Here is a 143,096-nt window from a genome sequence, read left to right on the forward strand (position 1 = left end):
TGTGCCGACAATCAGTAATGAGATCAGGTCTACAATTACTCAGGTGATTTGAGTGTCTAGTGCCTCAGCTTCCACTTGAAAAACTGAACTGCTTTTAACTTTCCAACTTTTTACGCAAGCAAAACGAAGCAATGGACCCAACATTCAATGTGGTAATAAGACATCACCACATTCAAAGTGAATGAAACTAAATACTGTCATCACTTGGAAATAGATGCGGGAGTCCTGCCAAACATCTCTGGCTCCGACAAACTCCAAGTTAAACTTGCCTTTATAAAACACAAAGTCAACTATTTCTTTTTCCTTTTTCTAGTGTACTGGTGGTTAATTTGACAATTATTCCATTATTAGATAGATTGTGACAGTGCATTCTAAAATAATTTTGAAATAACACTCAAATAGGCTTCATGCAATACAATAAATATTTTCCACTTAGTGTACAATGAATATTATTAAGATCTATTATGCAACAAACTGCCCTAGATAAGTGCCTTTTAGCTACAGCTCAATGCTTAATACAGATTTTCTCAATCTAATTCTCACATGAATCATTTTCCCAGAAACTTGAACAATTTATTTTTATTGAATACTTTAAATACACAGAAAAATTCCAAAAGACAAGTTTAACTGACTTAATTTAAAATGCTGTTATCATGGCAGCTGGGATAGGCTCCAGCTCTCCCCGCAACCTTGAATTGGATTAAGAGGGTATAGAAAATGGATGGATGGATAGATACAATGAAACCTTCTTTGCTCATGCTCACACTTGTTTACTTTAAAGTAGATTCTACTACTCATGTACTGAGACACATGGATTACAAAATACACACTAACTGAAACTGTTGGAAATTGTTGCAGTTTGCTGCTCCGAGTGTTGTAGTTACTGTGTCTTCCTCCGGCTCTAAATTCAGTCATTTCTCGAATGCATGCGATTTGTATCATGAAGACAGCTTTCCCACAATGAAGGATGTATTCATATGGGCTTACTGTCACTGTAATGCTCATCAATATTCAGGTGGTTACATAACTGCATCAATAACACCTCTGTTAGTCTGTGCCTGGGAAGAGAGTAAGAGATTGAGATTGGCAAGTGGGTCGGAGCAGTTTGACAGAAATAAAAGAAATATAAGAATCTGGGGAGTGAGACCATGAGCAAAGCCATATGTTCACAATGCACAAAACTGAAAATCTACCAACATCGACAAACCACACCAGGGCATCCACCCAGTTTAGCATCCGACATTTTTAACTTCTGATCTTCTTTAGTCTTCTAAAATTCCAAGCAATTCTGTTCTAATGTCTGAGCATCAGAACATAAGCATCCATTCATCTTGTACTGCTCGCACAGCCTTTCCCCCAAAAATGGACTCGGATCAGACAGGGACAATATACTATACAGTGCATCTTGTCAAGTTGGAGCCAGACTGTTTCCGTCTCCAGGGGTATCATTAGTGTTGCATCCAATATGTAGGGTTTAAGCTATGACTGGGTGGCATGTTGTGCGCATGTGCCACGTTAGATTGGGCCCTACACCCTGACTACTGCTCCAGCCCATCCGATTCACCCCTGAGACCTCCCTGTCTGGCACCACAGTTCCAAGTTCCATGCCTCCAGCACAGTCATATCTTTATATCATTTTCTCTCTGCTCCTTTCCCTCGCTTTCCTCTTTCTGTAGGCTTTCTCCATTGTGCTGCCATTTTTCACTATTTTCAGACTTTCCAGACAGGCTTACCTTTTCTGTGATGAATGTCTTTAATAATCTCTTTTCAATCTCAGGAGGAGGAGAGGGGTGGGAGCCAATTTAGAAGTATCACCCTGACGGGAGAGACTGTCAGCCCATGGCTACCCAGAGGTAATGGTGCTGAAATGGATTCCTGCTACAAGCGCAGAGGTGGACATAATTGGTGATGCTTGCTTGCTTAGTGGTTGCATTCTGCTTTCCTCACTGGCTAGTCGTGTCACCGCCTGACTGGTCTGAGCTTCTTGCAGGGGCCACATTCTGCATCCTTTGCTAAGCTGACAGAGCACACTAAATGCCACAGCTGATCAGCTCTGGCCATGAAGTGGTACGGCTGTGCGCCGCTCAGCTGTCAGCTGTTACTATGGCAGTGTGTTTTGCCTCTGCTCTCCCATCTGTCCACACAGCCTCATGCTAAACAGTGACTGGACAGGAAGTATGAGCGATGTTTCTGGGAAGGAGAATTTTAATTCGTGGCTTATTTGCAGCAAAAAAAAAAAAAAAAAAAAAACGACATAGAAAATAGAGATTAGAGATAGCAGAGAAAAGGAGCAAGCTGTTCACACAAGCCAAATACATTTCAGGACTAGGTGACAAAAGAATCCTTTATCTCCACTCAACATTATTTAATGTTTAAAGTTTTGTTTTTAAATTGATAAACTGTGTAAGTGACTTAACAGCAAGATGGAGAGCACCAGAAAGCTCAAACTCACACTCACAGCAACGTGCCATCAGCAAGATCACTGCCTTCCTCTCCTGCTTGTTTTTTTGTTTGTTTTTTCAAACCTACAGGAACAGCAGTGATGGATTTCAGGTTGTCACAAGCCTTTCCAGACAGTCACCTAACCCATTACCATCCTAAGCTTTGCATACTGGACGTTCAAGTGCAGTGCTTATGCACTAGCTGTGTCTTGTATCCTTGCTGAGCTCGTCGATAATAGCAAACAGGTGCACTTGTGAAAGGCCAAGATAAGGACAGAGTGTCGGTAATCCATCTCACGCAGGGACACTTGTCAATGCCTCCGGACTTGCGGGGTCGCTTTCAGAGAACCACATCGTGCAATCAAATGAGAATGGGCTTAATTGAATAAGCGCCACCTCATGCTAGAGGTGTAGAGATGAGCTTCCCGAGATCCCTGTTGAACACACAGTTAGATCTGCAATAATATCAGTCAGACAGCAATTACAGAAGCAAATAATGCATACCACAAAGGTGATGAGGATCTGTGTCCACAGGTAATGCCTTATGACAGAAAGCAGTCTTTGGTTTAATCTTGACTAGATCTGTACCTGATCACAGACTCCATCAGTTAAAACGTGCTCTCTACAAATGAATACTGCAGATGTACAATATTTCAGTCTGCAGCTCTAATCCTGCTGAGTCTGAACTGTATATATGGATGATGTTTCTATAGGACATGCTACTGAGCAGGGGGACCAGCTGACCTCAATACATGTCATTATCATACCACAGTGTTCATTAAACAGAGCCTGTCACAACACTGTGCTCACACAACAAATGGTGACTGTAGAATCGTGCAGCAGATTCACGGAGTCGTTACCACAAGAGTTGACAGTCTTCGCGGTTGAAAAGTTGAGAGAATGAGCGCTGCACGAGCAGGCTCCTAAACTTCATCAACACAAATTAAACAGAAAAACTCAAAGGTTTAAAACTTTAGGTATTTAAATATATATCACTTTATTATTTTGCTTCATCACACTGTAGCAGAAGGTGCTGCCTTTTTTTTTTTTACCCTACTTCATACATTTAATTAAAAGTACCTAACAGCATGAGCAAGTAATAATTAGCTGAAATGATTAGCTCGCAGAAAATTAATTGGCAAGCATTTTTTCAATAGAAAACTTCAAACATTTAACAGTTGCAGCTTCTTCGGCTTTTCATCAATCATTCTGAGTTTTGTGCTGTTTGCTTGTGCAAAATATGCAACGTTAGTATGTCATTGTGATGGAATTTCTCACCTTTGTTTGGCAATTCTTAAAAAAAAAACTCTCGTTAATTACTGATAAGATAATCATCTAGATATTCAATAACGAGAATAACCACCAGCTGTCCAATCATGGATAGGTTAAACTATTGAAATGTTGATTCAATATTTGTATGCATGTAATGATCACGATCCACTGATACAAGATGTTTCTGCATTGATTGCCTCCAGTTCTAATCATGATAGCAGTTTTTAAACATGAGTTACACTTGGTCAGGACCAAGTAATTAAAGGATGTGAATCCCTTCTACACCACTGCATAGAATATATTCAACACCTCAAAGATTGCGTCACTGGGTGCAGCCCCCGGTGTGCAGCCCCCGGTGTGCAGCTTTAGCTCCTTGAAGCCCTCTCCACTCTGCATTCATACGTTGAATATGACGTGGAATTACCTGCATTTGGCATATTTCTGAAATGAAGCAGCTGTGAAATTAGCCCATCTTTTATCTGTAACTGCACTAACAAACATGTCTGCTCGTCTTTGAATTATTTATTTATGTGTGCTATATCTGGAAGCACAAGAGAGAAGACCTGGTGTAACAGAAGCTGAGAAAACGGTTTCTGTTCACTCTCTCATAATCAGACCCTGGATCCTTTTTGGATATTTCTCTAAGCAGTGCATATGAATGGAGCTATATCCAATATTTTGCAATACACATATTTAATGTCCCCCTGTATGGCATTGCCACACTTTTCTCTTGATGTTTTCTTTTCTTTTTTTTTTAACATGAAAAACTTGGGTTCACCTCCTGTTTTCCTTTTGTGTTGTTTTCTCCAGCACTCAGAACAGGCTTCTAGAGCAAAAGGTGTTACTCAAGCCTCTTTTAATGCAGTTGGAAATTTGCCTGAGGCCAACGAAGAATTTATCACATGCATGAATGCTGCTACAATGGTTGGGAAATGGCTTGAAGGAAGTTCTTGGGAATCGAGTACAGCTGACGTAGAGGAGGACAACTGCATGTTAGGAGTTTTGATAACTCCCTCTCAGTCAGAGGAGCAAATGAGGAAAATTAAAAGCCAGAACTGGGAATGAGAGCAGGCATGGCGTAGGACTGCTAAATGTTACCATCACATTAACTTCTCTGTAAAGAATGGAAGTCACTTGTGAATTTTCGTCGATAAATACTAACATTAAAGTTTCCATAAAAAACTAAATCACAAAGTCACATAATCATAAGGGAAGGAGGAGTTCTCAGTTTTTGGGAGGTGCAACAAAAAAAAATACAGGTAACATGACAAAAATCCCCATCAGGGGTTGCCATTGATGTGGGTGAAAAATAATTGATTTTTACCTCAACTTAATGTGCAGCCAAAGCTTTTGAACATCAACATCGAAGCCACAGTTGATATCTGATGATTTATGATAGCCACAAATATCAATTATCTGATTATGATAAATAAATGTTTGTGAGATATCTGGGACAGACACTGATCCAGTTCTGCTGGTTAAATTAAATTACTTTTAGAAAAAAATCTGAAACACCAACCATGAAAACATATTTAGAACAAACTGCTTGTCAAGAAGATAAATTCATGGAGGAAGCGCGTTTTTTTTCCTCAAACTTTTCTCTTGGCATCCACACGCACACACACAGAAAGGGTGCCAATTATAGTAACTGTGTGATGAGGTTCTTCATACTGAGCCCCATGCTACCTTTGCCTCTAATCCTTTGTTATTAATTATATCTTCAACAAGCCTACACAGTTCTTGTGGTGTCAGCACAGAGTATCCATGGCAACAGCCAGTTGGTCCCAGCTCGCAGGGATGAACACGCTCTGCTGCCTGACAGAACCAAGGCTTCATGCAAATATGCTCGACTGACAAGAGGGGCAACTCAACAGCAAAAACTAACATAAAATGGAAGAAAAATGTCTACATGATTAATAAATACACTGCCCCTCTGACATATTTGAGCGACATACTTACTTTTTGCAGGCTTTGATTTTACATACATCAAAAGTACACACTATGGTACACACTATACAATTTACAGCTCCCACTGTCCAAAAATACACGTGTCAGGTTAGCTGACTCCAAAGTGGCTGTAGGAGTAAGGGTACATGGCTGTATGTACAAGGTGTGCCCTGCTTCTTGCCCGATGACAGCTGTGGGTAGGCTCCTGCCCACCTGAGACCTTGAATAGTATGCAATGGGTATGAAATAAGTAGCGTTATATACCCAAATATAAAGGCTTTATGTTCTGAGGCCAATAAACATGATACGTAATGTCTGCACCAAGGAAAAAGAGTTTTCACTGATGTTGCATGTGTGACATTTGCTCCTCCACAATTTGTATTAGTGCTTTAACTTAAAGGGTAACATTTCAATTATAGAACAGGGTTTCTAGCATTCTTCATCACATTGTGTAAGCTATGTTAAATGAATGCCAGCCTCCTTGTGGTGTCCTGTTAATTTGCCTGCAAAGCTCCCATCATACAGAGTAGTTCTAGTGGTGACTCTGTCCTCTTCGCTGATTTTTTTTCTGTTTTGACTTCTGAAATACCATGAGAAAATAATAGCTTGTTTCCACTAATGGTGACCTAGTTTCATTACATAACTTCTGTGTTTAAAACTGAAAAATACATGAAAACTGGTCTTTGTAAATAATACTACTCCCTGCTGTATTTACTTTATACAAAGGATCATGTGAAGTCCAAGGCTAATCCTAAGATTTTCTATCAAGAGCAGCAGGATAGCTCATTAACTTCTAATTAGACCTAATGTTCAGTGAGAACTATGTGATTTGCATTTTGTTGTGGCTGCTGCACTTGGGATGTATTTCTTTAACCCTGGAAAATGGGCGGCGGGGGAGCTTAGGTACAATTGAAAGAGAAAATATTCTTAAAAGAATGGTATACGATGCGATATGATGATTTGTTTTAAAATTTCTCCCCTGAGTTTAGTCTATAATATATACAGTAATGGAGAAAATACAAACCCAAAATCCCAGACTAGTTGAGCAGGAGCGCCTCTCTGTGGCTTCATTCCTCATGTACATGTAAGGTGACAGTCAGTGTCCTTCAGCAGAAGTGAAGCAGACTGCAGGGTGCACAAGACACAGCAGGAAAGCAGACGGGAGCAATTACAGCAACAACACACTGCCATCTACAGCTGAGATGTTCAAAGAACAGTGGTGGAAAATAACCTTATATAAGAAATTATAGAAAGATTTTAAAAACACTCCATTAAAGGTCAATTTTGATGTCTATGTAAATGAAAAAGAACGAAGGCACATCACCACATTTATTTCACTGCATCATAAAAGTGATCCGATGATTTAGCAAGCATCTGTCCAAGCAAAAAACACTTTGTTCGTACAGTCGAGCGATGTAAGATCCAAACCTTTCTTTTATGTCTCAAAACAAGCCTATAGATCTATCGCAATGGTAACAATTCACACTAACAAAATGAACTTTGTCACTTAAAATAGGTCGATATCTAAATGCATACACCTTTTCACTTTTATTGACAGTGCTAAAGTATATGCAACAAATATAATATGCAATAAATCAGATCATTAACTTCTGGAAATTAAAAAAAAAACTAAAGCTAAAATTCTGGGATAGTTGTGATAAAAATGAATAATAATTGTGTCTCATATTGTACATGACTGCGTTATTTAATCGTTTTGAAAAGTTGTGCATATGAAAAATATGGTGCGAAATACAGTCTTTTGCTCGAAGTATAAATAATGATTGAGTTCATGACCCTTTGTAAATGTGGTCACTGTAAGTATTTAATGTTAAAGCAATGGGAAACAACACAGAGCTCTGTCAAACAGAATCATATTTTATTTTATTCAAAACAGTGGGCCACAATCAGACAGCACTTTGAGTCGGTGTCAGAAGTCATAATGTTTGAGAAGGACATTGCACTTTATTTTGGACGTCATTGTGTCTTTTTTATATAAATCGTCATATGGGAAAAGAGTGAAAATATTTTCCAGTTAAACACAGTTCATTTCCAGAGCTGACAAACAGCCACAGTCAGACTACATGCTCTGAGCTCAGGGCACTTTGACTCTTTTGATTGATGACTGGGGCTTCAGTGCATGTGTGACAACAGCTAAAAACAGAAAAACTGAATTGTACAAAAATGATATCATTGTGTTTAAATCAGTACAAAATACAGAGAAAATACGAGCATTTATAAGTGGAACTACGCAACTCCTTGACTGTTTTTAGCTGTGCAGCAATAAACATGGATTCTGCAAACACATGCATATAGTAAGTCCTGTATGAAAGGTCAAGTCAAAGTGTAAAATCCCCCCCGAAGACGTGAGTATAAACGTTTTACGTTGTCTGTGCGCATTAAAAGCAAGAACAGTAACATAGGCAGACATTAGCATCAGTGTTCCTTGAGGGTCGCATCAATTCTACCCTGGTGATAAACTTCCCTTTTAAAAATATCTATGCGTTCGATTAAAGGAGCAAAATGATTGCTAAACACCGGCAATTTTTACCTGGCTGGTGTGTTTTAGGGTCGATAAAAATAACAACCCCAAAAGCGGATACATTCTCCATATATATATATATATATATATATAAAAAGAGTAAGCAATGTGTAAGGAAAGCTAAAAACTCAGTTAAAAAATATTAAATGGGTTTGAGATATAATAGAAAAAAATAAAATGACATGTACTGCAATAAAAGGGGGGAATGTGGCATTCCCTTTGAGACAGTCAATGGTTTCTAAAAGGTAAACAGATACGGGTGAGGTAAAAAGGTACAAAGAGGTTGCTCTTCCTAGACAGCATTAAATGAAACACCGGTACTTCATGTAACTCTTGCTGTGAAAATACATTCGAATTCTCAGTAATTATACCCTTTCATAAAGGAAACAGCAGAAAACCTTTGAGGCTGCATTTCAATTAGTTCATCAAATCCTCTACAAATAGTTATTTTTACTCAATTTCTTTCTCAATATATTAATTTCATATGGAGCTAACCTCCTCCAATGCAGGTGACGCCATACTGTAGTGCTCATTCATAAAGCAAAAATGTGTGTGTTAATTCTTTTCCTCTGGCTGCTTGATGAGTTTCCCCTTGTGGTACTTCTGTCCGATTCCATAGGGGACGTGTGCGGCAATGGTTCCCAGCTCCTTGGCCCCCTCAATGTGGAACATCTGGTCATCGAAGAATATATGCGGTTTGATCTTCTGAAGCAGCGGCCCTTTTGGAGCTCCAGCCAGAAAGAGGGCCTCATCGATCTCCAGGCCCCAGCTGCGGAGGGTCTTCAGGACGCGAGCCCCAGAGCTGGCAGCACTGCGGGCCGTGACCAGGAAGGTCCGGATGGGACAGTTTATACGATCGTTCTTAGCATAGAATTTTCTCTGGAGCTTCCCAAGAGCCTCCAGGAAGCACTTTAAAGGGCCCTAAAGGAGTGAAAGAAATCAAATGAATTTAATTTGAACGTAGTGCTGAATGAATAAACTGTAAACAACTGTCTCTGCAGGATCCTGCAGAAACTTCCCAAAGCTTGACATGTTTGTATTAACACATAAAGATTTTGTTATAATGCAAGGAATCTATTAGGGTGCATTTATATGTAAGTCAATGAGAGTTAGCACTCTCTTCTGAAAGAGTGAAACATTACATCTGCAGTACAGTAAGAGAACTCCCATCATACAAACACAACTGCACACTTTTGGACAGAATCCAGCTGCAGCTGGACAGTAACTTACACGACCAAATGCATTACACAACATATTCTCAGGTACCAGAATGCAGGCGTACATAAAAGCACCCGCTTGTTACCTGAGCCAGAGGTTTGTTCTCAAACTTCTTCTCGTGCTCAAAGAAAGTGTCGAGGCCGTGCTGCTTCACGATGATCTCTGACTCGTCAGAGAAGAGGACGGCGTCGCCATCGAACGCCACCCTCAGCTGAGTGTCACACAGATCACTGTCAGTTTCCTGCAGAAACATCGTAGCTGCAGCGATTCCTGATGAAGGGGAGGCTCCGTTAAATCGCTGCTTTGGGATGTGAATCTTTTGCAAATAGAGTCCTGCTGCAGGCAATCGTCAACTTTACCACCTATGTTCGAAATGCCCCTGACTTCAGATTGTGTGCAGCCACGTGAGCTGATTTTCATTACAGTTCCAATTAATCTTGCTTTGTTTGTTGCATAAGAAAAGCAGCACTTCTTCATATTTAGAGAAATGTTTTGTGCTTCATTTATGTTAGTTTTGTTTATTTCTAATGAGAGGATCCCATAAATCACAGCATGTCTTCAACCAGCTTGTCACTCAGCACAAAGTCAAGCGTGTAAATATCACACAAAGAAAAACCAACCTTCACAGCTGGCGGAAGGAGTCGATATCACTAAGCATTTCTTACCCAAAATAATAAGAAAAAAGCCTTTGTGATGGATATTTTGATTACAGCGCAACAGCAGCTTCTCTTACCTTCCTCTATGGCCTCTGTGACTTTCTCTGAATCTTTGGAGAGGTAAAGATTTGTCATGTAGGCCTTCAGGTAACCTATAGGACTTTTCCCTCCCGTCATACAGAATCTCTCGATGGGCAAACCTGAGAGAACAAAAGAACATTAGATACATGTGAAAGGAGAGAAAGCCCACTCTCAACACACCATTCCTTCATTTTGTTTGGATTGAGTGCTGCTCTTGATTAAGGTCTGCCACATTCAGTTAGTAAATGTTTGGTTTATGTAAGTGTATTGATGCAGCGTACCGTAGTGATTAATGCTGTTTATGAGGCGCACTCCGACTTGGGCATGGTTATTAGTCATTAAAACAATATCAAACAGCTCCTCGCTGTCCGGGTAGAGCACCCTCAGCCGATTGTTAACGTTCATCAGCGCCTAAAAGAGAGAGAGGACACGCTTTTTAACAGCCAGGATATTGACACACATAGTGCTCAATGTGAGGTTACAACAGCAGCATTTTAACCACACTTTCCTTTCACCTAAATCACACAGTGCTTACTACAAGTGAGGATACAGAGGCATTAAATCGTCACAGAAACAAAGTGGCTGGAGTAACGGGTATATTCTTCTGTCTTATATCTCTATAAAAAATGTTTGATCATTCTGCTGATGTTCAACCTCTATGATGGAGCAGGAGGGATGCAGGTCAAAAATCAGACTAATCTGAACACGCAGAAGTGACTTAATCTTTTCTTAACCTTTTATCTAACATCATAACAATTGTGTGCTTTAGTGTGTTGTTGATGGAGCATTCAACAGTACTAATATTCATCTGGCATGTTTAATCAGTAAGGGTTAGCCGAGCTAAATAGTAGACAAGCAAAACAAAAGGATCACAAAGTTCAGTCAGCATCTCAGCGTCGTCACCTTCACGAATGTTGGAATATTTTCAACGTGTCGGTTTACAACACATCTGTTCCATTTCACAACACATATGTCGGTCACTTTGCAACTTCAGTGTTTTACAAGTGCATGCGGGCATATGAGAAGGGACATTTTCAAACTCACGAACACAGCGGAAACTTGATGGGCGCTCTGAGAGCGCGTCCTCTAGCAAGGCCAATGGTGTCTCTTGCAATTTTAAAGAAAAACATGCAGATCTGCATCAGGATTTAAGGGCTTCCTAATTTGTCCATGCTCCACCTCTCCAAAAACGTTCACCAAATTTGGCGGGACAGTTTTGGCACCGGACATACAAGCCACAACGATCGTGACACTGTGCCTCCCATTCAGCTCACCTCACCTAAACACTTCTCCATTTCAACAACAACCTTAAATGGGCACTCAAATATTTAAGAACATGACCCTGGGGGGGGAAAATGAACAGTAGAAAAAATGAATGATGTAATCCCTTCCTGTGGTCTGTTTTACGACTAAAAGATGCGCACTTGGTGGCAGGAGTGTAACTCATTAAAAATTGTAAAGCAATAGTCTGGATAGTTGAATGACAGCCAAAGGAAACAAGATTGTTTTACAATAACAGGGTGCAATCATTCTTTGTGTGATTTCCGCTTGTTACAATGACATAACAACACTCCAAAGAAGACCAGACCTGCCAAAAAGTTACCGGCATCAGTCAGCTTTTATTGGTTACAGAGTGTAAAGTAGACCTATTTCTGTCAGAGTACAGCTGCTTTTTCCTGCTTATGATGCAATTTTTAAAGCTTGTTTTCTGGTGATTTCTTTTGAAAATGAAGATTAAATGTCCCTGGTGTGAATTGAGCAATCAGATGTGTCTCTGATTATATTAACCAAGAGGAAGTTACATTTTTGTGACTGTAACGACTGAAACCCTGCTGAAAGTAAAATACCTGCTAAGGGGTGTGGCCTCAGGTGTGCTCAGGCACTGAACTGTACATGTTTCAGAGTTATGTGTGCTTGCTCAGGAGTATTACACGAGTGGAAGTTCATAGGGACTACGCCCCTGCAGGCGCCCTGCAGAGACCTGACACTCCCCGGCCTCAGGCCTACCTTAACGAAGGGGAAAGCTGCTCCCGGCTTCAGAGGCTCGTTTTCATGTTCCACTTGAAAAGCGACGTATTTCTCCACTCCTTCTTCCTCATAGAGCTTCCTCTCCGCCACCATGTTGAAGAGGGTGCGAGACGAGACGGCGATGGTTACAGCATACTGGGGTTTGGGCTGGGAGAGGATGGAAAAGGCAGGGAGAAAAACGTTAATGGAGCATGTCTTGTTCAGCTACAATCACACCTCAGCGGGCCTCACGAGCTAACGCACAAGCTTTGGGGACAGAACGTTTCAGTGAAACACTCACAGGTCTCGGTACTTTTGTTTTGAGGCTGTCAAAAAAAACTTTGGCCGCAGCCCAATCCTGGTCCTCGGCGCCGTCTGCTGTGGCAGCTGACTCGTTTGGCTTCATCTCACTCATTTTAGGCACTTCCGAGTGTTTAGCAGCCCCAACAAAACGCTGAGGACTGATATACAGTCAGTCTGCCGCAACAAGAAAACTTTACGGAAATGTAGTAAAGGAAAACCTGGTGGGCGTGTCCAACATGAGTGACGCAAGCAGCCAGGGCACCATTTATAGTGCGGGTGGTTACTGACTGTAGCAACACTGTATTTACACTATATACAGATTTAGTTACAATCCATTTTCTTCAACAGTGCTGTTTATCCACACTAACTTACATTTAAAGAGAAACTTGGTCAAATGTACATATTTTTGTCCATTTTTTTTTGGGGGGGGGGGGGGGGGGTGCTGTTGTATGTTATGATGTAGAAGCTTCATTTACAGCAGAGACTGCATAAACATTCTCATGTGTGTCTAAAAGAATGGTAGATGAGTGTCGAAATCATTTTGATATAGAAAATTCTGAAGTTAACATAATCCAGATACATGCAAAAAATACTGAAAACATCACTAAATGCAATATTACCGTCAGTTAAAAGTACATAAAATGACGTATTCCAAAAAAAGTTATATCTAGAACATCTGTGGCCGGTAGTGTTGAAAACAGGACCCAATAACTTGTAGATTGGATTGAATCATAAAAAAATATTAAAGTCAAACCAAATAGTTTAAAAACTAAGAATGATTAATGGTTATCACTTTAAAACATTTAGCAACATCTGTTCAGTTGTCCAATATCTTTAGGATGTTGTGGATGATCACTACAAAATTTGACCCAATTCATTGAAAAAGTGAGTGATTGTGAACTTAAGAGAAAGTCTAAAAAAACTAAAAGATTAAATCTAGCCCCAAGCACCCAAATTCAAAAGCTTCCAACAAAAGAATTGGATTTTACAGAAGATTTCACATGATTCCTTGGAGTGCATTTACACTTAAAATGATTATTTTACTTCCTCCTCGCATAATATAAGAGGTCATCATGCTGTAAATAACCAAACTGATGTTCTTCCTCAAGTGTTCTACAGAAGTGACAAATAAAAAAGAAAAATCAAGGTGTCCCATATCTTAAAGTATACTTGACATCCTCTATAACATGTCTAACCTGTCTGACAAATCACTTAAATTTCAATAAGTCATTCATTGAAAATATGAGAATTGAGAACTTTAGTTTAGACAGGTAGCAGTTTATTATGAAAGAATAATAAATAAGAATAACTATGATTATTTTCATAACAGAGTTGTGGGGCGATCATTTCCACTTCTGATCAATCATTTTATTTGCATCAATTCACAAAATGGCGATTGAAGATGTCCAGATTATTAACTCCATCACACTAATTACTTTTGTTAAACTATCAGTCTACAAATCCACACATAAAAGCAGCTACGAGAAGACTGAAATTAGGGCTATTTTTACATTAAAAGTGAATAACTAAAACAAAATAGAATCCACATGGAAACTACATTTGTTATAACAAAGCATCATACTTAATAAAACTTCAGATGTTCTTTATGCAAAACCCAAAGCAGGACAGTAATTTCCCTCAGAAATGCAGTGGAGCTTAAGTGGAAAGTGGCGGCCATTTAAATACACTTATAGTTATATTTTAGTACCGTGTGAGTTGGATCAACTGTTTAGTGTGAACTGGAAATAAAAACTAAGAATAAAGTATGCCTACAATAAGTAAGGTTTGAGATGTCACTTTCCCATGGCACTATAATACATCAAACTGTAATCTGTAACACACACTATGTACTTGTATGTCCTACTTCTAAGGTGTTTCTATTTTTGAATATGGGATATCTAATATAAATATCTCATAGTGCTCTTCTCACTGAAACTTCACACAGTGTGTCTCACACAAACCATTCACTGGCACATGAATGACCTCCCTCCTCCATCACACCCCCCCACAGTTGGTAGAGTCCGGGACGGAGCATCATGGCGATTGACGGTAAGTGCTCGGGCTCAGGTGTCCAGCTGGACTCGTCTTAAACTTTGCTCGGGACAGAATACGAATGCTGTGGGGGAAAAAATCTAATGTTGTATTGAGGTTCCAGCTGATCTGTAATGTACGCCGCGAGAAACCGCAGAGCTGGGACACAGAGTTATCTGGCAGTAACCAGGGCTGCTGATGCTGAGGTGCGGACACCCGCACTGATGCAGGACCGTTATGATCCATACATGAGATGCGCACGTGAAGTGATGGGCGAGTAAACAGACGGTCCCGCGGCTTTAACTGGCCGAGTCACCTTTTCAGACGTTAGCAAAATCCTAATTAAGGCACGCCTGTGACTCCTTATCGATTGATTTAAATACATTAACCAAAAATATTAGCATACTGCTACTTAGCATCACATGACTTCTACTTTACTTAGAACTAGACGACGCTGCGGAGGAATCAGGTGTTGTGTTACCCGTCAGAAAAAAGATCCATTTGAGTTCGAAAACACTCCGCTGTCGTCGTTATTTTGTGACAGCACGTGCTGTCGATATTCTCCTTAACTGTTAATGTTCACAACGGATATCACTGTCCGCATACCGATGGAGAGATTTTTGTTTTGGTGAAAGTCACTTGGCATTAAAGTGCTGCGCGTGCCTTGCTACTGTCCCGTTGTAGACAGAATCTGACAATGTCACGTGCAGCCCTGCGTGCATCGGTGTGCTGAGTTTAAAGACCTGCCAGCAGTGCCAAGACATGGACACCAGAAACTCAGGGGCGGATAAATGTAATGTCCTCCGTTCACTCTCACTAGTCTGAGATTTTTTAATTAAGGTTTTAAAGAATTAAGTAGCTATATCTCGATGTCCCAAGATTATTCCCATTTGCTGCACTTCTTCACGTGATTATCCGATTTAAGTGAACTAACTTAAAGTACTCCAACTACTAAGCAGCAGCACAACAGAGGGCACGTGTATGTGTGCATGGTGCGTTACTGTCTGCAAAGCATTTTCATGCTGGAGCTGCTGCAGGTGTGGATGAATGTAACATTGACTCCATTTCTGAACTCATCACATGGTTTTTAATGCAAAATCTACATTCATCAGGTGGCTATTGAGTACATATTTGACAAATGCAGCAGAGCAGGAAGTATTAAGTTGCATAAATAAGAAGGAAATAAGTATAAGTACTCGTGTTCTTCTCAAGTAACCACAGTGCTTGAGTAAATACTAAATACACTGGAATTTGTGGTTTAAAATATAATAGGAAATAGTTTTTCTAATTAACCAATTATGACCTGATGCAATGTATGCAAGTTTGACCTTTCAAGCCTGCTGTAAAATCAGTCTTTTTTTTAATTTTTTATTTTGACATGTATATCAAATTTTCATTTTGGAAAAAATATTGGGGTACACCAGGTTATTTCAAATGACATCTTCCTGTTAACTTGTTTGATTTGTTTGATGGCTCCTTACAATTTAGTGACATTTCCTCAATTTCAAGTTGAAACACATTCAGGCAGGGATGGATTTATTTGCACCCTCAGTCACGTGGGCAGAAGCTCAAAGAATAAATGAGGAATAGAATAAAATTCAGAAAAGGAAAGAAATAAAACTAAAAAAATAATTATTGCAGAACCTTAACTGTAATCAGATCTGGTGATGTGTCAAAAAAATGAGTTTTTTCTCCTTTTACAGTTTGCATCCTTTGTATGATGTTTTCAGTCAAAAGTTTGCCCATTACCATTGAATAAGTGCATTAGGTGTGTCCTACCGTATTCTTTTGATGGGTACACTGTATAAACACTGCTTTTGTAAAACATGAAAGAATAAATCATTTGCATGTCTAACACAAAAAGAAATAGCAGTTTAATTAGAATATTATGTAAGGCAAGGCAAGGCAAGTTTATTTGTACAGCACAATTCAACAACGAGGTGATTCAAAGTGCTTTACAGATACATTAAAACAGTAGAAATAAAAAGTACTCTGATAGGCTATTGGAAAAAAATAACTGATCATCCCTTGGGATTTTTAATATTGTTTTTCGAGGTTTGGCCCTCGGACTAAGCTGTTGCTTTATAACATCTATTAAACCCTGACCACAGTGTTATATTTCTAATAGACTGTCTTGTATGAAGAAGAGGACGCTGAATATTCACCACTGTTGGTGTGAAATGCCCTCTTGTAAGTTATCACTGTGATTTTAAAGGAAGCAGTGATATTACTTTAAGAATTGCTACATTTTGCCAAACCTTTTTTGTGTGCATTAGTCAGGAGAAGGTATGTCCGTCTCAGATCTCTGGCACCAAGTCAATACCTCAGACCACTTCAAGCATCCAGTCTGTGATGCGAGGGAGGCAGTAGACCTCAGAATAACGTTTTCCCCGCTCACTGTTTTGGGTCATGTAAGACTTAAAACATTGTCTCCCCAGTCGATCATGCATGTGGTACAGATTTGGGAATGTATAATCCAAGAGACTACTACCATGTTTTATCATTAATCTCGTAATCTTCGCACTTTCAGAACCAAGGTGTGCTCTGGTTACACTCTTAACTGTAGAAGCTTGAATCATAAGATATTTAAGCACAGAGAGATGGTGTGTAAATGCCAGTGGGTGTGCAGTAAAACCACAAAACATAAAGCACATTTTCATAGAATGTAAAGAATAGATTGTGAGAAAGGCATACTTTTAACTGATAAATTCATGGCAGTAATGTTACAGCTGATAATTATGAGACTGCTGTTACCAAGCTTTTTAGCTATTTGATAGTTTTGTGCAACAAAAGTTCATGGTGCGTCATTCATAGGCTCCATTATGGACTCAATTATAGACTCCTGCCTACTATGAGTTACAAGCTATTTAAAGAGAGAAAAAAACTACATCAAAGTGATAATTTCTGCTTTTATGATGATTAATACACGTTGAGTTATTTTAGATTAGAATTGCTGCCTTTTCCTGTATATGTTGAATATGATGTCAGTCGGTTTTTGTTTGCAAAATGTTCCAACCAGAACTTCTTGATCTTGGACGTCTAAATGCAACCCAGTCTTACCAGAAAGTGTGTGAAAGGGACATTTGTCCACATGTCCAAAATGTAGCAGTGGGACTTGTGTCACAGTCCATGGTTGGGCTGCTGTGTCTGAGGAGGTAGAGTGAGCATCCTTCTGCTTGAGTGTTGGTGGGTTGATCTCTAACTCTCAACAGTGTTAGTGTGTCATTGGGAAAGATGCTGGACCACACATGACTCCTCAAGGTGTTTCTTGTAAGTCTCCTTGGATGAAAATGTCTGCTTAATTGCTATAATGTAAATTGCGTGAGGGCAATGTCTCCCTATGGGTGTTTTTTTCTGTTGAGCAACGTTCACGTGGCATGACAGGAATTGCGACCCATGAATAGCGTAACGTGTGAACCATGACGTAAAGATTCTTGTAACTGTCGAACCATTTTGGAGCACGTTAACCTAAGCTTGTACATTAATTCTAACCCTAACCACGTACCTTTAACGCCTAACTCCAACCGTTTGTGAATGAGAGTGCTGTAGAAAAGTAAGGAATCACGAGTGGGATGGAAATTGAAAAGTTCAGTGACTGGAAAATGTTGTCCAGGATGAGTCTTTAGATGTCTTACTCCAAAAGTTAGAACTTCTTGAACACTATGATAGATGAAAATAACCACTTTCATTCCCTTATACATATTAAAATGTCAGTATTATTTCCAACTATTTGCATGTAAAGGAAATAAGAATATCTCAAAACTGCTATGTTGTCCCACTTGTTTCCAGCCAATCAGCTTTATGCATGCCGACACGCACACCTGCCAGCTTATTTAACCTGAGCATAGAGCATATGTTCTACCAGAAATATCTTTTTCTTTTGTTTAATTTTAAATCTGACTTCCTACTTTTAATATCACTGTTTTCCAGGTGGTGGGAGAAACTGTGGTGTTCACGAGCTCATCTGTGCCAGACGAAGTAAGATCATGTTTACAACCAGATGGGACCTTGTAAATACGTGTCTCCACACAGTTGTAAAAGCATGCTTGTTCAAATTTTTATATGGTTTCGTTGCACGACCCTTGGTGCATCTTAATATTTTCCTCAAGATTCCAACTTTGCTGTTGACTGTGAGCCTTTCTTGATGTATGGGTATTTAGATCTTTTTTTTAACAGACCTCAGAACACAGAATGTTTCTCTGTGAATTATACATAGCATATCAAGTTTTAGTTCACCTCAGAGAAAGAAGGCATCTGTATCTGAATGATTTATTTAGTGGGGAGGGGGGGTTTGTTTCGTTCCAGAGGTCCATGTGTAAGCAACACGTCCAGATTGGCTACACATTTCAGACACGCATCCACTTTTAAATACACCGTGGTCTAAAATCTTAAAATTATGTCATTATATGAAGAGATATTTGTATATGAACAACAAGGACATTTAGCCTATCTGTGTTTTAACTGTGTAGATACCTGACATAGTAATTACTTCCCCTTGTTTTTATTCAACAGAAACATTTCATGGACACAAGCTCATATTTCTCTGAGGCTGTTATTCATTTCTGTTTTCATATTGAATGGTTCAGTGGCTGCTTTTCAACATTTGTTCGGCAGCTTTGTTGGAGTCATTACCTGGAAAACCAGGCTGATTGAATCCTGAGGCTCAGCTCAGAGTCTGGAGTTCACCCTCAGTTCACGAGCAGCAAAAAAACCCATTTTATTTGTGTTTTTTTCTGTTTATTCTGCTAAGGAACGCAAATTGTACATGCACTCAATGAGGATAAAGCAGGGTGAAAGAAGAGTGTTTTAAAATCCACTTTAATGTTATTTGCAGTTAAGGAAAATATCCGACTCCTGAAGATGATGGGTATCATTAAAGAAAACAGGGATATAAGTTGTTTCAAAGGCCGGCTTACCACAGTGCTCCACTATCTAGGGAAGAATAATGGAGGCATCAGGTTACCCTGCTGTCTAAATTATTCAGCTGTCGTTGACATTTACAGAGCAGGGCCATGTATGAAGTGTCAGCACAACCTTGAGCAAAAAGTCATAAGCCGTTGGTTTTCGACAGACGGCTGGCAGGCCCGTGGCCGCGTAGGTCATTCTGGCTCAATCAGCTCTAAGGCTGTCAATGAGAGTTGATATCTAAGCCTGGCAAGTGCTTAGATAGCTAAATGTGAGGGATTTATTTATTTATTATGTTGGATTACATCAGAGCGGGACAACTTTGTTTTATTCCTCCTCTGTGGTAAATTACAATCTATTTTGGAACAGCTGGCTTGAAAGAGGATATTCATTTGGAGAAGGTAAGCTTCTGCTGCCACATTGCTCTCTTATCCACTTTTCTTGCCATTTCAGGGAACCTTTTTGAATTTTGTTGGAAGTGTGCAGCAGGCAGTGCTGGTTTTCAAGCTGCAGGGGTCTCTTGCTTGTTTCCATGGTGAGGCAAATCTGTCCGTAATACGTTAAGTTTGTCTTCAGAAGGTTTGAAAAAGTACAGCTCAGTTTTCCTCTTTTCTGTTGTAATTTGTGGGCTCAGGGAGATGCCTGCCTTCACTCTGTTGCCCAGTTTAATCAGATGTTAGTTGGCTATATGAGCACTTCAGTGCAGACCTACCACGACCCATGAGCTCCATGCGCTTGGCTTGAACCGCGCCACAGTTTTTTGTTGGAACTAACAATTATTTTCAATATTAGTGAATTTGTTTAGGTAACCATTCTGAAAAATGTAATTAAGAAAAACATAAATCAAACAAAGAACAAATACTCCCAAACCCAAGACGATGTTTCCAAATATTTTACGTTGTCTGATTTAACAGTCTAAAGTGCATGATTTCCATGATACAGTATTACTACAAAGGATAAAGGAAAATTGTCATAATTTTAAAAAGGATACAAAAAAACAAACTAAACTATATAAGATGAACTAGTTTGATAGCAACATTTATCAAGTTGTCTATAGGTATGATGACACTATTATTGTGAGTACCACAAAAATCACAGGACAAATGAGATATAGTGACAGCCAGACTCACAACTCGGGAGCTTGAAATTGTTGGGGTTTTTTTTGGTAGAAAAAAAAATTGGTGAACTAAGATTAGTCTGTCAAATGATCAGTTCAGCTACAGTTGTTAAATAATTTTAGATTTATTTGAATTTTTAACATAAAAAAGGAAAAGATAGAAAGGGTGTCTGCTTCCTGAACTCAAACTGGCAGCTGGTTCCACAGAGAGGGGCCTGATAACTGAAGGCTCTGCCTCCCGTTCTACTTTTAGAAACTCTGGGAACCACAAGTAAACCTGGAGTCTGAGAGCGAAGTGCTCTGTTGGGAAAATATCTGATTATGAGGTCTTTAAGAATTGATGCGGCTTGGTCATTAAGAGCTTTATATGTGAGGACAAGAATTTTAAATTCTATTCTTTCGACAGGGAGCAAAAGAAGAGAAGCTAAAACTTTGGAGAAATATGATCACTCCTGTTAGTTCTCATCAGAACTCTGGCTGGAGCATTTTGAATCAGCTGGATGCTTTTCAGAGATTTTTTTGGACATCCCATTCATAAAGAATTACAGTAGTCCAAACTTAAAGTAACAAATGCGTGCACTAGTTTCTCTGCATCACCCTGGGACAGGATGTTCCTAATTTTGGCAATATTACAAAGGCGAAAGAATGCGGTCCTTGAAAACCTGTTTTATATGTGAGTCCTGTATGTGACCAAAAAAGTGAAGAGTGTGATAAAGGACAGATCCTGTTCAAAAATAACTCCAAGGTATCTCATTGTAGTACTGGAAGCTAAGGTAATGCGCCCCAGAGTAACTACATAGCTTGACAGTTTCTTCCTGAAGTGCTCAGGTTCAAATGCAACAACTTCAGTTCATCTGAATTTAGAAGCAGAAAATTCAGTTATCCAGGTCTTTGTGTCATTTGAGTGGTTTAATCTGGTCTCATATAGATAAAGTGAAAAGAAGGAGTCCAAGCATAGAACTCTGCAGAACTCCTATGACTTACTCTGGTGTGTGAGGAAGATTCATCATTAACATTAATAACCTGAAATCCATCAGATAATTATGACTTAAACTGTTTGTTTTTTTAACCCAATATCTAAGGTACTTTGTCAATTATTTCATCAGATAAATAATTATAAAAGAAAGGTTTGTTTACTGTACAAACTGCCCTTTTTCAGGACTGACATAAAATGCAGGAGTCCAAATTAAGAAATGGTACCAACTGGGAAATCTGACCTTTTAAAAAAGATAAGTGAGTGAGAATAATGAATGCTTTGGATGGGTGCAAATATATAGGAAGACCGTGACCATAGCTCATCAATCGCACCATGTTCTGTAACATGTAAAAGGGAATGTGAATTGAATTTCCTATATGCAACTTAAGGAAACACGGTAATTTCACTTAGAATAAGGTGAATAGACTGAATGTTGCTGTGCATGTGAACATAGCCAATGAGAGAACTGAAGCGGTGATCAAGCTTGACTAAAAAGTCTCCAAGACTCCCTGAGGACTGGAAACTGAAAGGTGACCAGGGGGGAGTATACAAGAGTCTAATGACTGACTGAACACAGCTGTGGAGTAATCAACTGCCTTAAGTGTGAGGAAAAAGAGGGACAGGAAGCAAAACTAACTAAAGTGTACAAGGGCAAAAAGTTTCAGATAAAGAGCAGAAATTGGCAAACAAATAAAAAAAAAAAATCTGTGTTTTTGTCTTCAAGGCCTTTTGCTCGATATTTCTTCACCACACTCTAAAGCCTCACGGGCCCGTCATGCCTAGTTGTTGATCTGTAATTGGACAAATCCCTTTTGGGGAATTTGGTCGCTTGAAAACACCCATCTGAGCCTTTGAGATAAAACAATTAGGTTATATTCTTTGATGTGCTGGGATCAAGCTTTATCACGACCACATTATGTGCCTGTAGTGTTTAAACTAAAAACTCACACCTTCTATCAGAAACCACAGCCTGCAGTGTCCTTTATTTCAGAAGCTGCCCTTTCCATTCAGGCATTTGATCTTTGGAAATGCTGTTCATGCTTCATTGTACACCAACCTCGCCGTTTCTTAATCTATTACACTGTGGCGTGTCTGCGTGGTAGTGTCGTAAATGCGGGCCTGGTTTGGTTTCTCTGGCATAACAGTGTCTGCTTTTCTGTCAGAAACAGTTCCTTTGAGGCTCTAATAAAAATAGCACAGAGCTGCACGGTTACATGAAGTATGGTTGGCCTACATACAGCGCTGTAGATTTTATCTGGTATGCCTTTGAAGTGGAAGGAACACTGGCTGTTTAAAAAAAACAATAGCTAATTCTCCCCTGTCAAGGGAAAATTTGAGGAGCTTTATACAAATGTTAGATGCCTATCATCAAACATAATTATTCCTGCTATCAAATCGGTTTGTTTGCTGCTTTTTTCAGCTCGCAGCCATCTGTATGGGCTCTTATCCACAACCATGAGACAACTTTTCTCTTAGAAAATAAGGTGGTTGACTTCTACAGTCCTATCAGTATTAGTCAGGCTGGTCTAATTGTTGTTGTTTTTTCTGTCTCTCTTTCTTTCTTTCTCTATCTTCTCGCCCTCTTCAGTCTCTCCCGAGCTTCTGGGTGTCCTGTCTTCCATTGCAGCCTTCATGGGGTTGATGGCTCTGTTTTTTCTTTACCTCAGCAACAAACTGTCTGTGGAAAGTCCTGACAATTTGTCCCATCTCAGTGGCTATAAGAACAACCATCAAGGTACTCAACGCTGACAGATTTCACCACACTGGCTGCATCTACTCACATATTAATATGGTTGTTGGCGATTTTGTATTTGACCTGTCTTGATTCCCTGAATGCTTTAGGGAAGCCCATGCTGAGTCCTGCAGATGTAAAATGTGCAGAATGTTGGTTTTTCATTGTCTTGCTGAAACAAGCAAAACCTTCTCTGAAAGCGTTTCTCCAGTAGATGTGCAAGTCTTTCATGCCATGTGCACACATGCATGCATCGTTTGGGCTGCTTGTAAGAGATCACATCATACATGATTTATAAAAAGGACTTTTAAATCTTTATTCATCTGGACAGTTTGCCATTTAACTCGGTCTAAATTTAACGAGCTCATGCCCATAGAAGGTGCTGATGTTGCTCATTCCTGTTTATTTTTCTTTGCATGATGGAGTTTTATGTTTTATTTGAGGATGAAGCAACAAGCTGCGTTCTCTGACAAGGCTTTTCAGAAGTTTTCCTGAGCCCAGGAAGTGATTCAAACCACAGAATTGTAATTGCATTATATGCAGCGCTGCCTGATGGCCAGATGATCATCCTATTTAATATCAGCTTCGTCCCACGCTTGCAGAGTCTTTAATTAATTTGTGCAATTTAGATTACGAAATCCCCCCAAATCCTTGTAATATTATTTAGCATTTCGTTATTCTTCTGCTATTTAACTCCTTACTTCTGAAGGATTCAGCCTCTCTGGGTTTGCCTTTAATAACACTTCACATCACTAACCTGTTGCAGACTAACCCATTTAACGGGGACATGTTCCTCTTGGTGTGTTTTTAGCATTTATCACCTTTCCCTTTCTTTTAATGCCTCTGTCCCTACTTTACAGGCAGACTTTGCTGGTATAGATTTTATTGCTTGATATTTTCCTGAGAAAGCCACACTGATCAATCATGTTGTTTTGTTCATTCTTCACAACTGCTTTGTCGTATTTTTTGATGACTGCAAATTATGTTAGAGCCACTATTCAAGCTGTTTTTTTCTGGTTCTTACAGCCGAAATTAGACAAATTTGTTAATATTATAAGCCACTTCCACAGCGGGTCATCTGCTGGGCTCAAATTAGACTCAGTAATATTTTGAGCTTCTACACAAATGTTAGTAAATGATTCCAGGGTTTGTAATTATTGATTAAACTCAACATTTCACCCTGTGAAATAAAGTGCCAAGCTAAGGAATTCTAGTTTGAGTATGTGTAGAAAAGAATTTGTAAAAGATGTTTTTATTTGTGAAGGGGAAAAAACTGATGTGACACAAAAAACTAAGACAATAGAGCTTAGAGGACATCTGTTCACAGATACAGAGCAGAATAGTGGGTGTAAAACACTCTAATTTTAAAAGGGTGAAGTTTGACCCTGTCTTTATTCCAAAGGGTGATGACAGCTCAACCACAAATCAAACTCTGCAATTAGAGAGCAGTTGGTTTTGTTGCCATCAGCTCTGTTGCAGGTCATGAAAGTGAGGGACAACTTCAAAGATAAACGTGGACAACTTTGTTAGAGTGAGAGTTAAGTAACCATGTGCTTCAGGACATTAAATGGTCGCCTTTTGTTCCCACAGTATCATTAAGTATAACCTACCTGAGACGCAGACGTACTCATGCTCTCGTCATCTTCACAATCTGTTTTCCCTTCAGGACCTGCAGTGAACCCATCTGCCCTCTGATTGGACAGTTTGCTGTGTAATTGAGTTGTGACCGCCAAATCAGTTTGAGTTATAAAGATGGGGTCAAATTTGTGAACAGATGTTTAAAAAGCATTTTGTTCACTGATTCTTTACAAATACAAATCTTTTCTACACATGCGCTGAACTTGTGATATTAATTATGCTAAAATTTTAGGATTTTCTTGTGTCTTTTACAGTAGTTGCTGTTTTACAACCCATATTATGTCACCAGACACCAGCCAAGTGTAATCTTTACTATCACTTTTTTGGTGTGCATGTTCATCTCGGCACACGCTGGGGTGCTGGAACCTCACTCTGCTAACGACCACATGTCCATGTCAGTGCTTCTGATGAGCTAATCTAGCGGTCAGCCTGTGACAGAATCCCTGACTGAGAGATGGCCTTCTTCAAGAGCTTCCAGCAGACTCTACCGTCTGTCAAGATTTCTTCCATCTTGGACTCAGTCACCAGTCGCGTGGACGACCTTGCCACCGCTGTCAGCGATGCCACTTATGCTGTCAGCGACCAGCTGACTGAGCAGGTCACTACTATTATCAACAAGGTGCAGGAGGAGGGAGATGGGGAAAACAGCGGGAACCAGGAGTCGGATCAGGCCGCCACCACACAAGAGGGCAAAGCTGGTAATAAAAGCATGTGGCAAATGAATCGAGACTCAGACGCGGGTCACACAGGCTCAAAAAACAACAGTGATACAACAGAGAGAGAGTGTAATCAGAGCCAGATGGAATGGGAGTGGAGGGACGGATGTTGGCGAGTAAAAAAGACTGAGGCTGAGTTAGCAGAAGAAGAGAGGAGGAAGAAAGAGGAGAAGGAGCCACAGGAGAGGAGAGAACAGAGGAGAAAAGAGAGGAGAGAAAAACAGCTGGAGAAAGAAGCTAATAAGGCTCAGAGAGACAAAGAAGAATCCAAAGAGGCAGAGCAAGAGGAGGCCGCCGAAGCCTCAGAGACAACAGCCATCGAAGATGAGCGAGACACAAAAGAAAATGAGAGCGGCGACCAATTAGCTGCCCAGCAACAAAGTGAAGAGTGTGATAAACCTGCTGTTTCAGCTGGCCGTGAAACTGAAATCGGGCCATCAAAACAGAAGGAGCAAAAAGAAGGAGAGGAGGAGGAGGATGGCGCTGAGAGAGAGACAGACAAGGAGGAAGAATCCGAGCTGTCTAGATCTTCTTCAATGAAAAGGAAGAAGTCGGATAAGAAGAAGCGGAATGGTTCAAAGGAGAGTTCAAAGAAATCTGTAAAAGCTTCAGATGTGGATAAAAAGGACACAGGCAAGAAAAGCAAGAAGAAAAAGAAAAGAAACAAAGGTTAGAGTGTGCGCTGCCTCTCTATCAACACCACTCTTGGAACCTGTCATGCTTTCAAGCCTCTACCCTTAAATCCACCTTTTCAGAGTGGTGTGTGCCGCTCTTTCTACACTCGCTCTTACTTCTTTAAGTATTGAACACATTACTGTTTGTAGCACAATTGTTAAGTTTTGTTAAGTTTTGCGTTCTCATATGTCCTGCACAGATGGAAGTGTGTCAGACAGTGAAGAAGAGAAAGGCCCAGAGGCTTCGACCCAGCAGAACGCGACATCTGCATGGAGCAGCAAGAGCAAACAGTCCAGTGAGCAGGGAGGATACAGCAGCGAGGCCTCCAGCGAACAGAGTGAGAGCACACACCTGTTCTCTGCTCATTTCATGTAACATCTTATCTAACCAGGAGGAAACGGATACACTTAGAATGAATAAGACACAGTATGAAGACAATTTTTTAAGAAAGATAAACACATGACATGTAGGAGTAAAAGAACTGCTGTAGATATAACTGTAGAAAACAGATGTTACATTTAGTTTTAGTACATTGTGTTTGTGAGCTATGGATACAGTGATGTTGTGTATCCATCTGTCAAAGGCATTGGCTTTAAATTTTGCTTTTGAAGTGATTCTTATAGTATTTGTTGTCATTTAAGTTTCTAGTAAATTATTTATTTTTTCCTGGAAAGGAAAAATTACAGGAAAGGAGATAAGTATTTTATTATATTTCCTTATTTGACTTCAAGTTGCTGGATCTCAACCTGAAACTGAATATGAATGTGATGATGCATTAAACATGAAGCTGCCAGGTTTTGAGGTGCTGTATGATGAATTCGAACAGTGGGAAATGGCTTTGTTCTGCCGCTGATAAGCATTATAAACAGTACAAAAATGGAGGTGTCTCACATTACTCCTTCTGTATCCCTCTCTGCCACTGTTGGGACAGCTGTTACCAGCATCCAGAGGATAAAGAAAAATTCCTCTGTCAGCGAGCTCCAGCCTCCTCCGTACCAAGACGAGCGCTCGGGGACACGAGTGTCCTCTCGTTCCCGCTCCGAGCGAGGGGCCAGGAGGGCATCGTCCCCGCAGCACTGCGACAGCCCTCGCTGCTCCAGTGAGGCCAGCGTGGACCAGGACACAGAAAGCTACCTCAACAAAGGCTGCGAGGAGGACATTCCCAGTGACAGCACTGCAGTTCTGGGTCCAGAGGTGGGCACAAAGTTACTCTTTGTTCCTCTTTCTTTGTCTTTTTATGGTTAGTTTACTGCCAAGTAGTTCGACAGTATAAATAGTGCAAACGATGTACACCTCTGCATCATTATCAATCATTAGCCGTCATTAAAGCTGGTTATAAGATGTAAAAACTTCACTTTGGTTGCAATCATCTCGACTTTCCCTGATTTCTGATACAAACCACAAAAGCCCAATTATTTTGTTTCATCAATAAAAAAATATAAATTCCCCCACCTCTCATTTTCTCCTCACTTTGGAACACCTGTAAAAGATTTTGAGGAAGATTTTATAGAGAAATGTCTTTAATCGTTCTATTTAAATGGTGAAATTTGGCAAAACCACACAAGTTATACAGAAACAGTCAGCAGCAGAAAGCAAATACAAACCCTCTTCGCTTATCTATCCACTCAGGACGGTTCTGGTCATCAGCTCCCCGCAGCCTATGAGCCCGAGCCCCTCGCCAAATACGGCACGCTGGACGTTGCTTTCGAGTACGACTCCGGTGAGCAGTGGCTGGCCGTCACGGTCACTGCCGCAACCGACATCCCTGCTCTGAAACAGACAGGCAACATCTCGTGGCAGGTCCACGTGGTCCTCCTGCCCACCAAGAGGCAGCGGGCTAAGACCGGTGTGCAGAAGGGCCCGTGTCCTGTCTTCACGGAAACATTCAAGTTTTCCAGGGTGGAACAGGAGGCCCTCGGGGACTATGCTGTTCGCTTCCGCCTGTACAGCATCAGGCGGATGAAAAAGGAGAAAGTCCTGGGGGAAAAAGTGTTCTACCTGACTAAACTCAACCTGCAGGGAAAGATCGCTCTGCCTGTCACCCTGGAGCCCGGCTCTGAACTCACAGTGAGGAGACATTGTGTATTTATAACTTCCACTGTGCTGAGTTTGCACTGCACTTTCTCTCATATTGCAACTATTCCTCCCTGTGTTTAATCTGGTCAGGGTTGCGGCTCTATGGTAAGTGTGTCTCGCAGTGCAGGGGCTCTGTCCTACCGCTCCACTGAAGACTCATCCCTGCCAGAGATCCTCCTGGGCCTCATCTATAACTCTGCCACAGGACAGCTATCAGCTGAGGTTATCCAGGGAAGCCACTTCAAAACCACAGCGTCAGATAAACCTGTCAGTAAGTACAAAAGCTGTCGTGTCCAAGCCTTTGTTTCTTGTGTTGCCAGCTGTAAATATTCACCCTTTTAAGGCTCCTTCCTCAGTGGTTGCTGATATGTCGGCTAATTGTTTCGGCAAATCAGATGGCCAAGACTTCCAGCAGAATGCTTCAATAACAAATTGGGTTTCGATACATTTGAAGGTCCCCTGGGAACAGTACCAACTTTTTAATAACCATACTGCCAAAGCATCTGCTGTACGTCACAGGTCCCGTGAAATCTGACCTTCTGGAGTAATTCACACTCTTTAAACTGCATCTCTTTCTTCTTTCCAACGTCACGTGTGCTGTGGTGTGTACTACAGATGGTCTGTTTTGTTGTGTAAAGCACTTCGTGAGGGGACAGCTGTATATCATAAGAGGTAAGGCAAAAATGAATGACCTTTCCATTATCAGGGAGTTTGTGAATTAGGGCAGTGACTACATTTAAAAAGACTTCTCTCAAGTTAGTCTCATGACACAGTTTTTGCTTCTACAGTATTGATTTAAATGTTATTCCTAAATACGCAACCATGATCATGTTTTGGTTTAAAAAAACATCATAATTTCCTTACAGAAGAAATGTCTAAACATTGGCAAGAGTCAGGTTCAGAGTCCTTGTTGCATTTTGTTGAGGTATTACATTCAAGTTTGTACATTATTTTGGATTTGACAATTTCCCAAATTGGGATGAATAAAGTATCTATCTATCTATCTATCTATCTATCTATCTTTAATCACTCCATAGATACACTCCATAAAAATACTGTCAACAGCTCGAATAAAGAATGTTCTTTAAGTCAGGCTGTGAAAGATGTGTCGACAAACATCTCGGTGGAAAAAACCTTCAGAACACAGAGATAAAGAAAACAGAAACATTTTGTACATGTTGGTTACTGAAGTGATAATTACTGTCTTGAGGAAATGTTAATATAGTCTTAAAGATATATATTTAGTCTTTTAAGATGTGTGTTGTGAAATTCCATATATCTTTAATAGAAATCAGTAATAACATAATATTTCTAACTTATAGATTTCACAATAGAAATGATATCAACTACATGAAGAGAATTATTTTTTTTATCAAAAAGTGTAACATTTAAATAAAGTATGCATTTTTTTAAGTAATTGTTTGTTGTTTTGCATAAAAGTTTACAATACAAAATGTTGTAAGATAAGCGTTTAAATATGTATTTTGGACATTTATTCGAGAAAAATAGATGTAGAACACATTGTAAAGACTGCCTCAGCAGAATGCAGTTGTAGTAAGAAATTTATCAGTTAGAAAAATCTTGTCCCAGGAAATTAAAGTCGATATGTTTTTCAGACAAAAATCTGTGAGCACGGCAAACTAAATTCCATTTACCTTCATTTCTAGTTGGATAATTATGGCGCACGACCACTTTAAATGCTTCCCCACTTGGGATTTTATGTTGCAGTGCTCACTTCCAACCACTTGATGGCACTGTCTCACCTTTTCTCCCGCACCTCCTTTCAGACACTTATGTGAAGCTCACCATGCTGGACTCCAAGGGGAAGGAGATGACCAAGTGCAAGACAGCCGTGTGCCGCGGTCAGCCCAACCCCACCTACAAGGAGACGTTTGTGTTCCAGGTGGCGCTTTTTCAGCTTTCTGAGGTGTCGCTGGTGGTTTCGGTGTTCTGCCGGCGAAGCAGCATGAGGCCCAGGGAGAGGCTTGGCTGGGTGTCCCTGGGCCACAACAGCACCAGCGAGGATCAGCAGTCCCATTGGACAGAGATGAGAGAGGCAGAGGGACAGCAGGTCTGCCACTGGCACACACTCACCGACACATAGGAGAAGATTTGGAAAGACGGAACCTACGGTCAAAGTGTTCCCTGGACATTGATAGCTTTGGGAGAGCAGGCAGCACCATGTAAGATGTGTTCTTGTGTGTTTTACATCCAGGTGTGAGAATAGGCATTGCTTCCCAGTCTTCACTGCCAGACTGCGTGGATTCCCTTTAATCTGCCACTTTTCTCTGAGGCAGGAAGTCTGACTTCATGGGTGGGGGGGCGTTGAACTTTTTTTACTGACAGACTGAAAGTGACTAACGCTTTTATGACTGTGAACTGAGCAAGTTCAGAAGGAAACAGATTATTTTCTACTGATTCTGCCCACAGCAAAATCTGCATGTACACTTAACTGTTTACAGGACAACATCAAGACACTTCCAAACTATTTCTGTCTTTGAATCTTGGACCAAAGAGCTCGGTCCAGGACTGGCAGACTCCTTCCTATTTCTTCTGGGCTTCAGCTGCCACCAGCATACCGAACATTTCTCTGTGAGTCGTAGCCACTGACAAAAGAGAATGCCATGAGAGGACTGTTACAAAAGGCCTACAACATGCTGCAATTATTTCTAAAAGCTATGCTTTGTACAGTGTTTACATGCACATTACATTATGCAAGATCTATTCATTGATCTTCCTTTTCATGTTCTTGGAGTATCAGTCATGACCGAACAGTAATATGGGTATTACACAAAGACAGCTCTTATTCTTATATCGTGGTCTTGCATAACAGAGTACCCTATGCATCTGACGCCACTTTAAACAAGAGGAATGCACTTCTTTCTTGGGCTCGCCGAGTCTCTTTACAGCTCTGCATGCCGTCGGTGTCAAAGAACAGATTCTTTTCCTGTGCAATACTGATTGAGCCCGTTTCACCATTCAGCCTTCTGACAACTCAGCCATGTTCATTCATGTAGAAACACGGTGCTCCCTGCTGAGGAGGAATATGCAAAAGCCTGCGCAGTCCAATAAACCTGGCAGTCTCTGAGGCAGCGGTGCTGACAGCCTCAGCTGTGTTTGCTGTGGAGTGAGTTGGCGTGGGGGAAACAAAGTTACATAAAAAAAAAAAAGATCAATCCTATTTTTCTGATTTAAAGCGTATGGAAAATATTTTGTTAAATAAAGTCAAATGTAAAAAGAGTATATACATCATCCAGAAATGTGAGGGTTATACCTGCAAGGTCGTATCTGGGACAAAGTTTAAACTCTGATCTGTAGGAGCAGCTATTAATCAGAAAATACCCCAGAGGACAGCTGAAGACTTCACAGCCACACCCTTGTTTCAGTGTCTTGAACGCAACCCTCTTCCAGCTGGCTGAAGCTCAGGGGTGTGGGGTGCATATTTCTTCCTCCTCGTCCCAATGAAGTCGGGGTTAAAGCTGTCGTCTGGGTCACATCTCATCGCTTCACTTTCCCCCGGCTGGGTCAAAGTTCTGCAAAGTAATACTTAATGAACTGAAAAATTATTTTACAGGATTTAATGAAAACCAGATGTCCAACATTCCTCCCAGTTTTTTTTCTCTCCTAAAGTGAGGAATTAGCCTCTGAAGTGCTTTTATCACATGCGTGGCTTTTGTCTTGGACACATTTTGTCCATAAGAAGACCTTAAAAGCATTGAAGGAAAGCTAACCAAAACATACTCCCAGTTAACTATAGTGCCCGTTTACAATTGCAGTCAGTAGCTTACTGACAACTGTCTCATCTTCTTTTTAAATTGTTGTCGGCAGGTTATGTCTTCAACTATTTCTTGGACAAGCATTGGACCGGCCTAGATTATCAGCAAATTGCCTAATAACCGGCTCCATCCAGGAGACAGTCTGGTCCACAAACACAGATAGTAATCTTTCCTGTGAACTGGTAAATTGTTGTTTTCTTCCATTAATTAAATAAGCTGCAACCTTTTAGCTTCTGATATTTAGACATGAAAGTGGGTTCAAGATCAGTAGTTCTTTCTTCATGCAGTCTTAATACAAGGCTAACCTTGTACAAATGGCTAAAAAAAAAGTCTTTTTTTTTTTTTAAATATGTCAGACATAACAATTTAAAGTACCGGTCAAAGGTTTGGACAAACCTACTCGTAACTTCAGGAATGTGTTTTCAAAGGAAGAATGAGGACAGGAGTCTTTTTTCTTTAAAACAATGTTGAGTTTTTATTTCCATTCATCTGGCCTTCAATAGTATGTTTGACGGTATCATCGGTCATTAGTCTGCTACAGCACAAAGAGTGCTGCAGTTGGCTGGAGCCCCACAGCTGTGATCAGACTCAGGATTACAGTTTCACTCCTCTGTACACCTTGCAGAGTCACTGCAGCCTTCATTTTTATTCTGCCCCAAGCCACAGAAAACCAGCTGTGCCACAGATCCTTGAAGGGTGGGGGCGAACCACAGGTATGGGAGGAACACCAGCTGACCCAAACTGAGCCCCGAGGACTTGTTTAGAGTCTCACAGGTAATTATGAGGCCCCTGGAGCTAAAATAAAAGTGCTCAGGTGTGAGGAGGTTAGGAGCCAGGCTGGTTTTTCAAGTTTGGTGCAGCAAGGGAGAGCGGAAACTTTGTTTTGGTCATTTTACATCACATTAACGGCTCGTGGTTGATCTCTCCAAGGTCAACGGGCCTGATTCAGTATTTATATGTTTCACTGGCGGTATTACAGAGTAGTGGTAGCCATCTGGAGAAGGTGGAGATTCGGCTCAAAAACACCCCAATCGGAGGCACAAAATGTTTTCATTGTCTATGAAGTTACTTCATCAGTTTGGGATCTGTGCGACTAGGAATAATAAACTACAATGTGTTGTCATTCTATTGCATGTCTCAGTTGGAAAAAGAAAAATCTTTTTTAATAATATATTCAATAAATATACATGAACTGTGTATAAGTGAGAGTTTGTGTTTCATAAAAGCATCCTTAAAAAAAAAACACATCTGGAGAAAATAAACTTTGAATACCTTCTTAAAGGTAGTCTTTAGATCAGATTACATCAGCTGAGAAAGTCAAATGAAGGATTTATAATACATAATAGGTTAGGCTCCAGTGGTCCGACTGAAGTACCATACAGGGTGGATATGGGTGTTCCTGACTGCATCCCTTTAGCAAGCACCCTGCAAATTATACTGTAAAGCTGCAGACGTCGTACCTATTTGGCAAAGAAAACATTCATCAAGCAAAGGTATAAGACAAAGTGGAACCAATATGGCGACACTGTGAAGTGATGATTCTGTCTGAGGAGAGAAAGCTCTATGTAGGGAGACAACATGATGGTGGGGAATGTCTAATTGTTCTGCAAAGCCAGAGCTGGTTGTACATTCAAAAGAACCCTTCTACATTTCAGGGAGAATGCTTATTTGCTTTCTGAAGGAGAATTCCGTGAACATGCTCGCAGTAAAATCTGTTAGCTTTGTATAAAAACAGGGCCAGCAGCAATAAAACCCAAATATTAACGCATTAGCTCTCTTTTCTTTTAACCACAATGAAACTAAAGAATCAAAGAGACAACTTGTGGTTTATGAGTGGTTGTGTGCTGGACTATTTCTTGACTGGGACCATTAACTGCAGTTTTTGCAGGGTTGCCTGGCAACTATTTAAGAGATGAGAAATATTGTGACACAAGGCATCACCCCACCAATAAAATGAGATATTAATACATTTATTAATGAGCTTTATAGATGCTATTAGGTGGTATTTGTTACCTTTTGACAAAGCTTGGCGAGTTTCCCCTCCTCACACCAACTGTTTGCTGTGGTTGTAGAATTAACAGCCAATTGGACAGATGAACTGATCTCCACCAGAAAGCAAACAAGTGTAATCATCAAATATCAGAATGTTCTTTTTACGTTTTTACCTTATTTCTAACCGTACAAATAACTGATAACATTCTTCATAATTACAGTCTTAACATCAAAGCCTAGTTTTTTTTAAATATTTTGGCAAATGTTGTTTTTAACTATGGACAATGTAACAGTTGAATCATAATTTCTACTTTTAAACGTTGACTTTTTCAACTTCGGACCAATTTTACAGACAGTAAACAGCCCACAGAATAAAAAAAAAAAAAGTTTGGGCGGATCACCTACGCATAATCAAATGACAAAGTGATGGCTGGTTTTCAGGACAAGATTTGAGGCATTATGGTGACCGCTGAAGTGAATTCCCTCATGAGCAGTTGAGCGCTGCATCAACATGATTGGGCTGAGCGGTTTTACACGTCACTTGAAGTCCATTCCCGTTCTAATTTCCCACCGGCAGAGGTTCTGAAAAATGTTCACTCCACATAGAAATGTACACAGTTAAACAACATGATTTAAAAAAAAAAGAAAAAAGAAAGAGAGTTCAATAAAATACATCTGACCATCAGTGCTTCTCTCACGTACATGTACAAGAATACAGTTTGGAACTGTAAACTGCTCACAGTTGAAACCGTGAGCTTGTTGGCATCAGTCTGTCAGTTATTCATCTGCACATTCAGGTAGACTTTAACCTGTGTGAGTTTTTGTACACTGTGTACAAGCGCCTCCTTTGCTTAGCAGGCAGGTAAGAGGTGCAAATGACTGATCTGTCGTTAGTGGTTGGTGATTGAGCATGATTGAAGAGCAAAAAGAAAGAGGGGTGACTGAAAGGCTTATTATCTTTGCAGTAGTCCCTTTCAGCTTGCACTCTTTAAATTTTCAGTAGATTTGTGGACCAACGGCCGACAGCTGTTAAGGTTAACTGGTCGATCCACCTCTGCAAAATCTGAGCCTCAAAGTTGCCTCCTGTGCATTTATCCTGCAATCCATCCATCAATCTTCATCACTGCTTTTACTGGGAGCTGCAGTTCTCTTTAAATACCTCCAGTCCTTCTGTCCACTCTGCTTTTGGGCTCTCTGCGGAGTCGCTCGACGCCATGCTAAATGAACTTGAAGCATTTGGTCTTATCGTGGGGTAAACGAGTCTTAAACAGCACAGAGTCCACACGAAACTGTGTATACAGCAGTGGCATGTAACCGTAAACCTTGACGAAGAAGTTGATGCACTTGTGGCGCTCGTGAAAATGCGAGTCATCGTGTGAAAGAGCCTGAGGGCAGCCGGGGCAGCGGAAAGTCCAACGAGAGGTTACCTGGAACAAACAGTAAGACTGTAAATGTATGGAATTTACTTTTAAATACATCTATTCCGTGTTTATAATGTGACATACAAACCAGGTAAGCAGTTTAAATTGCAATCAATCATACAACCTTTGTCAAAAAATGTCATCAAACTAAAATCTTTTAAATAGGCATAAAGACGAAACATTCTTTTAAATCTTTTCAATGATATATGTTTCTATGGTTATGGATTGTAAAAAGGAGCAACATGCAAGAGTTTGGGCTCCTAAGTGGGAAAGATTACAGGGCTTAAATAAAGGTTTCAGACCTGTGTAAGTTTGTTCGGACTACTGCTTGTTCACAGTTGTTAAGAAAGACGCAAATGCTCTATAAATACTGACACCTCAATACTTATCGCAACAAAAAGCAGCCGTTTGCTTCTCTAAGTAGCTGCTTATTACACTGAAAATTAGGATAACTGAACACAGGGGTAGACGACAGAAGTAAAGTTGAGGTCTGAAAGACATATAAAGTTTTACAAGAGTACAGCTTGTAGGATTCTTAAAAAGAGAAATCAAATCCCCCGATTGACTAGAAAAAACTTTAGGAAGAGATTTAACAGACAGAAGTGGCGGTGCTATGTTTTTCCCGCACAGTATGACCTTCATGGAAACAAGTTTTTGGCTTGTATTGCAGGCACAGACACAGGGGACATTTCACTGGTAGGGGGAAGAAATTATTCTGTAAAATAGCAAACTCTTTAAGTGAACATCAGTGTTCCTGAAGACAAAAAGAGGATGGCGTCCACAACAGGATAACAATCCAACACACACCTAAAAATCCAAATTGTACGTGTAACCTGAAGGTTTAATCCTTACAGATGCAATATTCTCACAGAACTAGACGTCTTTTGCTGGAAGAATGAAGGAAAATCCCCCAAATAAGAAATTAAAGGCTCTTAACTGGCTATAAAAAGCACTTATGAGCTGTGACTCTAGTCAAACAGGGTGTTACACTGTAACACGGATGAGTCCATTCCACGAAGTGCCAAATATGTACTTTTCCATGATAGTTATTTTGCAACTGTGAATAATGGGGAAAAAGTATTTTTCTGAGCATGTTTTTGTTTTAAAAATGTCATTTTTCCACTTTGTACCTTTTGGAAATTGGGTTTAACTCACTTCGCTATTAAAATACATTTTTTAGGAAGCTGAAGCTACAAAATATATACATAATATCAAAATATCAGAGGCCAAGCAGAACGTGATTTGTAAACCACAGAGACGGTAAAAAAAAAAAAAGATTAGCAGCTTAATACATCCGCTTTGTTGCATTTCCTCACTCTGTTCACGATAGAATGAGAAAAGTCATCAATTATGGATTCGAAAGCCTTTTTCTACATGATTGTTCTTGTTGAAAAAGTCAGCTGGAGACGGCATTTCAGACGCACACACAAGGAACTAATGTGAGCTCTTTAACCAGCAAGCAGCAAATGAAATCTTCAATGAAACAAAAATTTATTTTGCTGGGAAATCGGGGGCCTGCTTTAGTCTGCCAACGTCTGTATTTAAGGACACGCTGTGAACAAAATTTACTGTGGTTAATCTGCCACTGTGCAAACGAGAATATAGGGATAAGCCGTCAATTACGAAAGAACTCAGCGCTCAAAAATCTTCTGGAGTTTGGATGTGGTCGATTCCTCACCAGTGACGCGTAAAAAGCAATTTATTTTCTTTCTTTATTTATTTTCCATTTGTCTTTTTTGGTTCGAGAGAGAGAGAGAAATACATTTCCAAACCGATTAAAACGCAAAACTTTCCCCAAATTCATTATTCACAAGGCTTATTCTTCACAGCAAAGTGCTGTCATGCAACACGCTCCATCAAAGACGTCCTTGGTTCCCTACTGAAACACCCCTCAATATTAACACCCCACTTAATCAGACTGAACTTAAACTGAGGGGTTGCCATGACATTTCCAACGGCTTCCAAGGCTTGATTGCTGTAATTATTTCTCCAGCCATAAATATGCTCTCCAGTTATAAATGTCCTTCCGATAAAATTCCTGGGGAAAATCTCAGGCGTAACGCACCAATTCGATCTTGTGTTTTTGATTTATAATTTGAGCCTGGGATATTGGATATGCCAGTTTGAGTAATGGCAAGGCTAAGTAGGCAAAAATAAAAATACTCGCGGCCTGAGCGAGACACAAAAGCTTGCAGACGCTGAGCCGAGCACAGCTCGACTGCACGCTCTGTCACTGACCTTGATGGGCGGTTTGCGGGTGATGTGAGACACCAGGAAGTTCATGGCGATGTCCTCGCAGTTTATGTACTCGTCCACCATGTCCCGGATGGCCTGGGGCATCACATAGGAGTACAGGTACGCGTAGTACTACAAGGACACAAAGACACAGGGGAGTGCGTCAGTGGAGGCTGAGATAAACTCATTAGTGTGGCTTTTGAGGAGTGTTGGACCTGACCTTATGGAAGAATGCAGCTCCTGTCAGGACCATGGAGAGCTCACAGGAGTAGTTGGAGTTGTAGAGCCAGGACTGATGGTTGACATCCCACGCGTGATACCTCCCAGGGAAACCCACGATGCGATCCCTGGCCTCACGCCACACTCTGGGAGATGTAATCAAACAGTAAAACAAACAACATCCCATATATCAAGACTGCAATAATAAATATAGATTTCACAAAAGACTTAATTGTAGATACATGACACTTCTTCGCATTTTATAGTTTACATTCAAAGTGTCTGTTTTTGCATATGCTGGCCCTTTTACATCCATCCGTCTTAATTTCTCATCTAAACATGCAATGCCTCATGGGAAGAAATAAAGTATCCATTTCTGACATATTTTAATCTATGCTCATATTTTTTAAAAATGGCAATAAATGAATCTAATGATCCCTCTTAACTCACTTTTACAGACACAACGGCCAAATTCAGTGTTCCACTTTATTAGTTGGAAATCCTCCATGTGACCCAGAAGATCCAAGAAATCTCAAAAGTATTTTGTGTCTCCACTGAGTTCATGTGAAACCACTTAAATGACTAACACAGTCAGCACAGTAACTTCTCTTTGGCTGAGCGGAGGTAGGAGAACATTCCTGGGTAATTCTGGGGGAGTTTGAGATAATTCCTCACAAATGACCCCATACACACACACACAGAGACAGTTTTGGCCTGTCTGGACAAGCTGCTCGGAGCATCAAGTCTGGAAGAGGGGAGAGGTGGAGCACAAAAATAACAGCATGCTTGATCTTATAACTGGGTTGAACACCAACTTTATATTGAAGTTATCCATGTGTTTTGAAAGTATGATGCTGATAGCTCATTTCCTCACTTGTTCACTGTACTCTGACCCCATTTAGTTAAATTTCCTTGTTGAATTTAGGAATGTGATATTTCTGGATTTTGTTTGGGAATTTTTGCTTCCTAAAGAGTTGAGGTGTTTCATTTGCCTTTTTCAAAACTGTTACTGATTAAAGAGGAAGTGCAACTTACCTTGAATTTGTCTGTTCATTTATGTTTTAGAAGCATTTGCTTCTTTGCTCCCTGTCTGATCATGCCCCTTCACCCCTTGCTGACTCAAAAGAAAGGACGAGGAATTCTGGTAATGCTTTCTAACCTCTTTAATTTGAGAATAATGAAGGCTACTGTGCATTGGAGCATTTTAACCTCCTCCCATTCCTGTATTATGTGTCTAAATGCCATTCGTGGCATAGCCAAACCCAGACCCATGTGGAGTAAGTGCTTGATTTTGGTTTCCTAAACGGTCAGAATCACAAAGTGTTACTGGGATTGACCCGTTTGTCTGTACCCACGCTACATGTTTCATATGCACCTACTCATGTACAGCACTTGCGTATGAAGCAAAATCGTGCAGAAAACAGCTCAGTCTTTTGGGGGAGTTAAATGCTGCAGAGGTTTTAATGTATTCTTTTCCTGAATTGTCGGATGAGATTGCATCTTTCCATTCTAGAAGATTTTCATAACCTCATTGTTTTTCACTTATTGTGCCTTCTTGGTTATGTCCTATGAATTAAACTAGGAACAGGTGGACTTCAGTCATATTTCAAAAGCTTCTCAAGCATTAAAGTCCAATGTAATTATCATTAGAGTCTGAATACTTATGGAAATGGGATATGAATGTCTTCTATTTTTAATAAAATGACAAAACACTTCGAAATAGGGTTTTTGTTGTCATTGTGGAGAACTGCGAGTATACTGATGAGAAAAAGGAGTTTTCAACATAATAATTTAAGAACATCTTAAAAATGGCTGAAAACTTCCCATAGGGAATATAAATGTCAGAGCTTAACTGACCTAAACCCAAACATGATCTCATCATGGCGAAGGTGAGCATCGTCGTCGATGGAGAGGATGGCCTCAGTTTCTACAGCATCCCAGGGAAGGAAGCGGTTGTTGAGGCTGTTTTTTTCTGTGCGGACAACCTGCAGGCAAGAGACAGACAGCTTGGCTAAAGAGGCTTTCATAAAAGGCAACATGGACAGCAATTCAAATAATGCCTCTAGCATTTTGAAAGCACATCTCACTGAAAATGATCGATATGATTAAAATTATAGTCAAATTCAGCTAAATTTAGCAAGATTACAAATACCTTTGGTGTTCCTCGCCTTAAAAAAAAAAAAAAAAAAGAGAGACCAGACGTTTGAATACTGTGAATTTAGAAAGTCTGACCAATTAACATTAACAGAGAAAAAAAGAAAAAGAAGAGAGTTTGGTGAAACCCGTCACTGACACAAGCTCGTCTGCCAGCACTGAAACACAGAGCTGGTTTCTTTAGTTTCACCAGCTAGCCACAAGCTGATGGTACCAATATAAACAACATGAATATTTGATTTTTCAGCCGTCATTCAAAAGCAGATATTGTATTATTCATAGATGTCGCCTGTCTTCAGGCCTTTTAGTAAAGCTGATAAGCTATACAGACTCGACGCCACAACGCTGTGGACGGTGCAAGAAAGTGGTGAGAACATTCTGCCACTTCAAACTTTCTACGTGCGAGACATTGAAGTCGAGCTGAATTCCCTGCACGGACATGGCCTTTAAGTTACTTGAAAGCAGATTCTTCTTTGATAATGCTGTGGTTATAAAATGCTGGGTCACATTCATGCATCTCTAAATCTCATTAAGTTCCCATACAGTTTTAATGTGCTGATCTTCAGTCACAACTTCTGATGTGTTTAGCCATTTGACAGTGAGAGAAGCTTAACTGGCAATTTAGTTATATTAGTACATACTTGATTGTTTTTACAAAAAGATTTTGTATGATTTTACTTTGACTAAAATAATTACATGCACTTTAAAAGTCTGCTTTTTGTCTGACAATCCCAATGATTGCTTTTTCCAGTGTCATGTAAAGGTGATCCAAACAGATAAATGCAATGTATGAAGAAACTGCATCACATCTGACACAGAGACACAGAGAATGAGATGCATTTCCTATAAAAATAAAACAACACTATTTATAGATATACTGTACAAGAATTTGTCTTCACTCACCACAATAGGCAGGCCGATATCTGGCCACAGCAGGTCATCTGATGGAGGTTTGGGTGAGTTCCACACCACAACTACCTTGTTCAGGTACGGCAGCCCGTTCAGCCTCTCCAGAGAGTTCATCAGCACCTCCTCCCTCTCGTAGGTCAGCATAACCACGGTGAACTGTTCTCGGGGCACGTTACCACCCAGAGCAGCTTGAAATTCCTTCCCTGAGCCTCCTGTGCCTCCACCAATAGGCCTGAATCCAGTACCAGACCCAAGGAATTTGGCCTCAGACGGCAGCACAGGGTCCAGAGGAGTATGAGGAAATAGATGGAGAGGCCCTGGGGCCCGGTTCCATGCTCTGTAGGTATCTGCAGCCGTGTATGTGAAGTTGCGGAGAAAGCGAGGAGAGGCATAGGGGGGCTCTGTCTCTACAGGACCCAGATCCAGATCACCGTTGTCAGCCAGGTTTGCATCTGTTCCTGCCAGCTTCCCGGCTTTGTGAGGAATCTCTTGGGCGGGCTCGTCCTTGATGGGTGAAGCAGGGACCTGGATACTGGTTCTGATACTGGCCAGGATCGTGTTAAGAACATTCTCTGAAGTCGAAAAGTAGGTCTCCCACAGAAAGCGTCCTTGCCGCCTCATAGCCAACATGTCATTGTCCGATAGGCTGCGCAACAGGAAGTGAAGCTCTGTGACACGGGGCTTGGGGACTATGATGGCAGCTTCACTCCAGCGGATAAACTGATGGTAAGGTAGTCTGGAGTGATCCCCTAAAACGACAGGGATGGCCCCTACTTCTAAAGCCTCAAACAGCCTCATGCCACAGCCTGCTGAGGCTACCAGCTGTCCATCCCCTGGAGCGATCACCAGGGCAAAAGTAGAGGCTTTGAGCACTTCCAGCCTGTCCTCCCTCTCCCCACAAAGAGCCCACTCTGTCGGCAAACTAGACCTCGGGCTCTTGCAGGTGAATTCCACCAGCACCTGATCCAGGTGGCTGTCCTGCACTGCTTTTAAGGTGCCGATTATCCGATCGTCATAGTCAGCTGGTGGATCTCCCTCCATTTCCTCCTCAAAAGATTGAGGGGGTGCCTCCTGCAAGCTGCTCCTCAGGGACTCGACCCTCTCACCCTGAAAGGTGAATAGGTACTTCCTTTTAACAGGAACTTGAGGGGGCACTTCCAAAAAGTTTGGTTCTGAGAGGGCATGAACCAGTGGGGACACAACCAAGTCAAAGCCTTCACGGTACTGCTGTTCCAGAAAGGTAGACTGAGCCACTGCCGCTCGTCCTGTGCTCACATTATACAGGAAGTTTTGGGTCATAGATTTTCTAGAGAGATGCACCAGTAGATGGTTATGCCCATCAGATCTCCAATAAGGAAGAGCTTTCAATTGTTTTTCCAGCTCTGAAGGAGAAGGCGGAGGGGAGGAGGACTCCAGTATCTCTCCCACCAGCACTAGATACAGACAGGCAATGCTGGGGTTACCCGTTATATAAATGTTGCTCTTGAGAGATGCAGCAAAAGCCTGCTTCACCAGTGGGTCAACATAGTCCCCCCATGAATAGGAACTTGTGTCATAAACATACACAGGAAATCCAGATGTAAGAGGACAGCGTGCATAGTCGAAGCAGGAGCGCAGGCGGCAGGAGCGTGCAGACTTGGGTGGTGGCAGTCCTGGGTCCTCCTTGTCTGGCAGCAGTCTGACAGGCAACGACAGCTTGGGCTGGTTTTGGGCCATCAGTTCTTTATAGGAATGTTCAGTCTGGCTGATAACATTCTTCAACTGCAGCAGATCCTGCTTGGCGCTGTCAATGCTGCGCTTGCACGCCTCGATCCGTAGGTTAAGGCGGGCAATCTCCCCATTGAGCTCCTGCCTCTTGGCCTCCAGCTGCAGCAGCTCCTCGCTTACCGACTCACGGATGCGACACAGGTCCTGTACGTGTTTGGCCTCGCACAGTTCACCGCCAGGCCGTGGCCCAAAGATGCGCTTGTCAGGACCACCAGCTTCATCAATGGTAGTGAGGTAGTAGTGAGCAATGAGTGGGAAGAAGACCAGGATGAAGAAGAGCATGAAACTGAGCCATGTGAGACGCACGCGCCGCAACACCCACGGCTGGCCTCCGACACCCACTCCACCGCCGTTACGCTGCATTATTGACCTTCTCAATTTGTTCCTCGCCGCATTAAGGAACTGTTGCTATGAGGAATAGCAGCAGCCATGGCTGACCTTGTCAACAAGGTAGTGAGATGGATACTAAATCATTAAAGCTGGGATGTGACTTTGTTCTCCAGTAAAAGTCATTTGTAGCTTGTTAGCTCCTGTGAGAGACCTGCTGGTGATCTGTGTAGAGGCTGAGCCTCACCTGTACTCTAACATGTACTCTGATGCGTCATTGACCACACAAGCTAGTGCCATTTCTATTGTGAGGTTTAGCTATTCTTCCAAATGTACGTCAGTAAACAATCTTACACGTGAAGAGGGGTTGTCCCTCAAAGGGTGATGCAGGGATCGCATGGCTGATCACAGGTCAGCAAGACTGCTGGGAGCTGCTGCTTTAGCATATGTGCTCATTTTCTGCCCCTCCTCAGAGCATCCTCAAGACTGAACCTTCCCGACCTCCTCTTCCTTCTCCTCAACACAGGAACCTGAGAGAAAGCAGCAGAAAAGAAACAGTGAGTTGAGTTTGGCAATCACCAAAGAAAGCAGTTTAACTCTCAGAAACTAAGAGCTTTTTAATTGACTGAAGACTAGTCCAGACTAGGTTTGAATCATTAAAATAGTCATTCAGGAATCATGGAGCTGAGCCCAACAGCCTTGGGGTTGCTCACTTTTTCATTAATAAGAGAAACCTAACTTGTCTTCAGCTGCAAGAAGGGATCTCTAAATTAATAAGACAGTATAGAACTTTATGCAATATTTATAGTCTAGTTTTACACAACCAGACAGTCTTCCTTCATGAAGCACTCAGCCTGTGCACGGCTGCCTACTGTAGATAAAATTGTAAGTGTACAGCAGAATACAAGGTTTCATTTCTTTTCAAATTACTCTCTATCCATGTCAGACAGAGACACGGGGGAGAGCTGTCACTGGTAAGCTAAACACAGTTTGTGAGCTAACACTAACAGCACTATCCAGCAAACCTCATTAAAGGCTCCATAATTTATCCCAACCTCATCACTGACTCATATTACCAAGCATGCTTGATAACAGTCCATCCCAGAGTGATGCAGAATGAGCTGTAGTGGTTCAGGGGAGGGAAAAGCTCAGGCTTACACAAATAAAACCACAAAAGTGGTTTTATTGAACTTTCTTAAGATGTCCCAAGACCACTAGAAGTGACCTTTTAGATCCAAGTAGGAATAACCACATATAGATGTTGCCATCAAGCTCACTTTTAGCACATTGTAAAGAAGCAGTTTGAAAATACGAAGAAAGTCAGAAAATACAACATTTTTGGAGCTGCTTTTTATATGTGCACAGATGTTTTGAAAAGATAGCTCTGGGCCATAATTAGGAGCACTGGGAGACACAGTAGCTCGCCCTCCAATGTCTCTTTAAGAGTTGTACATAATCAGCACAATCTAAATACCAAACCTCACCAAACCTGAAACACGGAGGGGAAATCATGATAACACACACACGGAGACCAGAGGAATGCAGAAGGTGTTTACCTTTAACAAACATATCACCTCCTCTTGATAAGGATTTTCTTCCCTGAGCTACTGGCAGATTCAAACCGCTGTGGTTGTAAAGTTTTCATTACTGCCAAGTGAGATCACAGCGAAAACAGATAAAATCTTAAGAACACACATATTTCATTCCTGCCTGCCCTTTCCATGTGCAATATCTGATGTTTATACATCTCCTAAACTCTCCTGAAAACATCACCTTGGAGTGCAGCTAGTATGCATGTGTGTGTGAGGATATGTACTGACCAATCACAAGTCAGGCACACGATCTAATCTCGCTGGAAGTGACCTATATCCTGTTCCTACTTGTCCACAGGTATTTGAATGTCTAAACTGCCGATATACAGTACTTTATGTGATCTTCATCAGGAGGGAAATTAAATGTTCCATTTAAAATTTCATCAAACTCAGCCACTACTTATACACAACACTTCTTATACAGTACTTATAGACAACAACTCAACAACAGGTAACCAAGGCTGTTAGAAGATAGATGACCAAAAGTGTTTTTTTGTTTTTTTTTGGTGTCATGACCAAGATCAGATCATCGTCAACTGAAAGTTTAATTCTAAGGCTACATATTCCACAAGCAGAGCTGTTTTATCTAGCAGCAGTCAGCATTAGGCATGGGCCGGTATGAGATTCTGACGGTATGATAACCGTAGGCAAAAATATCACGGTTACACGGTATTATGATTACAGCTCTGAAATGTGTATTTTGAATGTCTGTTTAAAAAAAACAAAAAAAAAAAACTTTTCCATTAGTTATGAAATAGTGTGCTTGAGTGGGCACACTTAGTCCGGATTTGAATGGGTCCATCCTGTTTGTCGTTCTCTGCGCGCGCCAAGTTACAAATTTTGACTGGTGGACGACTACGCGGCAACCAAAAAACAGACAGGGGAAAAATCCGGGTGCCTCGCCTCCTTCAGCCATCATACAGCCTGCAGAGCTGCCTGCTCGTCACACACAGCAAGCGGAGGGAGGGGCACTACGCTGCAGCTGCACCTTCTACTTTCTCTCTGACGAGACGCCACATAAAAAAAAAATTTAATAAAAAAAAAAAGAAAAACGCTCATACCGTAGGGACGGTATGACAGACAACTTTAGTGGTTTTAAAACCTTGACTTTTTCATACCGTGGTATACCTTGAAACAGGTAACCGGCCCATGCCTAGTCAGCATGATGCCACTTAAACACATTTACAAAAGGTACACAACACAACTGTACTCTAAATCATTGTTCTATCATCATTCTAAATGATGGCTGCAGGGCTGGTTGAGACAAGTGTTAAGACTATTCATGAAAATACTGTAGCTACACTTTTGGGACTGCACGACAATGTGGTGGTTAGCACCGTCGCCTCACAGCAAGAGGGTTCCTGGTTCGAATCCCAGCTGGGGCCTTTCTGTGTGGAGTTTGCATGTTCTTGCCGTATAAGCCGGGGTTCTCTTGGGGTACTCCGGCTTTCTCCCACCACACAGATGGATGGATGTACACTTTTGGTTCCAAGGATACAGCCAGAGTCAAATAAGGTCTAATAATAACCTGGAATAGTCTTGTTTAAAAACTCCCAGCACAGATTACTTTTTGAATGCAGACCCCTTCCTACTGTACAGGGATGCTCCTGAGGTGCAATGTGACCCGTGCGAGGCAACTATCACAACAGTCTTATTCATCACTGCATGACTATGTGAGGCCTAATGGCAGACAGATGTTGGCAAACGTGGCCTCTAGGCTTAATCTGAAGCGAAAACACGCAGCTTAAATCTCCTAATGTGGCCGGCTCTCGGAAACAGAGCAACACACACGCAGTTAAATGTAAATCTCAATCCCTTCGCTTGTAGCTTTCTACTCTACAGAATGTCTTCTCACTACTGCAGTCAATTTAATCTGGCTGCTGTCTGCTTGGAGAACACACAGGAAGGCATCGGTCGCCCTTCACTTACTTTGTAGGGATCAAGGATAATACCAACATTACTAACTGCAAGATGGTGTGGTGCTTAGCACCTACAGAGCAGCTGATGTAACCATTTCACTTGCGAGATTAAGAATGCGCGACAAACATTTTGCACTCAGACATAATGACATGTCTGTCCTTGCCGTCACCGTATACTAAGCAGTCTGAAACTGCAATATTACACGACACCAGTTTGCAACCGTAGCTGCATGGCTTCAGGCATCGTCGATTACTTCATTGATGCCCAAACCATTGCCTTACAGATGATGACTAATCTTCATACATTACAGCATAAATATTGCATTACTTGTGTGGGAAATCAATGTTTATGTATTCTGCATTCCACTTCTTCAAAACTCCATTCAAATGCTCTGCAGACTTATCAGGGAAGAGGAGAAGCTGCAGCTGATGACCCAAATAAAGAAAAACCTTCTGCTCCGCATGGAGGGCACTGAGCAAGACTTACTCAGCAAACTGCTGGTCAGGTCTATGAATAACTCAGACTGCATTACTTGAGCACAGTGTTCATTTTATTTAGAGGACTAAAAACTGATGCAGTCAAAAATGATTTTAATACCAGTCAAGATCAAATTCACAGCAAGTTCAAGTCCAAAATAATAATAAAAAAAGACTGTGATGGTTGCAGATACCCATGACTAGAAAATCACAGACGAGAATTATGGATAAAATATATTCATCTGAAGAGAAAAGAATGACAGCAGCAGCTACGGAGAGCAGAGCAGGACTGAAGAGGCGGGGGTTCCCTGCTTCTGGGTTCCCAGGCATGAAAGGGTAAGCGCTTGTATAAATGTTTGAACAGTCACTCTGCACATTGGCAGCACTTTCGGAGATACTGAAATTCCTCTATGATGAAACATTGAGCTCTGGCAGAACCATCATCCAGCTGTAACAGGTTTTTAACTTGGCTGATAAATTCAACTCAGTGTCACTAATGTCAGGGGGAGAAAGATGGGGGAGAGCAGCTGTGGAAACTGGTCAATGATTGAAAGCTGAATTTTCAGCCACATCCTGCAACACAAGTTTACGGTGAGAGTTTTTGTTTTGCCTGCCTCTGAGGCATTTGAGTTTCTGAAAGACAGTGAAACAACATGAGGGATTTCGGGCTGACAGATCGAGCCTGTATTCTTTAAAAGTTACAGGGTAACAAGGGTCCATGAGGTAGCAGCTACAAGAACTACGATGCTAAAACTGTGAAGAGGATGGATCTTTGACTTTCCTATATCAAAGGGGAAAAAAATATCTAAAAATAACTGACAGTGATTATCCCCAAAAGTTTAAAAGCTGTCTTCCACTGAGCTTATTCATGAGACATTGCTAAGTGAAACTAAAGATAAATAATAAACTGCATACATAACTAAATAAACAATCCCTAATTTTTTCTCCATCTTTCAGCTTCTTTGAACAGTGTTCTGTACCCAAGTGCAAACAGACAGTGAAAAAAGACAAAAGTACAGATTAGGAGTGTTTTGGCTGAAGGAAGCAACCCGTTTGTTAACCTTTCATTTCTGTAAAATATTTGCTGGTAGCCCATACAGAAGTCATCATGAAGACCACATTGGTGGACCATGTAAGAGACATAAAATGTGAGATATGACGCTATCAAAGCTTAATGAAAATAAATGATTTCTTGCATCTGGGTTGCTAAACATCTGAGCCTGACGAGGAGAAAACCGCCACAAGAAAAAGGAATAATTTTTCTTTTTTTACTACTAATATTTTAGTAACTGCTCTTAAAAGTCCCTATTCTAACTTTCATACTAAAAAAAGACTAAAAAAAAAAGAGAAAATGAGGCAAACAAGTTTATATGTGCATAATTCTTGCATATAGCAGCAGTGAGGACAGTCCTCTGAAGCAGATGCTGCACAGTTAAATAATCCTCATATCTTCTGGGACATCAGGTTACCCTGATGCTTTACTCCTCTTTAGGGGCTCTGGTTCATTGTGCCTACAGACCATCCTTCCCATAATTAACTGTAAATTCACAGAGAAGATTGAGGTATGGCATTCCCTGTGGAGGTGCTGGGGGGGAAAAAGATGCAGGCAGCTGCGGGGGAAGGTACAGTTTTAGGGCTGCGTAGAGGGAGCAGCTGTTGCAGCCATGGATCACCGCGCATCTGCAGACGGCTCACTGAGCAGCTCAAGGACTTTTTCCCTGGCAAGCTACAGATATGACTGTGTAGAGTGTCATTAAAAGCTGTGACAAAAAAGTCAAAAACTATTTTTTAAGAGGATAAACTGACGACTGATTTAGAGTGGTCATCGAGTTTGTTTTGCTTTTTTTCTGGGGAAATATTCAAAGTTGTGTGTTTCTTCCCAACTTTTTTATCTGTCACTGAACATCGAGGAGTCCTAAATGTTAGAAAACTAGAAAATCCTTATTCTGACTTTGAGAACTTCACACTATTCCATTAACATCAAGTAAAATATGATCACTATCACAAGATGCAATCTGTTTATTGACTTATAGTCCAACGGCACAACAAGATGTCTCTTGTCATACATCTTATCATACAATATGATACCTCCAGAGAAACACTAAACAAGAACTTAACTTGGAACCTTTATCAAGGCAGGTTTTATCAGAGATTGGCCAGTGACCAGAAGAGGTCCATAATTTCAAGGGCACAAACAATGACAATCCCAGCAACACACACACATACGCTCGGCTAACATGTCAGCAGCTTGGAAAGCCTTCAGTGAAAGAGACACGCAGCTTACTTCCTGTGACTCCTTTTAGGCTAAAATAAGCCGGGGAGTAAAAACAAACTTTATCAGATGCGCTGCCTAAGCTCTCATGGATTTTTCCATGCAACAGCAACAAACCAGCAGCCACTGCCACCTTTTATGTTGGCTATAGTGAGATAACTGTCGGTTGTTTTCATCTGGATATCATTTGTGCAAAAACAGTCCAAGGAACATCAGAAACTGCTGATAAAGGCTTTCAAATAGAGAAATATATCTCTATCTAAAGTATATTTTGTAAGTATATTGTAAGTATTGGCATCACCAATGATAGGTTGATTTTGCCTTGACTGTAAGGATTGTCTCAGCTAAATCCAGTCAAACAAAGTAGGAAACAGTGGCTTTAAAATGTTGTACACCTGAAAAGCTGAAAATATATTCAATGTTTGCATCTATCAACAGGCAATTCTAAATATAGATGTACGTCTCTACTTTGTCTAGTAACCTGGAGGACCGCATTTTGAAATTTGCTGAATGACGCCAGGTTCAGTGCAATGTGGGAGAAAACATAAAAGTTATTCAAAAGTAAACGTTTGCGTTTGGACATACCATTGAATTACCAATTACAGGCAGTTGTAGGTGTTAGAAATAAATGGAATCAGGGGGTCAGACTTTTAAAGAAATTGGAATCTGCCATGATAATCGCAGTCATAGCTACTTTCCGCCACAAAATAAACCTTTCTTATTAATATCACCTACATCAACAACATAAGCCATTTAGTCTACACACTGAAAACAACCCAGAAAAATATCTCTGAAAAGTGTATACTTAGCCATACTGATCCAACTGGGGCAGACTTGTTAAGTAATGTTTGAATAACACCTTGTCTCACAGGTCTGGAAACGGCCCAATGAGAGCTGCTTGCCCTTATTCTACTGTCTAATAACGATTAACTTATGACCCTGAAGTGGATTTGAATGTCAGGAGCATCGCTGTGATGATGACCCAGAGCCCTTCCATGAGAACAACTTCCACCAGAGTACAAAACATATGGATCTGTCAACCTTTATAAAAAAAGCAAGAGTGACAGAGAGGAGCAAAGGCAGATCGAAAATCTTGTTATCTGAAAACAAATATCACAAAGATGTGTATTTATTACTCTGCAAAACACCATCTTGCACAGGCAGGGACCAATAAAAATGCAGCTAAACAGAAAGAAAGAGACAGAGAGAGATAACCCAGCAAAGAGAGGGGAGAAGGAATGAGTTCATAATGACAGATGGGCCTGGGTAACTTCCAACCTCCAGAGCTTCTGCAATATGACAAAGATTACACAGGGGAGTCATTCAAAAACAGGTGCCTATGTGCTTGTAAGACTACACAAGTTAATCTTTTCAGTGCCTAGTGAAGTTCAATCAGATACAACAGTTATGCAAAGATCATAAATAGTATCCAAAACACTGCAGCACCAATGTCCACCAATCTGTAAACATGCTCAGTGTTTGCAAAGACTGAGAGCGTGATAAACAAAATGGATCGCACTGGCTTTGCTGCAAGTGCTAATCTGTCAATAGACCCTCTGCTGTTAAACTGCTGCAACACGAGCTGCCCTGCAGGGGTGAGGCAAAGCCAGTCTCTCGCTGCGATGGTGAGAATGGAGGAAGTGACAGCCAATTACAGTCAGAGCAGACATACAGACACAGAACTCTCATCCTTCTCATCACACAACAGCTCATACATTTTTCTACTTGGCCTCAGCTTTCAGAAACACTGAGATTCACCAACATTTTTATCTTCATTAGGCCTTTTTTGTCAGAAACTGAGATCATCTTTCATTTTTCCAAAAAACTCTGAGCACTTATACTTTGCTCCTCCCAGACAACAGAGGACAATGGGCCTCATGCAAGAACATTTTCGTATTTTTATTCTAAATTTCTCTTACTTTTTTCGTAAGAAGGTCTCGTACGAACACGCCACGTCAGATTCAACAAATGCTCTTAACTTTGGAAAAAGTGTGTAAACGACCTGCGGAAATGATGAATCCCACTCGTGCGTATCTAAGTGCACGTGCACGAGGATAGTAGATTTGCATACTCCACGCCCTAAATTATACCATATAAGTCTGTGCTTCCTCGCTCCTGTGCCAGGAAGTGTTGAGTCATGAGAATGGCATCAAGGCGCAAAAAGAACAACTTTAGGCGCTCTGAGATTGAAGTTCTGCTTTCAGAGATCCAAAAAGGAAAATCTGTCATTTTTAGCGGTGTCAGCAGTGGAATTACGGGACCCACCTGGCCTTCAGCTCAGTGCACTGCACAATGGCACGGGTGCTTTGATGCGTATATGTGTCTCGTGCTCCAATTATGATTGGCAGTCCAGCCACGGCATGAAAGTTCCTCTTAATTTGTACTTGTTGGACAGCGGTTTATGGGAATTTGATGTACCATGGGTGATAAACTGATGAGAGTTTTGATGACCAAGGGGAGCGCAAAAATCCAAGGATGGTGAGGACCTGGACGTGTGGTGGAATTGGGTTTGGGTTTGGGTTTGGGTTTGGGTTTTCTTCAAAGTAATTAAATATACAATCCATTAGTCAAGCAAACTTGATTGAAATAACAGCGGACTATTTTATGAAACTCCTACGACGGGTCTGGATCACTCGTGAATTCTGTTCGTACCCGAAAGAAAACGTAAAATACGAAAACATTGGTGAATGCGCAAATTCTCTTAAATCACTCGTACGGATGATTTAAGAACAAATCTGTGCGTACGAACGGTTCTTGCATGAGGCCCAATGTTAGCTGAAAACATGCATCCAGTTTTGCCAGAATCCAAATGAAACTATTTGAGGCAAAATTATCAAGTTTATTACAAAGAAAGGAAAATACATACATTACAGCTGCTGTTGCCATTCTATGGAGGACAGGAAAGACCAGCTAATCTGTCTGAGCAACGTTCTGTATTTGCAATGTTGAAAACCAGATGCATGCCATGAGGCTCCCGATGAGAGGACTCTTGGGGAGAAGCTAAACGAATTCTTCTCGATGCGGTATGAAAAGCAGCATTTGAAAATTTTCCCCGGCATTTCCTCTTTTTAACGGGCAGGTCACACTTTTAGATTTTATAAATTGTATTTACTTACGAGCTGCATTGTTAATGACACTGTGCATCATCTCTGCTGAATGTCTGAAGCATTAAATGTCTTTCTAAAGTAACTAATTTCTGCTGTAGCACAGAAGAGTTGGACCGCCTGTGACATGTAGCGTACACAAGTGAAATGGTTTTCATTTTATCGACAATGTGTCGAGGTGCAGGGATTGTAGAAAAACCATCACTGGCTTTCAATAGTGCAATGTGTGATCACACACATATATTTTCTGTGATATTTGTGTGTGTGGGTGTGTTGCAGCTTGCTCTCTCCCTCAAAGGATCTGACCCGGCTGTTGCTGACAAGACTACAGCGGATCAGAGATGTTGGAGGTGCCGCTGACATCAGAGCCGAAGATATTTGATCTATTTTGACAAAAATGAAACAAATCCACATTTCATAGACATGTAGAGGAAAGTCGACGGTTTCTGTTTGTTCATGTCCAAACTGGTCCGACCCTCGTTGACGCATAAAACATTGTAAAAAAAAAAGAAAAAAAAAAAAAAGTACTTAGATTTATTTGGTCTTTTGCACATGATAAAGACTTAATATATAGATCTAAATATTAAATCAGATTTCTTTATATAATATCACTAATGAGCAGCCGGTATTGATTGATTTCACCTACCAATTTATTGACAATTTGTGTCAGTCTCTTTAATGTCAAACAGAAACGAAAACTAACAAAAAAAACTTTCAGTAACCACAGTTGAAAGAAGCATTTCATCCAAAAATATCCCACAGTAGTTTACACTTTGAAACCTTTTGGTTTGCTTTTCTACACCCAGACAGCCACCCCAGAGCCACGTCATTACATCTCCTCCAATAGGTAGTTTAAACACTCCATCTTGTGTATTCTGCATTTCTGTCAAGGTGCCGGGAGACGGTTTATCCTCACTGTTTGCTTGTATCAACAGTCAGCACATTTAAATATCAAAAACGCTGACCAGTATTAATAAAAACTGGTAGAAATTAGACAGGTTAACGCTGTTTTGAGCTGGATTTATAATGGCTAGAAGGTGATATAAAAACACATCCTACAATGTTTAGAAAGGGTTTCCAAGGATGCTTTGACTTCACATCAATACTGAAGCTACATATTCTTTTTATTATTCTATTATTTATCAAAACCAAACAGGACACTTCACTGGCTTTGGTCATATTGCGATCAGTGTTACAATAATCCTGCCTCAAACAGTTCTTTGTTCAGTACCAACAACAAAGAGCTGGTGCAGTGGCCGTAGCAGTGCTTTATCAGTTAATACTGAGAGAACTGGTTCTAAAGAAGGCACTAACTCAGACCCAGGACCAGAACAACTTCTACATGACACCCCTGTCATTGTGAAGCACTATTGTTAGGTTTAGTGTTCACTCTTCAGAGGGAATTTTGGTACTAGAATGGTTGCAACTGGTATGTGACCCATTCATTAAAAAAAAATCTAATTACAGGCTGCCACATGCTTCTCATTTAACCATTTGCATCTGCATAATTACCAAAGTCAGAGATGTGTCAGAAGAGTCTAGGGCTACAAAAAGGCCTTTAATACGGTGCTCTTTCCTCCAAGAAAAGCAGCACCCAAAACAGAAACTTAAACCAGTTTTTGGATATCTGCTAAATGTTTCTGGCTGCTATGTGGTGTGCTTTGATATGGCCTCTCGACATTTGTTTAGTCCTGTGCTTTTCGCTACCTATACTCTATTTACTAATCTTACATCAGACGAACTGTCATGAAAAAGTGTGTCAAATTGTTCAGTGAGCTACAGATTGTTTCACATTTTCCAGACAGGTGCACTGCCAAATATGTCTTAGCTGCACAGATTTTTAATTAAATCACAGTCCTCTCATTAATCAAGAGCTCAGGACATCTTGCACGTAGAGATCTCCCAATTCTGAAGCAAACGCTCTTCCATAATTAGTCGACTGGGCTACAATCACTTTTTATTTGGAGCGAAGTGAATCCAGCTGTCATAACCATGGGAACTTCAGAGTTTCAAGACAGAAACAGAATGAGGGCAGAAAAAAAAGGGAAAAGTCTTTGTATTCCAGAGTGGAAACTGATTGAATACGTGTCAAATTCACTGCTGCGGGGGGGCTCTCGTGAGTCAGAAGAAACCTCTTTCTTTGTCTCACAATGGCAACATCGAAGGTAATGTTTAATAATGTTCAGTAAGGCACAGCATCCACCAAATCCTGACTTTCTATATGTAATTAAAGGAAAGCACAAGTATTTTAAGGAGACGTGCTTTGTTGACGAAGTTTGATTATAAAACCCGTACTACTTACATGTCTGCTGGATTACTGTGACGCAACAAATAAAGGTAATAAGACGATTTGATAAGAGCAAGAAGGCAACATGACTTGGCTTGCACTGACTGGCAATTATATCTTAAGACTCAAGATCCCTTTTTTTTTTTTCCTCTTGCAAATGTTAATGATCAGTGTTAATTAGCACAAGAACCCTATTTGTCATATGTCTTCGATCTGCCAATCCAGACAAGTGTTCAGTGCATTCTGACTGTGGGCCTATTCTCCTCAGCTTGGCTCTATGCATAAAAGGCTATCACATGCAGATATGTGGCGCTGTGGCTGTCACCTCTGGCAGAGACACCGCTACTCTTAAATTCTGCCTTGGCTACATGTGACCTCTGCTCTTAACTCTGTTTCACAATATTAATGCACCGTTTTACTGCAGTGGATGACGTCTCAAAAGCTTGAAAATCCATTGTGCATAAATAACTACTCACCCAAGGTTGGTTTAAATCATTTTGTCCTCCTTGCAGTTGCAATCTAATGTTATAATTTCGATGTGTTATTGGCTATACTGACATTTCATATGAGTGTCTTAAGATTTACCCTGAGTTGGATGGATTATCCTTGATATTGAGAATATGACAATACACACAACTGCACTACTTCAGAATGAGTTTGGAATCACAGCAGCTATGTGTACATGCAGAAAATTCTGACTGTTAACCACAATCTTACAGAGACAGTGCTCAAATTATGCATTTTACATATGGTTATAGATCATAGTCCGATTAATGACTTATGCCCATATTATGTCCCCCTTTGCAGCTGCAACGTTTGCGCCAGTCTAAAGTCTTAATCTTATAAATATCCCTCAAAGCACAGAGCATTAACCTACTCAGTTTTCTCCTTCTTCCGGAGAATGCGTCTTCTTCTTACTGCAGTCCTCCTGTTCAGCCCCAAACTGTGGCAGAGGTGGGGCAGTGACAGAAACAAGCAATACAATCTATAAAAGCAAGCCCAAAACAAGCCTTAGTGTTCTTAAAAAGATACGCCCAAAGTCACTAATAATAAGTGGACCTCCAACTCTGGAGCCTCAAGCAGGTGCTGTGAAGCAGCAGTGTAAACTATAATAACCTGAAAAAAATGTTTGGCTGTATTTTATAGCATTCGATAGGCCAATTGGGGGACTAATATAATCATCTGTCAACACATGAGAGATCAGCAGTGGTGCTGACACTGAACCCTCAGATGGGAACAGCTGCTGTCATTTGTTATTGCCCACTACAAGCATCCAAAAATCACACCACTGAACAAATGCTTCAAATTTGTTTTCAATGAATACGACAATGTGCCCTAAATAGGCTCTTCAGGTGAGAGCCGAGGTGTTGTGACCAAACTAAATGGAACACAGCCACAATTACTGTCACTAGATATAACCAAGATATTTTCTAACGCCCATTTGAGTCTTCAAGCATGTCTGCTGCTTTTCCGGCCACAACCATTTTTTTAACCACTTTCAGGTTAAATGTTTTCTCTGTATGGTATGACACCAACAAATAATCACAGTAAGCAAGTTAGCTTGCTCTTCCCCTCCGTCTGCCCTTGGAAAGTTGAGAGCAGCCATGCAATCCGAGCAGTCTGCAAATGGAAGTATGACTAAATATTTGCTTTGACGACTGAGCCTAATTGTGAGGTCTGTGCCAATCCCCTCTCCCAGCATCAACACCACTCTGTGCCAGCCCTGCAGTATCAAACAATTGGGATAAATCCAAAAATAGGACTAGTTAGTACGCCATGATAATCATGTGGAAAAATAGCCAAGATCTCACTGAACCTAAAGTGATTAGAACCCATTAGGCGCCATCCTTGTCCCCCAGATATGACCAGTGTCGACATGCAGTATATCTTTTTGCTGATGTTTGTAAAATACGTTCAGAGTTACAGAAATTTCTGTCCAGATGTGAAGCGGTACATTTTGAAAAGGTTGACACTTTAATTTCGAAACCTTAAAAAAACGTTATTGTACATTTAATTAATTAAAGTGAAGCATTTTCAAACATGACTCTTCCCTGCTATATACAGGGTAGAGTAGCAGAGGGAAGCAGCAAAAGCAGCACACCAGCACGAAACATCCTGCCCTACGAACTTATAAGTCCTCGTTATCTTGCCATAGCAGCGGCAGCAGCCCTACTTGCCGCGTCCTCCCAAGAGCTCTTCCTCTCCCCCTCCTGCGCGGGCTGGCATGAACCATAACAGATCGACTCAGCCCGACAACAGCTGCCAGAACCCCGCAAGCCTCATCCTCCAGACACTGATGGATTGTGGGAGGGGAGCCAGGGTGATTAGCCCCTGATGTGGGAGAATTATTGCAGTCTACCACCCCAAAACCGATTGAACCAGAGTGGCAACGTAGGGCATTCACACTACTTTAAGTCATGTTGTTAAAGCTCTCTCAGTCACCCGACGTGTCAATGACAACGAGCAGCTGAAATGTGTACGGGGCACTGATCCGTGGATTAATCAAGTGTATGAAAAATAAAGTGATGCCTCACAAAAGTGTGCACTTTGGTGTGAATTGTTTAAAACAAAACAGATCTCCAAACAAATAAAATCACAGATAGTACTTACCTTGAGCCTCATGGGGACATATGGGTAATTAAGAGTTATTAAAAGGTAATTTTACTCCCAGGAAATTATTTATAGATAAAGTACTACTGATTGACTAGCAAGCGCAGCACGTTGAAATACTATCTGTTTACAGGGCCAAAACTAAAACTACACCTGCCATCCATCTCTTTTCTCTGTATTTTTCTCCTCTCACACAGCTACAAACTGCTGCATCTGTTTTTGAGAGAAATTTCAGTCATGCAATTGATTTATCTCTTGCCTGCTCCTAACAAAACAACCTCCTGTTATTCAATAAACATCCAGAACAAGATGTCCTAACCTTTTAGACAGATTTCACGTTCACACACAGTGGCTTCATTTTAAATCGTATCGAGATCGTCATCACTACAACGGCAACTAATAAACAAGCTTTAATGTTCTAACCCTCTCACTCTGGCTTGTAAAAAAGATATGACTTTATACAGAAATAGGGGTTGCATTAAAGAAGTTAATTACGTACACAACTTACAGAGTTTGTAAAGACGTTCCATCAAATCACATCAAAACAATTGACCAACCAGCTTAACAAAAGGTGCATTTTTGTGCAAATTCTGCTGACAGCGGCTAGTTTGATGCTCACCGTGAACTGCACACATCTTAAGAGCTGCAGAATGAAAACACTGCAGTCAGGTCTGCCACATTTCACAGGCACAAAACGAAGGGTGATCAAAAGGGAATACCTGCTACAGCAAAACTCTCATAGGTTGCATCTTCATTTGTTTCCTGAGGATGAAAAGCTTGAGAATACTATCAAATCATTTTACCTGGAGAGTGAAAAGAAAATACGATCCCTATAGGCATCCATTCTCTTACAGGGACAAGACAGTAACTCTTGAACTTAACTGTTTTTACAGCTTCCCTGCCGGGAAGGTAAACTAAAGAGCATGGAGCCCATATGTTTAGAAAATGCACTGCAAGAAGGAGAGAGAAAATAAATTACATCCCCTTTGGGAGAGATAGCCTAACCACAGGAGACGCCGGATGTGAAATTCTAAGACTAAAAATGCATCACACAACATGTGTGTCAGTGCAGTTGTGTTGTTACAGATGCAGTTCTCAGCTGGTGCAACCAGAAAGATTAGCTTCAAGACCATCGTGCATCACGTCAAGCTGCTGCTGCAGAGCACCACGTCCATCAAAGGCACCTCACATGAGGTCATTTGGTGCGTCTCAAAAACGCGTCGACGTGCTTTGAGGCCTTATGCAATTATTTCTGACTTTATCTCTGCACTCCGGCCCGTCATCCTGTCAGTTGTTCCTGTGTGCCTAAAACAATGTTTAAGACTAGAGGTGATCAAGCCTTTGCAGCAGCTGACCCCAACATGTGGAGCAGTCTACCACCTCAGATTAGACCTGCCCCCACCCTCAAACACAATAAATTATCTTTAAATACCCATTTGGTCTCTATGGTCTTCTGTTCACACTGTAAACGTCACTGTCCCCTCAGTTTTAAAACATTTTCACATCTTATTTTGCGCTTTTATTTCCGGTGTTATATTGCAGTCATCATATATTTTTTATTTTGTGCATCACTTTGATCAACTCGTGTTGTTTTAAAAATGAATTATACATAAGCGTGACTTGATAAATAGTTGGGTACAATGCAAGTCACATTTTGTATAATTGTTGCCCAAAATGGCAGCTTCCATTAACGAGCCATGATGTTTTAACTTGGTACAGTGTTAGACCAGTCTAGAATTAGCTGTTACGTCACTTTAATCCCAGTAAGAGAGTCTCACTGAAATAAATACGGACTTATTTCAATCTAAGAATAGTCACCCCTGCCTAACCCAAACCTTAAACTTTGGTGCCAGGATTACATTTCTCCATAAGACTTAAGAGCACATATAAACAAAAAGAGGAATAACATGACTCATACGTTTGCTCTGTTGATAACAAGGCAAGTGATGTGAAAGAAAAATCCCATTAAGCTGTTGTAAATAGAGTGCGGTAAGAAATATATTTCTAATTTCTTGTTGTACAAATGTAACCTCATTATCGCTACAATTTCCTGTAAAAAAAAAAAAATGTTGACTGTTAAATCCTTCAAGAAGGTGTAATGTTAGTGTTGTAGTGAAGCATTAGTCAGACATTTCTTTAGATGGAAATCAATCGGAATTTATTGCAATTTCTGACAAGATATGAACAACTTTGAGCAACAGCTAAATGTCAGGTCTAACTGAAATCTAGTTGAATTAATCAAAATAAAAAAAAAATCAAATTTATTTATATAGCACATTTCATGTACAAACAGTTCAAAGTGCTTTACATAAAATAAAAGCATTGCAGCAGGGAGTGCAAGAAGCATTAAAAATACATAAAAGAATATAAAAAGAAACAAATAAAATCATTTAAATGAATTTAAAAACAGGCAACAGTCTAGATAAGTTAAAAGATATTTCATGCATAGACACATGAGAACAGAAATGTCTTTAACCTGGATTTAAAAATGTCTAAATTTGCTGAAAGTTTAATCTCCACTGGCAGTTTGTTCCACTTGTTAGCAGCATAACAGCTAAATGCTGCTTCTCCATGTTTAGTCTGGACTCTGGACTGGACCAGCTGACCTGAGTCCTTGGATCTAAGAGCTCTGCTGGGTTTATATTCTCTGAACATATCACAGATGTATTTTGGGCCTAAACCGTTCTGGGATTTGTAAACCATCAGCAGGCTTTTAAAATCTATTCTGTGACTGACTGGAAGCCAGTGTAAAGATATTAAAACTGGTGTGATGTGTTCAGATCTCTTAGTCCGGGTTAAAACTCTAGCAGCAGCGTTCTGGATGAGCTGCAGATGTTTAATGCTCTTTTTGGGAAGTCCAGTTAAAAGAGCATTACAGTAATCGAGTCTACTGGAGATGAATGCATGGATGAGTTTCTCCTGGTCTTTTTGGGAGAGGAAACCTTTAATTCTGTTGATGTTTCTGAGATGGTAAAAAGCTGCCTTGGTGACAGCTTTGATGTGGCTGCTGAAAGTCAGATCTGAGTCCATCAACACTCCGAGGTTACGAACCTGATCTTAGACACGGTAACGCCTAACTTTGAAAAATTAACAAACATCACCTTTAGCTCATACACCAATGAACCCCTCTCACAGAAGGCATGTCATGACAAAACAAGCACAGATGTGAGTAAAAAGTCTACAAGTAACACTTCAGTGTTGGATTGTCTAAAGCCAAACCAAACTTAATATTTGGCCAGAAAAGACCTCATCTTCTCTAACCATGCTGGGTCTTTTCACTTCGGACGTTTTGGCTCGTGACAGCAGGAAGGAAAATCACAGGTGTAACTTATAATGTTAATGAAAAATTTCAGCGAGCCAAAGCAACAAGCCAGCATGTGCAGAACTCTGCTGTGCTCCTTGTGCTGCGATGTGTCAAAATGTCTGGTGAGAACAATTCAGCTGCGAAGTTTAAAAGGAAAAAAAAAAAGAGAAGAAAAAGAACCGAGGACAGTGACATCACTACATATGGTCACTTTGAAAACATCCGCACCTCTTTTCTTTAGACATATACAAGCACAAAAGTTGAAAGCATGCGAGATCTCCCTCCTTTATTATCTATCATGCCAACAGATAAAAACAACGTTACTGGCTGTAATGAAATGTTGATTTTCCCATTGTTCTGATGTCGATTGCTGCTAAATACGACCACAAGAAGAAAAGAATCATTCAGAGAAAGTGTGGCAGTGAGTCTCCAGAAAAAAAAGGATCAATATCCTTATTCACAGTGGAATAACTGCTGACCTTTGTAGTGCATGTTAATTCACACTGTGATCCAATTCAATCCTAGCTAAATGACGAAAAAAAGGCTGCTTGATAACACATATTATTCTATTTTAACTGGAAATTTAAAGATATCATCTCTCGCGGTCATAGTTTTGTTCCGATAGTATGATCATGGCAAAAAAGACGCACGGTAAAATACGGATGCTAATAATTTAGCATTGGATATATTCCGAGATTCATAAAAAACCCTTCCCTGCGTTCTCATTTGCAGGTTTCTCTGAATCATCAGATTCAAGACTCTGATTCTGCACATGCTCAGCAACTTTGCTTTCCCACAAAGTTTCACACTAAGAGAGGCAGAAAGTACAATCTGAAAATGTTCAACTCAATGTCAATGAGCTGTTGATTGATCTCACTAAAACATCCTCGTGCAGGCACCTTATCCCAAACAAATGGACCTTCCAGCCTACTGTCAACAACTAACAAAGCACAACTGAAATAACCACCGGTGGGTTTAGAATGTAAGGAAAACTGGTTTTCTGGTTACTGAGACTTGTTGTAAAGGTGTAACACCTGATGACAGACTAAGGATTCCCACTTAATCACCGTACAAGCACTTGTATTCTCTGTAATAGGAAAGCATGCAGAGCGTTGCGCCTTCATTGGATGATTATTTACCATACTGTTAATGTCATGGGGAAAAAACTCTGAAGTAACAATGCTCAGCTATTTTTGGAACTTCTGGGTAATGCTGAATCTACGTAACTTGAGAATAATCTGCCATGTGCAGATGTGCGTGATAGCAAAGACAACATGACAAGAGGTCAATTAGGATTTATGTGTGCATGAAGAAATTAAATTAATCTGAAAATGTTTTTGTTGGACAAGGTCAAATGTTTGCACGCTGTGTGTGCGTGTGTGCTCGTGTGTGTGTGCGTGTATATGTGTGTGTGCGTGCGTGTTTGAATCTAGATGAGGAAAAACTGTTTCCAGATTCATGGTCTTTAGTAAATGCTTAATTTCAGACGTCGACTTTCTGTATCCTATCTATATCATTCTTTTATATGGGTGGGCAGTTGAATAACACATAAATGGTAAGTTTATACCAAAATAAACCAAAAACTGCATAATTTCATTCTTAAAACCGCCTTAACACGAGTCATTAGTGAATAACTGAGTTAAACACAGAATATAGCTGTCAATGGATATAAATTTAAACATTGTTGCCATAAAAAGATATAAAACATAACCGATAGCAACAGTAGTAGCAGTAATGACAGTTTACTTACTTTTAAAACAGACCTATTGAGCAGCTCACAGTAAGTTATTATTCTTATTTTACTGGCGTGGCATTCAACTCGCACTAAAGGGGTGGCAGGTTTCAGGGATGCAAGTTTGACTAATATAATCATTTCGGAATCGAAATATTTTTTTGGGTGTATCCAAAGTGGTTTAAACCAGACCACAACACGCTACAGCAGCATCAACTACACCGGCAGAGTTGACGTGTGCTTCAACCAACATCAACGCAAAACAGACTCCTGGCTTGCAGCGGCTAAAAAAATGCACCAAACTGCTTTTTTTTCCCTCTAATTCAGACCAAATAAAAAATAATAATATACCTCTATAGGCTAACAACGACAGGACACAAAGTTGCTGAAGATAACAGGCGGGTGCAGAGAAAAGACACCAGGGGCCATATGTCTCATCTGGCCAATTAGCTAGCCTGCTAGCCAGCAGTGGTCATAACAAAATGTATTTGCTCTGAACTCCACTGGCAAACCTACGTTAGCTTGAGAGGCTACTCACCCCCACCAGAAGGGTCCAGGTTGTCCTGAAAACTGGGAAAAATCCGTCTGTGATGTTTGACAAACAGTAGAAATCTCTCAGTGTTGAACGTGTACGACTATGGACTCCGGACAAGCCTGCGGTGTTGCAGCGTTTCCATCTCGCAGCGCTCACAGCACCATTAAAAGCTGCATTGTTGGAGCTACGGCTGGACAAACAGCACCGACTGCACGCAGCAAAGCATTGTGGGAAACGATGTTGCGAGCGCGAGCTCCGCCAAGTTGAACCGTAGAAGAAAGACGGGGAAAGTGCGCCCCCTGCTGCTCAATGTGGATTCCGTCTACTTTTACATGAAATCACAACGTTTGGAGTACTGAATGACAGAAATGTACAACTTTTCCTCTTCAAACACGACTGTTACATTGAACTTGCTTCTCTACTGCAGGTCAAACAGGTTATTGAAATGGTTCCAAAAGTTGTAGCGTGAATGATGAAAGGTCAACTTCATAAACTGATCAAACATGTCACAGAGATTCACCTTTTTGCTTATACCTCAAATTGTTAATTTTCTTGTAATTTACTTTGAAGGAAATCAATTCATATTAATTGGATAATTAAATGAGAAAGAATTTATTTGTTTCCATGTTCTTGTTTTAAACAAATTCATTATTTTAAGATGTCTCCTTGGGCTATTTCTTGTACCCTTTCTCCCCTGATTTACAGACATTTAAAGGACAAAAACTACATATATACATGTATATAACAGACATATAGCAAATTACCTGATTCAAAGTTGTTGTTTATATGCTTTATTTCATTTTATTGATTTGAATTTGGGGCTGCACGGTGGTGTGGTGGTTAGTACCGTCGCCTCAGCGAGAGGGTTCCAGATTCAACTCCCGACTGAGGCCTTTCTGTGTGGAGTTTGCATGTTCTCCCCGTGTATGCGTGGGTTTTCTCCGGGTAATCCAGCTTCCTCCCACTGTCCAAAAACTTATTAAGCTTTTTTATTAAGCGGGTATAGAAAATGGATGGATGGATGGATTTGAATTTGACTTGCCTCTTTGATAGTATCGACAGTGTCACCAAAAATGTATTTGCCTTATTGTGTGTATACACCTAAACGTTAATATTAACCAGACATTAGAGAAAGATAAGAAAAATAAGCCAAACAACTGATAAATCAAACATAATTTGTAAATATCGTTTTTCATACAAACTAAATTTGACATATAAATGCTATGGAGCATTAAAAACAACCTCTCCTATCTGAGCACCAACACACCTCTAGTCCTAAAAAGCTACAGAATTGTGTTGAGTGAAGAATCATATTAATATTCCACAAATCTTATTGGTCTATGATAAGGAAACATTAGAACATTAGATGTATGGATAGAAGAAAAAGTAAAAACTGAATATGTTAATGAATGTACACAACTGCAAAATAGGTCAGTGAATAAATATAGTAAATAAATAGCTCTCATATCAATGTAAGAATGTTTATAATGCAATATTATAATATAGAATTTCCTCTGTTTTTTTTCACTATAGGTTGTCGCTTTGTATTTTGGTGTGTGATAAAAACGATCTTGACAGCCTGCAGCTAACAGTGGCGCTCTGTGGGTGGCGGTAGTGAGTCCATTATACAACAAATTAGCCTTAGAAAAAGAGGCTGCGGCAGCGGTCGCATGTTGATGTCGTATCAGCATGAAAATGGAGAGACAACACATGTCTGCTTTTGCGCTATATCAAACTTTCCAGTCAGATAATCTTCCTCCCGCCAAGAAGCCCCCACTGCAGGTATTTAAAATGAGGTTTTAGATGTTGATTTAAAGCCCGACATTAAGATTTGTAAGACAGCTTCTTACGATCAGCTCCCTCCTCTTCATCTGCACATTTTCCCCAGACCATACGCATCACGACTGTTTATCATGATGCTGTATATTTTATTAGGTGGAAGTGAAGAAGAAAAAGAAAAATGATAATGGGGCTACAGCCGCTAAAGTCTACGCATCAAAAGCCCAAATGAGAGCCGAGAAGAAGAAGACGCGAAAGAAGCTGCTAAAGGCTGCGCAAAGAGAGGAGAACCTGAAGGCAACAGCAGATGAACATGTGCGTACCTGCTCATAAACAATGTCAGCATATTATCCCCCTAAAGTTATTGTAAATAAGTTGTGTCTTTGTTTTTCTCTGAAATGTTTGTAGTGCGTTTAAAAGCCTAATGGAGTGTCTTTCTTCAGAAGCAGGAGGTGGTGGAGGAGGAGTGTGTTGTTGGAAAGTCTTTAGATGCTGTGCTGACAGAGCTGGCAAGGGTCAACAATAGCAGGGAAAGAGCGAGCAAGCTGTTTCAGTGGCTCATCAGCCCCATTCCTGCCAAGACCTTTTTCAGGTAGAGTCTGCGGCCAACTCATTATTTATGTGCTTGAAAACAACTCATCTCCTCGGTTCCCCTGAGCTGTTAAATGTGAAATGTTGTTATTTTGGATGTCTCAGCTTTAGATTCACTTTACCCCAATGGTTTACTTGGTTTACTTGATCTGCAGCAGTGTGTAGGTATGGAGGACTAAAACTGCCATTATCGGGAATTAATTTGAAAATGGACAAATGAACATGCCTATTTCAATACACTTAAATAATTAGGGAGACAAAATGCAAAAAGGAAATATACATACCATAAATATATTATACAGAACCTGCCTTTTTGGAGATGCTATGATGGAGGTGCTTTTCAAAGTCACTTGGATCCTTTTTCTTCTGCAAGAATTGACTGTTTTCCCACCAACTACATTGCATCACAAAGTTTTAGTCTGAAATTGAATAAAACAGTTTGTGTTAAAGACCGCACAATCAAATTAATTATTTTAGCAGCAGCAGCCTTAGCCCTGCACTACATTTAAATGAATAATTAATTTACTGTGTATTGTTTTTTTTCCCTCTTTCCAAAGGGAAACATGGGAGAAGAAGCCCATTTTCGTTACACGCAAGAATCCAGATTATTACAATGGGCTGTTCTCCACAGCTGAGTTTGATCGCATATTAAGAGAGGTAAGAGTCTGAAACCATGTAGTGTTCTATTTAAAATTTAAGAGGGGAAAAAAAAAAGGACATAAGGATGATTATTGTTTTAAGAGGTTTAAAAATGAAGCAGTTTTACTTTATCTTAAAATATGAAGGGGAATTATTATTTTATTATTTTTGAAAACCTTCAGGTTAAAAAAATAAATGCACACTGTTTTATTAGAAGACGTGTCCTTCTGAGTAAATACCAGATTCAAGGATTGTCTTCCACTATTATAAGAGTCAGAAAAAGCTTTATTATGCCAAAGGGTCACCAGTGATGAGACATTAATTTCTAATGACTAAATGTCCAGACAGGTATGTTGTTATTTATTTCCTTATGATATTAGGAAAGAATTAAAGTTGATAATAAACTATAATTAGAAAGTTCTTGTTTGATTTAAGGAGGATGTTCAGTATGGGGTGAATCTGGATGTCACAAGCTACACCAATGACAAGAGGGAAACGCACAATCTTCCTGGAAGAGCTCTGCCGTTCACTGTGTGGGACTTCTATCAGGTATGTAAATGGCATGTGATTGCTTCCAACAACTCAACTAATGTGAATCTCACAATCCTGATGCATTCTGAATAATTGGGCCCTTTGCTGCAAATGAGCTGCACTCGCACTCTCTGTGGGGGTTATTATAGTTTTCTCTCATTTTCATATTTTCTAGGACAATCTTCATTAAGAAGAAGTCAGATGTTTATTCATACCTTAAGCAATATATTTGTTTAAATATTTTAAGCTAGAGGTAATTTTCCATTTGGTGCATTACCTGTGCCTGGGACCCATCTGCACAGCGGCCTCCTGCAGATTAGTAGTCATCGTTAAATCTCCCGTCCCCAGAGTGGCTGCTCCCTCCGCATGCTGAATCCTCAGGCTTTCTCCTCCGCTGTGTGGAACGCGTTGTCCATCCTCCAGGAGAAGTTTGGCAGCATGGCGGGGGCCAACGTGTAAGTTGTGGCGCTCAAATTCAGTCTCTGCATACCTCTTTGTTTTGGTTTTAAATTTGTGTTTTCTTCAACCAGATACCTGACACCCCCTGGGACTCAAGGCTTTGCTCCGCATTATGATGACATCGAGGCCTTCGTGGTTCAACTGGAGGGGAAGAAACACTGGCGAGTGTACAACCCAAGGTGAGAAAAGTCAAATATTTCTTCTTTCTTTTTTTAAACTCGGATCTTTTCATCTTTTCTTTTTAGCAAAGGTAAGCTGGATCCTGTGTAAGCATGTCATAAATGTACCAGTTACATGTTAAATATAAGTAAAAGTGATTTGGTTAAGTCATATTGACTCCCCATTTTTAGCGCACAGCTATTAAACCCAAATGTAATGTTTTGTTTTGTTTGTGGATTATTTTTTGGGACATTTTCTAGGTCAGAAGACGAGGTCTTGCCTGTGCTTTCAAGTCGTAAGTAAAAATCTATTTGTCTTTTTATCATGGGTTTCCCTCTGCTTAATATCTAAACCCTGCTTTGGGTTTTAGATATTTAAATTTGACGTGACTCCTTTGTGCGTCTCCTTCAGCCAACTTCAAACAGTCAGAGATCGGGAAGCCGATCCTGGACGTGGTGCTGGAAGCCGGGGATCTCCTCTACTTTCCTCGAGGATTCATCCATCAGGGCAACTGCCTACCCGACACGCACTCTCTGCACATCACCATTTCCTCTTTCCAGAAGAACAGCTGGGGGGATCTGCTACTGAAGGTAGGACAGTCCCACCGTCATTGTTGCAGGAAAAGACCAGATAATTCACCGAATTTCAGAGTAGGCAAAAGACCTTTAATTTCTCAGCTACTGAAGCAGATAAAAAAGATTATGAAACCTGATAAATCACACTCACGTGTCATTATGCTTGAAGGGGAAAAGCATGTAAAAGTTGCTCAGTCTGAAAAGTTTAATACTCTGGATATCTGGTAAACATTAACCTTTTCCAGATTCATACAAATTATACATTTAAAAAAAAATAAAAAATGTATGAACATAAATGCATAGTCAGCCATTTACAATAAAGGCTGAAGGTTTTTATTGTTCAGAAGCTTCAAAATAAAGGTTTTAGTAGACCATAAGACCATTTTTATTTTATTTTTTTTCTTCAAACACGCCTTATGTAGATCTGTGAAAATTTAGGTCTCCTCTTTCATTCGAGCAATGTTGGTGCAGAAAATGAAATATCCCTAACCAGATCCATCTTGAATCAAATAGAAAATGAAGTTGGTGTCGACTCTGCCATGTAGATAATGGCCCAATAGGTGGCATCAGCCATCATTTAACAGTTAACAGGTTACACTCACAGAGATATCTTTAAACTCTTTCTGACTCATTTTTCAGGTTGTTCCTGCGGCTTTAGAAATAGCGATGGAGGAAGATGTGGAGTTCAGACGAGGTTTACCTCTGGAATACCTGACGTACATGGGAATACAGAACTCCGACAAGGTCATTATTATTGAAGTACTTTTAATTTATCGATCATGAGCCCACTTGCCTCCTAATGAGTGAAGTTCTTGTGTAGGAGGACCTTCGCAGGGTCAAATTCTTGGCTCGGATTGAGAATCTGATGAAGAAACTACCAAATTATGCCCCGGTGGATGCTGCCGTGGACCAGAAAGCCAGAGAATTCCTCCATGACTGCCTGCCTCCTATGCTCACACCAGGTATAATGTGAGAAGAAGAAAGTGTATGAGATAGGCATTGCTTCAAATTCTAAACATTTATTTATTTTTTTTACCATCACTTGTAGATGAACTGAACAGCAGTGTGCTAGGAACACCAATTAGGTGGGAGAGTGGAAAAGTTAAGAATGTGGGTTTACACATAACTACCCAGACTCGAATAAGAATGCTTCGTGCAGCGTGCGCAAGGTAAGAAGCTTGAGTAATAATGGTGTGATTTTATTTTATTTTATTAACCGTTTGTATTCAAGAGCCCCTTCTTTAGTAACCTGTTGGAGCAGAAACACAATCAAGTGATTTGGCTCACAGGAATTTTGTCTTGCCAGGTTATGCAGTGATGGAGACGCTGTTCATCTGTACTACACCACCGGCAACTCCAGAGTTTACCACAAAGAGGAGCCCAAGAGTTTTGAAATACAAACAGAGGTAGATATTTGCACATTTGTGTTTCAAATCTCACATTTCAGTGTTCTAATGATTTTGCCTTTTTATTTCAGCACACAGATGCCATTGAGTTTCTGATCCACTCATATCCTGACTTTGTGCCCGTAGGAAGCTTGCCGTGCAATTCTGCTCAGGACAGGGTAGGTTTTTACGGTCAGATACTGTCATTTGGTGTTTGTTTTTTTTTTCCTCTTGGCAGAGATCAGTTTACATGTCCTACTTTAGAAATGAACAGGACATCATCCTTTCCTCTGATCTATTACTATGTAAACATAGTGTTTTAACATATTGACTTAAGCCTAATATAATTTATTTAAAAAAGGCTGTGCTTTTTTTTTTTTTTAAATTGGTGGTTTACGATTAAATATATATATATTTTTTTCCCCTCTCCCCAGATTGCTTTGGCTGAGCTGCTTTTTGAGAATGGGATTATCCACACTGCAGAACCTCTGTAGTCGGATTCTTCAGTCCAACTGACTGCAAACAAGAACATTAATGCAAACCAACTCTTTCGAAAGTTGTCTTCAATTGGCTCTTCTGAAACTGAAATGTATTTGAGAATTTTTAATCTGCTCAGCTTTTTAAACTAAGCAAGACTTTTTTTTTTCCTTTTTAAAATTGGCAAACTTTCATGAATTTAAGCCAAAAATCACCAGTAGAAAATTGACGTGAACGTACATGTTTTATTACTGGTTGATACAACTCAAAAGAAGAGATAAGGGAGTCTCCTTAAATAATGTGACTTGCGAACCACCCATCAGTCATTCACACCACACGTGACCGGTCTTTCCAAGAGGGGGAACGTCTAGGTCCAGGTCACCTCCTCCCCAGGCTTCAGCTCCCTGCACAGAAGAAAACGTTTCACAAGACGTCATTTGGGATAAAACTGTCTTCATTCAAGCTAACTCATGTCAGCCTTTTCACAGCTTTATTTGAAATGGTGACGTGAAAAATTGCTACCATAATCAAAAACGAAATGTTTTTCTTTAAGTCTACTTTTCTTGGATGCATGACTACCAAAGTACAGAAATAATGTTTGAGTAGAGCTTGATGCTCAGAGTTTGCTGAATGAAAGATACTTTATTAAAGGTTATGGTTGAGAAGCTGATGTAAAAAAAAATATTGCAATTGCATTCAAAATAAACCCTCAGTTACGTAGGATAAAATCTAATTTTCCCATGTTTAATCATTCGAGATTAAGGAAAAAAATACATATTTTGCCAAGTAACTGAACTTCAACAACCTTTTCCAAGTCTGAGTATTGATGCTGCATTGTTGAACGCAGCAGATGAACAAGGTAAAATGCAAAGCTGCAGTCACATTTCTGACAAAAGGGTATGATCCGTTTAAAAAATTTATAAAAGGATTTTTCAGAGCACATCAAGTGGCAGGAAACTGCACAACTAGTGAAGTGAATTATCAAATTCATGCACAGTAACAAACATCATCACGACTGATTTAAATGAGATTTTTCACAGAAACCAGTTGCATTTCTTACCTGCTGTACAATGTACTCTTGTTCCTGAAAGCTGTGAGCTTTTTATCCTGTTGTTTGTCAAGGTACCATCCAATAACAAAGCCCATGGGAACGAATATGTGTGCCCCATACTGACGGGCAACTGAGACAAAATTAACCATGGTTCCTACAAAAGATGCAAAAGACAGTCACTGATTGAACCTTTATATGTAAAGTTAGATAGGTGTGTGCTTCACACTAACTGAATAACCACTGTAAAGTCAAAACAGTCTATTTCTAGTTCAGAATAAGGCACTGCTGTAACCTCTTTGTATATATAATGAACGGTGGAAATGATAATAAATTCTGAATACATTCAGGCATCAAGAATGAACTTGAGACCAGGCTTTTTATCGCTTAAAATAACTATAAAAGTAAGTGGAGACCCTTAAATCATCGGAAAGTGGTTCAAAACCATGGAAAGAGGTGGCATTCTGCAAGACCTGCTGGTATGAATCAATAACCAAAATAAAAATAAAATCTGCATTAAAATTACTCAACTTAATCATACTTACATTTACAAAACTTAAGTTTTGAGCTTAAGCAGACTGGTCGTACTTGAAATCATGTAAAAACTATGAAACATGACTGAATGAGTATGTAGCTAAACATTTGTTTTAACCTTAAATAGCTTAGTCGACAGACAAAATTAGTTCAAAAGTACAAATGACTAGTTACACAACTATCTCTATCAAACTAAACGGTTACTTCAAACAATATAGAGTAGCTGTCATTTAGGTATTCACAAAATGTATCGAGAGACTGAAAGTTAATACTTGTCAAACTCCTTCACAGCCATCGGCACCTAGCTTGTTAGCTAACTAGCATTAGCAATTGATGTGAGGTTTTGGTTCAGAACTGCTTTTCAATCAAAACTTAGTGTATATTAAGCAAAATAAAGATTTAAGAGCACACACACTCATCCAATATAGAGACACATGGCTTGAATATCTAAAAAAAAAATAATAATAAAAAATTACCTTCTGTGAACAGTAAGCCGTGGCCTTCAGGTTCTCGTTCACTGAGCTAAGGACATTGGACTCTACCAACTGCGCAACAACATCCTGGTAATATAAAATTCAGCACAGCATTATTCATATCACGGCATTCAAGGTGGATTATTATGCAACAAAAATATACAAAAAATAAAATAAACTTCAAGTCAAAAACAATTCTAATATTATCTTCATTTGACGTTTTAACATGAAATTATTTGGTATTGACACCTCGGTACTTGGTACGCTCCTTTCACCTTTGACACATGATGCAGCGGCAAAAACATGTCTGCTAAGTCTGTGTTCAAATCGTTAACCATAATGTCGTGACGTTGTAATAATATCAAAATACAACTTTGCTGTTTTTCTATTCTGGTGAAGGGGAAATTATATTATCTTGTATTTAATGGTATGCTACACGTTCCTTTGTCTATCCATTTATCTCCACAAGTTAACATGTGTGCTAAGTTAGCAGAGTGGTTAGCATTGCTAACCACTGAGCTAGTTGTGGCTAGCAACCAAACTGTGCTTTAAATTTAAACAACTTGTCAGCGATTCAGAACACTGTTCAGACTCATGCACCTTCGTGCTTTGAACATTTACATCTAATGATGTTTTAAAACCATACGTGTTTTTGTTTCTATTCGGTGCTGATGTGACTAAATGAATGAGTTGTGCGCGGTAGTATGGGACAACAATTGGAAGCTTAAGGAGGTCGTAACAAAGATTGTTTGGTGCTCAGCTTAACTTGCAAACATAACTGTATTTGCAGTGCGACAACTGAAGAAAAATGACGTCCATTATCAAGCTGACTGCAGTGTCAGGGGTTCAGGAAGAATCCGCCCTCTGTTACCTGCTGCAGGTGGATGAATTTCGCTTCCTGTTGGACTGTGGCTGGGACGAGAACTTCTCAATGGACATCATTGATGCCATGAAGCGGTAAGTGTGGTTACCATCTTCATGAGCGGAACAATATACGGAGCCGGGCCGGTTCTAGGCAGGCATATATGTCAGTCAGAAACGTGAAGGGGGCATCATGCGTTAACATCAGGCTCCAGCACTATTTTTTTTCTGTGCTTATAGTAATAGTGTTTTTTTCGTGGAATTAGGTTGTTAGCTAAGTCCACCTCCAACCTGGAGAAGTGGATTGCACTTTGTCACCCCTCTACCTTCAGACCTGTCCAACTTGGGTGTCCCACCTGAAGACTCCTGCTGATATAGCTCTTAAGGTCACTGAGGCACTCAAACCCGCTGACCAGGGCCGGAGTGGGACTCATTTTCAGCCCTGGAGTTTCATGCCTCAGACAAGCCCACTTTAGATGACGATCTATTATTTAAATCATGTAATTCTAACCTTACATTTGATATGGAAAACACATTTTAACTTAACCAATTAAGATATTTTCAATGGCAAAATATGCAGGTTTATATCATATTACTTTCATCCTATTCCCTTTCAATTGTGGGCTTTGTGTATTTACTAACTTACTTTTAATGATAAAAGATATAACGGGTCACTACTATCGTTTGGGCATAGAAAGTAGTTATATTGGAACTAATGCTTGCTTGTTCACACATGCAATCCCCTCATCGCTACTGGCTCTGCTTCTTACACCAAATCATATTTTAAAATTCTCAGCACAAATCTCCCCTTTTTACAAAGATCAATTCAGGTCAGTTTCATTAATGTAGTGCTGAATCTTCCAGCATCTCTGGGCACTTTTCATATAGAGCAGGCCTATACCATACTTTTTATTATATTAATTCTAATAATATTCACTCAGTGAGTAATCCTACCTGCCCACTCTGGACTTGTGGGCTGGTGGCTAGTGCTTGGTGCTGTATCTTGCTTCTGACTGAAGGGCTACAAGACAAAGTTTGCCAGTTATGTGGCGTCGCATCATACTATTATTCAAATTATATAACGTTACGTTTTATGCCACAAATTAATTAACTTGAACGGTGGTTTGCAGGCAGAGTTCAATATATTGCCTTACCCGTTTCATTGTCCTCATTTGACGTTACAAACTGTGAGTGAAAAAGTTGCCAAATTTTGCTTATTTAGCTGCGTCTGTTTCCAGCTGGAAATATCTTTCCTCTTTTAAATTCTAGCCTTCTCCGCAGCACCCTTGCTCTTTCTACTTTCAATATTTCAAACACCACTGACCGAGTGCACTGACGTGTTACGTCAGGCTGCGTCTGCAAAAAAAAAAAAAAAACGAGAGCTGCAAATGGAGGCAGAGGCAACCCAGGAACAGCGTCAGCAGCGTACCTAATCAACCCACTGCCATGACTGAACACCGGCCCATCGGGAATTGTCCCGGTCCTCCCGATTAGCCACTCCGTGCCTGTGAAGATACACAGCGGAGGGACAGAGAGATGAGAGGGAGCTGCTACTATATCTTGTCCCTTTTTTCGGTGGATTTTTCTGCTACTGCAGTTACTTTTGTCAACTTGTAATATGTTAATTTTTTGGTTACATTAAACTGTGCTTTTTTCAGCTTCCAACTTCCAACGCCCCTCAACACAGAGGGTTTTTAAAACTAAAGAATTCAATTCAATGATGGTGTATTAATCCCTGAGAGCATCAGTGTAAATTATTGTTATAGGTATGTTACTTTTTTAGAAAGATAACAAAATAAGATAAAAATTAATTAAAGTTTAGTTGGCAAACTTTTGGAAAGGTCAAGTTAGTGCTGGGCGGTATACCGGTTCACACCGAATACCGGTTTATAATTTCGTTATGATAGGAATTATTAATATACCGCCATACCGGTGTATTTGATTACACAACGGGGGAACGCTGCGTCGCGCGACATTGTTTGAGACTGGACCCTTTTCAGTGTTGCGCTTCTAAACACGCATGTTTACTGTCTATGGGTGCCAGGTGGTAATAAGCACTTGCGTTATGCAAAGGTGAAGGTGGATAGGATAGACATGGAAAGTTCCGAAATCGAAGCTGCAGAACTAGTAGAACATGCTGACACAGAAGAATTTGTGCCAAAAAAAAGGAGCCGTGTCTGTAGTTTGGAAGTTTTTTGGTTTAAAAAAATCCGACGTCGACCAAACAACCATTTTATGCAAGTGTTGTCGGGCTACAGTTGCCACCTCCAGCGACGGAGGTGGCAACACGTGCAATTTTCTCCATCACCTTAGCCGTAAGCATGTCTTAGAATATCAAGAATGCATGAAGTTAAGGTCAGCACCCGCCACGTCAGCAGGTAACACAGGGAAAGCAAAAGAAAAGTCGAGCCAAATGTCACTTCAAGACGCGTTTGCTAGAGCTAGAACGTGAATCTACCTCATTTATTTGAATGTGAATACCTCATATTGATGCAAAAATATAATTATTGCAAGTTGCACTACTTTTTTGTATTGATTTTCATAAAAGATGTTTGAAATTTGCACAGTAAAAGTTCTGTATTTTGACTGCAATTGTGTTTGCATTCCGATTCCTCACTTCATTAGAATTATGAGTAGCACTTCTTTGTAAACAGCATCATTTTGTGGGGCGTTATTCTATGACGGTAAAATAGACCATCCTAAATTAATCTACTGCAGTAATTCTGTTCTCAATCTGTAGAAAATGCTGTGAACACCTAATTATGCATGAAAAAAAAAATACAGTGAAACCGTGATATGTATTTTTGGTCATACCACCCAGCACTAGGTCAAGTTTAGCAGAAAAAGAGATGTCGGTGAAATCTGAAAAAATCCTCACGATACAATTGGGATGTTGTTTTTGCAGCTTGGCAACAACTTAGCTGATGATGTCACACACAGTGTGAGCAGCAAACATGGATAGAAACTCACAGCCAACAATTCATACAGGGTGCAGAGATACTCTCTCATTTAGAAGATTACACCACGTGCTGTTAACAATCACTGTAAGCCCCCATAATGTAATTTACCTCTATCTGCAGGCTTGGTCTGCTCGTAGAGTCTGACAGCCAGGTAGAGAGGTGTCAGAGTCGTTCCTGCAGCCATATATCAGTGAAACAAATTATATTGCCTTCCTGATATTCCTGCTGTATCCTTGTCAGGGCTCCGAGCTCATTCATTTAATTTACCATTGATTTCACATTTTCCAGGACGATAAAGGGAAGAAATGGTTTAAACTTCCTTCTCTTTTCTCTCTGTTTTGTTCATGCTCTGTATCGTAGAAATCTCTTGTTCAATTCATCTGGATCTGGGGTGTTATTGCAGGCATTACTTGGGCTTTGAAAAGCTCACTCAGCTGCTCCAGCATAAGTTTCACGTTGCCACGGTTATGCATCGTACCAGATGTCATAACAGAAAATCCCAAAGAGATACAAACAATAACACAATATGTCCAGAGCCACTGCAGCAGGCACTAGTGACACGACTGTGGCGCCTTTCTAGAACTCAGAAATATTAAAGTTTCACTTCAGTTCAGTTTAATAGTACTTAATCAATTACTAAAGGGAAATCATGTTGCAGTAAGAGGGTTAGTTATTAAATTAATATACCGGTATGCTATAGTTATTGATAGATAAAAATCAGCTTACAAACACTTAGACAGTTGAAGTGTAGCAGAGAGAGTTGCGATTGAAATCGTCATTAAAAGATTTGCATGTTGTAACTTAGCAACAACTTTTAGCTGATAAGTACACACACAATGTTGGCATATATTACAGGAGGACTCTCTGTAGACAACACAGGAACTCAATGCCAACAGTTCAGCATCTCTCTCTCTGTGCAGTCTTTGTCCGACTGTATAGTCTTCATGATATTCCCATTGTGTCCTTGTCAGGGCTCCAAGCTCATCCATTTTATCTGCCAGTTATCTCACATTTCCCGCCACAATCAAGGGGAAAAAATGGTTTCAACTTATCTTTTCTCTTTAGTTTTGTTCCTGCTCTGCTTTCTTGACACCTCCTCTTCAACTTATCTGAATTTTGTCTCTTATTCCAGGCATTACTTAGGTGCTGTTTACACATACCCGGGTATTTTGATAAACGAAGACCTTTCCCTTCGTTTGTGCCTTTCGTTTATACACAAACTGAGTTTTTTCCTCCGAAAACGAAGCTAAAAAAAAACTCCGGCAAAAGTGGAGATTTTTTAAAAACTCCGTTTAGCGTTTGTGTGTAAACTGGTTGAAAGAGACAAAACGGAGTTTTGGGAATGGAATGAGGAGTTATCGTCATAGTACAGAGCCCCGCCCCTATCCGCCATGTTGGCAGGATGCTAGCGTGAGAACGCCTTTCTCTCCGTCCATTGTTTATCTGGCAAGCATGGAGGTACTAGCAGCATTTCTGTTGTTGAGAGCTATACTCGCTTGTGTGATTTTGAAAATTACAGTCATACAATGTATTGAACAACAAAGACATTTTTCACGGCTTTAGCAGTTTTATAGTCCAGCGCAACGTGTAAAAGTAGCTCAGTCTCGCTATCAGTCCACACACATGAGCCTGGCGCCATATTTTCTTCTTGAAAAGGATCCGGAAGTTCTTCCTGTCAGCGGTTCTCTATTAGGCTTCTGATTGGCTTGTGTGGAATTCTCATTGTTCTAACACTGCCACCGTAAGGCTTGGCGTAATTTAACAGCTCTTGATAGCGTATTTATGCGGATCAATGTAGACGTGTTTTTTTTTTTAAAAACGGGGCTGTGTGCACCTAGTTTTTTTTTTTGCAAACGAAGGTTAGAAAATATGCGTTTATCAAAATACCCGGGTATGTGTAAACAGCACTTTAGGCTTTTGAAAAGCTGGACCAACTTTCCTGTTGGCATGGTTACGCATCATAACAGATGTAAAAAAAAAAAGTTCCAAAACTAGTAGAGTGGAGAAAAGTGTCAACATATGTCCAGCCACCAGTGCAGTGCCATACAAACACTAAAGTTACATCAAACAAGTTTATCAATTTAAAGCTATTGTGGCTGACATGCTAGAGAACATGGGTTTTCTCTGAATTGATGTAGTAAAGTGTCTAGTCCTTTTTGGCTTCTGTAATTAGTTTTGTGTGTTCTGTGACAAATAAAGGTAATGTTGTTTTTCCCTTCAGATATGTTCACCAGGTTGATGCAGTTCTTCTCTCCCACCCTGACCCCATTCACCTTGGAGCTCTGCCTTATGCTGTGGGCAAACTTGGTCTAAACTGTACGATCTATGCCACAATTCCTGTCTACAAGATGGGTCAGATGTTCATGTATGATTTATATCAGGTACTGTAAGATGGGAACATGTGAAATCTATGCAAAAGTAATCTTGTTAAAATAGATTTTTGACGTGAATACGACTGCTTTCTTAAAAGTTCTTTTTTCCTTTTATCCACTCAGTCTCGAAACAACAGTGAAGATTTCACACTGTTCACCCTTGATGATGTGGACAGTGCTTTTGATAAAATCCAACAGCTGAAATACTCTCAGATTGTCAACCTGAAAGGTACGTTTACTGAGCCATCACAGATCAGGGGACACCCTCATCCATCGACTCCACAACATGTTTCTTGTCCATATATCTACAGGAAAGGGCCATGGTCTTTCCATCACTCCTCTTCCAGCTGGACACATGATTGGAGGCACCATTTGGAAGATTGTCAAGGATGGGGAGGAAGAGATTGTATATGCTGTGGACTTCAACCACAAGAGAGAAATGTAAGCAGAGACAAAGCGCACATAGGAAATGCATTCGTAGTGTGGTCCTTAGTTTGTTTACTGTTTTACTCTGTTTTAGTCACCTCAATGGATGCACGTTGGAGAGCATTAGTCGTCCATCTTTACTTATCACAGATTCCTTCAATGCTACATATGTTCAACCACGTCGCAAACAAAGAGATGAGCAGCTGCTTAGTAAGTAATATTTACAAAACTCTTCAGTGTTTAATGGCATATTCAGTGTAATTAATGATGAATTAAAATGAAAAAACCTGTAGAGATTAGTCATGACACACTGGTGTCTGGACTTTTACATTTCCTTTGTCCTCCCCCTAACAGCTGTCATCCTCTTGGAAACGATGGTAAATGCAGTAAATTATTCTCTTTTTTTTTCTCCTTCTCCTTTCCAAAGCCAATGTCATGGAGACCCTGCGTGGTGACGGTAACGTCCTTATTGCTGTGGATACGGCTGGGCGTGTCTTAGAGCTGGCTCAGCTTCTAGACCAGATTTGGAGGACAAAGGATGCTGGGCTTGGAGCTTACCCACTTGCTCTGCTCAACAATGTCAGCTACAATGTGGTGGAATTCTCCAAGTCCCAGGTATTTAGTTCAGATAAGTTTTAGGCCATGAAAAACAGAAACAAGTCAGTAGGAGTCAGTATCAAACTTTGTCCAGAAGAGGCAAATACAGAGACGTAATGGCACATTATAACAGAACTACATGTTTGCTTGTAACCTATCATATTGATAATTACTGATTCTCTGTAGGTGGAATGGATGAGTGACAAACTCATGAGGTGTTTTGAGGACAAGAGAAACAATCCTTTCCAGTTCCGACACTTGACCCTGTGCCACAGTCTGGCGGACCTGGCCCGGGTGCCCAGCCCCAAGGTGGTACTTTGCAGCCAACCAGATCTTGAGTCTGGTTTTTCCAGAGAGCTTTTTATCCAGTGGTGTCAAAACGCCAAAAGTTCCATCATCCTAACCTACCGCACTACACCTGGAACCTTAGCCCGCTACCTCATCGACAACCCTGGAGAAAAGATGCTGGATCTGGAGGTGAGATCCAGCATCTTGTTTTTCTGCCACAGAAGCTGATACTCATGTCTTCATGCAGCATTTGCCCTGTGGAAAGCTCCTAGTTGTAATTTTTCAGACCACGTGATGATTGTCATTTACACTATTTTCATGCTTTGCACTTCTCGTTATGACAGATCAGGAAGAGAGTAAAGCTCGAAGGCAAGGAGCTTGAGGAATTTCAGGAAAAGGACAAAATAAAGAAAGAAGCAGCTAAAAAACTTGAACAAGCAAAGGAGTAAGTCCTGGTAGAAGTAAAGGCTGAATGATGAAAGATTTGTTTTTATTTTTCAATAATTTGGGCTCTCACAGTTTCAAAGTTTCTTGTCCCCTTATTGATAAATGAAGTAAATGATAATAAGTTAATAATACTGGAAATTTCTACAAGAGTTCCATCTTTTTTTCATGCTCAGCTCACAGCTAAAACAGTACATCTGGTAAAATGCCAACTGAATACACATTATGGTTTGTTGCAAATCCAGAGATATTAAAATGGAAATCTGTAAAAGGATGATGAGTTGTAACTGCATTGTCCTGCTGTTTACCTTTGCTACTGTGTAAAAATGTTCTGTCTCTGGAGAAATTGAACTGCTCTGTACAGAATTAAGTTTTTGTTTTTTCATTTTGTGGATTTGCAGGGTGGATGTGGACTCCAGTGATGAAAGCGATATGGACGATGATCTGGATCAGCCAGCTGCTGTGAAAACAAAGCATCACGACTTGATGATGAAGGGCGAGGGGAGCCGTAAAGGCAGTTTCTTCAAACAAGCCAAAAAGTCATATCCAATGTTCCCAACACACGAGGAGAGAATCAAATGGGACGAATATGGAGAAATCATCAGGTACTGAAATATTGATGCACACGGATGTCAGAGTGTAGAACGCTGCGACCTAAAAATCTTAAATGATCTGCTTTTATCAAAGGTTGGAGGAGTTTCTGGTTCCCGAACTGCAAGCCACAGAAGAAGAGAAAAGCAAACTGGAATCTGGGTTGACAAATGGAGATGAACCCATGGACCAAGATCTGTCTGTCGTCCCCACCAAATGCATCTCAAGCATAGAAAATCTTGAAATAAGGTCAATGATCTGCATGATTGTTAAGTTGATTATAAGCAGCTGATGTTATTTTCCATAACAATGACCAAACAGCACAGTACAATCTGCCGTCCTGTCAATAAATGTCGTCTGCTTGATTCTTAACAATGTTTGACTTAGCAACATTGAAAAGTTTGACCCCATTGTTAAACCTTACAGAGCAAGGGTGACATACATAGACTACGAAGGCCGCTCTGATGGCGACTCCATAAAGAAGATTATCAATCAGATGAAGCCCAGACAGCTGGTGATCGTTCGTGGGCCACCTGAAGCCAGTCTGGACCTGGCTGAGTCGTGCAAGGCTTTTAGCAAAGACATCAAAGTCTACACACCCAAGCTGCAGGAAACTGTGGATGCCACCAGTGAGACACACATCTACCAGGTCTGCTTCACTTAACCCTTCTTGATTTAGATTTTTAGTAGAATTTAGGTATCTCTTTTTTTATCAAACATAAAACCTTGTGCATTTTTAGAGTGGAAAATATTGAGTTCTGCTCTGTTTGTGTAAATGTGATTGCTATGTCTTTGTCAGGCCTTTAAAGTCGCTCTGCAGCTGAGTCAAGACATTGCAACTTTAAATGTAACCTGTAACCAGCATTTTTCGTCTTATTATTTTTTCTTGCTGTGGTAAAGGTGCGGTTGAAAGACTCCTTGGTGAGCTCTCTGCAGTTCTGCAAGGCCAAAGACACGGAGCTGGCATGGATCGATGGCGTGCTGGACATGCGTGTAGTGAAGGTGGATACCGGCGTGATGCTGGAGGAGGGTGTGAAAGAAGAGGTGGAAGACAGCGAGATGCCAATGGACGTCGCCCCTGATCTTGACATCGACCACAACGCCACGGCAGTGGCAACACAGCGTGCCATGAAGACCCTGTTTGGAGAGGATGAGAAGGAGCCGTCAGAAGAGAGCGATGTCATTCCCACGCTGGAGCCGCTGCCTCCAAATGAGGTGGGAAAAAGAGACACTTGAGAAAAAGTTGTGTGTCGTGATGTTTTTCTTCCATATTAATGCCAAAACATTAATCTACTACATAACTCTTACAGAAATTGTATTAGCTTTTAAAACTGTTTATTTTTAACATTCCTCTCTTTGCTGAAAGACACATTTTAATTTTAGAGAACTTAGAGGTAGTGTAGGTTAGGGCTGAACGATCTATCGTTTTCGACCGAAAATCGCGATCTCAGACAACACGATTTTGCGATCGTCAAAGCTGCGTTTTTTTTTGGTGCATTATTTTTTTTTTTTTTTTTTTTTTGAAAAGCTGCCGTCGGCAGGTTTTCAAAATTGCGAGTCTAAAGTCGGAAAATTCGAACTGATACAACTTTCAGGTCCCTCTCCAACCTCTAACAAGCTCCGAATCGCCCCCCCAAACCCCTCCCCCTCTGTGGACGAGGTTGTGCACGTGAGTTCACACCAGTGTGAGCGCACACAAGCTGGGGCAGACTCACGCTCAGCAGCGTGTGCACAAGCTGTGATTGACAGGTAGGATTCCTCCACCCTAACTTGATTGGTTAAAAACAGCCGGGAGCGCTCGGTTTTTGCAAGCATGATTACAGGCTTCAGAGGGAGCTACAGATTTCGTTATTTTTCCTAAACAGCCTATTTAATATTCTACTTCCAGAATCCCATGACAGTTCAAGCTAATATGACTAAAAAAAAGTTGCCGACCGCAGCTATTTTTTGGGGCTTTTTATGCCTTTAATGTTAGGACAGTTTGAGAGAGACAGGAAGCAGGGGGCAGAGAGAGGGGAAAGACACGCAGCACAGGGCCGCCCGGTGCGGGAGTCGAACCGGGGCCAGCCGCATTGAATTAATTTACACTGACACTTGATTTAAAGAAAATAAATCGTGGTTGAAATCGAAATCGCAATCTCTGCCAGAAAAATCGCAATTTCAATTTTTTCTTAAAATCGTTCAGCCCTAGTGTAGGTTGTAAACAAGACGAACAGTTTGCTCCAAACTAGATGTAATGTCCCGAAAATCTTTCTTGTATATACACAGCTTAAACTTGAATTCAAGAAACTTTTCCTTTTTATCGGATGATTGTGAAAAAACCCACGTAGTCGGAATTTTTCCACATGAGCTGAAACAAGTACATTTTGAGTGGGAGATGACTTAATGTTGATACTGTTGAGTTGTTTAACACTATTGAATGAAAGATCAAATGTTATTTCTTTTTCCAAGGAGCCATAAATTTTGACGAGTCCGTATTGCAATACCAGCGAGTTTCTTCAACTGTTTGGCTCACAGTGGGAAGAAATTTTTAAAAAAAGAGTGCTTTATTTCAACTATTCTTGTTGAGATGTTGCAAGTGAAAAGTTCTGCTATGAAACACTTTGACAGGTGACCTTATTCTAAAAGTCTTTGCTGTCATATACACATTCCATGGTAAAGGAAAACCCTAATTGGCAGATAACTTTAAGATCCCAGTTGCTGCTGTAGCCAGAGGAGCAAAGGTATTACTGTTATGTCCTACAGCAGTTTAAGTAAAGTAAAAGGCAGAGAAGAGTCTTCCACGTCTTGAAACTTTCCACTAACAGAGAACTAGAGTGGTTCATGTTTGGCAGCTGATTTTTTTTTCATTTTTATTTCAGCGGCATTTCTAAATTCTGCATACAACTTGCTTGTTGGAGTTTCTGCAGGTTTCTTCACATGTCTGCACAGTTAGATTTCCCAATTTTGGTACACTAATCTTTTATGGTGCAGATGTCGTGACTTCCAATATTAAACTCCTGTTTGAGTCAAATTTTTTTCAAAATATTATTAATCAGTTCTCTTCATGTGGAAAAGCCCTACTGAGAGTTTTTCACGTGATTCTGAATGTCTGTCTGAGGCGGTATATAAGCAGGTCTGAGAGCCCCTTTTGATAGACGGTCTAAAACAAGCCTTTTTCCTCTCTGCGTGCAGATTCCAGGGCATCAGTCTGTGTTCATCAACGAGCCTCGACTGTCTGACTTCAAGCAGGTCTTGCTGAGAGAGGGCATCCAGGCCGAGTTTGTAGGAGGAGTGCTTGTCTGCAACAACATGGTTGCCGTCCGCAGGGTGAGTGTCCTTCCCCTTGGCTCACTGAGCGTGCTGTCCATCAGCTCCCTGCAGCACTGCCCACCACCAGCCTTCAACATGGAAAGAGGCCAGCACAGAAGACATACACCACCACATTTTTGTATTTTTAAATCAAAACCTCCCAGTCAAATTATTTAGCTCCAGCTTCTATCACACATTTATTCATATCAAAGATGAAAAACTTATAAAGGTGATATATTATTATATTGTTCTATAATTCTTTTGAGAAAAATAACTTAACTGTACCACTCAAGAGCTTACACATAACATTCAAAATTTGCTGGCAGAAAATAATTGATCAAAGTAACAACCAAGATAAATGACATGACTGCGTATTGTATTTGATTCTATTGACTGTAAGCTGTCAGATGTAGAAATGCACAGCTTAGAAGTGTCTCCATCTGGGCAACACATTTAACTTCTTCCTTTGTTCGCATTTTAAGGTTGGTAGTAAGGCTCTGGCTGCAGCTATAGGCTGTATGTATTTGAACATCCTTCTATCTGTGTTAATTATTTGCATGAACAGAGGTAGTAATTACTGCAAGAAGCCCTTTTTTTTTTTTTTTTTTTTTTTTTTTTTTTTCAGAGATTAAGTGTACACCTGACTATTTTCAGGCTTGAAAAGTGAATCTGTCCTTCAAGGGTTATTTCTTTGCACCTGATTTAATAACATATTCACACTGAGCACAGAGTGGAGCATTAAACACAAAGGGAAATAAGTAAAGCCTGCCTAAGCAGGATAGAAAAAACCCCAGTGGCAAATGAAAACAACTCACCTCAGATGGAAGACATTAAAAAAAAGAAAAAAAAAAAATCACAGGCAAGACTGAACAATTAAAGTAAAAGAATAAGGAGGAGAGAGCCAGGATGCCTTCAGCAAACTGCATAATTGTCAAGAACTTGAAATAGATGAAACCCAGAAAATGCAATCAAAGAGAACTGAGACTGTTAAAGGAGTGTATGTGTGGGTTTGTGTCCGACTTAAATGACAAATCTTTATGTGGATTCATTTTAAATCCATGTCTGCAGGAGGGAAATGAGAACATACTGTGCCGTTATTCTACAAGCCAGCAGTGTGCTGCACAAGGCTCGTCTATCTTTGCTCAAAGGTGCAATCTTGTTGCTAGGACCGACCTAACCAGCATATCTTTATGCTCTCTTTGTCCAGACGGAGGCCGGACGCATCGGCCTGGAAGGCTGCCTATGTGACGACTACTATAAGATCCGGGAGCTGCTGTATCAGCAGTACGCTGTGGTATAGCAGCAGCAGGCCACACCGCTGCAGAGCACACCATGGCAACACAGACAATCCTTCACAGGGACTTTACTCAGAAGAGAGGAGTGGACCTCTGCCCCATGAGCTGCTCCAGCAGTTTCACTGCAAAACTTGTACATTTTCACTTTTATAATTTTTTTCCAGATAACGATTCTTTTATTAGTTTACGTCCATAAAGTGAAAGGCAGATACTTTGCCTGAGTGGACCTCCCTGTGTAAACAGACTCTACAACCATTAGGCTTTTGTTTCTCAAGTTCCACCAACTGTACAGACAAATTGCCCTCTGTTCTGTCATTAAAACTTTTTTTTTTTCATATATAAGTTTTTAGTGTGTTTGTCTCAGCTGTGCACAGTTAAGCAAGGAATATACGTGATTTTTAACGACGCACCCATATAGGCAGTTGACGGTGTAATTGTTCACATGCTTGCCTGTTTCTGGAGGATTCCACTTGGAGGCACAGCAAAGAACTTAGACCAAACAGAAGTTTCATATTTGAAAGATGTAAACAGTGAAAGCTGTGTCTAAAGGAGGTTACCATTTGATTGATGTTGAGATCAGCACAGAAAAAGCGACACTTGGATGTTGTTAGATGTGCTTAAGAGCCTTAAATCAAAGAAGCTAAACAGCTTTTGCCACATTTGCCCCAGCACTGCCGTTAGTGGTCAGCAGCATATTACATAAGGTTAGTTTCTGCCGAGGTGTACAACTGACACTCCCAACAAACGCAGGATATGCAACATAGCTAACTCCAGTGAAACGCTTAGATTTTTTTAAATTAAACCATTTTAGCAGTCTTCAGTATGATGGTATCGTTAAGTGTTCTTTGGTCCTTTTTGGATTCACTGATGAAAAGTATATTTGTGCGAGCATTAGAATATTTTCAGATTAATTGTAATATTTGTAATATTTGTTTGATATGCATGTGGTGGTTTCAAGTGTCACTTCTAGTTACTGAAAACTGTGTGGTGTAGATTTAGGATTCAGTCAAGTTCCAAAATGTCCAATCCAATCATGCACTTCCCAAAAATGCAGCTAAACAGCTGCGCTTTGACCAACAGCCCCCAGAACTTTACAGTCTGGGGCCCTTTTCCAGGATCTATAAGATTATTGCATTCCCACAAAGGTGGGAAGGTTCAAGGTTGATTAGGAAAATTTCCTGAGGCGTGTTGCTCCACCCTGACCCCTGAGTTTGGTCCGCTCAGCAAGTCATTTGTCAGTTGTAGTAAATCAAGATCTGTCCATGTTAAATACTTTTTGAGGTTTTACATCTATTTTTTTTATTTGACCCTTAAAGCATAACCACTGTGGGAATATCGGAGATTAATATCTAATTACTCTAATCACATCTTAATTATCACAATCGCTGCTTCCTCCATGGTCCTCTGTGGCACTGATCGGGTGATCAGAGCAGCCTCCAAACAAGGAAATGCGCCTCATCTAAGTCTGTCCATGCTCCACATTTCCATGGAGTTTTGTTGTTTTTATTTGTCTCGGAGCTAAACTGCTGTGAGAAGACCAGAGATGAACATTTTATTGCTCTGATATCACTGCTCTCCTGTCACAATTGAAGCAGTATATTCTGGGGTTTGCCACCGCAGGTCGAGGTCTGATCTGTTTCTTCTCAGCTGTGTCCTGCCTAAGAAACGTGAGGAAGTGCTCATCTGCTCCAGAGAGACCCTGGTTCCTGGAACAAGGCGAAAGTGCACCTTTTGGATTATATCATAATTTGACCTTCCAATTCAATGTCCTCCCTCCCAGCATGCAACACATTTGTTGCTTCACAAAGCTGTGGAGCCACAGGGTACTGCTCACATGATTTCATATGTTATGTCAGTGCAAACCCCTTGAGATGTGTAATCTGCTTTTCGTAGGAGTCCCAAAAGACACGTAATAGTGCAATGCAACAAAAAAACAAACAAACACTGGGGTGTAACAGGCACAAAATAGTGAGGCCTGATGTTTCTTTGTTGCAGCAACTTATTGATACCTCATATAAAAGACTGAAGGCAGTCCCCTTAAAATAAATGTCCTCAGTTGTTTTCAACTATCCATTTGAAATGATGTATTTCATGTGCTCCTGCATTATCTCCGCACAAGCTTTGCTGCCTACGAGTCAATGAGCTACTGCAGTAACACCAGATGGAGACATTTTTCAGCTGTATCCAACCAGCCTATGAATACCCATATCAAATCTGTCCATGCAGCAGGGCCATCTGTAATACAGTGATGAGATGACATTGTCCCTGAAGTGATAACTGGGACTGAATATAACTCAGCCTGCTGTAGTCAGGCAGGATTAATGCTGCATTATTTAAGAAACCATCTCTTTAAAAAAAACAAAAAACTGTTCGCCTCCCTGGCTGTTAGTGCCAGGGTAGAAGTAGTGAAACGGTTCAGCAGTTTGTTTTCTCATCTTTCTCAGGCACACAAAGATATGAAGTCTAACCTCTGCTGTTCCCCAGTGATGTGTAACTGCTGTATTAGAAAGCTGGTTGACAGGAGAGGTGTGTTGAGGATGGAGGTGAGGAGGGGTGTCATATCTTGTGTCATTTGTCTGCTGCAGCATTGTTGGCACTGTGACTTGACTATTTATCTTTGCAGCGTTGTGTGAATCCCAAGGGTAGATCTTTAACATGGGCAGCTGTGGAATACCACTATTATGGATATACCAAAACAAACCTCCTCCCAACAGCTCCGATTCATCGCCTCCAACTCTCCAGCATCACACATTCGCAGAGTGTGATATGATTGTGGCGGAGACTCCACCTACTATGATAGCATGCGAGGCCATCACAGGGGGGATACACAACTCTCAGGCATACCCACACACACTTGAACAGTGAAAGCAAGTGTATGGGAGTGTGTATGTGTGGAGATGGAGGAGTTAGGCTTCAGCTTGGTTGGCCAGATGACATGCAGGCCTGTTTTTATACAGTTGCATAACATACAGTTTTGCACTTTAGAAACATTAAAATTTAAATGCTCTTTTTTAATCCGTGGCTCTCTCACGCACACACATAGACATTCATGTTCAGGAAAGCACCAATGATGCCTTTATTTATTTGCCCCCCCCCCCCTCCATCCTTGTCCTGAACTTAAGTAACCTGTTACAGACAGAGGCTGAGAGACAGAGAGTTAGTGCAGATGAGGAAGAGCTCTTCTGTGCCACAGAGCATGCCAGCTCTGCCCAGTCACTGCTTTTCATTTTGATAATTGACCAGCAACGCCAGAAATGTCCATCAGCTAATCCTCTTAGCTTTCATAATGCTGACTCTGTCACAGAAGCCCCTGTTTTAATGTAACGAGCAGCTAAGCCCACAGCACAAGGCTGACTCGCCTTGGGGGCACAGAGGCCACTCTGCCCCCTGGAGGCCACCAAGAGACCTGCTTTCAACTCAACAAGTGCACTGTCAATCTGTCAGTCTGCGTAAAATCAGATTTCCATATCATGGCTCCATGGTGACCACTGTTGTGCCTTTCAGTCTGAAGTCGCTGGTACAAAGCTGCACTTAAAGAGAGACCATCTTGGTCCATTCATCCGTGTGGGTTGGAGGATGAATGAATTTAATCCCTTTTGAATTCCTGGTCTCTTCACAAAGCAGACCACTTAATGCCAGCGACGTCAGTGTAATAATGTGAAAAGGGGAACATTTCTATGAAACCACACAATATTCAAACATAGCATGAGGCACAAAATGTCCTGCTTACATCTTTTTTTTTTTTTTTTTTAACTGTTTCTGAGATTAAGCACAGGCTTTAAATTAACTGCACTTCTTTGACGTCATGACAATTACTGGACATTTTGAAAATTTGATAAAATCAAACCAACACGGACCTTTTGTTTTCATCTTAATGTTTAAAAAGACAATGGAAACATCGAACAGAACTTGCCACAGGCTTGCAATGTTTTGATAATGACTAGGTTTGTATGTATCTGTTAAGAAATTAAAGGTCAAAAGGTTTCCAAGCACGACACATTCACTGAAGGCACTGACCAGTACTGCAATGACTAAAACGGATGTAATGTAGTGTCATACAGCTGTTTGTATTGTCAAAAATATAGTAAAGCAAAAGTAGGTTATGTTGGCTGTCAGTAGCAATGATTATTGGTTGTATTGTGTGTCTCATTCTGCTGACATTGTGTGAATGCTGTATTGTTTTGCTAGAGCTTTGAGTTTATCAGCTTATTCACATAAAGACTTGAGCCAACGTCATGCTCTGTTCAAAATCAGACTACGCCTGACAAATGGAAATGTATGACTGAGTCATGGTTTTAAAGGTTGTGCAGTTATATGAAATTGTTGGTTTTTAAATGTACGTTTGTACCCTCGAGCAAGGCAAATTTAGGGAAAAGGTCTCAAACGACATTACTTCTGATCATACCGCCACGATCTCAGGAAGAACTCTAACGAGTGCCAAGAGGATAGCGGAGAAACACATTTTGGTAATGCAAATTGAGCTTGATATGTTGACCAGAACTCCATGGAAGAAGAGGTCTTATCTCAGTGGAACCTTCCTGGTTAAATAAAGTAATGATGAATGAATAAGATAAAATAAAATAAAAAGAAAGAAAGAATAATGAATTATAATCCAGAGAGCTCAGAAAATAAGATGAGTAAATGGAACGTGCTCTTTGAATAAGTGACACAAGCACTGACGAAAAAAGGAGGATCCAGGGCAACTTCTTGGAAAATATCACACATCATTGATGCTTATACGTCTCAAAAAATAGAGGTGGTTTACAACCCACGGATAATGGCACAAACCGCCTTCCTCAAGGTGTACATAGCCATTTTAATCGAGGCTTTTAAACTTTTCTCAAGAAGTGTGTGCTGGAAAGAAATGTCTAGAATCATCAGTGGCCAACTTCCATCAACTTAATATTTACAGCTTTGGTCTATTTTTAGTAGTACTGTCACTTGTCAGCCACAGCACATACAGAACAGGATAGTGGAATCAGTCTTTGTATGCTTCTCTTGTTTGGTTTAAATCTCACAGCTTTTGGTAACGTTAATTTAATAGTTTGGCCTGTTTATTGTAGGGCACTAACTGGTTGGAGTTCAGGAGCAGTCAACATATAACTCCAGCTATGCTGTAGTCAGTGCTAACGCAATGCTGCTGCTCTCGAGCATAGTATTAGTAAAGAGCTGAAAAGAACAAATATTTATCTCATAATTTACTCACCTGGCAAAGCCCCTCCCTGCAAACATTGATATCATGTACCTGCAGACACAATTTTATAGTGTGTATTGCTGGTTTAAATTACTCGGACATTAGTTTCATGGTACATCTCTGGGTGGTGTGCTTTGACGGGAAATATAAATGTAAATGTGAGAGGTGACTAAGAAAATGCAAAGATTCCAAAAATATGAAGTATGATAAACTCAGTCAAGGTTAAGCTGTCAACAAACACATTCCCACACAGATTCAGTATGTGCATTGCTGGCTATTTTGCAGTTTGTGTGTGGGAGCAGTCAAATCGGAGAGAATGCTGAAATAAGAAAAATTTACTTTCGGAGAAAAACTTTTAGAGATATTCATGACAACTCAAAAAAGGGGAAAATCTCAACAGCAGAAGTGCACCACACATAATCTATACAACACAAATAGGGAAATCTTGCTTTGCACTTGTGCTGAACCGCAAGACCTGGGTGGCGTAAATTTAGTCATCCTCTCCAATCGATGAGGGTCCACTGATTCCTTCTAAAGCCAACGGCATGTAGTCCAAATATTTGTAAATGCATGAATGTTGCTCAACGACTACACATGCACCTGGATAAATCCCCATTTTGAAAAACAACATACCTGACAAAGAAGACGAAAAGCAGCCGAACAACATGGACACTTGTTTTGAAGAGAGATTTTTTTTGTGTCAGCATTATCCACACCTATACAATGCACTGTAAACTGAACGTTAGGCTATGCACTGGAAGCTTTGGCACAGTTGACCAAAAGATGGTATGTATATGACTGTGTATGCGTCTGCAGAATCACAATTACTTTGCAGATACAGCCACAGAAACCTGAATACCTAAACCTAAATCCCTTTAATGGCCCTTTCCGACCAAACACCATAAGGTTAATGCCTTGCTATGAAACATATTAATTTTAATGGATTTCCACACATGAAGATGGTCTGTCAGTGCGCCAAGCAAAGTGCAGTGTAGTCAGCTTGTGAACTTTGACTGTGACGTGTTGCACTGAACATCTGCACAGCCAAAAGATGCAGGGCGTCTATCCATGCACAGAAGTCAAAGCAGAAGAAAAGCTGATATTGTGTGTGTGAATTACCTGAACTCCATGGCAGAACGTTGCAGTGATTCCTCCTGTCCCCATAGGGCCAGTGTCTGAGAGCACAGCACACATTCAGATTGACACATTCAGGACACTCTCTTCTCTGCAGCTTCCTGGCTAGCAGCATATACAATGCATACAAACAGGGAGCTCCTTGCCTGCCAACAACACATGCAAACAAGTTTGAAGTTTTGAAAACTCTGCCTACTTTGCTCTGTACCCTGCTACTCTGCTGACCAGTGCACTAAACCAAGCACTGTGCAGGGTATATGTTGCGTCAGGTATGAAAGGATCCTAATTGGTGGTCTTTCAAATAATGAGCTCAAAAAGAAAGTTTAAACACTTGAGTGTTAGGGAAGATACAAAAATGCTGATTTTTTTTTTGTCTTACAGTATCTCACATTTGATCTATACAGTATGTGAAAAAGTTTCCCTGATAGGCCTCAGTTTCCCTGTGATTATCGGTATTTCTGGGAATCCTGAGGAGGTAAACGGCAACCATAACTGGTCTCATTCACTTTAATTTGTGATTGTATGCACATCAAGACAACAGAAGACTTAAAGTTGATTTTAAGAGATGGCTATGTTTTTTTTTGAATGTCCTAAATTGTTAAACCATTTGGTTTAACCAAAGATGTGAGCAATATGTAGTTTTGGGTTTTTGAATACCTCAGGAGGAAAGTTGAAACTCCTTTCCCCATTTCCCATTTTGATTCTCTCCCCCCTCGTCTATCGCATACTCCTCACTTATTAACTCCCCCAGAGATTCTTGTATATCTAATACTCTATTTTTTAGATTTTAATCCTTATGCATGTCCCTGTGGTAATGGTCCTTCAGTAAAGGAACCACTTGTGTCCACCCACTCTTTAAGACACACACAGAAAGACCCATCGAGCAGGAATCCTGAATTACACCATTACAGTGGTGATCCTCTTATGCAACTTGCTCTTCACACTCATCCACAAAGCAGGAATGCTCACGAGCATAAATCCATGAAGGCACTTGCTGCCAGATTATCCACAGTCCACAAAACAGCAGCTGCCATGCTGCCTTTTTGATGAAACAATGCTTTTTGTTGGGTGCATTTGTTTGTTTGGACTGATCCTGGCTGAGTCCCTTGCTGAGAGATGTGGATGTCTTAATTATCATATGTGTGTTAATGGGTATTGATACAGATCACATGAGATTGTTTTGCTTGGCTTCAGTACAAACATCACATTCTTCTCCTCTTGGAGCAAAACAAACCTGGCTGGTTGGTTGTTCGTAACTTGAGGCGATGCAGGCAACAGGATCAGGAAACAAGCCCTTGGATGAAGGCAGCATCAGCCTCTCAGCAAACTGCACACAGACTGACATGTAGTTCCAGCCAGTCAGCAGAAAGCAACCTGGCTGGCCTGCTCTTTCCACTCAGCACATCAGAGGGACCCGGCCTTATCTGATGTGACATGGCTGACACCACCTTGAGAGCTGTGAGGAGACCCTGCCGATGATTAATTTGAGCTCAGACAACACAATGAAGATTAGCTCCCAGTGTTTACCCCTACAGGCGTCTCTGCTAAACTCAGGACGTCTATAGCATGCCACAGGGAGGTGTAATAAGCCTGTGAATCATTGGCAGTGAAAGATGTTGACATGAAAACTAGTAGTGGCCAGACTCATGAGTGTGAATCCGGAGAAGTGACTCAGCCCTATAACTGTTTATCTTCAAGCAGTTCAGTTGGATTCCAGCTCTGCGAGTGGTGCCCGGCAGAACTTGATCAAACAGAAAGTCCAACCTTCTCTGCTTTCTTGTTGAACAACACAAGTGAGGTTTTGCTGTTCCAGACAAATTCAGATATTGCCTAACCATGGGAAAAGACACTAAATCTAGAGAATAGCCTAAAGCTTTGTCACCCACATATTCTTTTGCTGAGGACTTAAGACTTGAACCAGATTTAGGTCACAGAGAATGGTCTGATGTGAGAAATATATTATGCTTACAGGGAATGTACAATCCCTGTAAGCATTTTCTTTTTAAATTTTGACCACAAAAAAAGATGTTCAAAAGTGGTAAAAAATAATATGAGATTATCACCGGGATTTCCAATAAGAAAAACAATGGTTTGAACAGGAATCATATTCATAGTGCTGTTTGTGTGCTTACTGTACCACAGGCTTATATTCCTCATAATAGAAAAGCAGGAGGCACGTCTTCTTCAGCAGCAGTCGAGGCTGTAATCCCATAGTACTTGTGCATGCACATTAGAGCAGAAAGCCCAATTACATATTTTACATTTATGTATACAACTACTCACATTAATGATGTCCTGAAAGCCTATTGCTTGCAGCACACAGCCTGTAAAGAGTCCATATTTATGAGTTTTGTTTTTTTTATGACAAAACTACATTTCAGCTAGTTGAAAGGAGAATTAAAAAAAACATGTAATATCTCGACTGAATATAACAGTTTTCAATTAGAAATAGAACCCAAGTCTTCATTTGTAAACAAAGAACCAATGCACTTTCCTTCATTATTCCCAACAATGAATGACTTGCTGTGATGTTTTAAAGGTTCCAGCCAGGGCTGTAACAATCATCCAAGGTAACGTTACCCCAAAAAAATATTCATTAGGCCAACTGGGACTTGTTTTGGCCACAAAATGTCTTCTCCTTTTTACACTTTAGTTTTAGCTAACAACCAAACAAACCAAGCAAGTTTTCAATAAAATTGCAGCTTGACAGCACAAAATAAACTGTATTAGAAAGGTTTTTAAGAGTTAGAATTAAAAAAAAAAATCCCCTCTTACAAAACTGGCCTTTTGATTGTATAATAATACGCAATTACCTAATAAAAATCACCTAATCATGATTTTGTCTGTGCATGGATTTCCACAAATTCCACATGGTCCCGAGTCCCTCAGAGGCTTTTGCGTCTCAGGACATGTTTTGTTACCCCTTTGGCCTAGTTTGTGTTCCAGATTTTCTGCCATTGGTTCACTTGATGAACCAACTGAGTAAGATTGTAAAATGCGATTAGAATCTCAATCATTAATCTGAGATACACATTGCAGCAACGCATCACTGTAAGGAACACATGTACATTTTGTCAGAACCAGCATTGTATCTAATTTCAGTCATTTCTTCTGCTAAGGTGTGAAATGAGTCAGAAGTATGTGATTACTGCTGTGTTTTAGTTTGTTTGTTCATTACTGCTGAGGTGTTCCCAAGCCTGCTGAGATAAATGATCCTGCCAGTGAGTCCTGGGTCTGCAACGAGGTGTCTCCCGGTAGAACTCCTCTCTCTCTCCTCCCACTCTTCAAGGGAGGCATCCAGAAGGTATTTGACCAGATACCTGAACCCCCTCAATTGTTAGGGTCTAGTGTGAAATGGATTTGGCAGCAGTCAAATGCAGAGGCCAGGGTTTTCCTGGCTACTGAAACTGGCTAAAGAGACAAGATTATGCAAAAACTAGCAAGTGAAACTTTATTAGACTTGTGGAGAATTGGAGTATTATTATAATAAGAACCCATTCGATTTTGGTAGGGATTAGGTTGATTTTCATTTAAATTGTGAAGCATTGGATCTCTAAACTCTCTTGTTCAATAAACAAACTTCCATATACTACACTGTGTATACATAACATTTACAGTGCAAGAACCTTTATCAGGTTCTGTTGTCTGACACCAAACACGAGAAGTTAAAGTTTGTTGTTTGTCATAAGTCTTTCACTACATAGGCAAGATGGTGACAATCGAGAGTAATCATATCTGAGTACTCATATTGTACAGCATGTACTTATCAGTGTGAACGAACTTAAGCTCCCAATACAGCAAGCAGTACAAAACTGTGCAATTTGAAATGGAGCTTGCATCTTATGTCAAAGTCCATGTTAAAGCTTGCAACCCAGGCTTTCTATTAAGTTTTTGATGATGTCTAATTTCTTGTCTGAAAGAAAACATATATTACATTACCAATGTTACTAACCTAAACTTTCAGAGCCACAAAAAAGATGAAAACTGCATGCAAGCCGAGCACTTGTGATGACTAATCTGATTAACTTGATATATGATGTGAAATGTGCTTTTTCATGAAATTTTTTTTTCAAGGTATTCTCCATTTCACTCCTCATGCCTGTTTGTGAATAATGAGATTATGACATTAACAACTCCAACTCATTGTCCTCCTTCTCAGTGCCCATAACTTTTGTGTCCAGTAAGGGGGTGTGCAGGGTGATGAAATCACACAGCAGGGAAATCTACTGGCTTGCTGATTTTATTACATTCCCCCTCCTACCGCGGCTTCAAGTGATCACTCTGAAAGAACTCACCCTCACTTGCCCTCTGTTTCAGAGCCCTGCTTCCTGCATTAATATAGACTTTGCAGGCTGTCTCTGCAGCTCTGATGCTATCTTCCCAGAATGAATGGGCTGCATGTTTCTGCTGGCATAACCACTGTGGTCAGTCTGAATGGGACTCTCCACTATACTTAGCAAGGGGAAAAGGTTGCTCTTTGCCAGTCTACCCATCCTTTTATGTCCTGCAGACAAAAGAATAATGAAGTTATTTACGTGCAGCTCATTACAAAAGGTTAAGTCTCACTTAGCTATAAACAGCCTTTATCTTATACTAAAGCTGCTGTATGCCGAATTTTCATATAATTTCATTCAATTTCATGCAGCTTGATGCCCAAGCTGAAATGACTGCAAGTATTTAGGAAATTGATGTACAAAGCAATGGGGCTATTCTTTTGGTAAATAAACATCGGATTGTATGAGGTGGGTAAGAAATTTGTGAAAGTTTTGTGGTAGAAAATTGAAAATGATGCATCTTATGGAGTTATAAACATAAAAATATCAAGTAAAATGTTTTATCAATATTGATTCAGATGTATTTCTTCTACTATCTCGAAAACCTGGTTATCGTTATATAACACTGGTCATGTAAAGGGGGTGGACAAAAGAACTTGAACACCCTGCAGTAATAACACTTTGTTCCTGAACTTTGAGTTTAAACCCAAAGTGACCCCACTGTTTTCACCAACATCCCATGGTCTTCCCCGGAAGTTGGAGAAACCTCTAACATCACCACAGAGATGAAGAACCACTTTCTGCCACTATCTAAGCCAAAACTCTAAAACCTCACATGACCTAATGCAGTATCAATATACTGGCTACCGCACTGAGAGGAAGAATCATGGGATTTTGTCCACTCCATGCCTCTACCGAATTCATAATGCAAGTGTTAAATGGACCATTTTTCTACTCTATTAAACCTTTGCCAGAGGCCACCAACTGTACACCATTTTAGCACCTATTATGAGTTATGTAACGGATTTTTCAAGAGGTAAAGCAATAAATTGACCCCAGTAGGCATGAAACATACATAAATGATCAATTTACTGCTTTTTGGAGCATGAAACCTATTGCATACATTAAAAAGCTTTGTGTTTCTGGGATCGACTGAGTTGCCTCTTGTTGTCAACAGCTGTACAGGCGAGTTTTCATGTTGTGTTAGATGAGGAGAACAGGAGAGCTGACTGCTACCTCCAGAATACACAGATATAACTTTCTGTTGCTCGATTCTACCCTGTTTACGCTTCATACCTGAGCAGGCATACAAATAAACCCGCGGTGCCGCCAAAGAATGCCCAACACTCATAATAAATATTTTATTTTTCCTGTAGACGGCTGAGTGAAATCAGCATGTTTTCAGAGACTTTTCTTGTGTGTGTGCAGGCACACCAGGCTTTTACTGTTCTGTTAGTACCCACCATTTGCCAATGTGGGATGGACAGTAGTTTAGAAAAATGGGGACTTTTGGCCCTCCATCTGTTTTCTTGCTTCAGATATTTTATCAAATATTAGCTATAATGCCAACAGTGCATTAAAGAAAGGTACAGATTTCTATCTTTGGCTCAGTGGCATCTTTATCCAACACGTGAGTCACTTATACATGGGCTACGGAGAGTGTAGCCATTATGCAAACACGAAATGTTGACAGTCTGACAGTATTCAGCTGACCTTCTTTACCTTTGTATTGTATGACAAGGAACTAACTTTTCAAAATCGGATAAACGGACAAACTTCTTGTAGGATTAACCTGGAAGTAAAAGCATCTTAGGAAAGAACCAATTTTGAATTGTAACTTTAGTCACTTTGTTACGAGCAGCCTGTCAAAAGACCCATGAATCGTTGTCATTTATTTAGTTGCATCCAGGAAAATGTCAAAAATAACACAATTCAAAAGACATAAAATAATATTTTATCCCCAACAAGGTGATTACAGAAGAATGCACATTGTGAGGTATGCTAAATTGCAAAAGAGCTGGACTGAAAATCATCTTGATAAAGAACAGAATAAAAGGCAGCCAACATGTAAAGAAGCTATTTGGGATGTCCTTGAAGATGCCTGGAGAACTATTCGTAAATATTACTTGAAGAAATGACAAGAAAACTTGTCTAAGAGGGTTCAGACTGTGTTGAAGAATAAAAGTGCTCATATCAAAGATTAAAATATGACTGTCAAATATAATAGAATTGAACAAACTCTGTAATTGCCTTCAATATCACATTTCCATTTATGTTAAGATGTTTTGATACATTACTGCACCTGCTACCTATTTTCCTGGCAATACATAGGTAAATGAGGAATGGCTCAAAACTTGTGCACAGTACTGTATGCAGTCATGACTAAATTGTATGGAGGGGATAGTAATAATTGTGTGGGATATTGATTCACATGAATATATAGGCATTTATTAATGACCAGACTAAAAGGGAGGAAGGGGATTGGATTCATGGATTTATGGATAAACAGATTCACATGATTCACCATGCAATGTTCAACAAAAGGTCTCACATGTGGATTCAAACCTTCTTAAAATGCCAAAAGGATGTGTCTATCCACCCATTACTGTGGGGTTGCTACTGCTACTGCTGTTTGATCGTACCACTTGAGCCTCATCAGGACACAGAGTTTGTGTAGTTGGTCTGGAATTGTAGATTGTTAAATGACCAAGTCTTCAAAAATAAACTATGGCTGTGCCTGAAATCCATCAATATTTAATATTCATTCTATTTCAGTCATAATTCTGAGTGTAATATAATGCCACATGTCTCCAGATATTATTGTTTTGCTTTTGCAGAAAACCCACACACTCTGAGAAACAGAATACGAAGAATACACTATTTCTTACTTGAGAAGTCATACAGCTTTGCCTTTGAAGTGTAAAGAAAATTAATGTAAATGCAAAAAGCTGGACGAGCTCCATTTGCTAAAGAAGATCAACGAGGTATGATCAAAAGATGCAGAAAAGTGAACTTGAAAAACAAAACTGTGTAATTTCAAAGCTTAACTGATTCACATGTCAAAGCCTACATGAATAATTTAATGGGAATTTGAATTTCAAAGTTATTATGTATATTATTATGATAAATAGTTGCAATTTCTTACCATTCACTACTATGGGCCTTAGACTATTAAACGCTGACAGCTTTAGGAAAAAATGCCTCTTCACTGTATAACTTGTTACATAAGTCTACAAAGTAAATCTCATAGCGATAAAATATCTTCACATTACAAAAACATTATGTAAACTGTGTCTTGGTTCTGCTGCACAGCCTATTAAAACTGGATCTTAATCAGAGTGTTACACCAGTGAATAAACAAGATGAATCATCACAGATATAATGTAGTTGGAAGCTGAAGTGAGCAGTGCTGAGTCAAATGGCAATTGTTGTGCAACGATCATTGTTAAAGCACTTGTCATCAAGTCATTAGTGGTGTGCACCGCAAGGATATGACATGTTTGGCATTCATATCAAATAACAGATTACCATCACTCCGACTGCTTGTTTTAACATATGCTCACATTAAAACATTCCTTATTATCTCTGCTGCAGATCCGCAGTTGTTCACTGGAACCTGCAGAAAGCAAAGAAGACTGTGTAAGTTTGACCAAGGCAGGGAGTGTAAAGCACCAGCTAAATCTCTGTAAGCAGGCCCTGGCGCAGCTCCCCGATTGCCTGCCTTCTGTGTAGGCTGGGGCCTGGACGGGACTAATCCCTTGGCATGGCCACAAGTCACACATGTTGATGTGTTTGTGTGCATGCAGAGGACCCGATCTCTGCATAAAGACAAGACCTGGCTTCTGATTCAGAAAAGCCCCGACTAATCACCTGCAACGCCTTCCATGTTCACCCCTCACACAGCATCTTGGATGCTTCTTGGAAATGACGGCTAATGATTTTGGAGGACTGCCTCGTTCTGTACCAACAGAGAAAGTCCTGATCTTACATAACCGTCGTCTACATGAGATTGAGGGCTTTTGACCCTTACATGCTGTTTTTTTTTTTTGTTTAAGTGGAAAGCAGTGGTGATGGTGAAATGTTGACATACTGTTTAAGCTTTGTCAACCTGAGCGTGTAGACAGCTGTTAGTCTGAGGCAGATTTCCTGTCTGTTATCTTGGCAGAAAAGGTGACCTGCAGCAGGCCTGGAGGCAGCAGGAGCAGCCTGCACTCTGCAGCCTTACAAGTCCTCCAACACTGCTGTGTTGTTTTTAACTGTAGGAAAAAAGTTGCACTGAAATGTTGTAGAAATAGTTTGACATTTTATTGTAGTATAGAGAAGTCTGTTTCCCGTATTTTGCTTGCACAGGCAATATGAAGCGACAGCCAACAGGTTGGTTATAGGGCCACTCATAACTCATAAGTTTACTCGTTAATTAGTGAACTTAAGAGGTGTTGGTTGTTGGAGTTTATTTAATTATTGCCTTTGGACAGATTTCGGCTTGCTATTTACCTCTAATTCTGCTAAAGCTAAGCTGATGTTCTCAGCAAACTTGGCAAAAATAGAAACATTTTCTTAATTTTGTTCAAAGACTTTTAAAGCAGAAACGTAGTCTTGAGATGCAAAACACAACATTTGACAAAGCACAATACCCACCCCCGAAAAACATTTTACAAGTTATTTAAACACAACAAAATCAAACTCAAACATTTCAGGAAACAAAACAATGAGTAAAACATAAAGAACAGCATTTTAGAAGACAAGATACAGAAGCCAGCTACATTTTACAGAGCCCAACAACATGAAAATAAACTGTTTTGTGAATAGTTATGATTTTTGTTTATTCGTGTCCTGAAATATCAGTGTTACCTAAAATACCAATGTGTTCTGTTGCTACTTTGAGTAAAAATTTGGTTGTGTTTCTGAAACATTTCTGTTTTGTTGCTGTGTTTGTAATATTCATGCTGGGAAAAGAGCTTTTCTCACCAATAACAAAGTTTTATGTACTCATGGGAACCTTTGAACAAATATAACTTTAAATCACACTATTCCATGTGTTGATGGAGACAATGATGGATGATATTGATGTGGTGCTTTGTCTTTAACTCAACATTAAATTACATATTGATCTTTTCTTGCACTTTGTATTCCATCAAATAGCTGCCACCTATTTTTACCTGCAACACAGTGACAGATCCAGGTGACAACATCATTCACATAGGGCCCACTGGACTCTGCAGAGTGCTCAGATGGCCTGTATATTAGTGACTCACTTGTAGGGCTGCCAACTATCAAACATTAGTTAAGAGTATGTTGAACCCAAATCCAATTCAACTCATCATTGTATGGAAATTGGATTTGACATGTGTATCATAAAAAATGCCCATGTTCTTTCACGTTTTTTGAATATACATTTTTCTTAACTGACTGCTTTACAATCATCACTCACAACAGGGCATATTTTATTCACATTTAATTGACCACTGACATAAAAGTCCCCATTAGATTATTAATTTCTGGTATATACAATTGCAACAGTCCTGTTTATGTGAAGTAATTCTCTGAAGAGCAAAAAACGAAAGCCATTATAATCTTGGCACAAGAAACCCTTCAGGCCATTAGAAAGTATTTCATGGTTTTAGATTTGAGTGGGGACTGAAGCATTGATGCCTGTGAGCTGAAGGATCTATAACCTCAATTATTCACCGTGATATCAAAATGAGGATAGCAGGTGACAGCAGTTATTAAAGGAGATGTGCTCAGAACGCAGGGAGATATTGGATTTGGTTTCATAACACAGCAGCAGAGGAATATGGACAGATTTATTTATTTATTTTGTTTAGGCTTTTTCGTAAGTAGCATGAAAGGGGTTGCCTCGTTGCAGCCTAAAAACCTCAAGGCACCACCAAATAATGTGAAGATCACAGGACACCAGGGTGCGGGGTGATCGATGTGGGCCTGTCCGGTGCTTTCCCAATGGAGAGATAAAGGAATGAAATTTTTTTTACAGGCTGTTTGCACACGCAGTTGTCAGGAAAGTTAAAGGAGCCCAGTCTCAGTGAAGGTGGAGGGGGTGAAGGGCGCAGCTGATAGTCCGCTCTCATCACCAGCACTGCTGCTCTGCACTGAACTGAACAGGAATTCATGTGGAGGGGGAAGCGAACGGCACGACGGCCGCCCGAATTTAACAATTAACCTTGATGAGCACAGATTGGTTTCACTTAACAGGCGCAGGTGTGATTTGCGATAAGGCGCAGCTGAGAGATTTCACGTTTGCGACTGGACACTGACGCATCTTATGCTAAACAGAAAACTACACAGCGGATAGAGAATAGTGCAGCTGATATGCATGTTGGGACAGGATGCATGTTGCAATGAGATCCCTTCCCACACTCATCCTCTTACAGAATCCAAATTCAGGAGCCTTGCTGAATTGATTTGGACACCTATATCGGAATTTGACCGCCGTGTCATTGCCCCTGTTCACCAGTCCCAGCAGCTGAAAGGCATCTTCTTAGCGGCGGAGACGAGAAAGGGGGGAAAACTATCCGCTTCACTACTCCCCATCTGCAGTCTGGACGGCTTGAAATGAGGACCACATTCCGGCTCTGCTCCGTGTGAAGAGGCAAGCGGGGCGGTAGTTACTTCGGCTCTCAAGGACGCAAAAAGTGGCCGCCGGCCGAACAAGCTGAGAAGCATGGAGCGGGACGACACCGACACAGTGAGCCCGTCCAAAAAGACAATAATCGCGAAGATCTTTAAAGTTCGCAAGAGGCGGGAGATGTTATTCGTCCAGGTGTGCTTTATCTGCAGTGTCCTCTTCGTGGCATGGAGCATGTCGGCGCTGTTAACCAAGACAGGTGAGTGATGGGAAGAGATCCACCGGGGTACATAGAGCTGAGGACGGAGCAGAGCGGCTCAGACATCTGCAGTGTAATCATGCTCACACATTGGCATCACCGAGGTACCTCACATTGATCACAGAAACGAACCAGCAGGCTGTAATGTCAAGGGCAAATGATGAAAACGATTAAATTCTAAAAGGACAAGCGATTAATTTCCCTTGTGGAACATCTCTAAACAATAGACCAGACTGTCCTTTCCGTGTTGAAGTGTGGTGGATTATTCAAAAGATCGTGCATTTGGTGTTTCTGCTCAGATCACTCACTGGGCAAAGTCGGCTGCACATGTTGTTGTTGGGTCACAGCATTTTAAAAAATTCTGACTGTGGGAGCCTGTATGCCGCAGTGTGCGCGTCGCGGCAGCGGCACGTTTTTAAATTTTAGAGCCAGGCTCATAATTACGGTGCATGCACCTTATGCTCCACGCGCACGCGAGGATCAGGTAATCAAATCGACTAAAGGGAATGTGAATTAGAAATTTGTTCGTGCCTTTTTTTATTTAATGTTGTTTTTTTTGCTTGTCAAAATGAGCAGTTTTGGCAACAGGCGCGTCTGTAACAGCACACTGGAGCCTCAAGAATCACAGTTAATGCTGGCATTATCGCGTCTGGCCCGGGGCTCCACACACGCACATACCAGAGCACACACTGGTTTACGAAGGCGATCACGCTCCCTGCTTCCGCATGGCGATCGAGGGATGCCGATTTTTACGCAGAGGCCACCGATGATCACTCGGGGTGGGGGGGTGTAAACACTGGGTTGCATTGGATTCGCCGGATGTTGCAATATTAATCGGCGGACTAATGTTCGAGTTGCACTGAACGAACGATTCTAATAGGTCTATCGTGCCGAATGGGCGCGCGTGCACAAGCACACAGTCCAAACATCATGCCCTCTCTCGTGCACACGTGTCAGAACTCTTACGGCGAGCTCGTGCAAAGGCCCAGCATCCCACACAGCCTCACGCTCAGTTACGTAATCTAATGGCCAACCTTGACATTTTGTCGGTGAAGAATGATGTCTGACACACACCACCAGGATCAAAGGTTAACGAGACGAAACGCACCCCTTTGACAGTACTTCTCACATATTGGGAACAGTGAGACTGTTCAGGGCTAAGAGAAATAATATTTTTAGCAACAGGGGAGACGGAGCTGCATTTGAATCGGCATTTATTTTTGACATTAAAAATAAATGCTTGATGCGTCTCCTCTCAAAGTAGGCCTAATTTCAAATAATAGCCTAAATCTCCGACCCTGTCCCCAGATCAGTCAATCTGAAACATTTAGTCCTCTGGGCTGAGAGTGACTGAATCCACCACAAACTACCTGCCTGCAGTGCAGATCTGACGGATTTATTGGGAGTTTTAATTACATTAAAAGAAGAGGCTTAAAAGATTATTCGGGAGTGATATCATACAATCGACAGCAAATCTCTTGTCTCAAAAGGCAGGGTCTGGAAGCCAGAGTATTCCCCCTTCGGTCAAGTTTGCACTCAGTGATCATCATATGACAGTGTTCCTTTCAGCCTGTTTCATCAGCTGCTGAGTGGTGGTATTTTAAGGTGACATGCTTGAGAGGGGAGAAAGTGAAGTCCTCTGAACCAAGAGACCCAAATGTGACCATAATCAAAGCTATAATTGAGTTGCTGTGGCCCCCTCATCTTGCAGACATCAAAACAAGCATTTGTCATGTTGCACTAAAACCCATACATCGTTCTGGCCACCTTTTTTGATTGATGATAACGTGGTGGGTGGGTCCAGATAGATGGGATGCAATATGTACGGGGTGGGGCTCAACATGCTGTCACGCATACTGATTGCACTGCGTGCATGCACGTGTGACAGAGCTCCACACAGGTGTTTGAGAGGCAGGGCAGGACTGAGCTCTGACAGGTCGCTGCAGCAGGCTGACTGTGATAGCTGTAGGTGTGCAAAATGAGCTGGGGTTGTGTTTGGCAAAAAGGAGGCGAGCATGCTCACAGCATGGGAAGATTGATGGATGGTTGTACTTTGTCCATCTCCCTGCTGGGCTGGTCGAACAAAGCTGGAGGATGACATTACTAGAATATTATTGCTTGTCTCTGATGCTCATTAAAGTCAACTAGTGTGATAGTTACAACTGTCTTCCATTTTAGTGCGTTTGCACAGATTCTCTAAAGCATTTTTTATTTTTTATTTATTTTTTTAAATATTTTATTTCAGGTTAACTTTGCATGAATCTGCCAAACGGAGTGTGCATTTCCTAACAGGTCTTCCAATATGTTATCTTTATTGGTTGTGATACTAGTGCCCGATGTGCCACAAACTAAACATTTCCATGGAGTAGCCTTATATGCTATGGTAAAGGTTTGGGTACAAACCAGCCAGGTTACATTTGGAGAAAGATGTTTGGGATAGGCTACATTATGCATCTCCTTAAAATGACATTGAAGTGTTTTATTTATTTATTATTATTATTGTGTTGGTCATGCACTAGACATCGCAGGTATTAATACATTAAAAACAATTTCAGGAAAATGTTTTTCTTTTTTAATCTTAAGTTGACTCATTCTTTATTGGCCACACACTTTGAGGGGAACTTTAGAATTTGGAATGTGATAGTTTGAAAATTTTGGAAAAACAAAGGGTGAGGGTGTTATGTCAATTAAGTTTCTGATAAATAAATTGATCTGTCAGTGGAAAAATTGTTTTCAAGATGGACAACAAATTTATGAACACATGAAAATTGTTAAGTCGATGCAAGATGGCCATAAAGCCCAGATGAGTTGGTACTGCATTTACCTTGGAGTGGTGTCTATTTTGGTTCTTGAATAACAGAAACATTTGTAAATTTCAATTGAATAGGACCTTACCAGCCCTTTCATTATAACTTTAAAGTTGGTTTTATTAAATATAAACATGCATTGGTAAGGAGAATTTATGGTTTGAAAAAAACTGATGCCTGCCACAATGAAGTCCAATGTGTTATCAATCCATCCTTCTACACCGACCTCCTGACTACATCCTGTGCTGCATTTATTAAACTCGTGCAACATGTCAGTCCCCCCTCCACTGACAAACGAGCAAAGTTGTTATACACGATTGTTCCAAATCCTAAATTTCCCTTATTTATTTTTTTATATTCAAGCGATATTTGTACTGTAAATGAAGTATCCTTAACCAAATATTTATCTAAGTGGAACCTTGTTTCTCAGGATGGAATTGATTTTTAGAAATCTATACCAATGACTAAAACTGCCAACGATTTGGAATATATTCTTTAAGTCATTATACATCAAGCATTGTGGTAGGTTCTTGTTAGGACTGTGCACATCCAGATTCTTGTTGCTGTTTATCGCTCCTTTTACATGAATGTGCTCTTCGAGTAGGAAAACCAGCTGTGATACCATTTAGCATAATCTCTTTTTTAAAAAAAAAAAAAAAAAAAAGACTTGGTGAAGCCACTTCAGGAACACATACCATAGATATGTTAACCTTGCTTTGCATAAAGGTTCCAAACTTTTTTTTTTTTTTTTCAAAATGCAGATATTTACCTGTAACTGATGGACTTGATAACCAATGTGGGAAGTTGTGTGGCAAATACTTAAGTGTAATTGTTTTTGTTGTCACGTGCTCCAGATTTAATTACCCATCTGTTCTATCAACTGACTTGTCACAGCTCAACTATTTTTATTGATTTTATTTCTATATATATATAAATCCATTCAGTCATTCAAGTTACACCGACCGTTTAATGCTCTATAAAAGAGTAAAAAAATGTTTATATACTATACATGCCAAACTAATCACCACCTTAAGTATACTTAATTCAAAATTCTATAGGATCAAAATGACTGACGTACGTCACAATTTCCCACTCACCGAAATGACCCCTACTTCATTAAATTTCTTAAAAAGAATTCAGATGTATTGCTGTAAAAAAGCAGGGATCCTTTTTTCTTTTTCTCCTTTAAATTGGCTTTAAGAACCCTTTCTAGAAGTAAAGTAATTTTATCTCATTTCCCTGCTCGCTAAAATACTCGAAGACTTAAAGATTTGTGATAATTCCTGCTAACAAGCTAATGATGAGTAATGGGTGTTAATGGTACCTCTTTAAGAGCTTCACAATGCCAAAATGCAAGTATTTGAAGAGATGTCAATGGAAACAAGTGAACTGGGCTGGGGGAAGAAATTAGATGTAGCACAAGCTAGTGACATCATTCCCACAAGAGGCTGCCCAGAGGTGCTGACCGAATCACATGTTTTCAAATGCATTGCAATGGGAGCATGGCTTGCAGAACGGCTCATGCATGCATTTCTCCTGTGTTGTTTAACCTTCTAGGAAATGTCACAGGTTTTAAAGGCAGAAATCTTGTAGTTTGTGGTCATGTGGTTCCACATAACTGCTAGTACAAATGGCAGTTAGAGGGACAATTTTCCTAAATTAAATCCCAGCTATTCTTGCAATAAAGTAAAAGGGTGTTGAGAGACAGTGGAGGAGTGACGGTGAGCTGGTTTAAAAAGAGCAGGTTGCCATGATGGCTGGAGGGTTTGGTCTTTGGGATGGGAGAGCTGTGGGAAGCAGCTGAGGTCGCCTAGTGTATAATCTGTTTATCCAGTGCCTGCTGATCTTCAGGCTGTTGAACTTTTCAGTCAGACAATGTTGGACTAAAATATTCTTTTCTAAATAAATTGAAATATAGACCCCCACCCTGCTGCTGGAGACCAAAACATGAGCTAAACATTTGATTTACAGTCAATGGGTTGCTGGAAGGGCATAGCCAAATAGCCTTTTTTCTTTTTAAGGGAGATTTTGGTGTTGGATTTATTGGTGACAGTGCTCAGAAATGAGGGGTAGAAATGATTTAAAAGGAAATCTAAAAGAAAAAAAATTCTCCTGTTTTCCTTGTTGTCCTCGGAAAATGTGAGGTTAAGAAAAGACCGTAGGAGGAATTGTAAGGAGTTGGAGGACAATAGTGTTGCAATGAGACTCTGAACACACTTTAATTAAGCTATGTGGGTCTGCAGTGCTATAACTACCACTAAAAGTGCTTCTGCGCCTCATCTAATGTTACATGGAGGCTATATCATATCCTTAGTATAATAAGCTGTAATATAAAATATTTATCAAGGTTGGTTGTTTAAAAATGGAATTGGAAGTTTTAGAAGCTTCATGTCCTCATTTACTGATTTGCATGGATAAATATGACATTTTTATATGAATTTCCTTTCATAAAGGACGGTCCAGTCTTTCCTGTTTTAAATGAGATGAAAAAGGAAGCACTGATGCTCCTTTTGCAGGTATTAAGATAATTTGAAGAGCTATAGATTATTAAAGATATGCCATTGGTATAGATGACTCCCAGAAGTGGTTCACTGCATTTTGTTTTTATTTCTTCTACTGACCCACCTCTGAGACTTACAGAAGGTCCTGTATCTATTTATTCCAATGAGAAAAGAAAATGTGATTTATAGTTATTTTGGCCCGTTATAACCAAAGTAAATTTAGACTCATTTTAACCAACCCTTTATCAAAATCTTAGACCTTCCACGCAAGGTTCACAGATATTTTTTCTGTGCAAGTCTGAAGTCTATATAAATTTTGTGCAATTTCTAATGGGTCGCCTTGTTAATGTGGAGAGTCTTTGCTAATGATGCAAGAGTTGGACCATATTTGGCAGATCCCAAAGGTTCAAATTAAAGTGGGTAAATGTCACAGATCGGTCAGGTGGGGAAAAAACTAAAACAATAAGAGGGCATTCAGAACATTTTAGAAAAATGGTGCTTTCAGAGGGCCACTGGTGAACTTTGCACCATTTGTTCCCTTCTTTTTCCATCTGTCAAACACATCTGTATGCACAGATGCTGGTCAATGTCCTCGCTATTGTCCATCTGAAATACTGCACAAGAGGGGCTTAAGTTAATGCGCTTTTCCTATAAAATGACAATTGTTCTATAAAGAGAGAAATGGACTGTAGAATCATACATGTTCTGAAGGAATCCTGAAATGGGTGTTTTGGGTCACAGTCAGGGGGTCAACAGGGTCTACTGGCTCTCAGGATTATTTAAATGGATTTGCACCAAAAAGCCTGACCTGCGTTTGTGTTCACAGCTTGTGCTGAACAGTGCAATGTGCTGTTCTAATTTGCTGTGGCCAAAGGGAAGTAGTTGATTGATCTGAATCCGTCTTAATGTATTAATCTGTCGCTTATGAAGCAAAAAAAGTCACATTTCTTAGTTTAATCTTGCACAAAGTGATTCCTTTAGTGAAATTAAACTGACTACATTAGCTTTTGGACTGAACAAAATGGGTAATTTGATGCAGCCTTGGGGCTCAATTTTCCAAAACGTTATAAAGCAAATATTGATCAATTAATTGATCTTAAAATCTATGAAGCCTAGCTTCAGACACTTGTGTTTCCATGAGTCAAATGGCAAACTAATTGTGGTGAATTTTTATTGGTCTGGTTCATTGTTTAAAATCTGCTTAATGTAGTGTTATTTCCTGGATATAATTGCCAAGGGAAGTTTGCTAGTGACTGCGATCACAAGGGGACATTCACATGTTCAGAGGGACCTGCCGACACCATGTGAGTCTTTCACAATGATCACATAATCTGTAAATTTTAAGACTGGCAGAGGGGAACTATTGATAAATGAGCTGTATATGAATTAAACACAGCCTGTCAGTCCTCGGGGTATTCTCATGTGAGCGACTCATAACTGTGCGCACAGCAGTGCTTTCTTCATCTTGTTCCTCAATCCTCCATTGTCTTTGTATGGTTACATTTTATGAAAACTGCAACTTTAAAGTGCTGCTCAGCGTGTTTGAGTTTTACATAATAGATTTTTCTCCTCTGTCCTCATTACAGAGGCTTAAGAGGAGTTTAATGAAAAATGAAGCTCTCACCCCCAAAACATAATGGCACAGCTGCATTTTGACGTGTTATTGCTGCTGGATGAAAATGTCACATCTACATAAATGAGAACTTTTAAAGGATTAAAGAAAAGCAAACCTTGTTTGGATTAATGAGCGTGATCATGGATGCTCGAGGTCATGAAACATGCTCTGTGCATCATCGGCCATGTTAGTTTTGACTGCAAAATGGAGTTTCAAGGTTTTCCTTCAACAAAAAGGGAAAAACCTTTTTTAAAGGGAATGCTGCAACTGCATTTAACATCCAGTACACTGTAGAATTTGCTGCAAGCTTACTGGAGATGTTTTGTGTTTGATAACCAAAGCGCTTTACATTCTGTTTCAGGGCATGGAATGATTGTAGAGGGACATCCGGACCTTGAACACTGGGGGAGACGGCTAATGGCTTCATTGGAAAATGAGACGGAGGCTCAGAACTGCTCAGAACCAGGTACGTTATATTTATAATTTTTTTTTTTTTTTTATTTATTTTTTTTTAAAAACAAAACATTAGTATTTCTTACATCAGTTACACTCCCAGACAAAGCGGCTTGAATTTCCCACCAAAAAAGCTCTGCTAATTACATGCACAAAATGGCAGACCAAATTGGCAACGAGAAGGTGGATGCAGGTTGACTTCGAGCAGTTGAGTGTCAGCTAAAGGTGAAAGTTGGTTATTAGTTATTTTTCCCTTTTGTGTAACTTGTCATTTTCTGCGTGTGCGTCATCTGTCAAGGTTTGCTAATTGTGTTGTACTTTGTAAATGGTGTACTCTAGTACAGTTTTTATTTTTTAAAAGTACTTGAATGTACATTATGATGCTTAATTGTTTCCCTGAATACATTTATGACGACAGATGAATTGACAAGCTTTGAAATAACTTTAATCCCTCATATGTTGTTTTCAAACTTATGTTTTTACCAAACTGATGCATTGGTGATCTTGCAAACCAGTACTTTCTTACTTTGAATGCATTTTAAGTAAAATTTATGCTCTGAGGACTGATCTTGTGATCCTTTTGCTGGAGTCCAGAATTATAAAAACATTCAGGGTCTGACTTTTACAGTCAAAGGTAAGGCATTTAGCATGCTGCCACTGAATTTTTCAGTATAGATGACCTGACTTGTATTGAATAACAAAATGTATTAAAAGGTCAAGTATTTGTTATATCATTTTTAGTACATTTAATGGAGCAGCATTCTGTTAACTCCATCTTTTTGGGCTGGAAGTGTTTTTTTTTTTTTTTTTTTTTTTTTTTTCTCCTTCCTCCTTTTCTACAAAATTCTTGACTTTTTAAATGGCACACAAACAGTCTTGGTGATGCCAAGGAATGTCACTTTGTCCAACTGTTTTCGTGTCATTTGAATTGCTTCAGTCTGACCAGTCTTGTTTTTCTCAAACTGACTCACACGAGCTTTGTGTGACCCTGCATGACTCGGTGGGAAAAGAATGACAATGAAGCTGCTAGGGCTAGAAGTTGAGTGCCATTTGGCCACTTTGTAATTCATAGGGACTACCTGCTTTTTGATGACAAAATACTCTAAAATCATAAGTGACTTTTGTTTTTCTCTCTTTATATTGTTGATGCATTTAAGCTCTGAAAATATAAGGCTTGCATGATACATCTCAAAATTTTGTGCCACCACTTAGCATTTACCTAGCAGACAAAGTATATCAGGGCACAGACGGTATGGAGGAAATTTAAAATGTTAAATTTACTGACCCAGTGAGGACTGATGGACTATTACTATCAGTCACAGCGGGCAGAATTGAGGAAATCGGCTTTGTTACCTCTTTGTGTAAACAAGAAAAATAAGCAGTTTTCACATCACTGACACTGAATCGCACAGTGACTGTTTAAATTGATTCTTTCCAAAGGTGCCACGTTGGTCTGAAGTTCTTAAACACGCCACTGTGTGCTTAGTTTTTCTTCTTGTACTTGAAGTGTTCGTTTTTTTTTTTTTTTTTTTCTCTCTTCTCTCCCCTCCTTTCCTCTCATTGAAATATCTTCGGCAGCCGAGGCACAAGACCGGACTTAACATTCCACACATTTCTTTTTGGGCTCCTCTTATCCGGCTACTGCCCTATGTTGTCGGTGTAAGCTTATCATATGACTCATGTGAATAATCCTGTCATGGTTGCAGACTTAAGACCACCTGAGTTGAAAAGCAAGTGTTGAGAACACTTCTACATCAGCTCGGCAAAGGCAAGATTTCAAGTTGCTCTTCTTATCTTGACTGGATGGCAGCACTAATTTCATACCATGCTGCTTGCCCTTCCTCATTAATTCAACCTTAGTCAACAAAGTATTTCTCAAGTGTTGTCAAGCTGCTCAGTGGTGTCTTACCACGCAACAGTGCATCACAATCTGCATGTGACTCATGAACATCAGTGCTTCCTTCAGGTCTTTAGTAAAGTGTTCTTTTATCCTCGTCTTTTACATTCACATTCCACTCTAGGAAGAGTAGCCACAGTATAAAATGATCTATTGTATGGACTGATGATGCCTGAACCCTTTTATTTCTTTGTCAACCTTCAGGTTTATGTAAATCAATATTTTTTTATTTTATAGCCACATCCTCTGTGATTAATGATTTCATTAACAGTATATAGGTTTATTTTAGACCAAGGTTGACTTATTCTTTATTTTCTTTATTTTTTTTTCATCTGCAAAGTTCAGATACAACTACACTTGCACTAAGCTGTTATGTGGGTTTGCAGTGGTGAAACTATGGTTGATTTAAAAAATAAATTAAAAAAATCTACTAAAAGCACATAAGGTATTTAACCTAATGCAAAATGATCACATTTCACAAAGGCAATATTATATCATGCTACTTTAATATATATTATCCATACTGGTGCTCTCAGAGGCTGATCACTTACTCTCTGGGCCTCCTTGACATTAATCCCAGTTAGTACAGCTGTATGAAAATGAAGCATTATAGCTAGAATGTTCTGGCAGCAAAGAGATTTAGGATAGCATTCTCCTTTCATAAAGAATGGTGTAGTGCATATTGCTCTATAATAAAGGAAGCATTATAACTCCTTTCTTTAGTATTTGAGAAACTATTCTATAGCACCCCTTATATCTCAGATTGTGGTTGCACTGCTCTGTGCACGAAGTGACCAGCTGTGGATGAATGGTGGCTCTAGCCTCACAAGGGTGAGAATCGACCGTGGGCCCGGTGGAACCAGGCTAAACTGGATGGGAATTATTATTGGAGGTTTCTGCTTTATGCAGAGTCTCTGTAACATCTAAAGCTCAGATTAATTAGGCATCTGTTTGTGGGTTGCATAGATTACACCCAGCTAGCTTTGGTCTCAGCCATTTCCTCATTATTTCTGTGATCAGCAAGGGAGCCTTTTTTTTTTTTTTTTTTTTTTTTTTTTTTTTTTCTCCCCCTGAGTTCCTGGGGTGCTAATGTTGTTTTTGCTTGTCTTGAGTTTTGTGCTGCTAAGGCAGCCATTCATCATAAGTGCCTCTTTTTATAGGCCATTCAGTAATGACTCCTGGAAAACACAAGGTGCAGTAGAAACTGCTGTTTTGTGCTCCATCTTGATTATAAGTGCAGGCTTCCACAGACCTGTCAGAATGTTGGCATCAAATGTTTTTGCAAACCACAAATGTGAAAATTTCTCATTTCTGAACCAAAAGCCAGTCTAACTTGGAAACTGCCGCACAGACCTCATTCTGTATTACACTGGTTAAACCAAACACCTTTCTAAATTTAAGTAATTTTGTTTGAACCTACCCATGGTGACAAAGGTTAAACAAAAATGGTCTTGCATAGTCCAAACTTTAAGTCTTTCGTAAACTATAGTAAGCACTGGCTGTTGATTGCTAACAGGCTTATAATTGCATGATCTGCAGTTACTTTCTTTTTTAAATTTAATTTGAGTTGCAACCATGTCACTTTTTAACCTGCATTTGAGACTTTTAGCTTTTGACTATATTGACAGAAATGTGCTACCCATTAACGGTTCTGCTAGTGATGTTGATCTGCACATCTGTAAAGTTTATTTGTAGCTTAAAAGTAATTAAGTTAAACTTACTAGTGAGCATTGAATTTGCAAATGGATGTTTGCCACATTGGTAAAATGTCTAAAATAATGAGCCACATGAAAAGATTATCATTGCCCGCAAGCCCACTTATAGCGAAAATAATCAATAGTGTGACTTCCCAGATGGCCTCATCAGATGCAATGTTTAAATGCCATCAAGCAAAAGTGCTGAATCTACACCGACACTCGACAATGAAATCAAATTGAAATTATCAACAATGGATGGACATTCAACCATATGGTAAATCGGTATTTATCACCCCAAAAGTCAGTGTACAAAATGTTAGCACTTCATTACTCAAACTTGACAAAACGGTCAATTTCAATGATAACGTCAACAAATTAAGAATTAAAATGGTTTAAAAGTTGGTCCATTTTAGATTTTTACAGCAAATAATGAATGTACTAGTGTTAACACTTTACCTTTACACCCCCCCACCCATTCTACAAAGAACTACATCATTAAATGATCAACATAACCTTTGAGTACTTTAGTTAAAACCATCACATGCAGACCTTGTGTCATGCCCCCTCATGATATTTCCCTGCAGCGATCCCATGACTAATGGAACAAGTGCACACTTATTTCGCACCTAAATAGGGCAACATGCAGTCCAGTAAATCTGGAATAAGTGTTTTTTTTTTTTTTTTTTCTTGTTTTTTTTGGTAAGGCTTCTGATGTTTTATGGTCCTTTCTGGGCGGTGTGAGGAACATGAGATGCACGTTAACTGAGACTGAGTTATGGCTTGCTGGGAGAATATTACAGATTACATTCCCACATATCTCCACCTTCCCTCTGTGGGATGACTGCAGAACAAGACATGACTGCAGAAGTCTGGAGAGGGAGCATAGCACCATAGCTAATGTTCTGCAGGAGGAATGATTTGCATTTAATTTATTGTTTAAGTAACACATTTATCAAACTCACGCTTGAGTGGCAATTGTTCTAGTTGAAGGAAAGGGTAGCACAAAAAGTTGAAATGGACAAATCAAAGGGTTTAGAATGCCTTGGATTGTCTTTTGTGATTTTTTTTTTTTTTTTTTTTTTTTTTTTTTTTTTTTTTTTTTTTTTTTTTTTTAAATGTGACACTCAAACGGTGTGCAAAATTTTCATAAAATGAAGATAAACTGTGGATACCTCTGGCATGAAGAGGATGTGGAATCACCCTGACATGGCAGAGTTTTGGAGTGAATGTTTGTAAGCAGAGAGGCCTGATGTTGGCAAGACAAAAGGCACGATTTGAGTTTTTTGGGGAGAACCAAAGCTGGAACTTTGGCAGCAACGTGTTGGGTAAAGCTGCCAGTGGTTAGCGTCATGACTCCGATGGAATGCAGGTTCATCGGCTCGAGGGAAACACCAAAAGGAGGCTTTTATTTATAAATAAATAATAATTAAAAAAAAAAAAAGGAACAAGTAGGGATTATGCTGCTGTGGATAATGGAAACTGACCTCACTTTGCTTCCTGCTTGCTTGCCAGTGAAACGACAATGCAGCAGAGCTGCACTGGCACCTACACAAACCCTTTTCTTTGCTGAACAATTCAAATGTCTGACCTGTCCATGCTTATACTGTGATTTAGCTGCCTTTTTTTGTTTCTTATTTGTATGCTGTTCTGCTTTTGGCGAGTGTGTAATAGTAATGCTCAAAATAACACTTTCTCTGGATTTCAAGGGACATGGTCATATGGTTGTAGCAGAGCCATGCCTCCTCCTGAGGGAGATGTTTACCTATTTATCCTATAAGCTACACAGCTGAGTGTATATTTCACAACATTTTCCCCTTTAGGTTGTTGAACCAAGAGTCCTCTGGTCCACCAACGGCCTACTTACAGTCTCTAAAAGCTTGATGGGTGATGTTTAAAGCTAAGAATAAAGGTGTGCAAGCATCTTAATGAAGGTGAAACCGCATGCTTATGTGACATGCATATGTACATGTGACATTTCAGCACACTAAAAACACTGACTTGACAAAGAGGATAAGTGTTTTTTTTTTTTTTTATTTATTTATTTATTTTTTTTAAAAAGGGTAGCAAAGCCTCTGCTGATCTTTTCATGAGTTGACTCGTGATGTTGCCTTTATGTTTACAAGAATGGCTGTCAGTCGCATTCAAGTCATGCTGCTCACTGATGTCTGCTCGAGCAAGCTAATTATCTAATGGGCTAATAATGACCCGGAGGAATCGTTCTACTCTGAAGGGTCTCTTGACTGCTGTACTGGAGTGTCACTTGTATTCATTTAATGACCTAGCTGGTCTGTGGGTCAGAGAGCAGGCAGTGACAGAAGGTAGCATGAGGCACTCTGCCAAAACATCTTGCTTGTATCACTTTTATCTTTATTTACGTTTTGGTTGTGTAACTAACTAATTGTTCTTTTGTCTTTGGAAATGATCCATTTAGCTTTTCAGTTGCAAATGGGATAATGGTAGACTTGTTTGTCTAGCAGTCCATCATAAGTCTTCTCTACTTGTCCAACACAATACTGCTGCATGTACAGTCCTATCACTCAGGTTCTCTGTTGGACAACAGGAGGCAACAGATATTTTGACAGAAATCAGGCATTCTCATCCGTAATCTTTAACTAAGGAGACTGTAACGGCTGATTAAGTCATGAATTTTTCCAAAGCAAATTAAAATTGTTTTAAAGGCTGCCATTTGATGAATTTACAATTGTGAAATTTATGGAGACGGATGATTTAAAATCAATCTTTTTTTTTTTTTTTTTTTCTATACAATTTGAACCAGAGAAGGACCCTTTGAGTTGTCACAATTCAACCAACATTATTGATTACAAGCTGGCAACATGAATCAATCGGATCATGTAAATCTTAATGTGGCCGCCTCTGATTTGTACTGTAAAAAGTATTTAAATCAATTTCAGCTTCTGATGATAAAAGTAGTTTTGCAGCTGATTCCGAGGACAAGAAGGGGCATACTTGAAACCCTAGTTCACTGAACAGGGTTTGTCAACAGATGGCATAAATGAACAAAGACAACTTAATTTTTTTTTTTTTGTCTTTGTCAGTGCTACAAATGTGTGACAATGCCAGCACAGACGTGTCTTAAAAGATGACTTGATTCTGAAAATAACTTTTAAATGTTCAGTCCAAAATTGTAAAATCAAGGTAACAGTTTTGGGCATTAATGCATGGTTGCTTAATGACCACGCAGCTTTTGGTAGCTCAGATCTGTACTGGTATTTAGGGCTGAACTGTCTGAATTGCAGCGAATGAACAATCTCTGCCTCAGTTTACTGACAGTTTACTTCGTATAGTACTCTGAGGACCAGGCTGTGGAGACGGATTAACAGAAATGTTAAATGTTTTCTTGTACAAGCAGCACAGTCAGGTGTTCAAACGGGGTTTAGTTAAACTTCTTTTGGTTAACTATGACCATTTTGTTTTTCACATCCGTGTCACCATGAAATCTTTATTCAGCTGAGAGCTGCTTATGTGGCACAAATTGAAAATGTTTACTAGAATTCTCATTTGAGTGTCTTGGTGCTTTATTGCAACTAACATAAGTTCAAGATCTGATTTTGAGTGGATGGTTTAAAAAAAAAACCAAAAAAAAACCAACAACTTAGGTTTATGCATTTTGCCAGATGCTTTTATCCAAAGTGACTTACAAATGAAGATATAACATTACAGCTAACAATGATCTTTGAGATGAATTACTAAACACTGGGATGTGGTTTGTAGAATGGACAAAACGGCTAATAGAGATTCTAACGTGTGAACTGACAGTCTATAGACTATTACTAGCAGAGTAATCAATGGTCACTGTTCAGTGTCTTATGTGATAAATCATTTGTCAAAGTAAATTTAAAACTACTTTACAGTATTCACCTGAAATGGTTCATAGAATAGAAGAAATAGAATAGAAAAATACTTTATTTATCCCCCAATGGGGGAATATTCAAAAATACATTCATACACACAACTTGCACTTTCTGTAGTTTAAAAAAGAAAATTGGATTTTACACTTGACTCGACTATTGATTCAATGAGGTATTTGTCATTCTGTCAATGCACCTCATTTGAGATGGATCACTTAAAGATCAGTCTATCCCACTCTGTATGTCCTGTCCTTGTGTGGAAATTGGCTGTGGAAGCATGTTCGTGTCTAGTGTGACCCCTGTTGCCGGGAGACGGCAAGGAACCCTATGGACGCCGTCTGGCTGAGTTGTTTACAGGGCTGAGGTGACCCCTGCCTGTCATCACTGTGCCCTCTTGACACCTTTTGTAATCACCTATTTTTAACACTCATAAGGTGCAGATTTTATTTAGTGGTAAGGGACAGAGCAAGTAACTAAAGAACATGGATGGCAATGGCATTTAATTACAGATTAATGGTGGACCTGCATGGCTTTTGTAGGTATGAAGTAAAAGGCTAGTGTGGCACACTTTTTATATGTGATTCAGAATTTTTTTTAAGCTAGAATTTGTTTTTATGGGGCTTTTTGGCTATGAGATATCAGTTTGAGTTTAGCCTTGTTTCAGGAGCAGCTTGTTTTCCATCAGCTTTGAGGACACCGATGACAAATCCTGTGACTGATTGTGCCTTTGCTGGAGGCCATCTTTTTCCGAAATGTTTCATTTGGCACATAAACCTGTCAGATGAAATGAGCTAAAGTCACTGGCCACAGTCAATACTGGTGTAAGATTTCAAAGTCAGGCAGGTGTTCTTCAGTTTTTCATTACACATTTGGGTTGCAGTCTACAACATTGAAATTTTATTGGTCTGTCCCCTAAACCAATCGGCTGCACAGTATCAGCAAGTGCACTCTGTTGCTTTTTAAACATTGAAAATCTCATAAATTAAGTTTGGATTAAGTAGTGTTTTCCAGTCAAAGAGACATTGCTCTTCATTTTATTACAAAGATAACACGTTGGGTAAAATTCATGTTGGCTAATTTAGTGAAATCTAAAAGGCATGGGTGTGATGAAGTGAACTTGGACTGCATTCTGTGGCGTATTTGATTCGCCTTTGCAGGGACTCAGACATGAGTACACACAGTCTCGCATCCCAAAAACAGACCTTGTTGAGGTGGAGACAGACGCAGTGAAGAGTCTCAGGTGAGCACTGTTCCACTTCACAGCACCATATGTGATGAGGGCTCAAACCTTTTCTTTACTTTATGCTGTAAACAGCATTGTTCTCGTGGCTCAGGATAACCTTTTGGTCAAACAACTTTTACATATTTAATTTTAGTGGTACCGCTGTACACAATTAGACCTTTAAGAAAGGTAGACCACTTTGTTCATGCAGTCATGGTCCCTGCGGGGTAAATGACCAGACTTTCCAGTTTTTCCCTTTCCACTATTATTCTGAATAACTGGTAAAACATCGATTTTACTTTTTTTTTTTTTTTTTTTTTTTTTTTTTTTTTTTGGCAAATGGTCCAAAGTTTTGCTCCTTCACATTACAATTTGTGATGAGGGAAATCTTTTGGTTGGATGATGTGAAATTCGCTAAAAATTTTCCCCCTGCGAGATGAATTGTGGATGTACAGTAGTCATCCTTCATCATTACTTAGCATGCCACAATTCGCCTCAGGTGTTTCTTTTGCTGCTAAATGGGAAAAGTTGGCTTGCAAACAGGTTGAGATTAGATGGACAGGTAGATATTAAAGGAACTGAACATCAACATATTGTGGTAAGGATGAAATTGGTATCTACCCAAAAAGCATTAAAATGCATCTACTGGCATTTATACTCCCTGCAGACTTGTATGTCTCTGAGCTACAGTTGCATGTTTAGTCATGAGACGTCTTAATATTTTTGGACTTCAGCTGGAAAACAATGTATATATTCATTTGATAACTCCTGGCACAATTCTTTTCAAATTGGTTGAAGGTTTACCCTATGAACCAAATTCTAGATTTACACATTTTCATTCTATGCACCCCCCCCTTTTTTTTTTTTTTTTTTTTTTTTTTTTATTGAGCTATTACTTCTTGGTTTAGCTTTTGTGTTGGGAGATAATCTTGTCTGAATGGTCCATTTATGAATCTACATCTTCAGGATGGATGTAAAAAAATGCTCAATTGAATAAAATTACAAGCTTCTGAGATGGCTAGATCTTATATTTGTGAAAGTTTCCTCTTGAAAATGTATAATTTGATTTTGCAAAAATGTATGTTTACTATTGTAGCCAGACAACTATTTTTCCAAAGAATGTGAATTGCAATTTTTATAGCCCATTGATGGCAGGTGAGACTTATGCAAAATTACTGTTAGAGTTAATGATTTATCCACTAAAACTACATGTGAGAAACGTACAGGAAGTAGAAAATGGTTTGAAAACGGCAACTGCCATTAGCACGTTATTTGCTGGTAATTGTTCACACTATTACCATTTGTACTCGCACATGGATTCATTCTGAGATTTCCTGGATTTGGTTGTATGAAGCGGTCTGTATAAACTTGGCAAAAAGTCTGGCTGTCTGTAGCCATTTGTATTCTCTCTTGCAGAACATGCCCAGAAACTTTCAAGGCTGTGGTGATGAGGGTTACAGATTTCTGTCCGGAGCACATTATTTGAAAAGGCTTGGTCTTTGCCTCTGTGTCCTTGGAAAACTTAAAAAAATATATATTAAATTTCCCCCCTTGGCACAAGTTCCTGGAGATTGATTCTCTCTGATTAGACATGGACAAACCTGCGCAGTTACCTGCATATCCTCTGTTTCATTCTTTGGGTCAGCCAGTCCAGGATAAATGGGCAGTCGTTTGAAATCTATGCCTCTTGTAGGTTTTTGCATTTTTCTTATCCATTACAAATAATTTTAACTTTTCTTTTTTATCCCTAATCCTCTTGTTGGACTCCAGTTTTTCTGAAATAATCTCTTTTGCCCAGGTGAAAAGGTGAGCACTCTTGAGCAGATTTTTTTTTATTTTTTTTTATTTATTTTTTAATTAGGCCAGTTCAATGTCTCTCCCTATGGAAGAGATAATTATTGTTAACTTTTAACTGCTGCCTCTGATTCTAATTAATGGATTTGGACAGATGACAATCTTTCTGTGTGACTTGTGTTTTAAATCCTGAAAATCTCCACAAAACAATTTTGTATATTGCCTAAGCATTGCTTTGGAAAGGATCAAATGGTTGTTCATGTAATCTAGGCGAGAGTTCACTGTTTGCTTGTTTAAATACATGAATTACAGCTTGTGTAAATAAAATGCAAGTAATGTGCTAGTATTGTCTCAAGAAGAGAGGAGTTATGAGCCTACAGGTCGGACAGAGGCCACTCCCCACAGATGCTGGCTCTTGTCAGTGAGACAGCTAGCTTCTGTCTCCAGCCAGGTGCACTGTGGAGTGGCCGTGCTCTCAGATCTCAGCCGTATGGCGGTTCCATGATCACACTGCGCTCCAGCTGGAGCCCTGGATGATGGATGAGTCCTCAGCATGGGAGTATTTTCTGCCTGGCTGCTTTAATTCTGTATGACTTAAAACTATTAATATAGTTGAAGCTTTTACGTCAGTGTTGAGGTGTCATGGTAGACCGCTGATAAAGCTTTATTTTCTTGAATGTATTTCATTGAACCAATTCTGTGCTCTTAAAATAAAATGTCTGTTTTTTCTAAAATTTATTTTACATAGGTTTTTTTTTTTTTTTTTTGTTTAACTTAATTATCACTGCCCAATTAATGTGATACTTGGACAGTTTGTTTTAAAAATGTATTTTATTTTAAAAGAACAAAGGGCTTTGTTTTCTAAATTAGATCTATTAGAAAGTGATGGAGGAGACGGAACAGCAAAACTACAGTAATTCATAAAATTTCAACTGAACCAAGACACCCCAGGCCTGTGCCTCCAGGAATGATGCACATCATGAAGTCACAAAGTCCTCTTGGGGTGGGGTGGGTACATGTATACCTCGCAGTCATGCTGCTGATGTGGTGACTGTGACATTTCCTCTCTCCTCAGCGATACACGAGTTCCCCAATGACCTTTTCACCAATGATGAAAGAAAGGGTGGAGCCATTATGCTGCACATTGTAGCGGTAAGAAGTTACTCAAGTGATATTCTGTGTGATCCTTAAAAAAGGTTAAAACATGGTATAATCCCATTTCCAAGAAGTTGGGATGTTGTATAAATTGCAAGACAATCGCATTTTGAAATTAAGATCTACTTTATTTGATGATGGATTATGCTCATTTTCAAATTTACAAGCAACACACTGAAGGAACAATTGGGATGGGCAAGTTTGCCTTTATGTGGAAACACTTCTTCTAACCTTCAAGAGTCAATTTGCTTTAGTTTTGAGAAGGAAACACTGTCCCTTTTTTTTTTTTTATTTTTTTTTTTATTTATTTTTTTATCATTTAAATTTTAACAAAATTTGGTTTGATAGTGTTATACCACCTGTCACACTGTTATAATTTTTTTTTTTTTTCAGTGGGTGACAGCTCTGGACTGCACACAGCACATTTTAGATTCTAAATTATTTTGCTATGCAGCAGTGCTGTTGTAATGCATGCTTCCTGCGGTTTGGTATTGTATACAGCATATGTTGCTACAAAACCTGTTTAAATCATTCACAATAATATCCAAGTTGGCTAGGCGTTATGCATTCATGCTCCCCATACTACTACTACATATACAGACTTTTAAACTGTGTGCTGATAAAGAGCCTGGTGGTGGTCGTCTTTAGCCCGAAAGATGTGGCATCCCAGATCACCCAAAGAGAATTTAAAATTCTTATTTGTTCGATGACATGGTTTAGATGGAGTTTCCGGTAATCTGCTCTAGCCCCAGAATGTTCAATGGCTTTGTTGGTACCCAAAACAAAGCTTTGCAGTTTCAGAATAAAAAGCGCAAGAGTATACAATGACGATTTAAAATGAATAAAAAATTCTCACTTCTTTCCCTTCTTAATGTGAAGACGCAGCTTATGTCTGTGTCGAAAGCTTTATAAATAAATGCAGTAGAACAGTATTTTTAGCCCTTGTATAAGTGTTGTGCTTCATAAGAATGAGTCTGACTTATTTTTAATGGCTTTGAGCTTCTCCGTATTGGAGGCTATTGTCTACATGCAGTCATGTTGAGCTCCACCGAATTGACATAAAAACGCAGGTGAGCTGTAACGCAGGTGAATTAATCTGAAAGAGACTGAACTCTACATGCTGGATTTCACACGGCCAGTAGTAGTCTGTCCTGTTTAAAGGTGTTTGAATTTGAATGCGTGGGTCACAAAATACAAAAACAAGTTTATAAAACATTAAAGTATTATGACCTGTCATAGTTTAACCTTGTGTCCTTTGAACAAAGCAAGCTTACAGATATAATGTAATAAAAATTCTGTTACAGCAGGTCATCATACTGCAGTCCTGCACTGCCCCCTGTGGATAGCATAGAGCAGAGCAGCCTGACAGAGCTGCTGGGCCCTGATGTCACGCCTAATCTATAATTTATAGATCTCTACTCAGCTGCTGAAATGGGCTGCCTCTTGCCCTTCCCGCTCATATTGGTGGAAGTATGCAGATTAAGTTGAATTAAAAAAAAAAATATATATATATATATAGTAAGAAAAAAATCACTTGTCTCTGAAATTATATTTGAATTTAACCCACATCAGGTTTTAATTGGGTACTGTAATGTTTTGAGATCCCTTTTCACTCGTCCTGTTTAGCAGCAGATTGCTCTGCGCAGGCTTCGTTAAGACGGCTGGTTAAGACTGTGTCTAAACAAGCATGCACACTTGTACTCGTATCCATGTTCCTTGTCACAAATGCACTCCTATGATTCTTTTAATAGGCTCTCTACATGTTCTTGGCCCTCGCTATAACGTGTGACGAATACTTTGTGACATCGCTGGAAAAGATCTGCGAGGTACTGCAGAGCTCTAGTCTTTCATCTTTGAGTTGGGCGGAGTTGTTTCATAATAAGCCAGCACTCTCTGCCTCTTTTCTGCAGAAACTAGATCTGAGCGAAGATGTTGCGGGAGCCACCTTCATGGCAGCTGGCAGTTCTGCACCAGAGCTTTTTGCTTCTGTCATTGGTACACACTTGTACAACTACACACATGCAGCATTCGCATACAGACATTCCCAGATGGTTGGTGTCGCCACTGGTTCTAACCGTCTGCCTCCTTATGTGCAGGTGTCTTCATCACCCACGGAGATGTGGGGGTGGGGACCATCGTTGGCTCAGCAGTCTTCAACATCCTATGCATCATTGGGGTCTGTGGGATCTTTGCAGGACAGGTGTGTGTGTGCACATGTGAGTCAGAGGGAGTGACTTACTGCTGTGCCTGCATCATTTTGTTTATTTATAGACTGCAGAGCACCACATGTGTGGCACAATCTTTTTTTCTTTTTTTTGCTGAGGAGAAACAAAGGCATCTGAAGGTACAAACTTATCAAAAGGATACAGTAGTCCAGGGAAACAAGACACGACTAGGCCAGAAAAATGCTGCTTCAGCAAGGGGACCTCATTTCAGATGGCACAATAAGACATCTGATGAAAAAATGTGATTCTGTCACAGAAAAAGGTTGTGCACAATTGTTTTCCATTCCGGAAATGAATTTGTTGCACTGACTGTAGCAGATTTTAAAACTTATATTCTAAAAGGGCCTTTTGCTCTCTGTCATGTCATTGACATAAGGCAGATTTATCCTCTGCTCAGAATGTCCTGTGAATATTAAGGCCACTGTTAACAAGCACTTTAGCATTTACAGTTCATTTCTTATAGTTCAGTGTTTTCAACAAATCAGTGAAGATTTAGACAAATGGAACACTATTAACTGAGCCTCACTTGTCATGTGATTTGTTCTGGCTGACAAACACTCCTTTTGAGGATGGCATTGGCTCAGCTGAATTTAATTTTTTTTTTTTTTTTAACTGGACTAAATGTAGTTGATGTTGTATAATAGGCTGTATTTTTTTTCTATTAATTTATTTGTCAAATGTCAAATTGGTTCTCTATCCTAAAATATTGTCATTGGAGTACTGAATGGCAAAATTCTTTAAAAATGAAGTCTATACATGTAGTCGCTTTGAATCTTAACTGCCAATCACGTATAAAATAAGAGCTGTCAGACTATGATTTTACAGTCATAAGAACCATATGTAAACTGATCTGTTTTCAGATGCCGTCGCTTGAATTTTGACACCATCAGTTCACATATGATGAAATGTATCAAAGTTGAATGTGATATATGGTAGATGAGACCAATTAACTTGTAGAATCCTCTTGCTGCACTTGTTTATGAAACTACTCAGCTTTAAAACTGAGGCTTAGCTTGCCACAGTGAATAATTTTATCAGTGATACAGATATTTTTTTATTTTGTTTCATTAACACGCATGCTTTGAATTTGGCGATTGTTCTTTGACCAACTCTAGATCAATCAACTTTGTTAAAGTTGCTGCTACAGAACGTACACCAGTAAACGCAACAAAAGAACAGGAAAGGTCTTTTTAAAAAACAAAATTTGTGAAAAGTTCTTTGCTATTCTTAAAATCATCTTTGTTTTATTGGTTCATTCTCTTAAACTTATTTGTCCATTGCTGTTTTCCATCTCAGTAACTGTTCTACTCTGTAATCTTGCCATCAAGCTAATTTAAATAAGTTTGACGTAGTGCTTTTATAGTATATTAACTAAAATGTCCATAAAATTGTAACACACAAAGGAATAGCTAGAAAACATAAAGTGACGTGTACCTGTGAATTCTCAGGTGGTGATACTGACCTGGTGGTCTGTTTTCAGGGACTCCTTCTACTACACCCTGTCTGTTATAGCTTTGATTGCAGTAAGTTACATTTTTCAACACCAGCTGTCAATTTCATGCTTAAATGTCTATTTTCCCCAAATCTAAAATTGTTTCTCACAATTTTTCAGTTCATCTATGATGGGAAGATAGTTTGGTAAGTAACTCCATTTGAAATGCAAAAAAACATAACCCCATATTTGCAACTATTACAGTAGAAAAGGCAAATTAAAAAGAAACGAAACACACCAGTGTTGAATTCAATGTTAAGTTCAGCTGGTAGCCTATGAAAGCTTTTAGAATTTTTCCAAATAGATGTTGTAGTAACTGACTTTAGTCAGTGCTGCTAGACCTTATTTCAATGTTGCGGCTGAGTCTTTCATGGGCCTGAAAATCTCTGGCTAAATATAGACCACTTTAGCCCAAGCAGTTTAACTCCTTATGTAATTTATATGTAACACAAGCAACTGAAAATGTGTCAGACGCTCAACTTAAGTCTATATATCGTATAAAGATGTTAACTTCATTTGCTTGGGAACACTAGAATGCCAAGGCTGTAGACCACTTTTAGACCAACTGTTACTATTTAGCTCAAAAGATTCCTTTTTTTTTTTTTTTTTACTTGATGCCAGATTAAGTATTTTTGCATTTATTTATTTTTTGTTAAAAAAACATTTGAAATCTATAAATGCCCAACATGAGCAATTTATTTAGTTGAGAAAAGGGTTGTCGTCAAACCGCTGCAGGATGTCCCCTCCAGCATAAGCATGATTGAACACCAAATTTTCAAATGGTAAAACATGCGTGTTCCATTTATGTGCATGTATTTGAGGGTGTGGACCTGAGCTGTCTTTTCTCTTCATCAGGTGGGAGAGTTTAGTGCTGGTTGTCATGTACGCAGGATACATCCTTGTCATGAAGTGAGTTCTGCACATCTTTTAATGATTCTTATTTAATCAAGCATGCTGAATAACATGTTCTGCTCTACAATCTGGTACAAAAACATCTGTGGGGTGATGCATATAAACGACTCGCAAGAGGAAAGTGACTTTCCAGATGGAGGGGAGTGTCCCATTCATGCCCCATGCCCAGATGGAGCCGGTTTTCTACTGAAAACTTTGTGTGTTGCTTGCAATTTTAAACGACGGCAATGTGCAATTTGACATAGTTGGAGTAATTTGTTTTACTTTATAGAACCACGTTTTAGCACTTTGATTCTCAGTATAGCTCCTGCTTGTCTGCTGAGGACCTCTAGACTCCTGGTATGTGTATGTTTTTTATTTTCTTCATCAAATCTAGTCCAAACTTTCAGCTGAAGCACACTCCATTAGACCACATTTGTGTCTTTTCAGTCCAGATCGAATAATTTAACCAAGCTGTCCTATGCTACTTTCCCTGTCCAGCTGGTAATCTGTGTTGCACTCAGCAGCAGTTTGCTCTCTGCCTGCCGTAAGAGCTTAATCTTTCTCCCTCTGCAGTGGCTAAGAGCGCAGGCTTAACCGGATCACTCCTCTTCTTTCTCATTTAGAGGAATAAGTGCTTACTTTAGGATCTGCTGTCATATGTCTCCCTTCTCCCAAAATATCCACTGACCATTTTGGGCTGTTTGGGCTAAACTGACTCTCCAGGACTGGAGTGCAAGATTTGTATATTTTTCCTTTCTCAAGTGACACATCCTGCCAGATGAAAGCTGATGGGGAAAATATACATGCCTATTTTTTGATCTTATCAAACTTAAGTCTTAACATGTCTTGTGTGTTCAATATTTCTGTTGCAGTAAATCTGATTCTAATAAAATGGCCTGTTCTCAACAAGCTGTAGAGAAGGCTAATATTGCCCCATTAATTTAGGTTGGGTATACTGAGAAACTTTTAAATAAGGGGTTTTCAAAACTAATTAGTTTTTCTCTAAACTTTATCAGATGGGAAGATTATTAAGAAACTTTCCAGCTCTTTTTTTTTTTTAAACTCTTTTTAAAGTTCCTGAATAGGATCATGGATTTAAATTTTTTTATTTTATATTTTTTTATCCAATACAAACTTGGAAAATAAGTCAAAACAAGATGTAGTTATTTTGACTTATTTTTCCAAGTGATCTGAAGGTATTGATCAGTGTCTGACTTTGGGGAAGAACAGTCAAATTCCCACCAGAGCCAATGCCTTTAAGCTCTTCAACCTTATTACAAACATTGGAGTTATTATTTTGATAACAATGTAAATATTTCAACACCTTCTCACTGAGCCTCCTTTTTTTTTTTTTTCTCTTAATCGTAAAGGTGCACAAATGGTTGGAACACTAATCTAGATGAAAGCTTGCTTTTAATGGGTAGTTTTAGCTTTGCTTATGTATGATGCTATACAGCAGCACATGCTGAGTGATAATCAGGTGCACAAGCTGGTGCAGTTTTGAGGGAAGCTTCTGAATCATGGACCCCCAAAAGGTTGGTGAAACATTTAGAGGACTACTTTTACATTACCTTGCAATGTTGTTTATTTCCCCTGACCCATGGAAGAGGCTGGACTGTATTACAAGAGTTACAGTGGAGATTCACTGATTGTGGACTGGCCATAACTCGGTGTCCACCACTCATTTAAAAATAAATGTTTTTTTCTTTAAAATAGCTCTCACTGACCGCTGTAAAGAACTGTAGCTCTGATTATGACTGCAACCGAGGGATGACACAGCTGTCACTACAATGATTCACAAGTATAATCATAACAATCACAGCATAATGATGGCTTCAGCCAGCGTTTAATGGGTACAAGACTGATACGCAGCTGTTATGCTATCCAGAGGTTTTTTGCTGGCTGTAAATGTCATTGACGTTGCCAATACAGCAGTGCATCTTTTACAGGATTAGTACAGGTTCCAGGGATATAGCAGGACATCTACTGCAGTGTTTCCCAACTCTGGTCCTCAAGCCACACTACCCTGCGTGTTCTGTTTCCCTGCTAAAACACACCTGATTCAAATGAATGGGTCTTCCTGATGCTTCTGCAGAGCTTAGATCTGTAGAGCTGACCTATTTATTTGAATCGCATGTGTTGGCGCAAGACTGCATGGAAAACATGCATGGGGTGTGTGCCTTGAGAACCAGGGTTGGAAAACATTGATCTATTGACTGACTGAATCAAAACGGCAGTTAACCCAAAACATAAACCAAATACAGCTTCAGCCCTCAGAGCCAACAGCTGTATTAAGATTCCATCTAAAATAAATTGGCACGAAATGCAAAAAGTAAAACGTTCCTTTTCAGTCATATCTGTATTCTCTCCAAAAACTGGACGTATATAACTGGACCAATATGCTCTAAATCCATAAACTATACTATATATTGATTTTATTTAGTTGAGGTGTTAAGGGGAGAAAGCAGCTCTTTGAACGCTGTACAGACTTTTAGCCAAAGACGTGCTTCTTTCAGTGTCTGATCAATTTTTCTATGTAATGGTGCTTGAATTATCTCACTAAAGTTGTGTGTTGCTGATGAAAGCCTTGTGATTGCCTTCTGGGAACATTTTTTAGCCTTTTCTTTTCAGCTTCAAATGTAGAGCAGCATATCTCAGCTAATTTGTGGATTGTGTAATGCTGATGCTGTTTTGGTGAAAGTGGGACACCTTAGATGTGAATTAATTTTCAAAATGTATTGAAATATTTTTAACTTTAGCTTGAATTATTTCATGATCATTTTTTGTTTTTTGTTACTAGATTCAACTCCAGCATGCAGAGGTTTTTCATGGGGAAGTCTAAGAAAAACGTGGCCAATGGTAATGCGGCAGCCAGCAGTGAGATGGAGGATGGTAATACTTATTATGACTATCTTTGGGATGACGACCCGTCATCACCTTTACTCTCAGCAGGTAAGGTTAATCAGACAGGCTGGGTCCCCATGAAATGGATGATTTGAGTCTGATTCTCTGGAAGATTGTGGTAGTTCCCCTTCGTTGCACGGTCTGTGGCTTAAATCTTCTCTCTTTTCTGCTCAACTAATTATTGCTATTGGTTTCTGCTGAAAGCTTGGCTAAGGTACTTGTTCAGTATTTTAAGAAACATTCGCTCCCTTGTTGAAAAAGGAGATTGATACCACTCAGCCAGAAAGCAGCTTAGTTTAACAGTATGGAAACGAGGGGACCCATGGTAGTCTGAGGTTAACAGAACCACAATAGTCCTGTCCCCCTGTTTATTTTTATGCTACAGTATGCTAAGCTATCTGACTACCAGCTGTATACTGAGCATACAGGTTTAAGTTTTATTGAAAGGAAATTAACATTTCCAATGTCAATTTATCCATTTCAATAGAATTCTGCAGAATAATTCCTTTTTTTTTTTTAATTTTATTATTAAAGCCATCTGTCTTGTTTCTGTTTTTGAAGAGCACCATAAGCTTCCTACTTAAAACAGTTTAAGATGTGTAGTTTAATCTATTTCAGTTATGCAGTTTATTGTTAGAGCAGGGATTTTTACTTTTTAGAAGTTCTGAGCAACTCTGAAATTGAAATCTTTTAAAAAAAATCTTTGATATTGGCATCAGATTCCTCCCTGAGCCACAGTCCACCACTTCTACCTTTCCTGCTTCCAACCTTTTCAAAAGCTTCTAATCAGTGACATTGAACCTTTCTGAGAGATTTACTCTTCCCCACTTTGGCTACATTTGTGCTAACATGCCTGTCTGTTTAGCCTTACTAAACTTGTTCTTGCTCGTTGTCTGTGTTGTGCTGCTGTGTGCCAATTTTTTTCTGCTTGCATACTAGTTTTCTTCTGCCAGACTCTGGAGCGTAGACCTACTCCTGAAGTGGTAATGAAATTCACAAGAGGAACTGTTTCTGCTGGCTCTGTTTACACAGTTAATTTATGTGCATTGGTGCATGAATAATGAGCCAAATTTGGGCTGAGTTAAACTAATAAGTGTACTGTAGAACTTGTTTTATTCCCCATAGACGGAATCTTAAAGCTAATTCCCAGCAAAGGGCAAATGTGGTTTCACAGGCTGCCAATAAAGCATTTGAAGGTGTGCCTCATAACTGACCATTTGTTCAATATGTCTGGCACTAGATGGAAGAGTTTCAAATCTGCTGTGTCCATTGAAATCCATCTTTGTTGGTGCATATATATTCAAAAATGGTAAGAAAATTTTAAAGCTGCACCAGGCAATTGGGGAAGTTGATTTGAAGTTTGTGCTTCCCTTTTACCTTTAGAGATGAGGGGAGTGAAGCATCCATCATGAGGAGTTAAGATTTTACATTCTTGTTTCCTTCTGAAACGTTTGGCTTCTACTAGCAAGTTAGCTCTTTTGAATGGGACAGTTTATCAGATTGTCCCAATAACATTTGTTCACATTTAAGCCACTTAAGTTTTAAATGCTTTCTTGTTGTATCTAAAGCATCTAGAGATGCAATTTGCATTTTTGCCAATGGTTAACATTAATCTAGGGATCTAGAGGTGTTTGGTAATCCATCACAATTGACATCAGTCGACAAAGACTGCCAACAAGTAAACAGGTGCTATTTAAAAAATGATTCAATCCAAATAGGTTTTTTTAAAACGCAACAAATCTTGGATTCATATTTTACCATGCATGCCTGTTCTATTCATAGTTTTGTAAGATTTTTTTTTTTATTAAATTTTTTTCACAAGCTCATTCTCCAGTCATTTCCAGGAGGAAGACATTTTTAACACTTGAAACATACTTGCATTATCCAAGTTGGCTTTTCTTTTTCTTCCTAATTGTTGAACTTAAGTTATTCAGTGGCAAATACTTCTTAAGGACAATTTACTATCAACTAATTAAGATAAAAATGTTGTACTGCAATATTATTTCCTTTTGCGATTAATATTTATTTATTTTTCTTCCCTCATTGAAAGTTTTCCTAAATTTTAGGACTGAATTTAGTTCAAAGCCTGAGACTTTCAGACACGTCGTCTGACAAAAGGTTTTCATACTTAACCATTTACAATAATCTTTATTTTTGCCTGAGACTGAAACACAACATACTACATAACAATGTGATCATTTGATTACAGTCCATAGCCTCTCAAAGAGTTACTCAAGAAGTCTTGTGAAGTTTCAGTTTGTGCTGTAAGATATGCTAAAGGAGGATGTAATAAACTTGTATTTATATTTTTCTTTTTTGTATCTTAATGTATTCCTCCACTTCTTCAGTCAAGCCTAGCAAGGCTTATAGCCGTGGCTCAGTGGTGATGGTGGATGAGATCATGAACGACAGCCCATCAAAATTCAGGTTTCCAGAGGCAGGTCTCCGTGTTATGGTCACCAGCCACTTTGGACCCAAAACCCGTCTGCGCATGGCAAGCCGCCTCATCATTACAGAGGTACATTGGGTCGTTGTTGCTACAGTCATTAAATTCGTTACTTGCATGTTAGCGGTCACTATTGTTATTTATTTGGATTCTGTAAAAGTGTTGAAGGATTTTCATATCTTGTTGCACGCTTTATTCTTTTTAGTTTCGCTGTAGATGTGGACTTCGTTTTAAAGAAGATAATAAAATAATGCTTGGGGCAAATCGGAGAAGTAGCAGCAAGTTTGCTTGTGTTCTCTTTGACTTAGTATTTTTTTTTCTGAAAGCGTCAGAAGTTGGTGCAAGCCGCCAATGGTGTGGAGACGCAAGTCATTGATGGGAAGGTTGAAATCGAGAATGGAAATGTGCCAGAAGACAAACCCACTGAGGCGGAGGAAAATGAAACCATCTCACCATTTCATATTCCAAGTATGTGATTTTTGATTATGAATGTGTGTAATTTTGTCATATGTGGAGATGCTTCTGTGGCCAAAAACACTTGACCTTTGCATGTCAGTCGTATTTCAAAATCTGTTATCGAAACACCCAAGGGTACTAATTTGAGGAAAATTAGGTGTTATTAGAGCTGAATGAGTTTCTTAGTTGGACAGTTCTGCTTCAGTTTTCTTTCGGTTTTTATTATTTAGAAGTTATTGATGTCTGCTCAAATTAGTCAGAGGCTTCTCATAGTACCACTAATGACAAGGCTGCCTTTTTATCAGTCAGTGACTGCTCATTTTAAAAAGACTGATTTATCATGAAACAGACCACTTCATGTACATTTGTGGAAGTGTTGCTGCATTATGTCATGCTACCAATTAAGTGGAAGGTTAAAGTTGAGGCACACATTCTGCTCATTAGTTTTCCTCAGTGCTTTTTGTGGTAACTGAGATCAGGTGACATGCTTATCCTTCTGTCTAAAGCCAAAGTGGATAAGAATGCAAATGGAGATATCTGAAGTTCTCTTGTGACCTAAAGCTTACAATTCTTAACAACTTTTGTTTTGAAAACAAGTTGGAATGCTGTGCACAATGACTTGCAAAGCATGTAAAGGCTTTATTCAACTGATAATGATTTAAAGGAGGAAAAAAAGGCTTATTTTAAAAATAAAGATTGGTTGTTTATAGCTTTATGGAAGAACGTTAAAAGCAGAAACCATTGCATGGGCTTTAGAGAGGAATAGTCAGTGAACATAATTTATGGTTTCCTTAACAAATACAAGTTGAATATTTGTCATGCAAAGGAAAAACCTGTATGTAAACAGATCTGAGCTCATGCATAAAATTCTGTTGAAATAATAATTTCTTCAGGAAAGGGAGTAGGCTAGGCAGATGGTTCATTTTAGGTGTGCACAAAAAACTCATCTTATGTAGGTGCATTAATGCACATGGTGTAGATGCAATTGAAGTTACCCTTAATGCTGAATCATGTTGTGGATTTTGGAGCAACATGTGCATCCATTCATATGTCCATTTCAGCAAAACCTTTTATGTCTGCATTCCAGACAGTGAAAACATCTGCTGCATTATTTATTTTTTATATATATATATATATATATAAATAAATAAGAGGCCTGATCAGTTAAGCAGCTGAAATCTTAATTCAAGCAAGAACGGACAGATATTTTGCTTATAAAACTATAAATTTGTTATGAGTGATCTGTTCCCAAATTCTGTAAAGTTTTGACATTTGCAACCGTATTAAAACTGTACTTTTAAACATGTTGATGTATTGTATTTGGTTAATGCTGCAGTATTGTACTGCAAAAAATTGGATGGAAAAACAAAATTTCCCATTATGGGGTATCTGACACTGCTGACTTCCTGTTAATGTGTTTCTCTCATAGGGGGTATTGGCAGCAAGCTGAAGTGGCTAATGTCATGGCCTCTGCTCCTGCTGCTGTTCTTCACCGTTCCAAACTGTGCCAAGCCTCGTTGGGAGAAATACTTCATGCTCTCATTCATCTTGTCTACTGTCTGGATTGCAGTCTTTTCCTATTTTATGGTTTGGATGGTGAGTATAATTAACTTGATTATATAATATTGGGCGAAACGCATGTGCTGTAGTGGATCTCCCTAAAATTCCATTTTTCTGTCATGTGCAAAATAGTTTTAATCAAGGAATTATTTAAATAAGATATGTGATGAGAAACTGCTGCCAAGTCCTGACTCATTTCCTGTATGTCTTCAGGTAACTGTAATTGGATACACTTTGGGAATCCCAGATGTCATCATGGGCATCACATTCCTGGCGGCAGGCACAAGTGTTCCAGACTGCATAGCTAGTCTCATTGTCGCTCGGCAAGGTATACCTTTCCCTTTTTTTGTACTGAATTTAATAATGGAAACTGCTGAGGTCTGCGGATGTGACATTGAATACCTCTTGTGGATTTGTTGGGTATAGTCTTTGTATTTTTTGGGTTTGGCTCAGATGCTTCAAATCACTGCTCAGAATAATGGGCATTGATTTTTCTGAACATTTTAGATTCAAATTTTGTGGATTTGATTTGGCAGAATGTTAGAAGTTGTGGCTATGTGAAGTACATGTATATCACAAGTACCACAACATTCCTAGTTTGTACAATATATGTACACTCAAAGTTTAAAATAAGTATGTGTTTTAATTTCTGGAATCTGCTTTTGTCAGATGCATGGAATAATAAGGAAATGCATAAGTTTGCATTGTAATCCATTTTGATGCAGATGTAGTCAACATTGGCCATAACGGTTTATACATACAGATGTAAAAAAACATCAACATGGACGCTAATTCGGAAATGCAAACATGTGCTCTTGTTTTTCCAAACATATTGCAGTAGACATTCAAACATGCATGTCCCCTGTTGCACAGAAACAAACTGTGAAAGCAGGAATGCACTCTAGAGTTGATTATGTGAACAAGAGAAAGATGCAGTACAGGGCTGCATCACTGCCCTCTCGTGAATCGGGTCATCATTGACATTAGAAGGCTCAGAACAATATACTTGTTGAAAACCTAAAAGTTATTTAAGCTGGGATATTGCATCGTTTGTTTCAGGTTTAGGCGACATGGCAGTGTCTAATACTATCGGCAGTAATGTGTTTGATATTCTTGTGGGACTTGGAGTTCCCTGGGCAATACAGACCATGTGTGTCAGCTATGGATCAGAGGTAAGTTTACTTTACAAGAGCTCAGACCTCACCATTTCTGTATCGAGTACATGAATTTCCAGCCATGCTTTGTCTGTTGTAATGAATGACATCGAGGAGCTGCAGCAGAGTTGCTGATCTCCCGTTTTTGTGTTTCAGGTGATGATCAACAGTCGGGGGCTGGTGTACTCAGTAGTGCTTCTGCTGGGCTCCGTGGCACTCACAGTAAGCATACTGTATCATTATGTTGAAGTGGTATAACATTCTGACCGCTCTCAGGAAGATCAGGTTTAACGCTGTAGTGTGGACTGCGCTTGTTCTAATGTGAGGATCTACATTATTTTGACATGAATGGACTGTAATCCCTCTTGACCTATCAGTTTTCACCATTCTGCAAGGGCTTCTTTACATTGTCAAAATTGTATTATAAAGTGGTCACTTTGGTGTTACTACTGTTTGATAAACATCACTTTAATTCAACAAATTTTGAAATTTTGTTTCAATCCAAAGCTCAAATCAGAAAGTAACTCATCGTTTTAGTCAAAGTTCACAATGTAGCATCAAATGAACACATAAATATTACTTTTACAAAAAGATCAACATTATCTTTTGTCCTACATTGTCTGAACAAATCAATTAAATGCGTCCAATGCAGAGCTTTTACCCAATGTGCCAGTGGCTTTTGTACACTTGGACACTACTTTTGATTCTCACAATCGGTTTTAAACAAATGCTCAAGCTTCAAGAGTTGGCAAGCAAATGAGACATTTACAGGAGCTTGATCTATAGTTTTCAGTGATCCTGTATCTACCTAAAATGGTGGGGGGGTAATTTTTCAGTGGTTTAAACTTTGAAGCTTGCAGTAGCATTTACTTAGATCTGTAGCCGAGGAACTGTTGTAAGTGTTCAATGGGGCTTTACATTTTATTTATCTTTAAGTTTTTTGATAAGCTGGTAGTGTTTGAATTTTGTGTTGAGCTCGATCTACTCAAAATATCTAATCTATCTATCTCTGTATGCACAGGACTAGTGATTTAATGTGTGGCTTTCTGCGTGTCTGCAGGTGCTGGGGATCCACCTGAACAAGTGGCGGCTGGATTTCAAGCTGGGCGTCTATGTCCTTGTCCTTTATGCAGTTTTCCTCTGCTTCTCCATCTTGATAGAATTCAACGTCTTCACTTTTGTCAACCTGCCCATGTGCATGGAGGAGTAGAGCACAGCAGCATGCCTCAAATACCAAAACCTCAATGTTCCCATAGCACCCTGAGTTTTTCTTTCCCTTCAATAATACTGGACCTATGTGCTGACTGTTTTTCTCCTTGCTTGCACTCTTTCTTTTGAAGTCCGCTAGTTCCAAATATTGCTTTAATTTGCTCACGAGGCAGCGCATAGTAAGAGCGGACTCTAAGTCTCCAAATTATCACTGTAACACAGTGTCAGTCCTGTGAGCCCATTATTTCAGGCCTTGCCTGTTTCTTCAGTAAAGTTTTGTTTCTTTGTGCGCCTGCTAACTTTCTACCCATCCAGCATGCCTTTTAGATGTCGGGGACCTCAAGAATCGTAAGTGCCCCTGTTGATTGTTGGTGTGTTTTCCCTGTTCACATAGTAGATTTTCACACCATGTCCAAAGCCTCTCCACAAACCAAATCAATGTTTCAAGGGAAAAAAAAAAAATCTGACCAGAGACCTTGATTCTAATCAAACCCTCTCATACTGTAGGGACAACTCTCCTTCAAGTCATTCCTAAAAGATTTACTAAGTTACTCCTGTGTCCTAAGAAACTCCTGAAGGAGGGTTTTGTCCTTGGCAGCTCCCCTCCTTCAGCTTGAACCTGACTCCCCTGGCATGGCCTTCGGCATCAGGGAGCAGATACTGTTAGTGCTTCACTTCACTCACCCTGTGTGATACTAACCCTCATCTGCTTGATAAAATCTGCTTTGTTTTCCTAGAGACCTTTTGTCAGGACACTTTATGTAAAGATGTATGACGGTCCAGATCAGCTGACTGTGAGGGTGTTATGCATCCACACCAGTGCACAATGTAAATTTGTAAACACTTTTTTTTTTGTATTTATTTTTTCAAAGGAAGGTTTTGTCTAGTTTGAAATATCGAGAAGAGCTCGTTGCAAATATCAGACATTGCTTGGCTTTCACTGGGGGGGAAAGAAAAAAAGAAGAAAAAAAAAGTTGCACATGGAAATGCTTTTCTTTATTTGTGTTGTGAGATTTATACCTCTCAGAGGGATATGTGGCTGGAGGTGGAGAAGACTTCACTCCAGCATGATTTTCATTCAACAATGGATTGTTCCACTTCACACTTTCAGAGGAAAGGAAAAAAAAAACTGTCTCCACATCTATATTGGCTGCATGGAATCTTTATCATCGGATGACTTGTTCCCATTTTAAGACCGCAGCAACGAGAGGGTAGTTGTTTAGCAAATGCAAAGAAACCAGATGGTTCTCAACACTGTTTGCTGTAACACTGTCTGGCCAGCAGGGGCTACTTTAGCCCCTCGACCAGTGCAGAGGTGGCAACCACAACTGTCGGTTATCAGGGAAATTCAGAGGTGGACAACTCCAGGAAGTGGAGATGGTGATAGTCTCTTGATTTTTGAGTTACATGTAGATATTGCACTTTAACAGCCGTCCTCTCATTCTGAATCAACTAGTGCTTCCTTCTGTGTGTGTGTACTTTCAGTATATGTCTGTGTGACTGTATGTGGGTGAAAGAACATTGTGTGCATGTGTATGCTCAGTTTGGGCTTGAGTTTTTCTCACACTGGCCTCCGGATTCTCAAACAGACTGGAACCTCATTAACAACGTGAGCACACCTGTCTTTGTCTGCAGTGCTTGTTGGGACATTGAACACAGCTCCTCCACAGCACAGCGAAAGGCTGAAGGGTTCTGGGCCTGATGCAGCCTGGCCCACTTTACAAAAATCGGCAGCTAAGAGCACTGCAATCCAGACTTTTTGTCATCATGCAAAAATCTCTGAGGAGTCAACAAAAGTGAGGTGCAGAGACTAAAGTGTGCGTGTGTCGGGAGTGTTTTAAGTGTTGAAAATATTCCTCTGTCACTTCATTGGCAGAGGGTACTTGTATATGCAATCTAAATGTAAAGAATTTATGTGACAAAGGCCCCTGCAAGGTTGCCATATAAAGATGGGGCATCCCGTGGAGCTGTGATGTCGGTTTGTCTAGTAGTACTTTAATGTGTGAGCTCACAAATGTGCGACAGCCAAAGGAACTGGCAAAGAAAGAATGGACATGTCTGGAGCTGTGACTTTGTGGGAAGTGTGACCTCTTCTCCCACAACCCATACATATTTTTTTATTTTTTTTATTTTTTTTTTTTTCTAAAAACTTTCTCCACTCTTGCACAAGGGCATTAACTCTGTCAACCCTGGCTGAAGCAGCAGAGGGAAAACTGGATGAATGAACAGATTACCTTTTTCAGCTTCCCTTGGGACTCTACCATCATATGAAAGATCTGGGTGAGAACAGACTAAGGAATTTACAAATTGTTGGACCACCCCCCACCCCCCTCAGGCTACTACTCTACCTGGGTTTAAATGGCTATTTATGGAGGTGACCACACAGGGCCTAAAGACTCCTCTGAACCTCCTCAGTAAATTCAATGGATGTACAAAGCTTACTTTTGTTTTTTGTTTTTCCCAGTAATGTATTTAATTTGATTCAGGATATGCAGTGTCAAGTTATTTTGTTGCTACGCTGTGTGGTCATATCCCATTTGGCAGGTTTGAGCACAGCAGAGGTATAAAAACTGCTCTTCTTTGTCCTAGTTTTGACGCATGTCCTCACCAGATGTCTGGTTTGCATCTTTGTTTCAAGTGTTTTTTTTTTTTTTTTTTTTTTTTTTTTTAAAATGGGGGAAGGTTTAAAAAAACAAAAAACCCTCAGAAGTCATACTTATTGTAGCTCTGCATAAATCTAGATTATATGGACCTCTTGTAAGAAGGAAAAAAAAAAGTTTAAAAAAAAAAAAAAATGCGCACACACACTTAAAGACACATTAGAAACTGCAGTTTAACACGAGGACTGGTATGTATTGATTGAATGCGACCTGATGCACTGTGAGCTCAATGTGATGTGGGAGTTGTTTGTCAAGAATAATGATTAAAAAATATATTAAATGTAAAGTTAGTTATTATAAAACATTACTGAGGACATCTGTATAACTTATATGAATGTATTGTCTTGCTATACTGGACATATCCAACCAATGCATTTTACTGTAAAGCAATAATGTGAAGAAAAAAAATTAAATGGCAAAAAGACTCCTATATATTTGTCTACTTGTACATTTTTTTTTTTTTCTCCAATTTTAACCATTTTTCAGATCCCTTACAGGAAAATATGGCATAGTTCTGTTTCCTTGAAACATTTTAGGTTTAACAAAAAAAATATCAAAACCAAAATCCCCTAAATTCTTTTACGCAAGTCGAATGGCTTCTGCTAAGGTTCAACAGAGTATCCAATTTTCCACGAAAAGCCCCCAAATTAAGATGCATTTGAGATGCCTTGAACTTGATTTAAATCAGCAATAATCAGTCATTGCAATGCTTAAAATAAATTCTATTTATTGCGTTAAATTGCATCCAAATAAAACTTTATTTTCCTGACGCATGATTTGCTGTGTGAAGTGCTGAGTTCTGGTAATTTAATTCCTGAAATTGGACCGTTGGTTCAAATGCTGTACTGCTCCCATCTATACGTATTTCCCCTGTAGTTCATTTTAATTAAGGATATAATTAGCCGAAAGGGACAACACAGAAGGACAACTTCAGACTTGCTGACTCGAAGGTTTTCCTTTAAACCTAACATCAAAATTTTGATGTAAGCAGTTTAAGATATGTAATGAATCGTTCGTGGTTGGATAACCCCTCAAGGTGAAGTTAATGAGTTTGTAGTCCTTATGGCTACATTGTTGCACCAGGATTGATCAAGAAAGGAAAAGTTTATCTGCCCTTTTTTTTTTTTTTTTTTTTTAAATAAAGTTTAATGTATTCTGACAATATCTATCTGGCTTGATTGCATTCCTTTTTTTTTTTTTTTTTTCTTCATTCTACTGACCATGCTTGTCTTCACTACAAATTTCTAATTATGTGCCAGCACCTTCCAATGACGTCGGTGGTGCATAGATTTGCATTCAGTCAGTGCTTGAGGTAATCCCATGCAACAATACTTTTAATTTTTGGATATGCTGTGAGATGGCAAATAAATCATCAGCTCTTTGGTTGAAGTATATCTGTACTGAATATCTAAATGAATGAATCCTACTCGTGATTTAGATTTAGCTGCAACGGCATGTAGTTCTCCTTGAGTGAATGATGAGAAAAGATCTATCGGTCCTCACTGGAAACTTGTCTGATAATCAAGCTGGAGAGCACAGCACTTCTAAAGGCTGTGTGATTGCAAACAATTTGTCATTTATAGTGATAGCTGGCAGCATGTGTTGAGGAGCATGTAAAAAATTCTTTTTTTTTTTTTTTGTGACTCAATCAAACTGGGTTTCTTGTTTGTACAACCAGTAGGGGGCAATGTTGCCTCAGGATTAATGTATCGGTGTCATTAACAAACTTTGTTTCAGCCAAGGGTGAACTGAGAGTGGAGCTCCTTTACCCAAGAGAGAAGACTGCCATTCTGTGATTTTTTAAAAAAAAAAAAAAGTTTCAAACAACAAAATGGAACTAAGTCTAACTATGATAAGAATGAATGCTTTCTCTATGTTTCGATGCAAAAAAAAAATATACTGCACATAATTTGTTAACGATGGATATCTATGTCCATCATCAGCCTGACAGGCAACCATCTGGTAAGACTGGCACGGTCCATGCAGGGTACTGGTGCTTCATCCTAATGAGCCACCCTCTTGGTTATCGTACTGCAGTTAACAAGCTTCTCTGTCAGCCGTGATCTTGTGCACTGATGAGTTCCCTTTCTGCTCCCTAACAAGCCTGTTTGGGTGGCTACTCTGTGCCTCTTGTGAATGCAGGCTTAGCTCCACCATTTGTTGTGCCACATTTAGAGACCAGGCCCACGCACCCTAGCCTTGACATGTACAGTAGCGTAATCCTGCTTTGAAAAGTTGTTTATCTGTTCACCCACCGTCTCCACAGTTAGATAGTTTGGGGACATTTTTTTTCCCCTTGTTTGTGCCTTGCCAGTATTTTTTGACAACACTTTGCTGTTTGGGTAAATTGCCGTGCAGCAGTGATGGATGGTGAGCAAACTGGGTTGCTGCTGCTTGCTGCAGTCCCTGAGCATCAAGTGTTGTGAGTCGCCCATCAGTTCTCAACTACTTTGGACTTCTCTGTTGTTAACGGATTAACTTTGAGTATTCGTTTCAGTTTAAGTAGTTAATTGATCTAAATTAGGCTAGAATTCTCTGCTACCTAGGGATATTTATTTTGACAGGATTTGAGGCATAATTTCTCACATTTCAGTACGACAGGAAATTTCTGTTTGTGAAATTACAAAAAAATAACTAGATGGATAGATAGATAAAATAGAATGACAATCTTTTCCTAAAATTACACAGCAACATCTTTTATCAGAAAAGAAAGTCATAGACCCAGGTGGGAACGGGTTAATATCTTCTGTACGAGACAAAACCAATGAGATTACCTAAATTGTTTGTGAAATTATGTAAGTATGATGATGAGAAGATTGGAAGATAACTGCTGCTGTGTGGGGAATTAGTTGTGATAAACTTCCACTGAAGAGAGAGGGGAGAGGCAGAAGAAAATAAGGAGGAGGATGAGAAACTGAAAACAAGAACAAACAGGTGTGCAGAGCAGATAGCATTTATAGACCTAGCAAGAGGGGGAGTGTGTAATACGCAGGTGAGGAACTTCAGCCAAAATGAAAAATGATCTCTATAACCATCTCTACTCATGATATTTTGTTGCAGCAGCTTCCTACTTGACTGGCCCCTGTTTGTAAAGTTGATGTTACTCTAAAAGGACTTGGTTCTCTGCACATCACTGAAACAAGGAGTTAAAAGCACTGATGCTAGCAAAAGTAAGAAATTCCTGGGGTTATAGATCCTCTATAGGAAGTTTTATGGGTTGTTCTAACTTATTTAGACCCGATGCAACATACATTTGCTTTTTTCGTTCAAGTGTGATGTGAGCATTGCGTATTCATATTGTAGACTGAGGTGTCTGATACTTAAAGAGAACATTTAAAAATTAGCATCACTGAGGTCGCTGAGCCACTGAGTGTATGTGTCCCCAACCAGAGATGGCATATAGTCAAATATGGAGATTCAGAGGGAAAACACGTTCCAGAGAAATGAAGTCGCATGAATTCGTATGCATTGTTTCCTGGCTAGATGCCTGGAAGAAAAGAGACCTGAAGCATCTTCACCATATAGGGATAAATTAACACCCATAAGAAGAGGCTTCACCCTCTGGAGGACAGAGATTTCATTCGAACAATTGGGCTCATCTCTCCAGACTTGATGCATCTTTTGTGTAAATTCGAGACGGACCTGATGAATGCAACAAAGGTTTCTATGATTGAGTCCGTGTCAGCAGAGTTCTTCATCACCCATCTCCACATCGGCTGATTGACCGAACCCTCTTATTTACTACAAGACAAAAAATAAAAAACTCAAAAATGCTTGGGCAAAGCCAAAATTAAAGTCTTCCAACTGAAACGATCAGACGTTGTTCATACCACTCAATACGGCTCCTAATGACATCCTGTAAAGTACTGTCCCTACAAGTGGCAGAAAGGAAATACAACTCATATGCGTGTTTCCACTTCTGAGTAGATGCCATTCTCAAATATTTTGCGTAAAATGGCAGAAGAAAGGAGGGTTGAATGGAGCTGTTCAGTGCTGTACTTTCAACCATGAGCCTGTGATGTGAGGTTGAGACCAACACATGTTCCGTACACAACAACACTTTACTAAGACATTTTTTGTCATTTCCTGGTCAGGTTCAGGCATTCACATTACTATGTTAGTTAAAGCTAAAATAAATGTAAGTATATCTCCGCATTAACAAATGCCACATGGGCTCATTTTGGGGAGGAGGACAGTCTCTAATTTACTATAAAAGACAAATGTTTAACCTCCCAAACTTCCTTTATTTCATGTTTTAAGTTTCCTCAGAGGCTGAGAAATAAAGTTTTAGTGGACAGTTTTACATATTTCAGGATACCCATTGGTTTAAAGCTTTTTAAAATGAAGCATATTTATTGACGAGGTAAACTAATCTTAGTTTAGACTCTAAAGCCAGTATTTCAATCACACTCCCAATATTTACTCATATTGGTCTGTTCTGTTTTCTTTGCATTGTCTCCAAGGCACTGTCTTAGAAAACCTTGACTCGCCTGTCTTTCTTTCCCTTAAGTGGTATTATAATATTCAATACAACCTTTCCTGGTATTTTAATCATCTGCAAGCTTTTTAACTATGTTAAAATTGGCTTTGTTCTTAGACATTAAGACTGAAATAAGTCTCAGTACTTTTCCATTATGACCTAAAGTGATCCAGGAGTAGAAAGACTAAACAATTAGGAAAGCAAGGGCAGATTCACACACACACACACACACACACACACACATTGTTTTGGGCTGATCCAGAGAATATGACGAAGCATGTTGAACCTACTCATGTCCAATCATACTCGGTCGAGTGTGAGTCCAACCTATGAGGCTATAAATACAAATGGTACCCGGAAATCGAGGCGCAGTCTGACAGACTTCCTGCGGGAGCTCTTTCCCACTGAGCCCAGCGCTGATATGC

General features: G+C 39.8%; 7 protein-coding genes across 11 annotated transcripts; 4 read left to right on the plus strand and 3 right to left on the minus strand.

The window, feature by feature from the left end:
• Window positions 1-7,515: 7,515 nt before the first annotated feature.
• Window positions 7,516-12,678, minus strand: LOC142375115 (cytosolic 5'-nucleotidase 1A-like). Its single transcript, XM_075459039.1, has 6 exons — window positions 12,463-12,678; window positions 12,162-12,329; window positions 10,436-10,565; window positions 10,151-10,273; window positions 9,503-9,687; window positions 7,516-9,120 (listed from the first exon to the last, which is right to left on the minus strand). The coding sequence occupies exons 1-6, from the start codon at window positions 12,574-12,576 to the stop codon at window positions 8,755-8,757; spliced, it is 1,086 nt and encodes a 361-aa protein (XP_075315154.1). The 5' UTR covers window positions 12,577-12,678; the 3' UTR covers window positions 7,516-8,754.
• A 1,812-nt stretch (window positions 12,679-14,490) lies between these two features.
• syt14b (synaptotagmin XIVb) lies at window positions 14,491-33,414 on the plus strand. Of its 2 annotated transcripts, XM_075459889.1 has the most exons (9): window positions 14,491-14,513; window positions 18,426-18,473; window positions 23,082-23,228; window positions 26,454-26,591; window positions 27,186-27,448; window positions 27,884-28,321; window positions 28,421-28,601; window positions 28,946-29,002; window positions 30,118-33,414. In XM_075459889.1, exons 1-9 carry the CDS (start codon window positions 14,501-14,503, stop codon window positions 30,432-30,434), a joined length of 1,602 nt encoding a protein of 533 aa, XP_075316004.1. In that variant the 5' UTR covers window positions 14,491-14,500; the 3' UTR covers window positions 30,435-33,414. The 2 variants fall into 2 exon arrangements, with proteins under 2 accessions (XP_075316004.1, XP_075316003.1); XM_075459888.1 differs by lacking the exons at window positions 14,491-14,513; window positions 18,426-18,473; window positions 23,082-23,228 and adding an exon at window positions 25,107-26,248.
• extl3 (exostosin-like glycosyltransferase 3) lies at window positions 32,561-63,171 on the minus strand. Its single transcript, XM_075459887.1, has 6 exons — window positions 62,966-63,171; window positions 41,031-43,660; window positions 39,831-39,958; window positions 37,975-38,119; window positions 37,758-37,886; window positions 32,561-35,525 (listed from the first exon to the last, which is right to left on the minus strand). The coding sequence occupies exons 2-6, from the start codon at window positions 43,164-43,166 to the stop codon at window positions 35,316-35,318; spliced, it is 2,748 nt and encodes a 915-aa protein (XP_075316002.1). The 5' UTR covers window positions 43,167-43,660; window positions 62,966-63,171; the 3' UTR covers window positions 32,561-35,315.
• A 1,440-nt stretch (window positions 63,172-64,611) lies between these two features.
• riox1 (ribosomal oxygenase 1) lies at window positions 64,612-70,965 on the plus strand. Of its 3 annotated transcripts, none has more exons than XM_075459237.1 (15): window positions 64,612-64,744; window positions 64,898-65,056; window positions 65,185-65,333; window positions 65,890-65,989; window positions 66,407-66,520; window positions 66,851-66,957; window positions 67,033-67,140; window positions 67,381-67,415; window positions 67,532-67,710; window positions 68,335-68,439; window positions 68,516-68,657; window positions 68,744-68,864; window positions 69,002-69,101; window positions 69,173-69,259; window positions 69,515-70,965. In XM_075459237.1, exons 1-15 carry the CDS (start codon window positions 64,652-64,654, stop codon window positions 69,572-69,574), a joined length of 1,659 nt encoding a protein of 552 aa, XP_075315352.1. In that variant the 5' UTR covers window positions 64,612-64,651; the 3' UTR covers window positions 69,575-70,965. The 3 variants fall into 3 exon arrangements, with proteins under 3 accessions (XP_075315352.1, XP_075315353.1, XP_075315354.1); XM_075459238.1 differs by having other exon boundaries at window positions 65,188-65,333; XM_075459239.1 differs by having other exon boundaries at window positions 65,191-65,333.
• On the minus strand, window positions 69,783-71,697 carry ndufb1 (NADH:ubiquinone oxidoreductase subunit B1). Its single transcript, XM_075459240.1, has 3 exons — window positions 71,616-71,697; window positions 70,618-70,762; window positions 69,783-69,961 (listed from the first exon to the last, which is right to left on the minus strand). Exons 2-3 carry the CDS (start codon window positions 70,755-70,757, stop codon window positions 69,925-69,927), a joined length of 177 nt encoding a protein of 58 aa, XP_075315355.1. The 5' UTR covers window positions 70,758-70,762; window positions 71,616-71,697; the 3' UTR covers window positions 69,783-69,924.
• Window positions 71,698-71,897: 200 nt separating this feature from the next.
• On the plus strand, window positions 71,898-85,073 carry cpsf2 (cleavage and polyadenylation specific factor 2). The gene is made up of 15 exons (XM_075459385.1): window positions 71,898-72,039; window positions 72,403-72,569; window positions 77,655-77,814; window positions 77,929-78,034; window positions 78,117-78,246; window positions 78,326-78,441; window positions 78,659-78,846; window positions 79,015-79,305; window positions 79,461-79,561; window positions 79,962-80,165; window positions 80,248-80,400; window positions 80,578-80,800; window positions 81,052-81,366; window positions 83,326-83,460; window positions 84,650-85,073. Exons 2-15 carry the CDS (start codon window positions 72,421-72,423, stop codon window positions 84,740-84,742), a joined length of 2,364 nt encoding a protein of 787 aa, XP_075315500.1. The 5' UTR covers window positions 71,898-72,039; window positions 72,403-72,420; the 3' UTR covers window positions 84,743-85,073.
• A 16,249-nt stretch (window positions 85,074-101,322) lies between these two features.
• On the plus strand, window positions 101,323-138,621 carry slc24a4b (solute carrier family 24 member 4b). Of its 2 annotated transcripts, none has more exons than XM_075459436.1 (17): window positions 101,323-102,181; window positions 109,466-109,570; window positions 121,112-121,188; window positions 122,943-123,017; window positions 123,102-123,186; window positions 123,288-123,391; window positions 124,865-124,939; window positions 125,029-125,054; window positions 125,764-125,817; window positions 128,603-128,694; window positions 131,055-131,224; window positions 131,485-131,620; window positions 133,038-133,204; window positions 133,382-133,496; window positions 134,228-134,340; window positions 134,479-134,544; window positions 135,383-138,621. In XM_075459436.1, exons 1-17 carry the CDS (start codon window positions 102,019-102,021, stop codon window positions 135,530-135,532), a joined length of 1,773 nt encoding a protein of 590 aa, XP_075315551.1. In that variant the 5' UTR covers window positions 101,323-102,018; the 3' UTR covers window positions 135,533-138,621. The 2 variants fall into 2 exon arrangements, with proteins under 2 accessions (XP_075315551.1, XP_075315550.1); XM_075459435.1 differs by having other exon boundaries at window positions 101,325-102,181; window positions 131,479-131,620.
• The last annotated feature ends 4,475 nt before the right edge of the window (window positions 138,622-143,096 follow it).

The sequence above is a fragment of the Odontesthes bonariensis genome, chromosome 24 (assembly GCF_027942865.1).
Source record: "Odontesthes bonariensis isolate fOdoBon6 chromosome 24, fOdoBon6.hap1, whole genome shotgun sequence".
NCBI lineage: Eukaryota > Metazoa > Chordata > Actinopteri > Atheriniformes > Atherinopsidae > Odontesthes > Odontesthes bonariensis.

Bases quoted from the DNA above. Each gene is read 5' to 3' on its own strand.
- slc24a4b (XM_075459435.1), top strand. From the start codon at position 102,019: ATGGAGCGGGACGACACCGACACAGTGAGCCCGTCCAAAAAGACAATA. The intron at 123,018-123,101 runs GTACTGCAGAGC...TCTTTTCTGCAG, and splicing joins CGCTGGAAAAGATCTGCGAG to AAACTAGATCTGAGCGAAGA. The intron at 134,545-135,382 runs GTAAGCATACTG...GCGTGTCTGCAG, and splicing joins TGGGCTCCGTGGCACTCACA to GTGCTGGGGATCCACCTGAA.
- riox1 (XM_075459237.1), top strand. From the start codon at position 64,652: ATGAAAATGGAGAGACAACACATGTCTGCTTTTGCGCTATATCAAACT. The intron at 66,958-67,032 runs GTAAGTTGTGGC...TTCTTCAACCAG, and splicing joins AGCATGGCGGGGGCCAACGT to ATACCTGACACCCCCTGGGA. The intron at 69,102-69,172 runs GTAGATATTTGC...TTTTTATTTCAG, and splicing joins GTTTTGAAATACAAACAGAG to CACACAGATGCCATTGAGTT.
- ndufb1 (XM_075459240.1), bottom strand. From the start codon at position 70,757: ATGGTTAATTTTGTCTCAGTTGCCCGTCAGTATGGGGCACACATATTC. The intron at 69,962-70,617 runs GTAAGAAATGCA...TCTTCTGTGCAG, and splicing joins AAGAGTACATTGTACAGCAG to GGAGCTGAAGCCTGGGGAGG.
- syt14b (XM_075459888.1), top strand. From the start codon at position 25,318: ATGGCCTTCTTCAAGAGCTTCCAGCAGACTCTACCGTCTGTCAAGATT. The intron at 26,592-27,185 runs GTGAGAGCACAC...CTGTTGGGACAG, and splicing joins CGAGGCCTCCAGCGAACAGA to CTGTTACCAGCATCCAGAGG. The intron at 28,602-28,945 runs GTAAGTACAAAA...TGTGTACTACAG, and splicing joins AGCGTCAGATAAACCTGTCA to ATGGTCTGTTTTGTTGTGTA.
- LOC142375115 (XM_075459039.1), bottom strand. From the start codon at position 12,576: ATGAGTGAGATGAAGCCAAACGAGTCAGCTGCCACAGCAGACGGCGCC. The intron at 10,274-10,435 runs GTACGCTGCATC...TTGTTCTCTCAG, and splicing joins AAACAGCATTAATCACTACG to GTTTGCCCATCGAGAGATTC. The intron at 9,121-9,502 runs GTAACAAGCGGG...TCACTCCTTTAG, and splicing joins AGAACAAACCTCTGGCTCAG to GGCCCTTTAAAGTGCTTCCT.
- cpsf2 (XM_075459385.1), top strand. From the start codon at position 72,421: ATGACGTCCATTATCAAGCTGACTGCAGTGTCAGGGGTTCAGGAAGAA. The intron at 78,247-78,325 runs GTAAGCAGAGAC...ACTCTGTTTTAG, and splicing joins TTCAACCACAAGAGAGAAAT to TCACCTCAATGGATGCACGT. The intron at 80,801-81,051 runs GTCTGCTTCACT...GCTGTGGTAAAG, and splicing joins GTGAGACACACATCTACCAG to GTGCGGTTGAAAGACTCCTT.
- extl3 (XM_075459887.1), bottom strand. From the start codon at position 43,166: ATGCAGCGTAACGGCGGTGGAGTGGGTGTCGGAGGCCAGCCGTGGGTG. The intron at 39,959-41,030 runs GTGAGTGAAGAC...TCTTGCCTGCAG, and splicing joins ATATCGGCCTGCCTATTGTG to GTTGTCCGCACAGAAAAAAA. The intron at 35,526-37,757 runs GTCAGTGACAGA...TGTTTGTTCCAG, and splicing joins CCCGCAAACCGCCCATCAAG to GTAACCTCTCGTTGGACTTT.